At 36.4% G+C, this 144,179-nt stretch overlaps 5 protein-coding genes and 1 long non-coding RNA gene across 13 annotated transcripts; 4 read left to right on the forward strand and 2 right to left on the reverse strand.

The window, feature by feature from the left end:
- Window positions 1–5,425: 5,425 nt before the first annotated feature.
- Window positions 5,426–67,288, forward strand: LOC127846357 (DNA replication licensing factor mcm4-A-like). Of its 2 annotated transcripts, none has more exons than XM_052377543.1 (16): window positions 5,426–5,488; window positions 5,635–5,730; window positions 27,454–27,633; window positions 29,545–29,708; window positions 30,046–30,252; window positions 35,580–35,814; window positions 40,047–40,289; window positions 42,247–42,481; window positions 43,818–43,909; window positions 48,583–48,685; window positions 49,899–50,169; window positions 52,519–52,673; window positions 53,209–53,326; window positions 56,244–56,485; window positions 63,901–64,111; window positions 64,911–67,288. In XM_052377543.1, the coding sequence occupies exons 2-16, from the start codon at window positions 5,637–5,639 to the stop codon at window positions 65,007–65,009; spliced, it is 2,649 nt and encodes an 882-aa protein (XP_052233503.1). In that variant the 5' UTR covers window positions 5,426–5,488; window positions 5,635–5,636; the 3' UTR covers window positions 65,010–67,288. The 2 variants fall into 2 exon arrangements, with proteins under 2 accessions (XP_052233503.1, XP_052233504.1); XM_052377544.1 differs by having other exon boundaries at window positions 5,436–5,492.
- LOC127846377 (uncharacterized) lies at window positions 16,173–17,924 on the forward strand. The gene is made up of 3 exons (XR_008033481.1): window positions 16,173–16,368; window positions 16,967–17,074; window positions 17,506–17,924. It is a non-coding gene; the product is annotated as an uncharacterized LOC127846377 (long non-coding RNA).
- A 2,539-nt stretch (window positions 67,289–69,827) lies between the features above and the next one.
- On the reverse strand, window positions 69,828–76,344 carry LOC127846368 (probable palmitoyltransferase ZDHHC24). The gene is made up of 2 exons (XM_052377578.1): window positions 76,240–76,344; window positions 69,828–71,903 (listed from the first exon to the last, which is right to left on the reverse strand). The coding sequence occupies exon 2, from the start codon at window positions 71,876–71,878 to the stop codon at window positions 70,892–70,894; it is 987 nt and encodes a 328-aa protein (XP_052233538.1). The 5' UTR covers window positions 71,879–71,903; window positions 76,240–76,344; the 3' UTR covers window positions 69,828–70,891.
- A 35-nt stretch (window positions 76,345–76,379) lies between these two features.
- Window positions 76,380–111,736, forward strand: LOC127846353 (uncharacterized). 6 transcript variants are annotated; one of them, XM_052377528.1, is made up of 14 exons: window positions 76,609–76,935; window positions 79,655–79,705; window positions 81,679–81,772; window positions 82,355–82,517; window positions 83,084–83,235; window positions 90,144–90,238; window positions 90,986–91,128; window positions 98,179–98,365; window positions 100,967–101,060; window positions 101,333–102,749; window positions 103,324–103,518; window positions 108,091–108,236; window positions 108,778–108,924; window positions 109,749–111,736. In XM_052377528.1, the coding sequence occupies exons 1-14, from the start codon at window positions 76,914–76,916 to the stop codon at window positions 111,397–111,399; spliced, it is 4,557 nt and encodes a 1,518-aa protein (XP_052233488.1). In that variant the 5' UTR covers window positions 76,609–76,913; the 3' UTR covers window positions 111,400–111,736. The 6 variants fall into 6 exon arrangements, with proteins under 6 accessions (XP_052233494.1, XP_052233488.1, XP_052233490.1 ...); XM_052377530.1 differs by having other exon boundaries at window positions 90,986–91,122; XM_052377529.1 differs by having other exon boundaries at window positions 76,609–76,909.
- A 981-nt stretch (window positions 111,737–112,717) lies between these two features.
- Window positions 112,718–113,578, reverse strand: LOC127846306 (uncharacterized). The gene has a single exon (XM_052377472.1). The coding sequence runs from the start codon at window positions 113,576–113,578 to the stop codon at window positions 112,718–112,720; it is 861 nt and encodes a 286-aa protein (XP_052233432.1).
- A 5,071-nt stretch (window positions 113,579–118,649) lies between these two features.
- LOC127846354 (transport and Golgi organization protein 6 homolog) lies at window positions 118,650–142,528 on the forward strand. Of its 2 annotated transcripts, none has more exons than XM_052377535.1 (16): window positions 118,650–118,794; window positions 119,484–119,569; window positions 120,585–121,495; window positions 123,287–123,434; window positions 127,319–127,431; window positions 130,553–130,715; window positions 131,612–131,682; window positions 133,607–133,719; window positions 134,452–134,640; window positions 135,523–135,631; window positions 136,446–136,814; window positions 137,164–137,352; window positions 137,640–138,312; window positions 138,581–138,732; window positions 140,547–140,660; window positions 141,586–142,528. In XM_052377535.1, coding segments are annotated over exons 1-16 (3,585 nt in total). In that variant the 5' UTR covers window positions 118,650–118,792; the 3' UTR covers window positions 141,769–142,528. The 2 variants fall into 2 exon arrangements, with proteins under 2 accessions (XP_052233495.1, XP_052233496.1); XM_052377536.1 differs by having other exon boundaries at window positions 136,461–136,814.
- The last annotated feature ends 1,651 nt before the right edge of the window (window positions 142,529–144,179 follow it).

Here is a 144,179-nt window from a genome sequence, read left to right on the forward strand (position 1 = left end):
GCATTTACTTTATTAAATTCAGTAATGCAACTGTACTGCACATGAAAACTAAATATAATATGATTATAGGTGCTACCTAATTTACGGGCAAAAGCTTTTTAAGTTTTTTTTATAACCATGTATTTTTAATAAATATATGGACATGGACAGGTATCTGGCAGGATTCTAATTTTCTTTCACAAACTGTTGTTAAATAGTTTAACTCTTGTCGCCACTAAAAAACTAGCCATTTTGTAGAAACTCTTAAATCACAGTCTAAACTGCATTCACTTAGCTCTATAGTTACAATTTGAATGCAAATATTAGAATGCATCATGTTATATCATCCATATATTTTTATTTAAACATTCAAATATCACATAACACAGTGCATATATAAAAAGGTATGTGGTATTTTGTGGAGATACAAAACACTTCACATCATTTATTTGCACATAAAATAATAGTTACAAAATAAGTAATACTAAAACACTGTCATCAACCTACAGTACACGAGTAATATGTATATGAAATTACAAAGTGGTGTTATTTTATTACCTTTAACAAAATTAACAATGCTGGTTTTGTACTAGCCATAAAACATTTATCATTGATTAACAAGTAACAACCAATTTATTAATTACACAATATAAAGGAAATCATATTAATTGCATTATGCATTTACTAAACAAGCTATTTGCTACTATTTAGAATTACACTATCTTACTAAAAATTATCACAACAGGTACTTAGTGCCTTTACATACTTGTGGTAAGTTTTGTATTACTAGTTTGACATTTATTGGCAGACACTTGTCGATATACAGACTAAATTTGCATGGGAACTTTTATATTTTTTCAGCATAATTGCCTTCAAATTGTTAATTTAACAACCCTTTGACATTGTTTGCACATCTGATCTTATTATACCATAGCTAAGTTGTGTTTATAGATAGACAGATATAGACTTTTCAAAGTTCTATAAAAGTTCACACATGTTCCATCCAAGTAAACCAACAGAACCAATAAAGATCACCACAGATAATAACTCTGTGTATAGCTTGGAAACTTTGATAGTTCAGGAATCCCTCCTTTGTTGATTTCTGTAAACCAACACTTTCAGTTTTGCTGGATAAAATGGCTTGTGTGATGCCCAGCTCTTGCCTTGGCAGATCAGCTTCTAAAGACGGAAAACCAACAAATGTCTTAAAATCTGATCAATAATGCAGACAATTTATAAATGTCTTGTTTTTGTTGACTTCGAATCTGGAAGATTTTGTACGTAAAATTGTGGTAAGAAAATCCAAAGGTATCGGATTTTGTGGTTTTAGGCCTAAACTTATTATAGTGATATGTAACCTTTCGGGATATCGGTAAAGTGCGAGCAGACGAGGTGTAAATACGTTAAAAATTAAAGCTAAACGACTAAAAAAATAGATCGGAATATCTTCAATTTTTTTGAAGAAATGTGTTTCTAATGGATAACAACGACAACTTACCAGAATATTGCTCATGATCACACGTACAACTTCTTTCTGAGAGCGAATAGAAAATGCGTCACGAATTCTGACAAATAAACAGTAGGGTGTCGTTATTGAAATACCGCGATAATACTGGAAGAATAGAGATGACAACCATAATGTTTAAAACAATTTTTTTTAACAAGCGTTTGTGATTTGTCAGGATAATAATAACAATAAGATATCGAAAAGATCAAAGCAAATAAATTCGACAGAAATCTGAGATTCGGCAATATATTTAAGACGGGTTATGGTAAAGTAAATTGTGTTTGGTAAAGACTGTCACTATGTAGTGAACCAGTCTTTGGCTTATACCCACTGAAGAAGATTATTCAGGGGAGTTAATTTAGTAATGTCTTAATTCTGAAACGGTTGCGAAGAAAAACAAATAATGCGAAAATATTAAGTGCGATTCGCTACACAATTATGATGTCATTGATATAACTTTTCCTGAGGTATGTATTTACATGTGATTTAGCATATGTCAAAGTGTTTTTGATTTGTTCAAGGTCATAAATAGCATCGCGAAAATATATGTCGCGTGGCAAATTTTTTTGTGACGTATCCATATGTGGTATTCTTATGTAATTTTATGTCTAAATTCCCATATGTATGAACGGTCAACGCCCGCTTCGCGGGCTTTTGCCCGTATTAAAGAAAACCCGTTAAATCTTGTATAATATTTATACATTATTTGGTTCAAATTATTCTGTTCAAACTTGTAAAAAATACAAGTAAATCATTTTAATCATATATATGTTCAAAAGACCCCCCCCTTGATTTCTTAGAAATCGTAAAATGAAATATTTTAGCCCCTGTTTTTCCGAAACAGATATGGTTTACGCATTGCAATGCGGAAGTTAACGTCTTTAATTTGAAAACCATTTAACACTATATTATATATATATATTTCGTCTTTTCATCAAACATTTTGAAACAGATTCCTCATGAAGTGATTCCTTTCCTTCTACAATTACTTGAACACAGACAAGCAACTCAACCTTCTTTAAATTCTTTTTTTAACGTAAACAAAAAAAATGGTAATCATTAGAGTTAACTTTGAATAATTACATTACAACTTTCGAATGTCTTCTTACCAGCTTAGCTGTCACTGCGATATCAACGGGTTGGAATTTTTCTATAAATTTTATTTCAGTTTTAATTCCAGAACCGAATTGGCGAGACTGAATTTTAAGGGGCCTTTTCACGTTTTGGTAAATTGACAGAATTTTAAAAAGTTGTTTCAGATTTGCAACTGTTCGAGTTAGTTATGATATTTGTGAGGAAACAGTAATACTGAACATTTACCATGCTCTAATATAGACATTATATGCATCTTTTGACGATTTGAAAACCTGAAAATTATAAAGCGTTGCAACGCGAAACGATTGAATTTGGAGAATTCTGTTGTTGTCGCTATATTTTGTGAAACTATGATGATTGCTTATAGTTTATATAGTATAAAATACATCTGACATTGTATGCGGAAGACTGGTCGAGGTGTCGGAGACTTTTTACGCCAGGACTTCAGGGGTCAGTGGTTCGAGCCCTGTTGAGGATTATATTTTTTCTTTTTTTAATTTTATTATTGATTTTTAACTGGAGCATTTTAGAGCAATGTTTACATTTAGCAATAGAAAGCATTTAATGGCAAACTTCAAAACATGCCAAAATCTGTGAAAGGGCCCCTTTAATGGTGACGTTTTGGCTACCCAAATTTTGCAAAAATCAGTCAAAAGAATAGGATTATAATTCAGCGTCAATTCGCTTTGCTATTTGTTAATTACCGATAGACACCCTGAACTGCATCGTGAGAATGTATCAATCAACAAGAACAAAAAACATTTCCCGTGTAGTGCAATCTCATGCTAGGTCTAAACTTGGAGACTTTTCTAACGCAACACTTTTCAAACTTGAATATCCCCGTAATGAGTCAAGATGTTGTGCAAGCTCACAATAAAATCATTGATCCGTGACGATAGGAGGCGATTGCGCGTGAGGTACGTAGGGTTTTATCTTTTTGTTTGTGGAAATGGTGAAACGCGATAAAATTCTGAATGTTTTTCAATTTCATCATTTTAGTTGGGTTCTTATACCAGGACAACATACAGTTAATTAAAAAACAATATGTCTCGTATGAATACTCAGGAAAGCAATGTTCAGGCTACCTACCCACGTGCTTAAGCGTCCGATCGTCATGGATGAACGATGTTATCGTGAGATTGCACCGAATAAAGAAAAAAATGATCACATGTACAATTTTAAATCAAAACCTTTACTCATAACTGAAATATTTACGCTTGAAAAGTATTGCGTTAGAAAAGTTTCACTCTGCGTGAATTAAGACACGCCCTTGTGGAAGAGTGGCAAAACAACCCGCAATGTTTTATTCTTAGCTACGTGGCTTTAATGAAAAAAAATGTGTACACGTTGTTAGAGTCATGGGGGCGCGTACAAAGTATTAGCCACTCAAATGTGTGATATGTGTGATTTTTTTACATTGTAATTTTTTTACGTTGTACGATTGTGAGAATTTGACTTTTGAAGTGATGTTTTAAATTGCTAGGTTATTTTTTGCATCAAGTTTCTATTAATTTTAGAGCAATGATCAGATATGTGTTGAATTATTATTGGTCCGAGTTTCAACAAAATCCGTTTAAAAATAAGAAAGCTATATTGATTTAAATGCGGGTTGCGTTAGAAAAGTCTCCAAGTGTACATTTCAGCTAAGTACAAACTGTACATAAAATATAATGACAATAACATCAGCCCACCCAAGTTATTGAGACTCTGAATCAATCGTGTGGACGAGACAACAATGATATATTATTTGGCCACAATGAAAGGACGTTGACTGTTTTAGTTGTATGAATAGTTGTTATTCACTTGTCGTCTCTAATTTACAAAATGCGTCACTAAACATTTTAATACTGAATGATTGCGTTATAGTTGCAGAAAGATTAGTGCTCACCACCACAATAAAGCTGAAGTTACGAAGTTTAAACTTGAAGAAATCCAATATTGTATAAAATTACAAATAGGTCAACATTGATTTATGAAGTTGTACATGAAGCTGAAGTTAAAGAGCAAACTCATCACGAAAACCCGTCGCATAAGATTTGACTTGGATATATTTAAAGATTCAGTATTAGCAGAGGTATTCCATGGACAGATAGGTGGCAAGTTTGCAGCCCTACATATCTTTGACAATGACATCGACAACATAACCAAAAGCATCAAGGATGTACTACTGTCATCGGCTGAAGAAGTGATTGGGAGAGAGAGAGAATGACGAACAAGCCATGGATGACGACCGAAATCATGGACCTATGCGAAAAAAGTCTGAAGAGAAAGAAAATCTCAGGTAGAAAACAATGTCCCTTTCGAGCAGATTAAGAACGGAGGAGAGGCAACCACTGCAGCAATTAAGGTACTAACCTAATAGACATGGGAGTGGAAGAAGTGGCCTAATGAGTGAACCCAGTTACTGGTCATACCCCTACCGAAACGCCAGCAGCTAGACGGACAATGTAAAAGAGTGCACATTCCTTCCCATGGATGGTTTACTGTATCGTCGTCTCTCATTTTCCCATCGACCGAACCGGTCAAGGGGATGATGATTATGATGATGATGATGATGATGATGATGATGATGATCATCATCATCATCATCATCATCATCATCATCATTATCATCATGGTGATGACTTCAAGTACACGGTGACTTTTTTATAGTGTAACTATCACCAATGATAGTGCATCTAGGTTTCCAACAAATTTTAATTTATTTGCGACACATCAAACTGCCATGAACATTTATGAAGAATATTCTGTTGAAGTTTAAGTGCCAAGATTACCGTTATGTCCTCACATATTGACCGTTGCGACTTTATCCTGGACAAAGCTTTCCTGACAACAAATAATTATATTACACCGTAATAACGCGCAAGAGTTTCCCGCGAATTTGTGAGCGTGACCATTGTCAAACCAGTAGGTGTGATTAAATGTTTATTTATTGGCTTTATTTATTCTTTCAAATATCTCATATAGTTGTTTTCGTTTCGTACACGCTAAATATTAAAACATAGATAATTACATCCATGTTTGCTTATCACAATGTCATTTTATTTTGCAAGATATGTCATCTCCATTAACTCCTAGACGAAGAAGTAAGCGTCAGAGGCAAGAGGAAAACGGCAGCCCTACGTCCGAGTCGTCTGCTCCACTTACACGTGAGTGATGAAGAAATCATAAATGATGTGTTTTGTTAATTGATTAGTGAATATTTTATCTGCTTGAGGATTGTCATTGAAAAGCCTGCTTTGAGAATTGCCAAATTAGCCAATACCTACATATTGAATTATCTAGTTATCTTACACAGATTTTGTCTGGGGTAATCCAATCATGGTAAAATAACCTGTCAGACAAGATGAAAAAATCAGACATCTGGAAACTGAACAGTTTTCTGTCAGACATTTGGTCCGACCAGTCATTTTTGTCAGACCTAAGTTTTTTTGGTCAGACCAAAAGAAATGCATGAAATTAAAAACAATCTAGCAAAAAAAATCTGTTTAAAGTTTGGGTAGTGTTTTTCCCAGGACGGCAAAGAGGCATGGCGCATTTCTTTCAAAAAGGACATTTTAGCGTGCAGTTTAGGCAAAAACGTTCCCTGAATACCTGAATTAAGGGGGAACATGTATTCGCATCAGAAGCAGTTGTGGAAAAAATAACATATAAACAAGCACATTTAATGTTAATAGATGTATTTACTTTACTATGATTTATATTAATATATTTACCTTGCAATGTACATTTAAGTTCCTAGCTTAAGAAACTTCAGCATACAGTTAATATAGTATTGACAGACCTGTACGCTGAAGCTAACCCCGTATCGAAAGTCAACCAGAGTCGTAACATATTTATGTCACGCTATAAATCAAAGATTTATTATATTAAGGTTCAAATGTTTCAAATGCATCTTAGAATCAGCGATTTTCCTCCTTCTTTATAAAGTACCGGTAAACGGTACTTTCCCAATCAAACGAAAATTCCCAAATTCCCAAAACGGTACTTTCCCAATCGAGCGAAAATTCCCAAATTCACAATCGGCATCTGGAAAAATCCCAATCAGCGTCCGAATTTTTTCTCAAAACGATAGAAAGTTTCGTAAAAAAACCAACTTTCGGCGAGCGAACAAAGAAAATCGTATAGTTGTGTGTAACCACGCGCTCGATTAATTTCGGGTTTTATTATTCAGCGCATTCAATCAATAGAGTTGTTACTGTTTCCGGTTCTTTTGCCAGGCAGCCAGCGTACTGTTTTACGTCGGTTTGTAACCTTATCGTAGTTTGAAATGAGTCATAATAGCAAATATTATGCCAAAAAACCAATCGGAACCATCTATCACAGGACACATTGACAGCAATAATGATGCTGTGCAGGGAGGGATGCAAGCAACTGAGTGATGATCAAACATCAAAGATTGTTGAAATTTTCACAAAAATGAAAGAGAGAGACATTGCTTTAAAAGAGATTAAAACAACTAGTAATTGATTTGGTGTGTTCTTTATAATATTTTGTTATTTATATAAACTTTATAACTTAATGGTCATTAAGGCATGCCTGCAAATGATTATTTAAATGGGTATGTTCAATTAAGTATGAACTGTATGATGTATTCAATAAGACCCAAACTTCACGATGCGATTTTCCCAATTTCAGGATTTCACGACTCGATTTTTCCCAATTTTGAGGTTTTCACGACTCAATTTTTCCCAATCGGACCGGTACGGGTACTTTTCCCAATTGGACAAGGAAAATCGCTGAGAATATATGTCAATAACTCTCATCAGTCTGAAATTCACAATTTTTGCCATTGTCGCTTTGTCATGTGACGAGTTTTCATGTGGATACTTTCGGATCGACCTTGACATTATTTGCTGAAATTGTAAACATTACTTTCGTTTTCTGAAATCTATTATTTGTGATTAACAACTTACGTCTGGTGGATTATAAGACTGATTTCAGTGTGAATCAGGTAGTTTTAAATAATATTTACTTTGAGTTCGTATTTACACTACAATTTGTTTACAAAACAAGCCAGAATAATCTAAAATACCGGGAAATGTCATTCTGAATTTGAAAACACTTGAGCACATGGTATGTTACTAAAAATAGAAATAACTTCATATGACCGTGAAATCTCGGGAGATTCGCATTTCAAGTAAGTCTGTCACATCGCTGTTTTTCTCGATATGTAAAAGCAGAATAGATAAATTTTAAATGTTTAAGATAGTATTTTGTGAAAGATTATATCAGTTAAATGTGAAAAAAGTCAATCTGTCCGATCAAGTGGTTGATTTGGGCAAATAACTTCATTTAAAAGCTGTTTTGGACCGGTCTTTGTTAACTGTCAACTTTTCGGGAATTTCTGGTTGACTTTCCTAAAGGGGTTGGTCCATAACTATAAAGTCGCACCAGCCAAACATCATAAAAAGCGACATTTAAAGTTATGGTAGCCAGAACTTTTAAGTTCCATGCTGTTTCGATAAACTATACAGCACGACAAACATAATAAAGCAATATATGCATATAAATCTGATTATAAACAGATCCACTAACATATAAATGAAACCATGTTTGTCTTATCCCATTTTCTAACAATAATCTTGACGGATGTTACTATAACATTGCGAGTAAATTGATCGCTAACAATATGCAAACACTCGTTTCCGTGACATACATCTACAGAGTAGATTACAAATAAATAAATAGTGTTGTTGCTATCTAAAACATTTTTTACATCATTGATCATGCTTGCCATAATTTTTTAGACCAATGCGGGGACATTGAGTTAAATTGTCCGGGACTTTTGCCGATTTTCCGGGACATGTATAAAATGTAGCGATATTTATAGACATATGCATTTTTGGTACGTTTTTTTTTGTTTCGCATCCTTTATTAGAAAAGTGCGAAAGCCTATCCGAAATACACTTGATCTATTATCGTCAAATTAAACATTACTACTTCCGTTACTAAATACAAGCCACGTGTTTTCAGTGTAAGCATTCTAAACATAGATGGTGACGTCACTGCGTTATTGTTATTAAGACCGGTGTGTAACGCGTAGTTGTTGATACGCCTTTATTCATTTATAACATATATATAATAAAACATACAACAATACAGTACCGTAGGATCGTCAAATCAAATCAATTCACAATACATACAACCAATCACAATAAAACAAATACAACAAAACAGTACCGGTAGATCGTCAACTTAAAATTCGGACAGTCACACATTAGTTACACACTTGTTTCGCTGCTACACACATTTCACTCGTGATCTTAGTGTTTAATTTTTTACTCACTGATGTTGGGCTTCAGATGTGTGAACAACTATCCTTTGCCCTTTCGCAGCGGGAAATAATGACGTAGTAGATTGAAGTCAATTAACAACCACATTAAACACTGCCGCCTTTCCGGTTTGACCACGAACGTGAGACAATCGATATGATAGCAGGACCCCTGTTAATTGATCGATTTTGACACGTAGCGTAGTCTGCCTATTCGGGTAGGCATTGTCATGGAGACGCTGCAGATATACACAGATTCGAGGTGCAGTTAAGCCTAAGATAAGGTACATGTATATATGGATTTAGTAAATTCCGGGACATTTGACAGATTTCCGGGACAGCGGGACAAGTTCTTTATTTCCGGGACTGTCCCGGACAATCCGGGACGTATGGCATGTATGTTATTGATTATCACAGACATTTCATCAATTCCTTCTTAATGTATAATCTCCATCGTTAATTCGATCGTTTACGACGTTATTTGCCATTTTTGCTGAGTCACAATTTAATTCTGTATAGTCCGCCATGTTGAAAAAATGTCAAATGATATTAGCGACAGGTGCGCATAGCAAGGATAAATGTATACGTGATTCGCATTTTTTTTTAAATTAGTATACGTCTCAGTAATTATTTTAATAATTAGATCTAATTATCTTAATAACGAAAACGATAAGAATACATTTGTTTGTGATTTTAAATGTAATTATGCGTAAAAATATATGTTTTGATATAACTGAATAATGCATGCAATGCATAATTGCCACGAGAATAACATCGAGTTTATCATCAAAAGTCTCCGAAGTAATGATTTTATCGTGAAGGAGTACACATTGCCGACCGAAAAGTGCGCTTGGTATAACATAGCCTCCGGCATTATCAATTGATACTGACACAGGGTTATTCAGGCATGACTAATTCACAGCTTTGGAGCAGTCAGGGATTTGACTACCTTTAAATCAAGCACTGTTATAGATTAAATCTACTTGATTAATGTAGTCGATTAGACGTTGACGTTTCTGGAGTAAATCAAGCACAGTCGGAGCGTCACAGACAATCAAGGAAGCTGATTTTGCGGACCAAGTTAAATCGTAAGGCAATAAAGATGTTACCGATAAGGGCGCGTGGCGAAATTTGCCTTTGAAAAGAAGGTCGCGTGGTGAAATTTGCCTTTGAAAAGGGCAGAGTGGCGATCCATGAGGGCGGCATGGCGTTTCGCCACGCTAAAATGGCCTGGGAAAAACACTTTTGGGAATAACACTATTGAATAATGGTCACATGTACCTAGCATACACCTACTGACCTTTGAAGATATTTATTTATTTACATCCGGGGGAAATTCTGAATCGTAGACAGGCTGATAATTTAGATTTTTGCAGTGAAGTTGAACTAATTGTATTTCACATTTGGCAAAGTGCGTTGTCCGCTGAAGTTCTATAGAAATATTGAATGTTATGGTAAAACTTGAAAATATTGTGTAAGAAATTCAGGGTTGAAGTAAGAATTGTGAATGACACTTGAACATGTCTGTAGGTCCGACAAAGTTTGGAGAAGTGTGGAATGTCATGCAAAACGTCTGTTAAAGCCATTGTCTTTGTTCTTTTATAAGTTGACAACTATGTATTAAAGTTTGATTGGATCAGAAGCAAAAGGCTTATTGGAATGCTCTTGAATATTTTTTTGTTGGTAGAACCAGTGCCCCAGATAAGCTGCGTATCTGCGTTTATCATGCGTATTAAAAACGCAACTGATTTGACCTTTACGCAAATTCGTCAAATTTGATGCGTACGATACAATAGATAAAAAATGCTTTGCTCATTTTCGGTTTTTTCTCTTTGGAATTATTATTGTAATGCGGCGACGCATCCATTCAGCAAGAGCAGTGATGGAGCAGGGAAACAGTGAAAGTTATCCAAACCCTCTGTGGACTAGATTTCATTGTTAAATAAAGCGCCTGACCAAATTATTTACGACGACATACATGCGTTTTATATTTGACTTAATCTGTCATTCATTGTGCATGTCTTTGTAAAGCGTCTGAATTTTCAGCTTCTATTACAATGCAAAATAAAAAAGTCTAAGAGAGGTCAAAAGACGTCCGCAATTGTTGCACCAAAATATCAGTCGATCGCAAATGTTTTCGAACCAAGAAAGCAAACGCCAATAAGTACTGAATCATTCGTGGTATCTTTTTTTTTTTTTTTTAAGTTTATATTCAGTGATTTTGTTTGCTCAAATTTACAGCCGAATTACGACTGCTTCCCAATCGCAAAAATACACGTTTTTTCCCAAAATTTTGACCAAAATTTCCAAAAAAAAGCCCAACTTCCAAAAAAATAACAAAAACAAAAAAAAAATTTTTTTTTTTTTTTTTTTTTTTAGAAAGAAGTCTCATATAACTTAATTATGATTTCTTAAATCTAGGTCTCAACTTTATTTTTTAAACATCTTACAAAATATATAACTTGAATTTAGTCATTTTTGTCCATAAATCATTCCCAAACTTACCACTTTTATTGATTAAAAAAAAACAATTTGACCAGACTCCTTTTCTAGAAAACTCCCTGAACATGCACTTAAAAACAATATCACTTCTGTTACTTATAATCCTATTTATAATGCTTAATTTTTCCCAATTTCATGGTTTATCGCGCTATTTTTCCCAATTTCACGGTTTATCGCGCTAATTTTCCCAATTCAAATGGCACAGGCTGTAACAAATTAAGGCCACGACTTTTTTTTTTATTGGTTTACAAAAATTATTTTGAAAATGGTCCATCGGGCGGTCGAAAAAAAATCAAATTATGCAATGAAACACATCTATATCTTTAAATGAAATGAGTCCTAACAGCACCTTTTGTAACATCAGGCAATTTTAAACACTCCATTACATGACATGCGTTCTTCTCTCATTAAAACGAAAAACTGCGCTTCATTTCCATAATTGGATGCGCACCATTACGCAATGCGATGCCCGTTGCATAAATCTTATATAAGATAAACTACTCATACACAAATTACCCGGTATGTGTTTGCTCTTACTCGACTTATGAGATCGTACATGAAAAAAAAATCGAGGTAGATCGATCCATGCGTCGTCGCGGTAATGTTTGTCAAAGTTGTTGTTGTCATGAAAACTCGTTGATTTACAACGCAAAACGTCTTATTTGAACTGACGCGAATTAATTTAATCATATTTGTCAACTTCGCTTTTGCTTTATTTTGATAATTTAATCCAAAGTTTAATGTTAGCAAATGTTTTTTTACTGGAATTGTAAACAAGGAGTCAGTTAAAGTCTTCCGAAAATGTGCAGTCTGTGTGAATTGACAGTTTGACGTCATCAAAGGAAAGCCGCTTTCTGTCGGAAGCAATAAAGCGACAAATTTCGTGCCGAAAAAATTGGCTTCCTTTGTCTAGCAATCAACATGCCGAACCAATCGTGTGTTGGTTTCTCAATTGCAATCCTCCAATTTAAAAAAGCACGTGCATAGCTCCGCCTTCGAATCTTTTGCAGAGAACGGAGGCGGAGTTTAACGGTTAATTGAGCTAGTGTTTTACGCAAGTTGAGTTCCGATTTGCCGAAATTACTCGGTCCTAAGCATTGAAACGACATATACATTTATCAATGATTTTCCGAGATATACCGATTTGTTCCGATTTCCAAACTTTCTGTACAGTTCCTATAAACTATGGCGGACGTGTTTACAAAATTCCTAAACACATATATCGTAAATAATGGTAGTGTTTTATTGGATTATTTATACTAATTACCAAATACTTTTTTATCTACTATAATATCGGGTTTGTTTAATATAATTAACATGTTAAACAATATAGTTGCGTCACAGACTCGGAAATAAATTTTGATGGGGTCGACATTTTACTGACGCTGATTTTCTTATTGTCTGTAATTTTTACCCGAAATAAATTTTGACAAGTGCCCATAAAAGGACTGGTACATAATGTGTCACATTGAAAAACATCCCGATCTCTGCAATATATGTGAACCAATCGTTGATTGTACTTACTTGATTTTATTCGCAACCGTACTCAAACCGGATCGTTTTTTTTATCGTTTCGCTCGTTTTGCAGTGCGGTCGGGAATAAAATATTTTTAAAAAAGACGATTTTCCGATTTTATTTTTTTTCCCATTTTCCAAAAATTAGGGTCGGCGGTTTTGTAAACCAAGAAATATAAAAGTCGTGGCCTAAAGCAAAAAAAATCACTGATATTATGGACAGTTTCAAGGATAAAAGATGTTATGAAACATCAGTTTATTAAAGTTAATGATAATAGTTTACAGTTTTATTGAATAAAAACTAGTGTCTTGCTTCAACAGAAGTAAAGCGGCTATGATCTTACGGTATGCATTTTTAGCTCATCTATTTTTTGAAAAAAAATAAATAAGCTATTGTCATCACCTTGGCGTCGGCGTCCGGTTAAGTTTTGCGTTTAGGTCCACTTTTCTCAGAAAGTATCAATGCTATTGCATTAAAACTTGGTACACTAACTTACTATCATGTGGGGACTGGGCAGGCAAAGTTAGATAACTCTGGCGTGCATTTTGACTGAATTATGTGCCCTTTTTTTACTTAGAAAATTGAAAATTTTGGTTAAGTTTTGCGTTTAGGTCCACTTTTTTCAGAAAGTATCAATGCTATTGCATTCAAACTTGGTACACTTACTTACTATCATAAGGGGACTGGGCAGGCAAAGTTAGATAACTCTGGCATGCATTTTGACAGAATTATGTGCCCTTTTATACTTAGGAAATTGAAAATTTTGGTTAAGTTTTGTGTTTGGGTCCATTTTATTCCTTAAGTATCAAAGCTATTGCTTTCATACTTGCAACACTTACTAACTATCATAAGGGGACTGTGCAGGCAAAGTAATGTAACTCTGACTGGCATTTTGACACAATTATGTGCCCTTTTTATACTTAGAAAATTGAAAATTTGGTTATGTTTTGTATTTTGGTCCACTTTATTCCTACAGTATCAAAGCTATTGCTTTCATACTTGCAACACTTATTAACTATCGTAAGGGGACTGTGCAGGCAAACTTATGTAACTCTGACTGGCATTTGGACGGAATTATGGGCCCTTTATACTTAAAAATTGAAAGTTTGGTTAAGTTTTGTGTTTTGGTCCACTTTACCTCTAAAGTATCATAGATATTGCTTTCATACTTGGAACACTTGCAAACTATCATAAGGGTACAGTAAAAGGACAAGTTGCATAACTCTGGATGTCATTTTTACGGAATTATGGCCCTTTTTTGACTTAGTAACTTTGAATATATGGTTAAATTTTGTGTTTCGATCCACTTTACTTCTTAAGTATCAAGGCTATTGCTTTCAAACTTCAAATACTTTCATGCTATCATGAAGTTACTGTACCTGGCAAGTTGAATTTTACCTTGACCTTTGAATGACCTGGGCCCGTATTCACCAACCACCTAAGGGAAAAAAATTACCTAAGGTTGTCATTTTGCCTTAGGTTTTTGCTGTTTTTCCCTTAAATTTAAGGAAATGCCTTAAGTCATATTCACAAACTTCCTAACCTTAGAAATACGCCTAAGGTTGACCGTTTTTTCCCTCAAAGTTAAGGGACGTGTACACCTCCCTTAAGTCCAAAGAAATCACCTTAAAAAATGGCGCCGTAGCAGACGAATTTCCGTTGTTTTCGCCTTTTTTTGAGCAAACTCCATCCCAAAGGTATGTATTCTTTGAAATGTATCACCGTTCTAAACACAGACCGATATGTATTCCAATTACTTTCAGAGTCCGGCTTTTAAACAGTATAACGGAAGTAACATTGTTGTTAACTTACGCGAATTTTGTGATTACCATAATAATTGCATTTTTGTATCATTTAACGTCATTTTCAGTGCATGCATCATATGTTTGAAGAAATGGAAGGGATATGAGTTTAAAGTGGCAATATGAACTTGAACCTGGGATGTGTTTACATATCTGTCATTGTGGTTATACTGTATCGCATGTCAGATTGTGTTTACCTTTCCCTTTTGCAATGTACGAATGTGTGTTACTGTATCATCTCGGAATTATTAAGTAAGTACACACTTTTTTCTATTAATTTGCTTAAATGATTGACTTTCTTTTTCAGAATGGCAAGACGTTTCATTAATAGAGTTGATTTACTCGACAGTCTTCAAAATTCTGAGTTGATTGAACGCTATCGTTTGGATAGGCAAGGGATTTTATTTTTAAATGACAAACTGACTCCTTTTATTGGACCAACAAGCTTCAGGAACAATTGTTTAAATAGTATTGAAAAGATTTTGATTGCTTTAAGATATTTTGCTACATCTAGCATTCAACTTAATGATGGAGATATCCATGAGGTTTCGCAGCCTACAGTTTCAAGGGTCATATCCCAAGTTACTCAAGCTTTGACTGAGCCTGAAATTGTACGACAATTCATCAGTGTTCCAACTGCTCCCGGAGAAATCCGACAAATAAAGGAAGACTTTTTCAATATTGCAAGGTTTCCAAATGTAATTGGCGTCATCGATGGGACGCATGTCCAGATTCATGCCCCAGTTGTTGATGAACCGGCGTATGTGAATCGGATGGGTTACCATTCCATAAACACACAGGTAATCCTTTTTTTTATATTATATTTTTAATTATTGTAAAAATTGCTATATAATATATTATATTCTTCGGGTTTGTTAATTGGTGTTCAATGTTTATTATTATTATGTATGAAGATTTAATCATTTATATAAATCAAGAAAAAACATTTTCAATGTATGCATTTAATTTCATGATTTATACTGATACCATTTGTTATTTGCATGATAAATATGGATATTTGATTTAAAATTCCTAAAACAATCAAATAATAAATTTGGGGCCAATTTAACAGTCTTCTTTCTTATATTTTTTATTATACTGAAATGCATGGATTGTGACATTTTTATACAACTTCTTATTTCTTGTTCATAAGTTTTCCAATATGGTATAGTGTTTTCACTATACTACAAATAAAACAGTGGAAACAAGATGCTTTTGTGAAACACTATGTCCCCCATATCTTTGACCTTGAGGGATGACCTTGACCTTTCACCACTCAAAATGTGCAGCTCCATGAGATACACATGCATGCCAAATATCAAGTTGCTATCTTCAATATTGCAAAAGTTATGGCCAATGTTAAAGTTTGACGCAAACAAACAAACAGACACGGCAAAAACAATATGTCCCCCAGTATAGACTATTAATACTATGAATGTATCTCTATATCATGTTTTTTTTTACAGATCATGTTTGATGCCAATGGTCTGATTAGAGACATTGTACCGCTGTGGCCTGGGGCTGTCCATGATGCCAGAATCTTAAGGCAAAGTGGCCTATTTCAAATCATGGAGCAGAATGTTGTCGATGACCAACATCAATATCTACTTGGGGATTCGGGATATCCGTGCAAGAGATGGCTCCTCACTCCATTTATGAATCCAGCTGATGAGCACCAGCTGATTTACAACCGGTTAGATAAATTGCATTTGTAAATTCTACAACATTGGTACAGATATTCCCTAATAAACACCATAACCAATATAAAAGCACCCCTCATGCTAAATATAAATCTTTCACTGAAATGTTTGAATAATTAATGAGCTACACAGTCAAGTCTCTACGATTTGCTTATAAGGTTAATGTGAATAAGTGGGTGTTTATTTGTAAATACTGTATTTTGATATTGTGTTTAACTTCCATTAAATGTGTTTATGCCCCAAAGGTGGGCATATAGTGATTGCAATGTCCGTCTATAAGAAATTCTGTCACACTTTGCGTTTAGGTTTCAAAAAATGTGGAAAAACACTTTGCGTTTAGGTTTATAAAAATGTGGAAAAAGGGGGCATATGTCATTCTATGGTGACAAGCCTTGTTAATGTAATACATTTCATAAAAAAAACTATTAAGTTATACAATAATGATGTGCAATTCTAAGTACTTAATACATATTAATGACTGGTGCTTTTATTGCAGGTGAATTACCCACTTGATCATGAACGTGATATAATGCTTTTGCTACAAAAGAGAAAATTAAAGATCATACTTTAACCATTACTTTTGTATTAAAGGGCACACAAACGTACGAGATCTGTTGTTGAGCGCTCCATAGGGATTTTGAAAAGGAGATGGGCGATTCTGCACAATGAAATTAGATTGCATCCATTAAAGTCATGCAAGTGAGTTCATTATAAGAACCTGTAATCATTTTACTTTGATACACAGTGAACAGTCACTACGACAAATTTAATAGTTTAACAGAATATGTTAGTCACTGAGAGATATAGTTTTGTTCTCTACATGAAGATTAAATTTTATGTTAACACAGCTTCAAAAAAAGTATTTCTGAAATAAATATGCTTGTATGACTCTACAGCTAACTTAAAATTTTAATGTAATTTCATTTTAAGTAACATTAATGATTAATATCTTGCCCCTGTCTTGAAAAAAACGACACTCTAAACAGCACCTGAATTAATGTGACTAACATGAACAAAAAATGCATATGTTTCAAGTATTATTTATGTTATAATTACATGTTATACATATTTTAGGTTTTTATGACATTTTTATGCAACTTGTCTAACTTAATTAATATTTTTATTAACAGGGTGATTTTGGACATAGATGCCTTACCAGATCATCCTGAAAATTACCATGGAAATGAAGATGGCCTTCGTTACAGGAATGTAGTAGCAAATACATTTTTTTAGATCATAGGTGTCGTGATCTGAGAAAACTAGGCATAATGCATGTGCGTAAAGTGTCATCCCAGATTAGCCCAGATATTGCAGTCCACACAGAATAATCAGGGACTACACTTTACGCCTAAATTGGATTTTTGCTAAGAAGAGACTTCATTTAAACGAAAAATGTAAAAGCGAGTGTGTGGACTGCACAGTCTTATCTGTGACGTCACTTGACCCACATGCATTATGCCCAGTTTTCTCAGAACGCAACTCATATTCACATTGAATAAGTCATGTTTTCAGACCTGTTAATTCAAATGACTTGCATTTTTAATTGAAACAACTATTTAAGCTTTTAGAACATTTTAAACTTACTAAAGTTACTGTATACAATTTTTCCAAAAATCACAAGAAATACACAATGAAGATGAATTTCATGTAACTCTTTAATATAACTAAACTATATCTTCATAACAAAATAATAACAAATAACATAATAATCTATTCCTCATCAAATCGCGCCAACTGGGCCTCAAACAATTGTATTTGAAGCTCCAGCTTCCTCTTCTTCAAGGCATTAAGTTCATGTAGACTGCAATGACTGCAACTAAATGGATATTAAAAACATGGTATAATTATTTAATTTTTATTTAATTTTCAAAAACAGTAAATATTTTAATGGCTTTATTTGTATAATGAAAAATTGTAAATAATGATGACACTTAAGGTTCAGTCAAATGATAACACTTTAGGTTCAGTCATCCATATTATGCACATGTTTCTGTTATCTAGATGCTTGTATAGAATAATTTATTATATTTTAAAATACATAACATACATACCATGATGGTGAAGGTTTGTCTGGAGGAGAAATAGTTGCGCTTCTATAGCCATTCTCAGCCATCGATGGTGTATATCTGGAATAAGTGCATCATGTCTAAAGTCAGATGTATTTACCATTACAATTTTTGATATTCAAGATATGTTGGTATTATATTAACATGTAAATAATGCCTTCGTCTGATAGCCAGTGTTTTTTTTGCAAATGATATGCATGTGCATGTATATATATATATATATATATAAAATTTCTGTTTATGAAATTGCATGTAAGTTAATTGCAATAATAATGTTTTCATAATTAATGCCTCACCTTCTTTTCGGATTAAAGGAAACTGATTTTGACATCGCAGCACTAAAATTAAATAATATTAAATATCAATTATAGACCTATTCAAAATGTAATTTCACTTTGAAACATGTACAAAAATCATTGGTGCATTATTTCATTTTGTATGGCCCCGGATCGATAGATCGGGGATACAATGTATATTGTTTTTGTCCTGTCTGTCTGTCATTCTGTCCCAAAACTTTAACCTTGGGTAAAATTTGATAACTTTTGCAAAATTGAACATAGCAGCTTGATATTTATCATGCATGTGTATCTCATGGAGCTGCGCATTTTGAGTGGTGATCCTTGCAAGGACCATATTAATTTGTCAGAATCATTCAGCAATGTTCAAAGTAATATAATTCAACATAAACTTGTTTAATTATTTGAATATTGACTTTTCACCATTCAAAATGAGCAGCTCCATGAGATACACATGCATGGTAAATCATGGGGGCATTGTGTTTCTGACAAACACATATCTTGATTAATTGTGTTATAAGTTCAAGCTATCATCAATTGTGTATTTTAATGATTACCTTGAAGTACACATGGTCTTGCTGGTCATCATCACTGTAAGCATATTGACAATATGTTGTTTTTTTAAATCAACATCATTTGTTTCAATAATTCAAATTTGTTGTAACATTTTAATTGTTTATTTATGCAATTGTTACTTGTATATGAATTGTCAAAATATTGTGTTTAACATGCACGTTCATTAATTACTTTACCTGTTGACATGTTTAGATAAGAGATACTCTTATTTATAAATTGAAGTGTATTGGTTGTCTTAATAGTTCCATTTATTAAGTAATTACATCATTTGTGGTTATGCATATATGTTGAAAGAGTCGCTGTCATGATTTATTTATTTTAAATAAATGAATTTAAAAACAAAACAAATAAATTGTTCAAACACAAGACAACATTACTAATTTTGTTATTGACACTTGTATTTATATTAAGCAAATATCATTTATATACTTTATTTACACAAAATTATTATAGCATTATTTTAAGGCTAACATCAAAGCAATTCAATTATGGTATGCTACATTTACAATATGTCAATACGTCACTGAAAGAACTTATTGTAAGAGTAAATGTTCTAATTTTTGTATGCATTTTAATGTTACTTTAAACAAATTACCGCATATCAGTCAATTGCAAAATAGAGGTGTCTAGGCTGCTGGGTCCAATACCCATTATGTCAACTCCCTCTTTTCCAATTACGTTCATCACAGCCTCAGTGAGGATTGTGCATTTTGAATTAAACGGAGGACTGCCTGTAATATTTTGAGTATTATACAATAATATGCACTCAACAAAACATAATAAAAAGCAAAACATAAACAGTACTAAGTGATACTTTGACAGGTGCACCATCAGGAGAGAACGTTTAATATAGCCTGTGATCCAATAACAAAAATAAACAGCAAAATAAGTTGATTGTTATTATAATTAAAATTTAACAGTTCTAGTAAGCTTTTTTTTTCAATTATGGTCACAAAGAAATGACTATATAATATTATTTATTGCCATTTTACAAAAAATATTGTTTTGACAAACTGCATTAATAAGTTATGTTTATAGAAGTTAATATTCAAATAATTAAACAAGTTTATGTTGAATAATATTACTTTGAACATTGCTGAATGATTCTGACAAATTAACCCGTTTACGCCTAGTGGAGTCTCCCATCCTTCTAAATTGGATCAATTTATTTCCAAAATTAGGGATGTCTAGTATATTTATTTCTATATTTAAAATATTTCTTACATAAATTCATTTAAGCAAACAGCCCAGACCCTGATGAGACGCCACATCATGCGGTGTCTCATCTGGGTCTACGCTGTTTGCCAAGGCCTTTTTTCTAGACGCTAGGCATAAATGGGTTAATATGGTCCTTGCAAATTGTATAGTTTCCATGTTATGCTTGTAATGTTGTTTTATATAAATTATTTAACAAATACATCAACTTCCACAACAATAAATAAAGTTGTTCCTTTTATACTTGGTAAAAGAAAACAGCCCTAGTTAAAGTTTCATACCAGTCAATGTCAGCATACGCTGATGATCCTGGTAGATGCCTCTTTGTGTAGATGTGAGGTTCTCCCATTTTTTCTCGAGGTCACTCCCTTTTCTGTGGGGCCCTGTACTATTGGTGTTAAATGTAGTCTCCACATTTGACCACATTTCCTTTTTTACAGAGCTAGAAATTTCTGAATAAAAGACAACACAGAACTTAAAATATATACTTTGTAGTGGGCTTTCTCTGATTTCAATGTCATGTTAACCCTTTCAGTGCGGGAACCGAATTTTGAAGGCCCGTGCAACCAGTTTGGATCCAGATGAGACGCCACAGAACGTGGCGTCTCATCAGGATCCAAACTGTTTGCTATTCTGATAGTATTCTTTGAAAAAAATCAAAGAAAATGCTAATTTTTGAAATTTAGCAGACGACAAATTTCCCAGCATGCAAAGGGTTAATGTTCACTTTATACTGTGTTTTTTATGTTTAATTTGAGGATATATTTCATTCTTTTTTCCAGTATTATATCCACTTTGATAAGATGCTTATCCTAATCAATAATATCATCAAAAAAATATTTAAATTTAATTTAAGTATTGCTTTTAATATGGGATACATAACAACATATTGTGTCAACACAATGAAAAACAATTGCTGTTGTTGTGAAACACAATGCCACCTACTGCGCCACTTAAAGCCATAAATGTGACCTTAGACATTATGTGATTACATTGACCTTTCACTACTCAAAATGTACAGCTTCTCGAGATATACATGCATGCCAAAATATCAAGTTGCTATTGTCAATATCGCAAAAGTTATGACCAAGGTTAAAGTTGTGGGACAGAATGACAGATAGACAGGCAAACATTTTGAAAAAACAATATACCCCCCGATCATTCAATCCGGGGGTATAAAAATCAAATTAGATACAGGGTAATATACTTTATTTTGTGAAACGCATTGCAAGCAAACATTCTAATTGTTAGTTATTGTGCACTCAATGATATTAAAACAATTGTATCAAATGCAATTAGACATTGATAATATTAATGAACTTTCATAAATTGAATAACAACAATGGCTTAATAGTTAATACATAAACGTCAATACAGCCATTTGTCTTCCCCAATTAGGAAAAGTACCTTACCCATTTAGAGAAATTAGTGCGAAAAATCCTGAAATTGGGAAATTTCGCTTCATGAAATCTTCCAATTGGGAATGATAGGGTTTTTTAATTGCTCAATGGTATCAAAAGCAAAGTAATAATTTTATTTGTTAACTTGCAGATAATGCTCTTTTATGGAACAAAATTGATGGCATTTGCCTTCCTTTTGGGAAATTTTCAGACAGCAATTGTAGTTTTTCTTCATTTGGGAAAGTACCTTTTACGGGTACATTATAAAGCAGGGGAATAATCGCTGCCATAAAATACTTAATTATGTTCATACTTTAAAAGGCAGTCATAAAAAATATCTGCAATTAAAGTGTTTGGATGTTAAGGAATAAACTTATCGAAAGTAATTAATATACCGGTACGATAAAAAATATAATAACACTTACGGCTGGTAAACCTATGTCTGTCCAGTTTATGCCTGGACATACCGAAGTTCATGTACTCTTCACCCATCAAATGAGCGAGGAGGGTGTTTTCTTGTAATGTAAAGTTGGGCGCTCGTTGTTTCGCCATTTTTTTCCAACTATCGTCTGCATTCACTTCCGTGTTTTTTCCAAATTTGTGTACATGTTTGTTGTTGATTAAGAGATTGACGACAACAGCATAAAATCGATACAGATATTTTGTGACAGCTGTTTCGACAGATGCCGGAAGCGTAAACCTCTTACATTATGCACTTTTTATATTATTTATTCATCATCTACACGTACTATTAAGATTTTTCTTATCAACATATTTGTGCGCTAATAACATTCCGCCATTTTGCGAGCACTTTTCAACGTCATGTTCTAAATATAGTAATATTTTTGGCTTGACGATTCCAGTTATAGAATTATTTTTAAACGAAAACGCATTTATTTTTCCTAAGTATTTAAGGACAAATCTTACCTTAGGTTCTACCTAAGGGACTTACTTAGTAAGAAAGTTAAGGAAATTTTTGCCTTAGGTAAATTCTTAGATAATTAAGGAAATTTTAGCCTTAATACTTAGGTGGTTGGTGAATACGGGCCCTTGACTCTCAAGGTCAAATTATTAAATTTTGCTAAAATTGCCATAACTTCTTTATTTATGATTAGATTTGATTGATACTTTGACAAAACTACTCTTACCTCAGGGTTTTTTCCCGCTTTTTGGGAAGATAGCTCATGGCTTTGGAATTGGGAATTTTATCGGCATTTTCATGAAATTGGGAAAATAAATTCATTAGCCTTTTTTCCACACGAAAAGTCCACTAATTAGGGAAATTCTTAATTGAATTAACTCTTTATAATCATTCAAATTAAAAGACAAAAATCATATAATACTTTGTTAGATGTAATTTAATTAAAATTGAGATAAAATACACATGAGACTTCTTTAAAAAAAAAAAAATAATAATATTTTATTTTTTTTTTTTGGAAATTGGGAATTTTTTGCCACATTTTGGGAAAAAAGTATACTTTTTGGGATTGGGAACAGCCGAATTTCGGCTATAAAATCGGGCCAAAAAAAACCCCTGTACCTGACATACCACAATAGACTCCACCCAAACCATCGCCCGTGCCCCCCCCCCCCCCCCCTTCCCAAATCCCCCCCCCCCTATTTTTTTTTTTTTTTTTAAGATCATCTCACAAATGACCACCACACCCTAACACTATACCCCCCCCCCACCCCCTCCCCATTATTTTTTTTTAAACGGTTAAAAAAACCTATTTATTTTGATTATTTTATGTTTGAAATATCGTCCAACCATCGCACCCAAGAATCCCCCCCACACCCCCTCCCCCCACCCGAATCCCCCCCCCTAAATTTTTTTTTTTTTTTTTTTTTTTTTTTTTTTTTAAACACACTATACCACCCACCTCACCCCCAAATATTTTTTTTCGAAACGGTTAAAAAACACAAATATTTATTTTTATTATTTTATGTTTGAAATATCGTCCAACCATCGCACCCAAGAATCCCCACCCCCACCCCCACGCACCAGATTTTTTTTCCCCCTTTTTTCGCATTTTTGGAAGATAATGTAATAAATGTCCACACCCCCACACAATGCACCCCTCTTCACTCCAACCCTCCCTCCTTTGTGATTGAAAATGAGAGTCCCTTCACCTTTAAAAAGAAAATAGATGAGCGGTCTGCACCTGCAAGGCGGTGCTCTTGTTATATCTAATTTCACCCTATTTCAAGAATGAAATCACCCTATTTTTCAAAATCAATGGGTGAAAACCCTATTCCCCAAATAATTATCTGGGGCACTGTATAACCAGTACTTTGTGTGATCTAATGAAAGCCCTAAAGGGCAGACAATACCTGTGATCTGCTTGAAACTATAATCCTTTTTAGCAAAGATATGTGCAAGGAAGACTGTGCAAAGAAGTCCAAGGAGAGGAAAGATTAATGTCATTTGGGGAAAAATGCTACCCTGTTTGATATTAACGTAAAGAGGGCCGTTTCATAAACGATCGTACGACAATTTTAACTTACAAGAGGATTTTGTAAATGTAATAAGTAGACAAACTAGCTCGCCATGCTCATGAAAAATATATGGCGCTTGAGATGCCAATATAATTAATTAAGTACTGAAAATTTATATAATCATATGATGTGTACTTTAGCAATTATGTTTGTTCGAAAAATAAATTGTATGGTAAATGTGTACTATAAAGATGTTTATTGAAACGGTCCCCAGGTTTTCAAATCTGGCAGGTTGGTTTGCAGCCAGGGCTTTTTTTCCTTCTTTGGGAGCAGCCGAAAATCGGCCCTTTCCCCTCGGATTTTTTTCCCTCAGCAGATAAATTTACCCCCAGACTTCAATTTTTTCCCCTAAAAATTTTTTTTATTTTTTTCTTAAAATACATAAGTTAACCTGATCCAGTGTGGAAAATATAACATATTGCATAATTAAATTATCTGTTGCCTTGAAAAACAGCCAAATATGTTAAATTGATTATTTAAGACTGTCCTTATTTTTCCCAAAATCCGGCATTTCCCGTGATTTTTTCCCCCAAAATCGGGTATTTTGCATGATTTTTTCCCCCCTTTAAAAAAGGCCAGGCCCTTTCCCCCAAATCAGATAAAAACCTCTGGCAGCTGCACTGGCCACAATTGACACAGCTCATATATAAAATGCTATTTTTAACCAGGTTTTCCGAAGGAAAAAACTGGTTATTAGATTGGCGAATGCGGGCGGGCTGGCGGGCTGGCTGGCGGGCTGGCGGAACAAGCTTGTCCGGGCCATAACTATGTCGTTCATTGTCAGATTTTAAAATCATTTGGCACATTTGTTCACCATCATTGGACGGTGTGTCGCCCGAAATAATTACGTCGATATCTCCAAGGTCAAGGTCACACATTGAGTTCAAAGGTCAAAAATGGCCATAAATGAGCTTGTCCGAGCCATAACTATGTCGTTCATTGTCAGATTTTAAAATCATTTGGCACATTTGTTCACCATCATTGGACGGTGTGTCGCGCGAAATAATTACGTCGATATCTCCAAGGTCAAGGTCACACTTTGAGTTCAAAGGTCAAAAATGGCCATAAATGAGCTTGTCCTGGCCATAACTATGTCATTCATTGTGAGATTTTAAAATCATTTGGCACATTTGTTCACCATCATGGGACGGTGTGTCGCACGAAAGAATCACGTCAATATCTCCAATGTCAAGGTCGCCACGACTAAAAATAGATTTTTTTAAGAAACAAACTTACAAAGGGGGTTAATTTTGTTTGTTCATTTCAAAAGTTCAGTTTGAGTTTTCTCCCTTTATCAGATTTTTTTTTCACAATGAAAACCTGGTTTTGTGACAATTTTGTCCCTTGTTCTTTAATTTTTTAGCTCATCTATTTTTTGAAAAAAAATTATGAGCTATTGTCATCACCTCGGCGTCGGCGTCCGGTTAAGTTTTGCGTTTAGGTCCACTTTTCTCAGAAAGTATCAATGCTATTGCATTCAAACTTGGTACACTTACTTACTATCATAAGGGGACTGGGCAGGCAAAGTTAGATAACTCTGGCGTGCATTTTGACTGAATTATGTGCCCTTTTTATACTTAGAAAATTGAAAATTTTGGTTAAGTTTTGCGTTTAGGTCCATTTTTTTCAGAAAGTATCAATGCTATTGCATTCAAACTTGGTACACTTACTTACTATCATGAGGGGACTGGGCAGGCAAAGTTAGATAACTCTGGCGTGCATTTTGACAGAATTATGTGCCCTTTTTATACTTAGTAAATTGAAAATTTTGGTTAAGTTTTGTGTTAAGGTCCATTTTATTCCTTAAGTATCAAAGCTATTGCTTTCATACTTGCAACACTTACTAACTACCGTAAGGGGACTGTGCAGCCAAAGTTATGTAACTCTGACTGGCATTCGGACGGAATTATGGGCCCTTTATACTTAGAAAATTGAAAGTTTGGTTAAGTTTTGTGTTTTGGTCCACTTTACCCCTAAAGTATCATAGATATTGCTTTCATACTTGGAACACTCGCAAACTATCATAAGGGTACAGTAAAAGGACAAGTTGCATAACTCTGGATGTCATTTTTACGGAATTATGGCCCTTTTTTGACTTAGTAACTTTGAATATATGGTTAAATTTTGTGTTTCGATCCACTTTACTTCTTAAGTATCAAGGCTATTGCTTTCAAACTTCAAATACTTTCATGCTATCATGAGGTTACTGTACCTGGCAAGTTGAATTTTACCTTGACCTTTGAATGACCTTGACTCTCAAGGTCAAATTATTAAATTTCTCTAAAATTGCCATAACTTCTTTATTTATGATTAGATTTGATTGATACTTTGACATAACTACTCTTACCTGACATACCACAATAGACTCCACCCAAACCATCGCCCGTGCCCCCCCCCCCCCCCCCCCTAATTTTTTTTTTTTTTTTTTTTTTTTTTTTTTAAGATCATCTCACAAATGACCACCACACCCTCACACTATACCCCCCCCCACCCCACCCCACCCCCTCCCCAATTTTTTTTTTAAACGGTTAAAAAACAAAACTATTTATTTTGATTATTTTATGTTTGAAATACCGTCCAACCATCGCACCCAAGAATCCCCCCCCCCCACCCCCCCCCTCCCCCCATCCGAATCCCCCCCCCCTATTTTTTTTTTTTTTTAAAGATCATCTCACAAATTACCACCACACCCTCACACTATACCCCCCACCTCATCCCCCCCCCAATTTTTTTTATGAAGCGGTTAACAAACTCAAATATTTATTTTTATTATTTTATGTTTGAAATACCGTCCAACCATCGCACCCAAGAATCACCCCCCACCCCCCGAATTTTTTTTCCTTTTTTTCGCATTTTTGGAAGAAAATGTAATAAATGTCCACACCCCCACACAATGCACCGCTCTTCACTCCACCCCTCCCTCCTATGTGATTGAAAATGAGAGTCCCTTCACCTTTAAAAAGAAAATAGATGAGCGGTCTGCACCCGCAAGGCGGTGCTCTTGTTTAATTTTTGTATTCTTATTTTAGCAAGGAGAAGTGCAAGAAAGTCAAAACCAACAGAGGATGAGGCGTCTTCCCCGCCATCTCAGAGACGCAGGGTGGAGCCTGGCTCAGGGGGAGACAATGCCGCTCAGCCATCCTCGCCAGCTGCTGCGGGGGGTGGGGAATCCTCATTGTTTTCAAGTCCACCACAGTCCAGAGCTGGAGGTAATAGGTGGCAGCCAAGCGTTGTGTTGATAAATAACGACAAAAAATATGTCTATTCTTTTCTTGAATAAAATTGGACTAATAAAAAAGATCATTTTACAGCGTTCTAGATAAGCTGCGCATCAGCGTAATATACGCATTAGAAATATCAAGATACGCTCAATTTATCATTTCCGTGCGTACATTTAAGCAAGCCAATCTGGACTTACCCAGATTATGTAAATTCTCTGCCTACAACGTAAATAAAAAATATAAACAACTGATTGTCTTTCGCCAAAATATGAGACTGGTTATCATAAAAATTAGAGCTAATTTGTGCACTTGATTGTAGAAATAGTTAGCCAGTCGGTATGTATCATCTAGACGCATGGTAAATTTAGTATTGATTTTTATGCTCCCCAAAAAAAATTGGGGGGGGGGAGCATATAGTTGCCGATTCGTCTGTCCGTCTGTGTGTCTGTCCGTGCACAATTTTTGTCCGGGCTATTTCTCAGCAACTAATGAACGGAATTCAATGAAACTTTATGGGAAGCTTCACTACCAAGAGGAGATGTGCATATTATCAGCGGGTTCTAGTCGGATGATTTTTCACAGAGTTATGGCCCTTTGAAATTTTATATAGAAAAAATTATGGTCCCCCCAACTACTGTGCCCTAAAGACGTTTCCTTTTATCTGAATATATAGTGCAATATTGTGACGGAGCATCACCCGTCTCCGACGGTTTCTTGTTTTAACAGACAGTCAAGCGCTAATGTTTTTATTAAATTACATGAAGCGATCAGCATGGCTTCTTCGAAGCCAAAACAAATTACTTCTCAAAGTAAAATTGATTCTTTTTATACGGCAAAAGTTGTATCGAGTAAAAACATTGTACTGCCAATACTGTATGATTTAATAACATCGTTTTCAAAAAAAAAACGAACACTTAAACGCTAATACAACATCTGTTGAAAGTTGGCAAAAAAGTTTTCCGGGGCTCATGGTTGTGGAAGCTTTTAAACCAAGGGTTAGTTAAAAAACAACAAACACTAAGAAATCTACTTCTATGACGGAATACACATAGTTAATGGTTTATTGTGTTTAACATGATTAAAGTACATGTAGTGTGTCTGTACCCCGGCTATATTCTTGTTTTACTTTTAGCAAATTACCCCTCAAGCAAGGCAAAATTTGACCATTTACCCCCATGCTTTGAAAAGTGGGGGTATTTACACCCATGGGTAAAAAATTATCTATAACGCTGTTTAAGTAGGATAGTGCTGTAGAATTCCATGTTTCTCATGATTATTATATCTCAATTCTATTTCAATTTAATCTTTTCAAACATACTAAATTATGAAAAATGCAAAGAATATAGTGCAAACATGTACAAATGAAATAATGAGAGAGTAAGTAAAAAATTCCCCCAAAAAAGGGAAATGCCGCGAAAATTTCCCCAAAAAGGGCTGTGGACCCCTTCCCCCAAAGTATTGTGAGGGCCCTGAATTCGAGAGCTCCGTGCACTTGGTGGCAGCTAATTATTTTGTTGATAAATTCTTTGCTGATGGAGCCAGTTTGCCTACCCAAAATGACAAAAAGGCTGGAGGTTGAGATGGTAGAAATCAAGGAAAAAAGATGATCAGCTAAGGGAACTCACATAATTCTAAACTTTTTAGTGTGTAATTGACACTTTGAAGGTTGACACTTACATAATTTTTTTTAGACACACAATAAACTCCAATATGTTGTTTCATTTAAACTTGCAATTTGAAAAGCAGTATTTTAATTTTGTGTCCAAAATAACTCAAAAAGATTCGAGTGCCTTCAGCGCTTTGAACTATTTTAAGGATCTGGTCTGTGAAATGTAATGTTTAGGCACCAAAAACGATTGCCCATACAGTGTTTCTTATTTCTATCTATTTTCTCTTCAGCGCCAACCAGTGAGATTGACCTGAGCTCTCCACTTAACTACGGTACACCCAGCTCAAGGGGCCCGCGAACTCCAGGTGTGGGTGAGACGCCCATCAGACATCGCCCGGACATTCACAGTGAGCGTAAGATGAGGACGGTTAACATTGGCGGCACTGACCCAAGTGTAAGTGGTGCTAAAATGGGCTATTTTTGCTATTAAGGTAGTTTACGTGTACATGTAAGACTATCAATAAACGACCTTACAATATAATAATTTTGATGTAAGCAAAGGCAACAAGAATTTTTTTATTGAATCACAGTCAATTATTTAATTGAAAATAAAAAAAAGAAAGTGGGTCTTTGTTATAAAAACAAAACTGAAGTTTTATTTGAATTCTGAGGTTCTTGTCTTCATGTATTAACTCATTCTAGGTTGCTAGTTTAAAGGAGCCTTAATTCTTCCTTACATTGACCATTGATATTTGTGTGTTATTTAATGCTATGTATTGTACATTAAATAGGAGCCTACAAGGATGACAAGCGAGATAACCAGCGATACTAACGCCGGCCCGCAGCTGGTTATATGGGGAACCGATGTGGTAGTGAGCCACTGCAAGGAGAAGTTCAGGAGGTTTATCACGAAGTATGTTGACAAGAATGTGGCAGAAGATGAGACATTTGAAGGGATGGATATCTCTCAACCATACTACCTTCAGAGGCTTGAGGAGGTAATTGCAGTAAATGTTGATTAGAAATATTCAGTGTGTTTTGTGTTCAGATTTAGTCCTGTACAAAGACCCATTCCCAAATGGAAAAAGTATATATTTTTCCCGAATGGGCCCTAAAAATACCCAATTGAAGGTTTCCAAAAAAAAAAATCTATTTTTTAAATAATTCAATATTTAATTTAACTCACATTAAGGCCACGACTTTTATATTTCTTGGTTTACAAAACCGCTGATCCTAATATTGGAAAATGGGAAAACAAATAAAATCGGAAAATCGTCTTTTTATGCCCCCTGGTAGGGTTATAGCAGTTGAACTGTCCGTCAGTCAGTATGTTTGTATGTGAGTATGTCAGTCTGTCCGAAAAAAAAACTTAAATGTTGACCATAACTTTTGCATTATTGAAGATAGAAACTTGATATTTGGCATGCATGTGCATCTCACGGAGCTGCACATTTTGAGTGGTGAAAGGTGAAGGTCAAGGTCATCCTTCAAGGTCAAATGTCTAATATATGGCGTCTGTCCGTCCGAAAACTTTAACATTGGCCATAACTTTTTCAATATTAAAGATAGCAATTTGATATTTGGCATGCATGTGCATCTCATGAAGCTGAACATTTTGAGTGTTGAAAGGTGAAGGTCAAGGTCAAATATATGGCGTCTGTCCGTCCGAAAACTTTAACATTGGCCATAACTTTTTCAATATTGAAGATAGCAACTTGATATTTGGCATGCATGTGCATCTCACAGAGCTGCGCATTTTGAGTGGTGGAAGATCAAGGTCATCCTTCGATATCTAAGGTCAAAAAAAATAAATCAAAGCGGCGTTCTCATGAAGCTGCACATTGTGAGTGGTGGAAGTTCAAGGTCAAGGTTATCCTTCAAGGTCAAAGGTAAAAAAATAATAATCGCAAAGCGGCGTTCTCATGAAGCTGCACATTCTGAGTGGTGGAATTTCAACGTCAAGGTCATCCTTCAAGGTCAAAGGTGAAGAAAAAAATAAAAAATTATTTCAAAGCGGCGCAATAGGGGCATTGTGTTTCTTACGAACACATCTCTTTGTTTATATATATTTTATTCCCAACCGCACTGAAAAACCAGCGAAACGAGAAAAAAAAAAGATCCGGTTTGAGTACAGTTGCGAATTAAATCAAGTAAGTACAATCGACGACTGGTTCAAATATATTGCAGAGATCGGAATATTTTTATGCCCCCTTCGAAGAAGAGGGGGTATATTGCTTTGCACATGTCAGTCGGTCTGTCTGCCCGTCCACCAGGTGGTTTCCGGATGATAACTCAAAATGCTTAGGCCTAGGATCATGAAACTTCATAGGTAGATAGATCGTGACTCGCAGATGACCCCTATTGATTTTGAGGTCACTAGGTCAAAGGTCAAGGTCATGGTGACCCAAAATAGTAAAATGGTTTCTGGATGATAACTCAAGAACGCATATGCCTAGGATCATGAAACTTCATAGGTAGATTGATCATGACTTGCAGATGACCCCTATTGATTTTGAGGTCACTAGGTCAAAGGTCAAGGTCACAGTGACCCGGAAAAAAAAAAGGTTTCTGGATGATAACTCAAGAACGCATATGCCTAGGATCATGAAACTTCATAGGTAGATAGATCATGACTCGCAGATGACCCTAATTGATTTTGAGGTCAGTTGGTCGAAGGTCAAGGTCATTATGACCCGAAATAGTAAAATGGTTTCCGGATGATAACTCAAGAACACATATGCCTAGGATCATGAAACTTCATGGGTAGATTGATCATGACTCGCAGATGACCCCTATTGATTTTTAGGTCAAAGGTCAAGGTCACGGTGACCCGAAACAGTAAAATTGTTTCCGGATGATAACTGAAGAACGCTTTTGCCTAGGACCATGACACTTCATAGGTACATTGATCATGACTTGCAGATGACCCCTATTGATTTTCAGGTCACTATGTCAAAGGTCAAAGTCAAAGTGACAAAAAACATATTCACACAATGGCTGCCGCTACAACGGACAGCCCATATGGGGGGCATGCATGTTTACAAACAGCCCTTGTTCTATGTGACACCTTATGTACCTGTCCTTTTATGGGCATTTTCAAAACTTATTTTGGGAAAAAATTACAGACAATAAGAAAATCAGCGTCAGTAAAATTTCGACCCCATCAAATTTATTTCCAAGTCTGTGACGCAACTATATTGTTTAACATAATAAACAAACCCGATATTTATATTAGATAAAGAAGTACTTGCTTGCAATTTGATAATTAGTATAAATAATCCAATTAAACACTGCCATTTTTTTTTTACGATATATGTGTTTAGGAATTTTGTAAACACGTCCGCCATAGTAAGGAACTGTACAGAAAGTTTGAAAATCAAAACTAATTGGTATATCTCGGAAAATCATTGATAAATTTATTGGTCGTTTCAATGCTTAGGGTCGAGTAATTTCGGCAAATCAGAACTCCACTTGCATAAAACACTTGCTCAATTAACCGTTTAACTCCACCTCCGTTCTCTGCAAAAGATTCGAAGGCGGAGCTATGCACGTGCTATTATTAAATTGGAGGATTGCCATTGAGAAACAAACCCACGATTGGTTCGGCATGTTGATTGCTAGACAAAGGAAGCCAATTTTGTAGGCGAGAAATTTGCCACTTTATTGCTTCAGACAGGAAGCGGCTTTCCTTTGATGACGTCAAACTGTTAATTCACAGACTGCAAATTTTCGGAAGACTAACTGCTTCTTTGTTTACAATTCCAGTAAAAAAACACTTGCCAACATTAAACTTAAAATTAAGCAAAAGCGAAGTTGAAAAATATGATTAAATTAATTCGCGTCACAATGTTTGAATAGGTCTCTGGTTCAAATAAGATGTTTTGTGTTGAAAATCAACGAGTTTTCATGACAACATCAACTTTAACAAACATTACCGCGACGATCGATCTACCTCGATTTTTTTTTCATGGACTATCATATAAGTCGAGTAAGAGCAAACAAATAATTTGTGTAAGAGCAGTTTATCTTATATAAGATTTATGCAACAGGCATCGCATTGCATACTGGTGCGAATCGAATTACAAAAATGAAGCTAAGTTTTTGTTTTAATGGGAGAGAAACGCATGTCATGTAATGGTGTGATTAAAATTGCCTGATGTTACAGAAGATGCTTTTAGGACTCATTTCATTTGAAGATATAGATGGGTTTCTTTGCATAATTTGATTTGTTGTCTCTGTGTTAAGGTTATACAAGATATGTTGTCTTTGTTTTGATGTTATTAGTGTTAACATTTTTTCCAATGTTTTTTGTTTTTGTTTTTTTTCGACCGCCCGATGGACCATTTTACAAAAAAAAATTGTAAACCAATAAATAAAAAAGTGAAGGCCTAAGCTATATAAGTTAAACCTTAGTAAATGTAATATTAGAATCATTTCAAGCCTTTGTTAACAAAAAAACTTCACTAATTATGTCCCCCACTATAGTAGTGGGGGACATATTGTTTTTGCCCTGTCTGTTGGTCTGTTGGTTGGTTGGTTTGCGCCAACTTTAACAACATTTGCAATAACTTTTGCAATATTAAAGATAGGAACTTGATATTTGGCATGCATATGTATCTCATGGAGCTGCACATTTTGAGTGGTGAAAGGTCAAGGTCATCCTTCAAGGTCAAAGGTCAAATATATGGGTCAAAATCGCTCATTTAATGTACACTTTTGCAGTATTTCAATATTCAAGATAGCAACTTGATATTTGGCATGCATGTGTATCTCATGGAGCTGCACAATTTGAGTGGTGAAAGGTCAAGGTCATCCTTCAAGGTCAGATGTCAAATATATGTGGCCAAAATCCCTCATTTTATGAGTACTTTTGCAATATTGAAGAAAGCAACTTGATATTTGGCATGCATGTGTATCTCATGGAGCTGCACGTTTTGAGTGGTGAAAGGTCAAGGTTATCCTTCAAGGTCAGAGGTCAGATATATGTGGCCCAAATCGCAAATTTTATGAATACTTTTGCAATATTGAAGATAGCAACTTGATATTTGGCATGCATGTGTATCTCATGGAGCTGCACATTTTTAGTGGTGAAAGGTCAAGGTCATCCTTCAAGGTCAAATATATGGGTCAAAATTGCTCATGTAATGTCACTTCTGCAATATTGAAGCTAGCAATTTTATAATTGAAATGCATGTGTATCTCATGGAGCTGCACATTTTGAGTGGTGAAGAGTCAAGGTCAAGGCCATCCTACAAGGTCAAACATCATATAGGGGAACATTGTGTTTCACAAACACATCTTGTTTTTCTATATGTTTCAAAATACCCTTAAAACTAAGTTTTCAGACGCTTGAAAATAAAAATTTAGATGCGAAAAAATTAACAAGACACTTAAAATTTATAGCGTTATAGCGTTTTATAACTCGCAGTAGGGTGCATTATGTTTTCCACCATGTAGTATTTGTAACAGTTATCTTTCCGTGGTAATATTAATGTTTATTACCAGTATACTTGGTTATTTATCCAATAACGAAAATGTAATTATCCATTGTCCTCAGGCATGTATTTGTTTGCCCAGTTTTATTTCCTTAATCCAGTCATAAAAAGGGCATGATCAAAGTAACACCAGATAAGCAAAAACAGAGCAGAAATCTTGTCAAATAGCACTGTATAATAAACTGTCAGAAATTTTAGAGTCATTATTTATGGATGGAAATCCGTGTGTCTAGAAATAAGGAGTCTCCCAAAAAATATTTTGCTGAAAAAAAAAGGGTGTCCGTAAATTTAGAATGTCCAAACACTTGGAGCTATTACGGTAATGTGATATATCCCAATCCAAATGAACCTGCCCCTATTTCCAGAGTGGTGACTATACACTGAATATTTATTGCCAATAGAGGAGATATAAAATTACTTTTAAATGACTTTAGTTTAGTTAATCTAAACATCATTGTTAATCATTACTGGTGTTTAATATATTTAATTGAGGAACCATCATATTTCTTTTCAATTTCTTCTAAAATGAACACTCGGGGTTTTGTATTAATTTGAAATATGATTTGAACTTTTGATCTCTGTGACATGTGCATACACTGTGTTCCTGTGATTTCATTTCTGTCTCTATTAACCCTTTTAACTCGGAAAAAAAGTGAAAATGGCCGAATGCAACCAGCATAAAACCGGAACAGCCTGTGAGTGACTCGCAGTCTGTTCAGTCTTTATGCTGTTTGCTGCCCATCAGTCTTTTATTGCTGGAAAAGAATCCTTTAACACTATAACGTTCAACGTGCTTATCTGAGTGGTGAAGGGTACAACTTACTTTCTAGATCAATGTGATTGGTGAGCCGTTCCTGAACATTAACTGCGAGCATCTTCGCGACTTTGATGCAGACCTGTACCGCCAGCTGATCAACTACCCCCAGGAGGTGATCCCTACGTTTGACATGGCGGTGAACGAGATGTTCTTTGACCGGTATCCCGCCGCTGTGTTGGAGCATCAAATACAGGTGCGCCCGTACAACGCAGAGAAGACAAGGAATATGAGGTCCCTCAACCCAGAAGGTACTGTATGTCTTTTGCAGTTCAATAAAGATGTGAGGACTTTATTTATTATATTTTGGACATCGATAATTCTTTGTGCAGGTCTCCAATCAGGGCCCTCAATATATTAAATCTGCCGCTGAAAGATGTGTCTCATGATTATTATATCTCAATTCTATTTCAATTGAATCTTTGAAAACAAACTGAATTATGAAAAATGCAATGAATATAGTGCAAACATGTACAAATGTAATAATGAGAGAGTAAGTAAAAAAAAATCCCCCAAAAAGGGAAACGCAGCGAAAATTCCCCCTCCTAAGGGCTGCGGACTCCTTCCCCCAAAGTAGTGTGAGGGCGCTGCCAAATTTACCATACTTTATTAATGTTCTTTCTTAAAATGGTAGAAAAATTAGCTAGAAGGTACCAGTAGCAGGGCTTTTTCCCTTGATTTGGGGATAGAGCCTGGCCTTCCTTTTTGGGGACAAATTATCGACACATTTATCTTTAGAGGAAGCATCAAATGTTCAAACTTGGTCAATTGCGGAGTTAGCCTTGAATCAGATTTCCAGACTTTATCATATGTTAACTTGTTCCTGATCAGAAGCATAGTGAACAACCATATACAACCAGCTTAAAACCACTGTCTGATCAGGCAGTGCCCCAGATAAGCTGTGTATCTGCGTCTTTCACCCTATTGAAATGCTTAAAAACGCAAAGAAATACAATATCATGGGTATTGAAAACGCACCCAATTTGACTTCGTCAAATTTGATGCATGGGATACAATGGCTTCGATGGAAAATGCTTTGCTCATTTTTCAGCGTTTTTATGCTCCCGTTAGGGTGTCATATAGCAGTTGAACTGTCCGTCAATGTGTCAGTCAGTCTGTCCGTCCGTCCGAAAACTTTAACATTGGCCATTAATTTTGCAATATTGAAGATGGCAACTTGATATTTGGCATGCATGTGTATCTCATGAAGCTGCACATTTTGAGTGTTGAAAGGTCAAGGTCATCCTTCAAGGTCAAAGGTCAAAAAACAAAATCCAAGGGAAGTAACAAGCTTTAAAGGGAGATAATTTCTATTTTATATCGATGGCAGGTACAGATCATTTTCACAAGTAATATTTTTATGCCCCCCTTCGAAGAAGAGGGGGTATATTGCTTTGCTCATGTCGGTCGGTATGTCGGTCCGTCCACCAGGTGGTTTCCGGATGATAACTCAAGAACGCATACGCCTAGGATCATGAAACTTCATAGGTAGATTGATCATGACTCGCAGATGACCCCTATTAATTTTGAGGTCACTAGGTCAAAGGTCAAGGTCACGGTGACCCGAAATAGTAAAATGGTTTCCGGATGATAACTCAAGAACGCATACGCCTAGGATAATGAAACTTCATGGGTAGATTGATCATGACTCGCAGATGACCCCTATTGATTTTGAGGTCACTAGGTCAAAGGTCAAGGTCACGGTGACCCGAAATAGTAAAATGGTTTCCGGATGATAACTCAAGAATGCATACGCCTAGGATCATGAAACTTCATGGGTAGATTGATCAAGACTCGCAGATGACCCCTATTGATTTTTATGTCAAAGGTCAAGGTCACGGTGACCCGAAATAGTAAAATGGTTTTCGGATGATAACTCAAGAACGCATATGCCTAGGATCATGAAACTTCATAGGTAGATTGATCATGACTTGCAGATGACCCCTATTGATTTTGAGGTCACAAGGTCAAAGGTCATGGTCATGGTGACCCGAAATAGTAAAATGATTTTCGGATGATAACTCAAGAACGCTTTTGCCTAGGATCATGACACTTCATAGGTACATTGATCGTGACTCGCAGATGACCCCTATTGATTTTCAGGTCAAAGGTCAAGGTTACAGTGACAAAAAATGTATTCACACAATGGCTGCCACTACAACGGACAGCCCATATGGGGGGCATGCATGTTTTACAAACAGCCCTTGTTTTAAAGGATATAATCTGAAACAAATTTTAAGGTCAATGACATCCTTCATGGTCAAAAGTCAAAGAATGCAATCCAAGGGAAGTAATAAGCTATAAAAGGGAGATAATTTCTAAACCTGCAAACTGATTTATTGCAATTTTATTTCAAAGCAGCGCAATAGGGGGCATTGTGTTTCTGACAAACACATCTCTTGTTTGTAATCATTTTCATAATGCGGCGACGCTTTCATTCAGCAAGGGCCTGGATGACGGAGGAGGAAAACAGTCAATGTTATTCAAACGCTATGTGGACTAGATTTCATATTTAAATAAAGCGTCTGACCAAATTATTTACGACGACATACATGCGTTTTCTATCGGACTTAATCTGTTGTTCATTGCGCATGTATTGGGAAAGAATATGTACTTTCAGTTTCTATTACGATGTGTAATAAAAATGTCTAAGAGAGGTTGAAAGATGTCTGCAATTGTTGCTAGAGCTGCAACGATTCACCAACAGCTCTATTTGATTTCGATTTCAGACACTCTGATAACGATTTTTTCGATTCGATTCATCTTCAAACCTAGTTTTATCATATATTCACTCTTCTGCCTCAAAATAAATATTTCTGTTCAAAAGTGTCGCATACCTAGATATCTTGGGCATTTGTCAAATTGTGTGTTTGTTTCATATAGTTTGGTTGGTTCAACAGTGTTTTAAAAACTGTTGAAAGTGTGTTGAATTAACATTTGTAAGAAATAATTTGCAAGAAACTGCCAATTGTCTTTTTAACTATGTCAATATTTCTATAAAACACATAAAAAAGAATAGCAAATCAGGACTCAATTTTAATATAAAAAACTTCTTACTAGAAGATTGTATTGAATACACACTAATATAAAATTAAATAAATAATCATAAGAACATCTGGAATTAGTGGAGTGAAAGTACTATCACTATTATACTTATATCCAAAACCGCTACAAGCATGTCTACCATTGTGCCGTGACAGCATCACCTGTTACCTGTAGGACAAAGCACATTCCCTTATAAACTTTACAAATTCCCAACAGAAACAGAACTACTCTTCTGGCTGGCAACTTGAGTATTTGCACTTGTGCTACCTCTTAGTCTTGCTAAATCAACGTTATGTTTGCATCCGTGAAGCACAGTTTACACTTTGCTTTATCGGGAGGGCTACCATCCTGAAACCCAAAATACTGCCACACTTTTTATTTTGGCTTCTTAGGCGCATCTGATAATTTCAATTTGTCGGCCACAACTTGTTCAGCGATTTTGATGCTTTTTCCGAAAGTAGACCGTAACGCGCTTATTGATTGGATGACTAAAGTAATAAGCAGCCAATCGCGCGCGTCGTAATTACTGGTAAAGATAAAACCTACACCTTCCAGTATCAAATAGTCAGAATACAGCGAGCTTTACGTATCTATGTATATATATATATATGTCTATATGTTAAAGAATCATATCGAATTTGGTAGGTTTGGTATCGTTATTGAATTGACGCATGTGAACCGATTTTCGATGCATCGGATCGAATCGTTGCAACTCTAATTGTTGCGCCAAAATATCGGTCAATCGCAAACTTTTTTGAACCAAGAAAGCAAGAGCCAATAAGTGCAGAATCATTTGTGTTATCGATTTTTTTTATAGTTTATATGGACAGTTTCAAGGATTAAATATTTTATGAAACTGCAGTTTATTAAAGTTTAATTATATTAGTTTACAGTTTTATTGAATCAATACAATTGTGCAGCTTCAACTGAAGTAAAGCAGCGATGATTTTAAGGTATGCATTGTTATAACTCATTTCATCCTATTTCAAGAATGAAATCGCCTTATTTTTCAAAATCATGGGTAAAAACCCTATTTCTCAAGTAATTATCTGGGGCATTGGATCAGGTTTTATGCTGTTTTCTGCTCATCAGCATCTGAATTGTTGGAAATGAAGCCTTTTAAACTTGTTCCTGGTACAAATGAAACAAACATTAATATAATTATGAATTACAGTATTCCATTTTTCTATAAGTGTATGTTTAACTGCATTTTCAAATGTATATTATAAAACGCTGTGAAATTAAATGGCTGAAGTGAATAATAAACTCATTAAACCCATAATTGCATTTGTTGGAAAAGTTTGGCTTTTTTGTGGAAGTTTTGGTCCCCAGTTTTTGTTTGGGGAATGGGGAAGCAATTGATAACCAATGGGGAACAGCCTGTAAAAAAATCTATCTTATTGGCAAGTGTTCTATGTACCCACCCATATCTCCGTAGATATTGATCAGCTGATCACAATCAGTGGCATGGTGATCCGGTTATCTCACCTGATACCCGAGATGCGGGAGGCGTTCTTCCAGTGCTACGTGTGCCACAACACAACCACCAAGGAGATCGAGAGGGGCCGCATCGCTGAGCCCACGCTGTGCACCAACTGTAACACCAATCACAGCTACGCCCTTGTTCACAACCGATCGCAGTTCAGTGATAAACAGCACATCAAGCTACAGGAATCGCCAGGTAAGAATTGCTGTCTACAGCTTGTGTGATTTGTATGCCCTCCTTCGAAGAAGAAGGGGTATATTGTTATGCACATTGTATATTGTTTTGCACATGTCCGTTGGTCGGTCCGTCCACCGAATGGTTTCCGGATGATAACTGAAGAACGCTTACGCCTAGGATCAATAAACTTCATAGGTATATTGATCATAAATTGCAGATGACCCCTATTGATTTTCAGGTCAAAGGTCAAGGTCATGGTGACATGAACCAGTAAAATGGTTTCCGGATGATAACTCAAGTAGGCTTATGCCTAGGATCATGAAACTTCATAGGTATATTAATCATGACTTGCAGATGACCCCTATTGATTTTCAGGTCACTGGGTCAAACGTCACGGTGACTCTACACAGAAAAATGGTTTCAGGTTGATAACTCAAGAACGCTTACACTTAGGATCATGAAACTTCATTGTTACATTGATCATGATTCGCAGATGACCCCTAATGATTTTCAGGTCACTAGGTCAAAGGTCATGGTCACTGTGACTCGAACCAGTATAATGGTGTCCGGATGATAACTCAAGAACCCTTACGCCTAGGATCATGACACTTAATAGGTACATTGATCATGACTCGCAGATGACCAATATTTTTTCTAAGGTCACTAGGTCTAAGGTCAAGGTCATGGTGACTCGAACTAGCAAAATGGTTTCCGGATGATAACTTGAGAACACCTGAGCCTAGGATCATGAAACTTCATAGGTACATTGATCATGACTGGCAGATAACCCCCATTGATTTTCAGGTCACTAGGCCAAAGGTCACGGTCACAGTGACTCGAACCAGTAAAATGGTTTCCGGATGATAACTCAAGAATGCTTACACCTAGGATCACGAAACTTCATAGGTACATTGATCATGACTCACAGATGACCCCTATTGATTATCAGGTCACTAGGTCAAAGGTCAAGTTCACAGTGACAAAAAACGTATTCACACAATGGCTGCCACTACAACTGACTGCCCATATAGGGGGCATGCATGTTTTACAAACAGCCCTTGTTATTTTATATTTTGATAAAATATTATGCAGACATAGTAACAATTAGGAACTCCTTCAGTTTTAAGTTAGTTAATAACAAATATAGCTAGTGCACAAATTAGCTGACTGCTTTATGCTTTGTATTACATAAACTATTGAACAATTCACTATTGTATAAGCATTGTGATCTGAATTTACCCTGTTTTGATTACGTCTTTCATAAAACATTTTGAAACAAAATAATGCCGTTTTCACTACTCCTTCCTGGATGTTAATAAGCAGGCCATCACTTGTCAATAGTGCCTAACGTTTATGTTAGGCAATAATCTTAGTATCTTCCCCTGCTGCAGCTTCCGAATATTGTGTATCGATGTCTTTTGCTGTTAAAAACACAGATTTACTTTTCAGCTTAACTATTTTCATATTCCAAGCATCCTTTATATGTTGCATTAACTCACTGAAAGGTCACCATTGCAAAATGGATATTGTTTCTGCTTAGTTATCAAGAGGTCACGGGTTCAATCCCTACTGTGGGAATTTTCTTTAGATCTTCCTTAAAGACAACAAGTACTGGTTCTACTCAGCAAGAAAACAAACTCAACAAGCCTTAAGCTTTTGATGCAATTGTGTCTTGTTCTGAGAAAACTGGGCTTAATTCATGAGCGTAAAGTGTCGTCCTAGATTAGCCTGTGCAGTCTTCACAGGCTAATCAGGGACGATACTTTCCAACTAAACTTGATTTTCGGTAAGGAGGGACTTCCTTGAAACTAAAAATACCATAAAAGCGGAAAATGTCGTCCCTGATTAGCCTGTGCGAACTGCACAGGCTAATCTGGGATGACACTTAACGCACATGAATTAAGCCCAGTTTTCTCAGAACAAGACACAATTGATCTCTTTTAAAAAAGCTTTAAACTAACTCTTGGGCTTGTAGATGACATGCCGCCCGGTCAGACCCCACACACCGTGGTGCTGTACGCCCACAGCGACCTGGTAGACAAGGTGCAGGCCGGAGACCGGGTCACCATCACAGGGATCTACCGCGCCATGCCCCTCAGGGTGAACCCTCGCATGCGAAATGTCAAGTCTGTCTACAAGACACACATTGATGTGGTACACTTCAGAAAGATGGATGTCCGCCGACTGCACGAGGCCGAGGATGATGAAACGTAATTGCAACATATTGCCTGTTTTATAGCTCACCTGGGCCCATATATTCACCAGCCCATTTTAAGACTTAAGAATAAAGAATAGTCTTGGACTAAAAAAAACATCTTTCAGTTTGCATAGATATAAGCTTAAAATGGTGCACATTTCCTTAACATATTGTTCATTGATAAAAATATATAATTATGGGTGTTTACCACCATGCTTGACTTGATTTTCAAGTTGTTAGGTACATAACAGTTGTAATAATTTTTTATGATTCTTTCCTAAAACTTTAACCTTGCATTAAAGTTTTGCAATAACTTTTGCAATATTGAATATAGCAACTTGATATTGTACATGCATGTGTTTCTCAGAAAGCTGCACATTTTGAGTGGTGAAAGGTCAAGGTCATCCTTCAAGGTCAAAAGTAAAAAATGCAATCCAAGGGAAGTAATAAGCTTTAAAAGGGAGATAATTTATAAACCTGCCAAATGATACATTGAAATTTTATTTCAAAGCAGCGCAATAGGGGGCATTGTGTTTCTGACAAACACATCTCTTGTTTTTATTTAGACTTTAGTGGTGTTTTGTGTGTAGCTCACCTGAGCACTTTGTGCTAAGAACCTTGTAAATTATCCAGATTTTGCTATGATCAATATGGAATCCAGGGCTCGAATTTAACTTTTATTTCTACTTGCAAAACATTGCGAGCAGCTTTAATACCAACTTGCAAAATCAAGAACATTCTCGCAAATTTTGCTGGAAACAATTTAATTTCGTTTTTTTATTCAACAGTTAACTTTGCTTTATCTTTCGTATTATTATTTCCATCTGTGGGCAAAAAGAAACTAGTTATTTTTCGCTTCGACGCCATGTCTGTTCAAGTTCAATGAGCACGTGTGAATTAGTCGACTGTTTAACGTTCTTTGTACCAATACCATCCTCGTATCTGTACTATAAGTATACTAGTCTATATACAAGGTGCGCGCTTCCGCAAACGGGTATTAGGACGTTCTATGACCTATGGTTTAGCGTTCAGGACGTCTAACGCATTTAGCAATATTACTGCTTTTTTTCACTATTTCTTTACTCGCAAAACATTACTAGTGGCTTAAAACTTAACTCGCAATCGGTATGTTTCACTCGCATTTTGCGAGTGTGCGAGTGTTAATTTCGAGCCCTGGAATCTTAAATCATTTAAAACCTGAAATGCTGTTTTGTGTAGCTCACTTGACCTCTTTTTGCTAGGACCCTGTTTAACGTCCACATTCACCTGAATCTTAACTATTTTATTCAAGTAGTCAATACGGGTTCTGATATTACTACACCTAAAATGCTGTTTCATGTGTTTTTCAGGAAGACCTCAAGACTGCCTAAGGAACGTGTGGAACAGATTATTAAACTGTCTAAAGAGCCAGATATTTATGAGAGACTTGCCAGAGCTATAGGTAATTGCATGAAGCCTGCAGGCCAGGCCAGCCATTCTTACTGATACATGAACACAATATGGACAATATTTTATTGCTCTTAGGGTATACACATGGAATAAATTCCACAGGAAAGTTATTATCCCTTGCCTGAGGGGGAGGGATATTGTTTTGGCGTTGTCCGGCCGGCTGGCACTTTTGTGTCCGGAGCCATATCTTGGAAGTGGTTTGGCCGATTTCATTGAAACTTGGTATGAGTATATATATATATGGATAAGACGATGATGCATGCCAAATGGCATTGTACACCATCAGTTAATATCTGAGTTATTACCCTTTGTATCTTGAAAAAATGCTTACATCTGTGACAAAGCTCTAGTTTGGCGGGGGATATCAATTCAATGAATTTGCTTGTTAAATAAATATTTTCAGAAGCACTAATGGGAAACTGTTTTAACAACAAGGTAACAAAATATCAATGTACACTGATTAAACTGTTCAACTTTCTGGGAGCTTCATTATGACTCGTTGAGGAACTATAAGATTTTTTAGCTCTCCTGTCACGAAGTGACATGGTGAGCTTATGTGACTGTGTGATGTCCGGCGTCCGTATGTGCGTGCATGTGTGTGTGCGTCCGTCAACAATTTGTTTGTGTAGACAGTAGAGGTCACAGTTTTCATCCAATCTTAATGAAATTTGGTCAGAATGTTTATCTTGATGAAATCTGGGTTGGGATTGTATTTGGGTCATCTGGGGTCAAAAACAAGGTCACAATAGGTCAACTAATAGAAAAACCTTGTGTAGACAATAGAGGTCGCAGTTTTCATCCAATCTTTATGAAATTTGGTCAGAATGTTTATCTTGATGAAATCTGGGTTGGGATTGTATTTGGGTCATCTGGGGTCAAAAACTAGGTCACGAGGTCAAATAATTAAAAAATCATCTATTTGTTTGTGTAGACAGTAGAGGTCACAGTTTTTATCCAATGTTTATGAAATTTGGTCAGAATGTTTATCTTGATGAAATCTGGGCTGGAATTGTATTTGGGTCATCTGGGGTCAAAAACTAGGTCACTAGGTCAAAAACTAGGTCAAATAATAGAAAAACCTTGTTTAGACAATAGAGGTCACGGTTTTCATCCATTCTTTATGAAATGTGGTCAGAATGTTTATCTTGATGAAATCTGACTTGTGAATGTATTTGGGTCATCTGGGGTCAAAAACTAGGTCACTATGTCAAAAACTAGGTCAAATAATAGAAAAACCTTGTGTAGACAATAGAGGTCGCAGTTTTCATCCAATCCTTATGAAATTTGGTCAGAATGTTTATCTTGATGAAATCTGGGTTGGAACTGTATTTGGGTCATCTGAGGTCAAAAACTAGGTCACTAGGTCAAATAATAGAAAAATCGTCAACAATTTGTTTGTGTAGACAGTAGAGGTCACAGTTTTCATCCAATCTTTATGATAAATGGTTAGAATGTTTATCTTGATGAAATCTGGGTTGTGATTGTATTTAGGTCATCTGGGGTCAAAAACTAGGTCACTAGGCCAAAAAATAGGTTACTCGGTGAAATAATAGAAAAACCTTGTATAGACAATATAGGTCGCAGTTTTCATCCAATCTTTATGAAATTTGGTCAGAATGTTTATCTTGATGAAATCTGGGTTGGGATTATTTGGGTCATCTTGGGTCAAAAACTAGGCCACTAGGTCAAGTAATAGAAAAACCTTGTGTAGACAATAGAGGTCACAGTTTTCATCCAATCTTCATGAAATTTGGTCAGAATGTTTGTTTTGATGAAATCTGGGTTGGGATTGTATTTTGGTCATCTGGGGTCAAAAACTAGGTCACTTGGTCAAATAATAGAAAAACCTTGTGTAGACAATAGAGGTCACAGTTTTCATCCAATCTTCATGAAATTTGGTCAGAATGTTAGTTTTGATGAAATCTGGGTTGGGATTGTATTTTGGTCATCTGGGGTCAAAAACTAGGTCACTAGGTCAAATAATAGAAAAACCTTGTGTAGACAATAGAGGTCACAGTTTTCATTCAATCTTTATAAAATTTGATCAGAATGTTTATCTTGATGAAATCTGTGTTGGGATTGTATTTGGGTCACCTGGGGTCAAAAACTAGGTCAATAGGTCAAATATTAGAAAAATCTTGTGTAGACAATAGAGGTCACAGTTTTCATCCAATCTTTATGAGATTTGGTCAGAATGTTTATCTTGATGAAAACTGGGTTGGGATTGTTTTGGTTAGACAGGTGAGCGATATAGAGCCATCATAGCCCTCTTGTTTTAAGATAATGGTCTTGGTAGTCAAAGCATTCTTCTTCCAAGTTAATGCCATCATTTTTCATGTGTGGTGTCTTCATATAATTTTAAGGCCGCCATTTGCGTGTTCATGATAGGATAGTTGCTGGACTAGTTAGCAATTTCTTAATCCTTTTCCACTAAAAGGCAAAGTTAAAATGGCTAAGTGCAAACAGAATAAAAACCAGAACAGCCTGCATGAAACATGTAGCCAGTTCAGGATTTTTGCTGTTTGCTGCTCATCAGTATCTAAAGGTTGGAAATGAAGACTTTAAAATAAAACTTCAATCTAGTAAGAAAGGCATTTAATAAAAATTAAATTTCTAAGGTACTACAAAGGTGTCCAATACATATCTAAGTGGTAAAGGGTTGAGTGAATGGTGGAGAATGAAAACATACCTGGTTAAGAGATACAACTCCAAAAAGAATTGGAGAACATTATTAGCAAGAGGTTCCATTTGTATCGTAAATTGATCATTGAATCTGCGAGTCAGTCAGACAAATATTCAACTGGAAAGTGCTGGACAGGATGAAAAAAAGTATCGTCAGTTTTCTTCAAGTCTGGTGAACTTGATGAATTATTATTTTGATGCAAAATATAATGATGTAAATTATTCATGGTATTTATCAGTATGTAATACTAATTTTAGAATCACATATTAGATTATTGTTTTCATTTTTGGGATTTAATTAGCCGGATTTTTTTCGAAAAAATCTCGGCTTATAGATTGATGTTGTCGGGCGGGGCGGGGGGGCGGGCGGGCGGGCGGGGTGGCGGCGTGCTCGAAAATGTTAAAGTTCTTATTTCATGGTATAACTTTGGTATGCTTGGACCTAGAGTCTTCAAACTTGACATGAAGGTTGGCCAGGATTAACAGATGACCACTGGTCATTTCAAGGTCATTCATTTGAAGGTCAAGGTCACTGTGACCTTCAATATAAAAAATGTTAAAGTTGTTATAACTTTGGTATGCTTGGACCTAGAGTCTTGAAACTTGACATGAAGGTTGGCCATAACTAGTTAGTAACCACTGGTCATTTCAAGGTCATTCATTTGAAGGTCAAGGTCACTGTGACCTTGAATGTAAAAATGTTAAAGTTCTTATTTCATGGTATAACTTTGGTATGCTTGGACCTAGAGTCTTCAAACTTGACATGAAGGTTGGCCAGGATTAACAGATGACCACTGGTCATTTCAAGGTCATTCATTTGAAGGTGAAGGTCACTGTGACCTTCAATATAAAAATGTTAAAGTTGTTATAACTTTGGTATGCTTGGACCTAGAGTCTTGAAACTTGACATGAAGGTTGGCCAGAACTAGTAAGTAACCACTGGACATTTCAAGGTCATTCATTTGAAGGTCAAGGTCACTGTGACCTTGAATGTAAAAATGTTAAAGTTGTTATAACTTTGGTATGCTTGGACCTAGAGTCTTGAAACTTGACATGAAGGTTGGCCAGAACTAGTAAGTAACCACTGGACATTTCAAGGTCATTCATTTGAAGGTCAAGGTCACTGTGACCTTGAATGTAAAAATGTTAAAGTTCTTATTTCATGTTATAACTTTGGTATGCTTGTACCTAGAGTCTTCAAACTTGAAATAAAGATTGGCCAGTACTAGAAGATGACCACTGGTCATTTCAATGTCATTCATTTGAAGGTCAAGGTCACTGTGACCTTAAATGTTAAAATGTTAAAATTGTTATAACTTTGGTATGCTTGGACATAGAGTCTTCAAACTTGACATGAAGGTTTGCAAGCACACTTAGATGACCACTGGTCATTTCAAGGTCATTCATTCTAAGGTCAAGGTCACTGTGACCTTGAATGTAAAAATGTTAAAGTTCTTATAACTTTGGTAGGTAAAAATGTTAAAGTTCTTATTCCATGTTATAACTTTGGTATGCTTGTACCTAGAGTCTTCAAACTTGACATAAAGGTTGGCCAGTACTAGAAGATCACCACTGCTCATTTCAATGCCATTCATTTGAAGGTCAAGGTCACTGTGACCTTCAATGTTAAAATGTTAAAATTGTTATATGCATTCAAAACATAACACAAGGTTTGCTCATGCCTTGAAAAGTACTTACATATCATTTTGACCTTTGAACAATATTTCAGTAATTTAAGTATTGCATTGACAAAAACACGAAAGGTACTTTCCTGTCATTTAAATCAAAAATCCGGCTTCAATGCGGTCATCTCCGACCGCGGAACTCTTGTTCTAATATTCATTACGTTTAAGGTCACAGTTGTTTAAATTGCACCCACAAAGCATTGAACAAAAGGCTCCAATGACTTGAACCTTCATTACATAATGTTGTTTAAATGGTACAATTGATCATCATTGTGAACCATGTACTGGTTGCTTCTAGCCCCAAGCATCTATGAAAACGATGACATCAAGAAGGGGATTCTGATGCAGCTGTTTGGAGGAACAAGAAAGGATTTCACCAGCACAGGGAGGGGAAAGTTCAGGTAAGGGATTTGCAGGTTTTCATTTTTGATAAGGACTACTTATTTCATGGTCCCACATCAATCAAGATTCCTTTGAAGAAGAATTTGGGGTGTAGTGCTTTGCACCTGCAAGTCAGAAGGTCTGTCTGTAGACCTTTGTGTTGCGTATGATCGTATAGTGTTAATAAATGACGAAATCGTGCGTTAAGTTCGACCTTTTAATAAAAAAGGTATCCAGTATTTTCTTCTCAAAAGTGTTATAGTTGAGCTGGATCCGGCATGGTGTAACTTCTCATGAGCGTTATGAATTCCCGACAATTGGGTTTCCACTTATTATCTAGACAACCTTGTATCACAATGGGTTTGCTGTTTTCTTAGGAAGAAAGGTAAAGGTCTTTTGGGGTTTCAGCTTTTTATGCCCCCGAAGGAGGGCATATAGTGATCCGACTGTCCGTCACACTTTGCTTTAAGGTTTCTAAAAATGCTCATAACTTCTCTGTCGCTTCAGATAGCAATTTCATATTTGGCTTGCATGTGTATATGGACAAGGCCTTTCCATAAGCACACAAATTTTTATCCCTGTGACCTTGACCTTGAACTTAGGGTCCGCGTTTAGGTTTCGAAATCTGCATTTAGGTTTCGAAAAAAGCTCATAACTTCTATGTCCCTTGAGCTATAACCTTCATATTTGGTATGCATTTGTATATGGACAAGACCTTTCCATACGCACAAAAATTTTGATCCCTGTGACCTTGACCTTGAACTTAGGGTCCGTGTTTAGGTTTCAAAATCTGTGTTGAGGTTTCGAAAAATGCTCATAACTTCTATGTCCCTTGAGATATAACCTTCATATTTGGTATACATGTGTAAATGGACATGGCCTTTCCATACGCACAAACACTTTGACCCCTGTGACCTTGACCTTGAGCTTAGGGTCGGCGTTTAGATTTGGAAATCTGCGTTTAGGTTTCGAAAAATGCTCATAACTTCTATCAAAGCCTTTATAGGGGGCATATGTCATCCTATGGTGACAGCTCTTGTTTTGTTGTTCAAATTAGGAGCATTTATAGGGACCCATCCCCAATGTTTATTTTTCCCTGATGGGTTATGTAAGTAAAAAAAACATCAACACTAGTTGTCTTATTTTTGTCAAAACAGGATTTCCTCCAATCCAAAGCGACTTGGTCTCAATCCCAAAATGGTGGAAAAAAACAACACTTGTTTTGTGATTCAGGTCCGAGATGAACATCCTGTTATGTGGAGACCCGGGTACCAGCAAGTCTCAGCTGCTGCAATATGTGCATCATCTGGTTCCCCGTGGCCAGTACACGTCTGGCAAGGGGTCCAGTGCCACTGGTCTAACCGCATACATCACCAAGGACCCGGACACCCGGCAGCTTGTGTTGCAGACAGGTGCCCTCGTGCTCAGTGATAATGGCGTCTGCTGCATCGACGAGTTTGACAAGATGAACGATAGCACAAGATCTGTGCTCCATGAAGTTATGGTATGGTTGCTGGGCTGAAGATTTCAAATCAAGACTTGTGTTCACATAATAATGTTGTAGTTATATGCTAGATGGATGGGGTTGTTGTTGTTTTCTTTCCTTTTGGCATGAATAACATTTTATGAATTAGACTGTTGTCATATCCTCTGCAATTATCTTTATGGTGGCAATGTGTTAAAATAAAACAACAAATGTGGTTTCTTAAATTGTAAATAACAATTATTTTATAAACTCGGAAGTTTGTTCCAGATAACATTCATCCATATGTGACTCATGAAGGTTCTTTTATAGAATCTGAAACCCTTAAACTCGTGTACCATTATGTTCTTTTTTTCAGGAGCAACATACGCTTTCCTTTTTATGTCCCCCACCACTATAGTGGGGGACATAATGTTTTTGCCCTCTCTGTTGGTTGGTTGGTTTGTGTGTTTGTTTGCTTCAACTTTAACATTTTTCCATAACTTTTGCAATATTGAAGATAGCAACTTCATATTTGGCATGCATGTGTATCTCATGGAGCTGCACTTTTTGAGTGTTGAATGGTCAATGTCAAGGTCATCCTTCTAGGTCAAAGGTCCAATATATAGCTTAAAAGCGGTGCAGTAGGGGACGTAGTGTTTCTGACAAACACATATCTTGCTTATCCTCTGCAATTGTTTTAATGCAGTGTAAAAAAAAAAACATGTTGTGGCTTCCTGAATTTTAAAAAAGATTTTACTAATACATGAACCAAACATTGTCACTAACTTTTATCTTGCTCAAGAAGGGCCTCTTGCAGATTATGATACTATGTTAACGCTTTCCCCCCATTAGAAGCGAAGTGAAAATGGCTTTTGCAGCCAGCATAAAACCAGAACAGCCTGCGAGTAACTCGCAGTCTGTTCAGGTTTTATGCTGTTTGCTGCTCATCAGTATCTAAGGATTGGAGATGAAGCCTTTAAATCTTGAATATGGTAAGAAAGGTCTTTAATTATGCCCCCCTTCGAAGAAGAGGGGGTATATTGCTTTGCTCATGTCGGTCTGTCGGTCCGTCCACCAGGTGGTTTCCGGATGATAACTCAAGAACGCTTGGGTCTAGGATCATGAAACTTCATAGGTACATTGATCATGACTCGCAGATGACCCCTATTGATTTTCAGGTCACTAGGTCAAAGGTCAAGGTCACGGTGACCCGAAATAGTAAAATGGTTTCCGGATGATAACTCAAGAACGCTTAGGCCTAGGATCATGAAACTTGATAGGTAGATTGATCATGACTTGCAGATGACCCCTATTGATTTTCAGGTCACTAGGTCAAAGGTCAAGGTCACAGTGACCCAAAATAGTAAAATGATTTCCGGATGATAACTCAAGAACACTTAGGCCTAGGATCATGAAACTTGATAGGTAGATTGGTCATGACTCGCAGATGACCCCTATTGATTTTCAGGTCACTAGGTCAAAGGTCAAGGTCACAGTGACCCAAAATAGTAAAATGGTTTCCGGATGATAACTCAAGAACGTTTATGCCGAGGATCATGAAACTAAGAAGGTAGATTGATAATAGCTGGCAGATGACCCCTATTGATTTTCAGGTCACTAGGTCAAAGGTCAAGGTCACGGTGACCCGAAATAGTAAAATGTTTCCGGATGATAACTCAAGAACGCTTATGCCTAGGATCATGAAACTTCATAGGTACATTGATCATGACTCGCAGATGACCCCTATTGATTTTCAGGTCACAAGGTCAAAGGTCAAGGTCACGGTGACCCGAAATAGTAAAATGGTTTCTGGATGATAACTCAAGAATGCTTATGCCTAGGATCATGAAACTTGATAGGTAGATTGATCATGACTCGCAGTTGACCCCTATTGATTTTCAGGTCACTATATCAAAGGTCACGGTAACCTGAAATAGTAAAATGGTTTCCTGATGATAACTCAAGAACGCTAATGGCTACGATCATAAAACTTCATAGGTACATTGATCATGACTCGCAGATGACCCCTATTGATTTTCAGGTCACTTGGTCAATGGTCAAGGTCACGATGACCGGAAATAGTAACATGGTTTCCTGATGATAACTCAAGAACGCTTATGGCTAGGATCATGAAACTTCATAGGTACATTGATTATGACTGGCAGATGACCCCTACAGATTTTCAGGTCACTAGGTCAAAGGTCAAGGTCACAGTGACAAAAAACATATTCACACAATGGCTGTCACTACAACGGAGAGCCCATATGGGGGGCATGCATGTTTTACAAACAGCCCTTGTTAAATTTAACGTTTAAGGGGACTACAAATGCGTCAAAATATGTATATAAGTGGTAAAGGGTTAACGTGTTCTTCTGACTTGTTTTTCAGGAGCAACAGACCCTGTCCATCGCGAAGGCAGGCATTATCTGTTCCTTGAACGCCCGCACGTCAATCCTGGCTGCTGCCAACCCTGTAGAGTCGCAGTGGAACAAGAACAAGACCATCACAGAGAACATCATGCTGCCGCACACACTGTTGTCCAGGTATGCTTTTATCCCTTGGAGAGAGGCATTCAAGCCACCTTTGGGTTTGAAGTCTTCAGCAGCTATGAGATGATGGGATGATTTTGGAATAAGTGTCATATATTATGTGATACCATTGTTGATGAGTCGAGTACTTGTTCTTAGCTCGGCGTTTTCAGAGAGTTCTACACGAAACACCCATTTTGGGGTCACTTGGTCAAAGGTCAAGGTCACTGTGACCTCTAAAATAAGGGAAAAAAAATTCTGACAAGCTTTCATTTATTCAAAACTGCACCCGTAGCCTGGCTAAGCACCCAGTATGCGGTGCTCTTGTTTTAACTTTGGACCAAGAAGTCCTTATACAAAGACAAAGTCCATACTATTACCAATCAAGTTTTGTTGCTTTCATTGCCAGTTATATGGCATTTAATTAATTAATTTGTTTGTATTGGAAAAACCAGAAACATGGTAGTTAATTTATCATGCAAAAAAGACTTCTCTTGTATCTAGTGTGTAACATATTGTTCCTGCTATGAGTCTCTCGTTTTGACTGCAGATTTGACCTGATTTTCCTGATTCTGGACCCTCAAGACGAGCTGTATGATCGGAAGCTGGCCAGCCATCTGGTCTCGCTCTACTTCCATGCCCAGGAACAAGAAGAGGAGGAATTCTTGGTAAGTGCCTTCTCAATGCATAATTCTGTACTAATTGGTGCCTTCTCAATGAATAATTCTGAACTAATAAGTGCTTTCTCAATGCATAATTATGTACTAATTAGTGCCTTAATGCATAACTGTACTAATTAGTGCCTTCCCAATGCATAATTCTGTACTAATTAGTGCCTTCTTAATGCATAATTATATACTTATTAGTGCCTTCTCAATGCATAGTTTTGTACTAATTAGTGCCTTCTCAATGCATAATTCTGTACTTATTAGTGCCGTCTCAGTGCATTATTCTGAACTAATTAGTGCCTTCTCAATGCATAATCCTGTACATATAAGTGCTTTCTCAATGCATCATTGTGTACTAATTAGTGTCTTTTCAATGCATAATGTTGTACTAATTAGTGCTTTCTTAATGCATAATTGTCACCTACCGGTTTCACCGGAGGGGACTTATGGTTTGCGCTCTGTGAGTCTGTCTGTCTGTCACACTTTTCTGGATCCTGCGATAACTTTAGAAGTTCTTCATATTTTTTCATGAAACTTGAAACATAAATAGATGGCAATATGGACATTATGCACGTCATTTCATTGTGTTCCTATGTGAAAAATTCTGGTTGCTATGGAAACAAATAGTCTAGAAATACTGCTGAAAAAGGTGGTTTTCTGGATCCTGCGATAACTGTAAAAGTTCTTCATATTTTTTCATGAAACTTGAAACATGGATAGATGGCAATATGGACATTATGCATGTCATTTCATTTTGTTCCTACGTCAAAAATGATGGTTGCTATGGCAACAAATATAAAAAAAATCTGACAATGGTGGAATTTCTGACAATGGTGGAGCCGGTAGGGGACATGCATTGCTTGGCAATAGTCTTGTTGTGTACTAATGAGTGCCTTCTCAATGCATTATTCTGTACTAATTAGTGCCTTCTTAGACCAGTGTCTTGTGTTTGCAATCATTTTCATCACATGCAGTACTTGCAATGAATGTCACTGCTATTGAGTTTTAATCCTTTACCACTTCGATATATATTTTTTGACACATTTGTAGAACATTCAAAAGTTATATTAAAAATATAACCTTTCTTACTAGATTCAAATTTTCCAAGTCTTAGAGTTACTCTTGGGATGTTCTGGTTTTATGCTGTTTGCATAAAGCCATTTTCACTTTGTTTCTAAGTGGGAAAGGGTTAAAATAGAGCATGTATACCTCTGTTGAAAGGGTGTTATACCAATGCAAACTATTTCTAGATTACTGTGATACTAAAATTATTCGTCAGGCATTAATTTTGCCTTATTTCGTCAGTAGACTGATTGACGAATTTACGATTCTAACAAATAATTATTCCAATTAGGAAACAAACTTAGATTTAATTACCGTAGGCATGAGACATTAAAATCCAACGTAATCCATGCATACATGCTATGTTGTTTTTTGCAACCAAAATAAATCCGGTTTTGACACAAAGTGATGCACATTTTACAGTGTACCTAAGTTAACTGACACGTGACATGGCTGTAAAAAGCGGATGCAGTTAAGCTGTGTAGAATAAGTTGAATTCGTTTAGGTTGAATAGTAATGATTAGCGCTAATTGTTTACAACTTTATTACCCATTGTGTGTTTGTTTTTATGCCCCCGGATCAAGAGATCGGGGGTATATTGTTTTTAGCCTGTCTGTCTGTCTGTCATTGTGTCAGTCAGTCATTGTATGTGTGTGTGTCCCAAAACATTAACTCTGGTTCAAGTTTTATAACTTTTGCAATATTGAAGATAGCAACTTCATATTTGGCAGGCATGTGTATCTCATGGAGTTGCACATTTTGAGTGGTGATAAGTCAAGGTCAAGGTCATCCTTCAAGGTCAAATATCATTGTATTTTTCGTTCCTAAAACTTTAACCTTCGTTAAAATTTGGTCATAACCTTTTGAATATTGAAGATAGCAACTTTATATTTGGCATGCATGTGTATCTCATGGAGCTGCACATGTTGAGTGGTCAAAGGTCAAATTTATGGCTTCAAAGCGGTGCAATAGGGGGCATTGTGTTTCTGACAAACACATCTCTTGTTTTCAAGGGTGTTGACTAATTGGCAATTGGCTTCAATGTTTAAAACACTTGTTAACGGTCATTCGGTCCTGCTAATCATTATAATGAACTTGTCAATGGAATAAAATAATAAGGGCCCATCACAATCACATGATAACAAATGACTATCTAATTGCCATGTGACAAACAGGACTTCCAAGTTTCCTCCCTTTTCCCCACGATTTGTTGCAACTGCTAATCTGCGATTTTTCGGGGACATGTATAATATTACAAACAAATCGGATATTGACTGAAGCAATATATATTTACAAAATCAGAAATGGGGATTTTAAGTGCTTACGAAATAGTCATTTTTTTATGGCGACATTTCGTGCTGACGAAAATAAATGGTTTCACAGTATAATTGATTAATTAAATACATCAATTCAATAACTGAAAAGGTTTGTGTGCATGAACAATTTTAAATGGTTATTGGATAAATAGTTGTGCATGAAAAATTGTAACACTTGATAGCAGCAAATAATGTAGGAGATATTATTCTCTGCATATTGCATTATACAGTCGTTCAAACACTATATTGTGAACACTGGATGGCTGATCTTGTACAAGATTTTGTAAACGTAATTCTCATGTACATGCCTCGCTGTGGCAAGATATTGTACACATCATTTTCATCATTATACATCAGTCTCTTGTCCATGTCTGGCTGCAGATGATATTTGATATATTAAGTGCATTAAGTAAAAAGGCCAATGTCTATAATGTTCTTATCGTCATTGAATTATACAGTTGTACAAACAAAATATTTTGAACACGCAATATCAGTAGCAGATATTGTATACTATATTTTATACATTATTCCCGCTGCAGGATATGGGCATACTGAGGGACTACATCGCCTACGCCAAGGTTGAGGTCTCGCCCAAGATCAGCGAGGATGCAGGACAAGCTCTGATCCAGGAGTATGTGAACATGCGCAAGATCGGCAGTGGGCGTGGCCAGGTGTCTGCGTATCCACGACAACTGGAGTCACTGATCCGATTGGCTGAAGCTCACGCTAAGATGAGGCTGAACGACACTGTGCAAGTAGCGGATGTGGAAGAAGCAATGAGGTACGTTGTGCTTCATATTATTTATCGTCCCCTGCCTGTGAAACCGGAGGGGACGTATGGTTTGCGCTCCGTCTGTCTGTCTGTCGGTCAGTCCGTCACTTTTCTGGATCCTGCGATAACTTAAAAAGTTCTTAATATTTTTTCATGAAACATGGATAGATGGCAATATGGAGATTATGCACGTCATTTCATTTTGTTCCTACATTAAGAATTCTGGTTGCTATGGCAACAAATATTTATTTAAAAAAATTACTGACAATAGTAGTGTTTCACCAGTAGGGGACAGACAATATTGCTTGGCTATCTCTTGTTTCAGTAGACTTGGGAATGGAAGCAGGTATCAAAATACAGAATAAAAATCTGGATCACGGATGTTCCAATAAACTTTGTAAAGTCTTTATGACTCTTTGGTGATAAGTGTACCTTGATATCCAGTGATCACTTTAGGGAGAACAAGTACAGCCCTCTTGTTCTGTGTAAGAGGATTAAACACTCGGCTGTAAACAAATACAGTTAAGGGTTTAAGTCTCTTTAATAAAAGCCTTGTAGATTGGTTATTTTAATCAATAATCTTTAAGGGCCCTCAATCTATCAAATCTGCTGCCGAATTTCGGCCGCAGTCCTAGCCTGAAAAAGTATATTTTTTTCCCCCCATAACTGCTTTTTTCCCCCCTCAGAAAATGAAAAAAAAAATCAATGATTTATAGTTGAAAATTGACTCCAATATATCACGGTCTGTTATATCGCGTTTTCCAATATATCGCGAATCGGCTATGGCTCCCAAAATCAGACAAACATCATACCCAAATAACATGTTTTAATCTGAGAATTTGCTGGGTTTCAAGCTAGTATTTTACCCTATTTTTCACTCTCTTTAATTTTCTGTTTAATCCGACATTCATAATCAAGTTTTGACCAGACTGTTTGCTTTCATTGTACATCACATAAACACCTGTGTACTGCAATTAACAATAACCCCACTTGCAAACATCACACACAATGTTACCCTTCTCTCTTGAATTTGCTTTGAACTGCCGAAACACAACACACATGAAGGTGTATACAATTTTAATGTCATAAATACTGACCTGTTATCTCATGCTTCTCCTTTCCAAGGGGAATTAACTCATCCGGAATTTTAACTGGGAATCCGCCACCTCAATACCGTAATACAGGCCAGGTTAAACATAGTGCATTGCAACCTAGCCAAAAATCGGTAACCAACCCTCAATATTCTTTCCAGATCGACCAGGTGTATAAGTGTCTTTTACGGCTCTGAATTAAAATATTGTTTTTCGATTTATTTCACTTGGTTGATTGGGGTTTTGAATAGATAAATTGTGTTATTTATCTTTTTATTTCTCATTCGGATTAATTTGTGTGGATTTAATGGATTTTGTTTCATTTGTAAAAGGTAAGCCATGCTTGTTTTTATCGAACAATGGTTTATTTCTACCATGCTGGGTGTTTTCAGGCGCGAACGACCACATACAAAACGTGCTCTTCTAATACATTGCTAGAATGTGCAAAGCATGTTCTTCTAATGTGTTACGAGATCGTGCAAAGCGTGTTCTTCTATTGACAGATTGTTTATCATTTGCCATTGTGTGCAATAATGATTTTAACATTCCGTCGTATGACAATCTAATTGATTGTCATTTTATTTTTCATCTGTTTTGAATTAAACTTTTGTTTAATTTATGATCTACGGCAGTTTTATTATAATTTTCATTATGGTCAAATAATGATTTTATGTGCCGTATGATAATCTGGTCTGTGACCAGTTTATGGTTGAATATGTTTTGCTCTTGTTTTTCATATATTCGACTACATGAATGTCGCAGAAATAAGAGTGGATAAATACCCGGTGACTTCGCAGACCATGGATGATAGTTGCAGCATCAGTCACCGGGTATCGGGCACAATGGCGACCGTACTATGCTAAGTCTCTTAGACAGTCGGTCAACATCAGACCATATGGCGACACCCATCAGCCGGTCTTTGCCCGATGGCATTGGTCAAGGACATCGACCAATGCCGGACCATTTGGCATCCGCCATACGGTCATTATCCTGTGACAACACTGGTCATGATATGACCGGTACGTCACCAGGGACGTTGATCACGGACCTTTGATCGACGTCTGACTGTCCGGTCCGGTCATTGATCACCGGTCTTGTCACCGGTCTGGTCATTGATCACCGGTCATTGATCACCGGTCATGTCACCGGTCCGGTCATTGATCACCGGTCCGGTCATGTCACCGGTCCAGTCATTGATCACCGGTCAACAGTCATCAGTTAGGCCTGCCACCGATAACACCAGTCACGGGTCAAGAAGAAGAACTCGGTCTTCATCATTGGATTATTCTCCTATTCGTCGTCGAATACATCGTCTTCATCAAGGAGTAGACATCGGGCACGCTCTTCTTCGTCGAGCAGTTCTCATCATCGCGGCTCTCGTAAGCGATCATGTCGTCGCTCACAGAGACGGTATTCTAGAAGATCTCGGTCTCATCGCAGCCGATCCACATCTTGACAGCCCAGCCGATCCAGATTTCGACATCGCAGGAAACGAGGACGTTGTCAACCTTCACGTAGACATCATCGGACTTCATTGAGCACAACAGGATAGTTATCGAACATACCTCTCCTTCATTGAGCAGTTCTCGGCGTTGATATTGTAGAAGACAATATTTCCAGGGTAGCTGAACAATATTTGGGCATCGCAGTTATATGGATGTCGCCACTTCTCACGTAGGCGTTAATGAACCTACTGGTCATATCGACGTTCTTCATTTTATTCCTGTAGGAATATCATCATCGCCATCGGATTGGATTTTTGGCACGATCTTCTTTTCCGAGCAGTGCTTGACATTGGTATCAGACCATATGGATTCCACCATTTTTCGGTCTTGAACTGGTAACGTCACCGGTCATATTATGACTGGTCCGTTCACCTGACTACAGTTACCGGTCATTGACCGGTCCGGTTCGGTCACCAGTTACCAATTACCGGTATTCCACTTTGTTTTCATCGGTCAATTTTTTAGTATCACGGGTATTGTCTACATTACCTAGTTGTATATCCCTGGCTATGATTGTATTGAATACTATATTTTATGGATTCAACAATCTACATGACTCTTTGTGTTTTTCAATACTGATGTTCTACTGGCGACGATTACCAAATCATCTCCGCTGACTTGGTCTATGGTTGATTTTCCTGACCATCCATTCTGGTGCTGGTTATGACCTACTAATACTAGAAGATTATGAAATACCTATATCTGTTATTTCTACTTCCATCTCAACCGGCTACATGCACACTACTGGTCTTGCAGATAGATCGGCTGAAGTGGGCTCGGAGACTAGCATTGAGGTCGAACATTACTATTTGACCTCTATTAATTTATGTTCAAGACCCGAAGGATGAATTGTTTTAACTGCCTTTACCTGTCGGCTACAGACTTTGCAGTCAGTGTCACGGAACAGTTGGGACACATTAATGACGCTAGCTGGATTAGCAAGACGACATTTCGTATCGACTTCTGCTTTTCTATTGCTCCTACGACAGTGCATATTTTCAAGCTACTGGAATCAACAAGAGTTCTGACACATAGGATTGCCTATCAGATTGATCGCATAGTGGCTACAGTCTTGTAAATGGCTTGGGAGCTATTGAACTCAAATCTTAGATCCTAGGATCTGGAGGGACCTCATCTTTAAGTTATTCTTCTATTACACTTCTGGCCATAACAGGCCGTCTTCCTATAACTGGTCGTATTCCTTTCAGAATTCGTCCCAGTTAGGAGACTTGAAGTAAATGGATTAATCAAGTCAGAATTTAAGACTTCCATGCATTCTACCGGCAAGCGTGGACCCCCCTTAAGGTTACTCCTAGGGTTTTCACCTTTTTCTGCCATCACACCTCCGATTCCGGAGGTACCACTGTCAATCATATTTCCGTACTTCGCAAATCAATGACTTCACGACCTGTATTATCCAGGATTTTAAAGGCGCCTGTTAGTGGTTCAAGAAGAGGCTATATTCTGTAGATAGGTCATAAACTTATAAGTGTTAAACACTGTCCTATTCTACCAATTTTCAAGTGTGTTTGGAATGGGAAAGTTCAGCTTGCCGTGATTTCTTTGCCCACCCATCCTTGACTAATGGTTCCGGTGACCGGACCTGTAAATACCGACCGGTGACTTTCTGCTGAGACGTCTTTTCTTACATCCGTTTCAGCTTTATTTTTAAGTTAATTGTATTCATCTCGGGATTATTTACCACTATTCAGTGGTGTCTAGACTAGAAGATTATCTTGGCAAGAATATAGTTTATTCTACCACAACCTTCCTTACATCTTATACAGATGTGAGCAGAGAAGGTTAGGGACGATCACATAGAACAACGTATCTTGATTTTCTCAATTATGTGGTATCCTAATGAATATCACCTGCACATCTACATCTTGAAAGCGAAAATTCTTGTTAGCTGTTTTTCATTTACAACATTTTTTCACGATTCCTTTGTGATGGTTTCAACTATCACACATCGGTCGTGGTTTACTTATAGACACGGAGGTGATCATATTATCACTCCTTGTATCTGGAAATCAGGAACTTATTCGTTCTTTGCAAAAACAAAAAAAATTCTATCGTCTTACTCATACCAGGTCGTCTCAACGCCCTGTAGGTAGTTTTGTCCTGCAGTTCTTTCTGTCGAATTATTTTTCCGTTGGGTTCAAATAATGTAATTTTGCATGCACGGCAGTGAATTTGCATGGCGTACACAAATTGATGCATAGTATAAAGAAGAATGTTGTTTATCATCAAACGCTAGTAATTAGCGTTATGTGATCATAGATCGCAGTATATACCGGTATGCTGAACAACGTCAATAATGCAGTTCACAGAAATCGATCCAGCAGGGTGTGCGATTGTTATACATTCGTCCATTGACATAAACTGGAATATCTTGCCTTCTTGGTGAGTTTTTGCAATAACTGAGTTTTTGCCATAATTTCATGGAATATACTTAATGAACCATGGGATTATGGTTCTACGACCTTTTAAGTCTCCTGTACAATTATTTTCAGGAAACTTCTTCACAGGTCAAATATCATATCTCAGAGAGACATTTTTACTGATCCAAACATGTGCCACTACATGTCTGGCCATTATTTACTTTTAGTTATCTCTACAGAAGAACGTTTTTTTGTTAGAGTTTCAATCCTTGTTACTTGTGCAAGGATAATTCCATCAGAACTGTATAAAGGTTCTATGGAAATTCTTTTTTGACTGGGTATTCGAGAGCATAGTTATTACCTTAATCACTCTACTAGATACATAGAGGTTTTTCTCATCTTTTTCTTGATGATAAGAAATTTGTTCTTTTCTTCATCAAAGGATAGAGATTATGCTTTTGTATACCTTGTTTTGTGTAAGTCATCGCAACTCTGTGCTGTCTTACCTATTTTGGAACTGATCCAAACTATGGAACGTCAACACTATGTTTTTCGTTCCTTTACCTTCTTAAGCGGTTTTGACCTGTGTTACATGTTGGGATGCTTAATGAGCTTCCTATGAACCTTTTTCATCAGGCTTGTTAACAGTTTCAATATAATTTTAAGACGGTTTTCCTTCTTATTATGACTTTTACCATACGGAGAAGTGAAATTCATGCTTTTTCTGTTGAATACAACCAATTCCAGTTGGATCTAATGTCGTCTTCACTTTGTTGTGTCAGCCAGGATTCCTTGCTTAATATCAAGTCCTCTATATGGCTTCTACCTTCAAGTTTCCAAGTTTTTCTTAAACTGGTAGTCATGAAGATGAGGATAAAACTTCTATGGGCAATCAGGGCTTTGAAGTTCTATCTCAGCAGTGTTAGTCCGAAGTCCATTCGAGGTTCTAAAAAGACACTCTTCATTTCCCTAAAAAGGGGGGTGGGAGATGTGTCTGCGGCTTCTATTTCTCGGGGTTAGACCTCGACTAAGGAAAGTTACTCTCATCTCTATCTAAGGATTCATTCCTTTTTAGGATCTGATCGCATGAATTAAGAGCTCTGTCTGTTTTGTGGGCATATATTAATCACACCCCACTTTTTGACGTGCTCTAAGCCGTTTTTTGGAGGAATCCGACCACCTTTGTCATCTTTTTATCTTCGTTTCCTGAAGTGCCAACAATACAATTTGTATATGTTTGGGCTTGTTGTGGTTTCACTAACGGTAGTGTCTTCTTTACGACATAGACATATTACTTTGTCCGAGAAGTCATAATTAATACCGTTTTAACGAAGATTACTTGATAACCCTTGTTTAGGGTTTTGCTATCATTAGCTGAAAACCCTGTTTATGGGTTCTACTGTGTTGGGAAAATATATACGAACCTTCCCACCGCAGCTGCAAAATCAGCATGAGATAACAGGTCAGTATTTATGACATTAAAACAATTTTTTTAAATGTCACAAGTCAATACTGACCCATCTCAACAATCTTTGCGCATACGATACAGTGTAAACAATTTTAATTTAGAGGTAAAGATCCCTCAGTTTGTGCAGATGCACTACTATTAAAGCCCATGCTTTCCATGAGGAAAATGACCTCATTTAGTACATGGGTCTAATTTGTGCATGCTTTCTTGAATAATAAAACTTTTTGTTTTTGGATTACAAATTTAATTATACCCATTTGAAAATACTTACATGGAATAATGTTTGGTGTTAAACCAATGAACAATATATGGATATAACAAATACTTCAATAAGGTAGGTAAATAGCGTGTTTTGATATTGTCAAACTATGCTAATGCATACAAAAACATGCATGAATAACCTGACAATTTTTAATGCACGCTGGATATATCAGGGTCGCGATCTTTGGACCCTTTAACCACGAAATATTGGAATTGCAGTGTAAATACAAGTTTAAGACAAACTTTGCATGCAACAGGACACAGCACTAGCTTGTTTTAGGTACAAAAATGACGGTCCACCTTTCTTTCCTATAGACAGTCACATATATAGAAATATATGTTTATAACAGTTAAACACAGTTATTGTTTCTTGTTATAAAAATTCCCCCTCCTAAGGGCTGTGGACCCCTTCCCCTAAAGTAGTGTGAGGGCGCTGTGACTTTTCCCCTACAAAAAAATCTTCACAAAATCCCATAATATATTGTGAAGTGATTTTGTAAGGGAAAGATTTATGATTTAGAAAAAAATTAGAATGCTATAAATGATAATAATTCATTTTACAAAGGATGAAATACAAGTCCATATACAAAATTGATATTGACAAGATACATTTTCATACATATTGAACCATAAATGTGGTTTCTTAAATTGTAAAGTTTTTTTTTCAAAACATTCGACATGGTGACCATTTTTTGACACATTACTCATAATATCGCAGGCTGTACAAGGAAGCCCTGAAGCAGGCTGCAGTTGATCCCAGCACGGGCAAGATAGACGTCAGCATCCTGACTACAGGCATCAGTGGGGCGGCACGCAAGCGCAAGGCTGAGGTCACGCAGGCGCTGAAGAAGATGATCCTGGAGAAGGGCAAGGTGCCCACACTGAAACAGGCCAAGCTGTATGAGGAGCTGAGGGAGAGATCTGACCTGGTACGATTGTAGTGATTGTCTGAAATGATGTACTTGTACAACTGTGCCTTTGTTCCATCACCCATCAAGCCATAATTATGAACTACCCTGTGTAATATAACATAGAAATTAACAGAGCTGAGGGACATTTTCGCTTAAATGGAGTTTTTGGTTTAAAGGCAGTCTCTTCTAAATGATAATCCAGTTAAGGTGGCAAGTTTCATCCGACTGCATAGGCTAATCTGAAACAAAACTTTGGGCACATTGATTAAGTCTAGTTGTCTCACAATGAGGCTTGTATGCACTGTTAGCTGTCACGTACACAATCACATACACAATCACGTACACAATCACGTACACAATCACGTGCTTTGTTTAAACCTTGTATAACATCTACGGTTCTATTGCGACAACGATATTTTTGTTCGTGGAAGAAATGAGATGTAGCCCGCGCATGCGCAGTTACTAGCTTCCGCTTAATGGAGGAATCAGCATGTTTGCTATTTTGCAGTTTATATACGCCTAAGAAGCTGACAGTTTTGTTAAGTGCAAATTTTATCTGCACAAAGATCACTTCTCTCATTGTTATGGTGGAGGCAAACGCGGAAAGTCAATCTGACAAAATAAGAGAAAATAGGAGTGCTAACGGGTCGTCGAAATGCAGTTTTAACGGCGGCTTCCCCAAACAAAATTTATTCCTTGACTGAAAATTGGTTTAAATAGCCAATTTGTTAATGAAACTGTTGTATGGTGATTTTTTTCCCCCCAAAATAACAGCATTTCCTTGCCATCATTTATAGCATACTGACATGTATTTCAGCCTGTACCCAAGGACCTGTTTGAAGAGGCCTTGAAGGAACTGCAGGACGAAGACTTCCTCATAGTCACCAACAAGGTCATCCGACTATGCAGCACGTAAATCACGTGCCACACCTGGCAACCAATAGAAGGGGGCACTGTTATTAGGGGTGTTTCACAAGATATTATAGACACTGGAATAATGATAGAAAATATGGGCTGCGTCGTGAAAATAAATGCCTTAATGACAAGATTTTTCATTTTCAGTATTTAATGCAATTTAATAGTATAATTTATGTGTAGAATATTGGTGCAAACAGATTTGAAATCAGAAAATAGATGCCGAAGATAGGCGCAATGACGTTACGTCACTAAAGCTCTCCATTTTTATGTTGACGTCGATATTATTTTAGACGAGCTCACGATGTCGGATATATTTCTGCAGGAGGACACTTCACTCTTCGACAAATGATTCATAGATTACTTGTGATTCAATCCAGAGAGCTGTCTACAAAGACTTTGTTTTGCTTCTTTAGAAGAATTGATATCTAACAGACTCTCAGCCTTGATCAAAGGGGGAGTACACCTTTTGGTGACAAGGTGATCGATGGTGGCCAGTATGGAGAAATGACCAATGGTATACGTGACCGCGAGGTGCGCAAGTATGTAGAAATGACCAATTGTATCCGTTACCAGGAGGTGCGCCAGTATCAGACAGATTTCCATCTGGTCAGGATCTATTTCGTGATGCAATGCTACAATGCCTACATGGAGTCCATCAGGGGATTGTAACCTGTCAACAGAAACAGAAAACCAAAGGCTGATTGTCATGACAAAAGGCACAAATTTGTAAGAACTAATACAGAAAATCCAACATTTACTAATGCCAGTACTGGGTTTGTGGCTGCAAGTGAAATGTATAACATTGCTGTGAACAAGTCTCCAAGAAAAGAAACGCCTGCAAATTTTGATTCTCATTCATCTCGAAAAGTACCAAAACAATTTAAGCAAATACAAAATCAAGGGAGCATTTTGAACTTCTTAATGCAATGACCAAATAAATTAGAATGTCTATCAGGTTCCGTCTTCAATCCTTCAACTCTGCCTACAATCCAGGTTATGAAAGACAATAGCATGGATTCTACACTCTCCAACTGGTGTATTAATATGAAATATCAATTTCATAAATTCTTCTGAATCCTAAATACAATAATATCTATTTGAAAGGGGTGTACTGTAATACAAAATATTACATAAATGTTAACTTTATCATCAATGTCATGAAGGCAGGTTTTGTCGCGACGCAGCCCATATGTATTTGTGTAATTCTGCATTTTGTTCTGGTTATATTGTTAATTGTGAGTTTGTAAAAATGTCCTGGATCTGTGAGTTTGTAAAAATGTCCTGGATCTTTATATAGGCTATTTTGTTACCGGGGCCATAGATGTAAATACTTGTTGGTAACTTGTTAAACAAAGAGAAAGAACAAAAATCTGGCTTTTTATTGGTAAATTAAAAGATGTAAATCATCAGTTGTGTTAGCAAGATACCTATTTTCAATTAATAAAATGCAATTAAAAATAATTTTCCGTTCTTGTCTTTAATTTTTCTTACTTACTGTAAGAAGGTAAGGACCAGATAAGCCAAATGAACAATATTGTACTTTTGAACATCAATGTGCCTGTTTAAATAAAGCCATTTACTTATTAAATTTCTGTGACATGTATGTTAATGTTATACATAATTCTTTGAATTATAAAAATGGGATTTTGTCATAGATTTAGAAGTTGTTTGAGACAATAATATAAATGAACATTTATCCTGTGGAAGGGATGGCAAGCCCATATAAGCTTACTTGTCTATTATGGAAAATTCGTCTGTATAGCAATTTTTGTTAAGCCTGTATAACATCTCTATGATCAAGGTCAAACATTGTGGTAAAATGTTAAATTGTAAGTCTGCAAAACAGCTCGTCCTGATGGTGTGCAAGTTTTAAAATAATTTACTTATGTGAACCATGTTGAGAATGTGTGTCACAACTTAGTGAAAGGTTAAGGCCATAGGTCAAGGCCACACTACAGGCCATAGGTCGACCATGTGCATGATTCTGCTTGTTAAATAATTAAAAGCATTATGAATTGTGTTTTATTTATAGAAATCATGTAAATCAGTTAATTAGTGTTTAGGTACCATCTACATGGTGGCATCTCCCAATTGTACGAATTGTCTGTATGTGCTCATGTTTTTTTTTGCTTGAAACATTGGCCAATTTCAGCACAGGATATGTTGGTATTATATAATCAAAGTGTAAAGATTGTAACTCTGTTATAAAAGTGCTTCATTTATGTCAAAAAAAGTTACAATGTGTATAAGACGAGATAATTAAACCATTTATTAGAACATCTGGTTGTTGATATTTATCACAATGGCATTTAAGTGTTCGTGTTTAAGGTGTGTTTTTATGCCCTCAAAGGAGGGCATATAGTGATGGCACTGTCTGTCTGTCTTTCTGTTTCACTTTTCGTTTAGGATTAGAAAAATGCTCATAACTTCTACGTGGCTTCAGATGTAACCTTCATATTAGGTATGCATGTGTATATGGACAAGGCCTTTCCATACGCATGTACATTTTGACCCTTGATCTTGAACTGAGGGTTCGCGTTTAGGTTTCAAAATCTGCGTTCTTCAGGGGCATATGTCATCCTTTCGAGACAGCTCTTGTTTAATTTGATTTTTATTGAGGTCATATTGCAATCAAATGAAAGGGACAATGAGAGACAATGTGTCACACACAAACTCCAATGTGTCAAACACAAACTTGTTCCTATCAAAAAGGTTAAGGTCATAGTTGGACTCAAAGGAAAAAAGTCAACTGCCTATAATAAAAATCCCATGCTCTAATATATGTCAATATCATTTTATGAAAAAAAAACATAAGAGAAGTTTTGAAAGTTTTTTTATAGCGAAAAAAATCCTTTGGAATGAAAGCACAGCACTTTGGATGTTGCATGGATAGCTTACTTGGGACTTAATTTGGGCAGTGCCTGGTACAGGTCAAGGTCACTGTTACTAAAATTAGATAAATGGCTTAGTTTTAATAACTTAAGTTTGAATGGCAGTATTGTGCTTTAATTGTGTGTTTGTACAATACTCTAACAGATATTGCTTTGGACTGCACTTTTAGAAAAAAAATCACGGTTTAATACAGTTGCTTGAATTAAATTTTGTGTGTAGATTGCGGATTTGCAGACCTTGCATGGAAATTCCTTGGGGACCAGTTCTGGTTAAGGTTTAGGTCACTGCTACTAATAAATATGTGCCCTTTTACTTGAGTCCTTAAATAATGTGTGGGTAGCTAACATGTATTTCTAGCTTTGGACAACATTTGAGCCCAGTTGAATAGGTCACCGAGTCTAAAAATAGAAAAACTGCCTGAAATTGTGTTTGTTGGTAGACCTTGCTTGGGATAACATTTATGCCGGTTGGATCAAGGTCACAATTACTTTAAATGTTTTCCACTAAATTACTGAGTTGATGAAATTTTATTTGTTGGTTGCACAATTATTTGAATCTTAAACATTGAAAACTCTGTCTCAAGGTTTTGCTATGTTTATTGATATAACTTGCAACAAAATAAAAAACATAAAATTGAACATTAATCGCAATCATTCTCCTGATTAGAAATACTTTTTCAGGATCAGGTTCAGGAACACTCTAAAACAAGAGGGCCGGCCTGAAAGGCCCAAAGTCGCTCACCTGAGATAACAAGATATTATTAGGACAAATCTTGTGACCAAGTTTCATGAAGATCAGAAAATATAAGTGGCCTCTAAGAGTGTTAACAAGGTTTCACGATAGCCATATAAGGAAAAATGCCCCGCTCACTGGCAGCCATGTTTTTCAACCAACCAGCACCATTTTTGAACTCTTCCAAGACATTGTCGGTATGAATCTTTCTGACCAAAGCTGGCTGGAGCACTGTGTAACTATAGCCATATTAGGAAAAATGCCCCGCCCCAATGGTTGCCATGTTTTTCAACCAACCGGCATCATTTTTGAACTCGTCCAAGATATTATTGGGATGAATCTTCTGACCAAGTTTCAATAAAGATTGGACAATAAATGTGGCCTCTAGAGTGTGAACAAGATTTTACAATAGCCATATATAGCCATATAAGGAAAAATGCCCCGACCCTTGGCAGCCATATTTTTCAAGCAAAGGTTACCATTTTCAAACTAATTCAAGATATCATTGGGACAAATCTTCTGACCAAGTTTCATGAAGATCGGAAAATAAATGTTGCTTTAGAGTGTTAACAACAAGGTTTTACTATCGCAATATAAGGAAAAATGCCCCGCCTCCTGGCGGCCATGATTTTCATTCAACCGGCATCATTTTTTAACTCTTCCAAGATATTATTGGGACGAATCTTCTGACCAAGTTTCATGAAGATTGAACAATAAATGTCTCTAAAGAGTGTTAACAAGATTTTACTAAAGCCATATAAGGAAAAATTGCCACGCCCCTTGGCAGCCATGTTTTTCAAGCAAAGGTTACCATTTTTTAACTCATCCAAGATATCATTGGGACAAATTTTCTGAGCAAGTTTCATAATGATCGGAAAATAAAAGTGGCCTCTTAGAGTGTTAACAAGGTTTTACTATAGCCATATAAGGAAAAATGCCCCACCCCCTGGCGGCCATGTTTTTCAACCAACTGACATCATTATCAGATATTATTGGGATGATTCTTCTGACCAAGTTTCATGAAGATCAGACAAATGTGGCCTCTAGTGTTAACAAGATTTTACTCTAGCCATATGAGGAAAAATGCCCCACCCCTTGGCAGCCATGTTTTTCAAGCAAACAAAAGCATTTTCAAACTCATCCAAGATATCATTGAGACCAATCTTCTGACCAAATTTCATGAATCATTATCAGATATTATTGGGATGATTCTTCTGACCAAGTTTCATGAAGATCAGACAAATGTGGCCTCTAGTGTTAACAAGATTTTACTCTAGCCATATGAGGAAAAATGCCCCACCCCTTGGCAGCCATGTTTTTCAAGCAAACAAAAGCATTTTCAAACTCATCCAAGATATCATTGAGACCAATCTTCTGACCAAATTTCATGAAGATTGGACAAGAAATGTGGCCTCTAGAGAGTAAACAAGGCAAATGTTGACGGCGCACGACGGACAAAAGGCGATCACAAAAGCTCACCATAAGCACGTTGTGCTCAGGTGAGCTAAAAAGTGGGGTATGTGTATTCAGGAACAATTGATTAGAAAATTAACCATAAAAGGTATATGTCCGTGAATCTGCAGTTTTATGCAAAAGGATCAACAGCCCGTCCTAGTTGTAAAATTAGAGTAATCCAGTTAGTTACAGAATAACTTAATGGTTGCATGTGCAATAAAAAAATGTATAGTTTTAAATTCATTATCTTAAGCAATAATGAAGGCTTATGGGAGCGGATGATTATTTTCACAGTAAACGAAAGTAAACATAAAATAATAGACAATCCTGTTAGGCGGTGAATCAAGAAAATGGTTATTTACTTAGAATAAGGTCATTAACAATCAATAATATATATTATTCCTTAAAATTATTACGACATAAAAATGGTACAATATTTTTTATTTATATGGTTCTAAATGGAAAACAACAAGATTATTATGAAATTGTATGTACTGATAATTTAAGAAGTAACTATTCGGTATCGCAAGAATGCCAATTACTGGTGGACAATCCTATTAAGGACTTGTTAGACCTAATGAAGTTTTTTTCCCTGTTTTCATTACAGGCCATAGTTGTATTCATCAAAAGTACAGGCATAAAGTAGTATCATGTATAATTTATAATACTGGAAGTAACCATTGATTTAAAAATCAAGTGAAGATACAAAACTGTGTGACATATGTTTAACTAGTTCCAAAATATAAACAATATTTCTATAAAATATTTTGTGACCCATCACTTTACTGGCTACATCAGGATTTACATACTTTTAGTTTTTGACATCCAGCTTTTTCCATCACCTTCATTTACAATAAAAGGAATTGGTACAAAAAACCCAGCTAGCCAGTAAGGGCCAAACACAGACTTCATTCCAGACCAAAAGTTTGGCTCATAGATCCTGATGTTTGTCATATATTCGTAGCTTGTCTGACCTCTTTGAATAATGCACATCTGCCATACAAAGTAGTAGTAAGATGTAGCAGTGCTTGTTATGTGACAAAAGAAAAGCATTACGAGGAACAGTTCATAAAATGACTGATATCCTAACAGTGCGGATAGTACCATATATGGGAGAAAATATTTGTATATTTGAAGGCTAAAAAATGCTGCATAATGAGTTGACAAATATGTGCCTAGGTTGTAAAGACCCCATGATCCCCCCACCATACCAAGTACACAAAATGTTATAAAATATCTTTGGTTGTAAAAGCCAATACAGCATCCTGTAAAGAAGCAGTGGTGATCCTTCTTCAGCACGCAAGTCTGACAGATTGAACAATGTCGGGCCCTGGGTGGAACTTGGACATTGCAATGTGAACAAATCCTCCAGTCTGATTCTACTGTCCCATTTGAACTTTTATTGCAGGCATATTGTTCCACTTGCTTAACTTTGTTCATGTGTTTCATAGGAAGCAGTCCATAGGAAGATTCAAGAACATGGGAATCTTTTGCTCTATATTTAATTAACAGAAAATTTGCCTCGATACAAAAGCACAAGTAAATCATTAATCCCTGAGAACACGTGAGCAGCGTAGGAGAATCTTGAAGAACAACGGGTAATCCCAAAGTTACAGATGCCCAACAGACAAGAAAGCAGAATATTATCACATAAGACACTGCAAATACATGAAGAAGTTTGATCTGTCCTCTGGTACTGGTCAGATACCACATCAGGCTTTGACGTGTCCCTTCTGTTCTGTCTTGTAGTTTGTTTGGTCTCTTCAACACTGACAAGAACCGATCCATGGTAATTTCTTTACGATGATTGTGTCTGAAATAAATGACAGCATTATTAAACATAAAACTATTAAACCATTTCATGAACATATAACCTTAACTGACCCAATTTCAGCAACAATATTATTTCATAACTCTACATTTGATGTGACAAATTTTGATTAAGCATTTGGCACGGCTTCTTGAACACAGTAGTCATTTCATTTCCCTAAAAGTTGGATTTACTTTATGACAGAGTCAATCAAAAGTAATTACAAGGGACAAAATTGTCACAAAACCAGGTTTTCATTGTGAAAAAAAAATCTGATAAAGGGAGAAAACTCAAACTGAACTTTTGAAATGACCAAAAAAAATTAACCCCCTTTGTAAGTTTTTTTTTTTTTTTAAATCTATTTTTAGTCGTGGCGACCTTGACATTGGAGATATTGACGTGATTCTTTCGTGGGACACACCGTCATATGATGGTGAACAAATGTGCCAAATGATTTTAAAATCTCACAATGAATGACATAGTTATGGCCAGGACAAGCTCATTTATGGCCATTTTTGACCTTTGAACTCAAAGTGTGACCTTGACCTTGGAGATATCGACGTAATTATTTCGCGCGACACACCGTCCAATGATGGTGAACAAATGTGCCAAATGATTTTAAAATCTGACGATGAACGACATAGTTATGGCTCGGACAAGCTCATTTATGGCCATTTTTGACCTTTGAACTCAAAGTGTGACCTTGACCTTGGAGATATCGACGTAATTATTTCGCGCGACACACCGTCCAATGATGGTGAACAAATGTGCCAAATGATTTTAAAATCTGACAATGAACGACATAGTTATGGCCCGGACAAGCTTATTACGCCAGCCCGCCAGCCCGCCAGCCAGCCAGCCCGCCAGCCAGCCAGCCCGCCCGCATTCGCCAATCTAATAACCAGTTTTTTCCTTCGGAAAACCTGGTTAGTAACTTTGTAAATGGTTAGTCGTTTAATTACTTCTTAAATGTGGTATAGGATTAAATCCCGATGGTACCAGTGTTCAATTTAAACCAATTCCTCCTAACTTATTACAATAGCTGTGTTTATGAAACACAATGCCCCCTACTGCGCTTTGAAGCAGCATAACAGCTATTTTAGAGAAAGCAAGGCGCATAACTTAGCCAAACTCAATGAACCGGAATGAAATTCACTTATCTGTAAGTCATGTAGGTAGACTCACATACCAAATATCAGCTCAATATCTGAATGTGTTGTGTAAAAAACCTCCGGAAAACAGTTACAGAGAAAGTCCAAGGCCCATGGGCCATAACTTCACCAAAAATCAATGGCCAAGAACAAATTTCACACGCCATCTGTAGGTCATGTTAGAAGGCTTGCATACAAAAGACAGCTCAATTATCTGAAAGCATTGCAAAAAAAACTCCGAAAATCGGAATGTCGACGCAGACAGACGGACGGACACTGGTATATGCCACCCTACCGGTGGCATGTAAAAAGTACAATTTGATGGAAGACATTTTGCAATTTAAGCTTTTCAACAAATTACTTAACTTAATACTTTAATTATGGGCTAAAACAATGAGGGATAGAAAACTTTGTTGCCTTTTGACAAAAATCAAATATAACTTAAGTTCTGTCTAAACATTTATAATGCTGTCCAGCGCACTGGTTTGCACATGGGCTCTTCGCGTAGGTGACTTGGGTTCAATACCTGCTCACAAGGCATGTAAGCTTGGTTGGTGGTAACCCCACTTGACAAGCGGGATTTCCTTCAGGTACTGGTGCTTACCCCAAAACCAGAAGACCATAACAAAATTACATAAATTTAAGTAAAAAATAAAATAGCTGGGAATAACTATGGTACAAAATTAGTCCCAGCTTTTGTTGGTCTAATATGTTATTAAGTGAGAGGGCTGGGACAAACTTTTGTTGGTCTAATATGTTATTAAGTGAGAGGGCTGGGACAAACTTTTGTTGGTCTAATATGTTATTAAGTGAGAGGGCTGGGACAAACTCCATATCCATTATTTAAGGTAAGAAAGGACCTTCATAACTTCCCAATTGCATCTTTTTTCTGTATATTTGAATTGATCTTTCCTTAGTAAAAGGCCAATTCTAATAAGGCACCCTAGCACTCATCATCTTAATTATCAACCTGAACTCTTATCCTATGTAACAATTTCAAGATATAAGTCATTAAATAATTCTTATACATTAATAAACATCAAAATAGTGTTCCAAACTGAATATTTTTACAATTAATGGCATTTACACAATATATGCAAATTGTGAAAAAAGTATGTTTTAGGACATTTGAAACACACACAAAACACATTTATGTTATAGACTTGTGTAAATAAACATCAATAACTATAAAAGTGTTATGAGAAATATGTCATTATAATGTTTAAAATATGGAAGTAACCGAATCTTTAAGGGGTCTCTTCATGTTTAGGTAAATTGACAAAATGATATTTGTGAGGAAATAGTAATACTGAACATTTACCATCAAAACCTGAATATTATAAAGCGTAGTCTTATTTATAAGACACGCAAAGAATTTAGAGATACTTTTTATATGGGCTAAATTCTTTGGAACGTCTTATTGGGGAAAAATCAAAAATGTGTTGGAAACCAGAAAGTTTTAATTTTCATCAATTTGCGTAAAACTGCAAAATAACATTACCAACTCATTCAGTTTTAGTTCAGAAGTCCATTTTTACCTCAAATATCGTCGAATTGAAGTTGGAAAGGCATAAATTCTTCAGTTAAACTTCTGCTTAAATCGCAAAACAATCACTGACCTGTAGCCAATTCATGAAACTGATTTGAATATGAACCAATCAGAAAAAGGCATTATGGTGTAACGTGTACGCGTAATTTTATTTAACATGAGCTTTTCAAACCGACTTTTACCTAACTAGATCTAGTATGCTAATCTTTGTCGATTTAATAAGCATATGTTCAAAACAGATATGATGCAGTTTCTATTCACTGTTCTAAGTTTCAGCAAGTTTTTATGCATGTCTTTTTCGCACCTCTGTCTGTGTTGTTTTATTTACTTACATTCTACGTTACATAGGAGGACGGTATACTGTACGATCTGTATCAAAATTATTTGTGTACAGTATAAAAATAAAAGATGTAATTTATTTCAGAAATTTTTAATTGTCAATTTAGAAAAAAAAAACAATGCTAAATTAATCCAGAAAAGAATAACATCGGTTTACTATGTAACGCTCTGCACCACAACAGACGAACGCAAAATGTATTTTACGCTGTTTATCCTCCCACTTTAAACCAGATGCTTTACATCGAGGTCGTGTTTTGATTTATATCTACACAGCGAGCAAATCAAGAGATATTGAAAAATTGAATAGTGGTTGGATTTAAATTGATCAGGCGTGCAAAATTCAAAGTGTCATTACATAATTTCTACGGAACATTATCGAGAAATGAATTATCTACACAGGTATGTAAATATTATTGCAATCAGTTGATATTAAGTGTCTGATATCAGGGCTTGAATGCTGCGCAACAATATAGACAAAGAAGAAAAACATTCCAACACATTTTAAATGCTAGCCCGGTTCGACGCTCCAAATATTACCAATATAAAAAGTAGCTTAATATTTGAGAGCGTCAACAAGTTTGACTATATAAAGCGTTGCAACGAGAATGTTTGAATAATTTGGAGAGTATTGTTGTTGTCGTTGTGATACTAAGAAAATTGCTTATATATAGTATACAATTGATCACTCATTGTATGAGTGTGGATGGTCAATTAGTCTAAGCGATAGACTTTTACTCCAGGGCTCAGTGGTTCAAGTCCTGTTGAGGCTTACTTTTTTTTCTTTCTGTAATTTTATTCTTGTTTTTTACTGGAGCTTTTTAGATCCAACGTTTATATTTATCAATACAAAGCATTAAATAACAAACTTTAATACATGCTAAAATCTGTGATAAGGTCCCTTTCATAGGCGCTCGATGTCAATGGCGTTTTTGTTTAATTTATTAATCTATTTTATTTTTAAGTTACCCGTTGTTTATTATAATCCAAAAGGATTGGATTACAAAGGATTACAAAAAAGTTCGACTATGTACATAGAAATTGACAAGGTAAATCACTCGCCATTTTCTATGTACATAGTCGACCTTTTTTTTTAAGAAGACGTTTTGTCGGAAGATTTTTATTGATTTAGTATGTGTTTGCATTATAATAAACTACGGGTAACTAAAAACAAAATAATAATAATAATAAATAAATATAAACATTTACATCGAGCGCCTATGATAATCACAAATAGGCCAGAATGCAAACATTGATCAGAAACAAAAGTACCAACGAAACTAATGAAAGAGGACTATACAACCTACTGACACAAGTGATGCTTCTACTCACAGGGCAATTTCGTAATGTGATCAAACCATTGAAATTTCTTTGCTGCTGTTGTTGTTGTTTTGAAATCCTTCTTTCGTTTTCACAGTGTCTGCGCGCATGCGCACAGAAACACTGGATTTCCTGCGGTTGGGCGAAAAATATCCTTTCAGTTCTTGAAACAAATATTTCCTAAATATACAGGTATACAGTATTCTAGATGTTTCCGATCAGTCGATATTTGAGACAATTTGATATAGATACTCAATTAAACATTCGAGGTAAAAGCAATTTTAATTTCAGTACGCGTTTCACTTATGCAAATATCTTTCCGCCATTTTTTAATTCTACCTTTCAACTCACCTTGTAAACACAAACTTCAATTTCATTATTTAGTTTCGTTTTTGATATTTTGTAAAGATACACGCTATATATTGTTTTAACATTGGCAACTAGGCTAGATTGCACTTTACCGGTACGCAGTTGTTTACCACTAACGACAAAGCGGGAGTTTGGGGGCGGTAGCCCCCGATAATATGTTACAAAGGAAATATACGATAAAAAGGATTGTTAGGTGTTGCGGGTTAGGGTACGCTTTTCCGTTTTTTACGTACCGGTAAAGTGCCATTCCCCGCCAACTAAAACACTGATGTTTAACATGCATGGTAAATGCAACTCCAGTTCATTAATGGTAAATTTTAATGCTCAAATATGGCTCAATTGGTCATTGACGGCTCAGGTACTACTTAAATGTTTCCCGGGTACTCTTAAGAATACTTACATGTACCCCGGGTACAGTAAATATACTTTAACATACTCAAGAATTATGACGCTAAATTGATCGTTTTTCCAGATAAATTATGGTCATATGGATGTCAATATTATATTTTGTAAAATGACCTCTATATGATCGAAACTCATACTAAAACTAGAAATGACGCGGCAGAGGCTGACGCATTTCCCCACAACGCATGTTTGACCCAGGGGCGCCCCAGGGTTGGTAATGGGGCCATGCATAGTTGAGATTGACCGTATTGTCATAAGAGAAGTTCAGTATCAATTAGAAGTGAATCGGTGTAGAATTTAGAAATGAAGAAATTATAGTAAAAGACAATTTTGGGTGGGTGTGGCCTATTATGGGCGGGGCGCCCCAGGGTTGGTAATGGGGCCATACATAGTTGAGATTTACCATAATGTCATAAGAGATGTTCAGTATCAATTTGAAGTAAATCAGTGTAGAAATGAAGAAATTATAGTAAAAGGCAATTTTGGGTTGGCGTGGCCTATGTGGGCGGGGTGCCCCAGGGTTGGTAATGGCGCCATGCATAGTTGAGATTGACTGTATTGTCATAAAAGAGGTTCAGTATCAATTTGTAGTGAATCTGTGTAGAAATGAAGAAATTATAGTAAAAGGCAATTTTGGGTGGGCGGGGCCTATGTGGGCGGGGTGCCCTAGGGTTGGTAATGGGGCCATGCATAGCGGAGATTGACCGTAATGTCATAAGAGAGCTTCAGTATCAATTTGAAGTGAATCTGTGTAGAAATGAACAAATTATAGTAAATGGCAATTTTGGGTGGGGTAGCCTATGTGGCCGGGGCGCCCCAGGGTTGCTAATGGGGCCATGCATAGTTGAGATTGACCGTATTGTCATAAGAGAGGCTCAGTATCTATTTGAAATAAATCTGTGCAGAAATGAAAAAGTTAATGTAAAATAACATTAAAAATGAGTGAAAATCTCTGACCTGGCCCCGCCCCAACCCCCATCACTTTTGACCCAGGGGTTAGATCAAAATTCTGTCACTGTCACAGTCGCACATATGCTCATAGCTACCATGTATGTAAGTTTCAAGGTTCTAGTGCTAATAGTGTAGGAGGAGCAGGTGGCCAGGACGGACAAACAGACGCTCATCACCACAATATCCCCACTTTTTCTCCAAAAAACCTGGGGATAAAAAGATGTTTAGCAAGGTTTTGTTCCTTTAGAATAGAATTCTATTACGTATTCTTAACACCTTTTAGGACATGGCATTTTGGGGCGGGTATTAAACTTGGGTACAGTCTAAATTGGCTGGGTATGTGTTGGTATGTTTTCTGTAACTGGGGTACATTTAAGTATACTTAAGAGTACCTGGGGTACATTAAAAGGGGCCTTTTCACGTTTTAGTTAATTGACAAAATTCACAAATTTTCGTTTTAGTTATGATACTTGTGAGGAAATAGTAATACTGAACATTTACCATGCTCTAAAATATCCATTATATGCATCTTTTGATGATTTGAACACCTGAAAATTATAAAGCGTTGCAATACGAAACAATTGAATAACTTGGACAGTTCTATTGTTGTCGTTATATGTTGGGAAGCTAGGAGGATTGCTTATATAACTAAAAACTACATCCGCTCATAGCATGAGCACAGATGGTCAAATGTTCTAAGCGGGAGATTTTTTACTCCAGGACTCCATGATGCAGGAGTCAGTTGTTCGAGCCCAGTTGAGGGTTACTTTTTTTCCCTTCTTTAAATTGTATTCTTTTTTTTCTGGAGATTTTTAGGTCCAATGTTTAACTTTATCAATTAAAAGAATTTAATGACAAGCTTCAATATATGCCAAAATCTGTGAAAAGGCCCCATTAAGTAGTACCCGAGCCGACAATGACCAATCCAGCTCAAATTTTAGCATCCCGCAGTTCTGCAATGTTACAAGTGTCACTAACACTTGATTGGTCATTGTAGGCTCAGGTACTACTTAAGTAGTTAATTACTTAAAACAATGTAAGTTAACTGATTATTGTTAGTAAATTTTTATGCCCCTTTCGAAGAAAAGGGGGTATATAGTTTTCGCACTGTCTGTCGATCTGTCACACTTTTCGTGTCCGCTCTCTAATTCAAATAGTTTTCATCGGAACTTTACCAAACTTGGTCAGAAGTTGTATCTAAACAATATCTAGGTCAAGTTTGAATATGGGTCATGCCGGGTCAAAAACTAGATCACAGGGTCACTTAGTGCATTTCAATAACTTCTATCAAAGCGTTTATTGGGGCCATATGTCATCCTATGGAGACAGCTCTTGTTGGTATCTAGGGCACATGGAAGTATACTTAAAGAGTACCCAGGGTACAATTTAGTAGTACCCGGGCCAATTATTAACAATCGAGCGTCACTAAATGTAGCATTCTGCTGAAAAATTGAAAAACATGACTTAAGTGTCTGTGATTTTATGGGTAGACTGATTCACAAATATAAGATCCTTACAAACAATTATTCCTAAAGTTGACTTTGAAAGACCAAATTAATTATTAACAATTTAACATAGACACTAAAGACAAGGTAATCTGCACACTCTTACTGCCTGAAATTTACAATGTAAATCTGATTACATGTAGTATTTCATCATTTATTTTTATTTAGGAACGTCTGATTGGTGTTTGCCAGAAGGCATGGATCTGGAACTTTTGTTGAGTAAGTATCATAATGGGATTTCACCTCATACAGTGTACTATCTGCTATTTCACCTCATACAGTGTACTATCTGCTATTTCACCTCATACAGTGTACTATCTGCTATTTCACCTCTTACAGTGTACTATCTACTATTTCACCTCATACAGTGTACTATCTGCTATTTCACCTCATACAGTGTTCTATCTGCTATTTCACCTCATACAGTGTACTATCTGCTATTTCACCTCATACAGTGTACTATCTGCTATTTCACCTCATACAGTGTACTATCTGCTATTTCACCTCATACAGTGTACTATCTGCTATTTCACCTCATACAGTGTACTATCTGCTATTTCACCTCATACAGTGTACTATCTGCTATTTCACCTCATACAGTGTACTATCTGCTATTTCACCTCATACAGTGTACTATCTGCTATTTCACCTCATACAGTGTACTATCTGCTATTTCACCTCATACAGTGTACTATCTGTTTTGATGTTCCAAATGTAAGGGCTTATTATTTTAATTAAAGAGTTTTTCTTCAATGCAATTAATCTACCATAACATGTAAGTGTATTCATTTAAATCACTGAACTTTCAGTAGTACACAAATAACACATAACTTCTGAATACCACATTTATAGAACTGCATACCTGGTACACTTGTTAGCAAAGAAGTCCCAAATTCCTAAAAGAAGTTATTGAGGAAAAGACCATGTTCTAAGCTAGCAAATATATTCCACACAGAATCTGACCCTGCCCAGGGCACAATATTATGAGCATTTAAATCATTAAAATGATTTTGAGATTTTTAAATTTCTCACCGCTGCACTTGGAGTCTGGAAGGAAGGATCATCCAATGTAACATGGGGTATTTTGTATATCCTCCACCTGGACATAAAGCAACTTCGTATCCAGTGAATAACTTTTGGTTATCAGTCTTCACTTTTAGGATATCTTTTGGGGTTAGTGATTGTATAAAAAAAAGAACAGAGGCAATGTCGCATGCTTTGGTTGAGTTTTTTTGTATAATTTAGCCAAGGTATTTGACTTTGATTAGCTTTATCCAAATAAGTGTTATTAGATTGGCTAAAGTTCGGTCATGGTAGTTATTCATTATGGCTGTGAAGGTCTAGTAGATGGTCAGTTACTCCTTACTGCATCCCATCAATTTTAGTGATATTTTTTATGATTTTGGGTGTGGTAAAATGACAGGGTAATATGGACTGGTAAGTTTGGTTGTTGATGAGTATCAGTGTTTCTTTTCTTGCCATGCTTCTATTTCCTCTCCCATTGTCAATGGCATCATATCCTTATGTCTGGAACTGGCTGTTGAAGTCTACAATAATGAGGAAGTCACAGACTGGGACCTGGATGGTGTGTATTGATAGCATTTTGTCTTTTTAATGGTAATACTAAGTTTACCAGCTGTAGGGTGCTATCCTTGGTTGTGATCTTGGTAAAGATGTTCTCTGCTTCCTGCATGTAGTATGTTTTCGCGCTGATGTTAGGTTTGTTTCTGACCAGTGCCATTTCTCATCCATTGTTTCTTCATAGAAAAGCACTTTAAAATGCTTGGTACTCTCTGATGTTGAAGGGCTTCCCCTCATTTATTTCCTGAATGCATTAGCTGTGCAGTCTGCACATGCTTATCAGGAATGACCCTTACTGCTTACACTGAATTTTTGGTAAGAAGAGACTTCATTTAAAGGAAAACTTCAATTAAAGTGGTAAGTGTCGTCCCTATTTAGCCTGTGTGGACTGTGACACAAATGCATTAAGACCAGTTTTCCCAGAACACGGCTCCTATAATCCCTATGATATCACTGTAGGTTGTGAGGCTTCTATAATCCCTATGATATCACTGTAGGTTGTAAGGCTCCTATAATCCCTATGATATCACTGTAGGTTGTAAGGCTCCTATAATCCCTATGATATCACTGTAGGTTGTAAGGCTCCTATAATCCCTATGATATCACTGTAGGTTGTGACATCTGTGGTGATGGCCACTCCACGGAGCTGTGTCCAGAGCTTGGCCTTGATCACATGGCCTTTCAGATGCACCAGTTATCAACTAGGTATGTGCAGTAAACAAAATATTTTTGTTCACTGACGTAGGAAAACAAATTCCTCTAAAAAATACAATATTCATCCATAAATTTAAACAATTGACCTAAGAACAACACATGACCTAATAACAACAAATGACTTATTGGCAACAATTAATCTAAAAATAACTTAAGACCTTATAACAACCAATGATCTAATACATACTAATACATGTAACAACCAATAGCCATTAAGTAATGAAACAGTTTGTTTGTTGTTGTTTCGTTTGTGTAAAAAAGCTTGCAGTTTACTGAAGTTTTATGTAAAAAGAGATTTTGATGTACCGGTGCATGTATTCCTTTTATAGACGAAACTTTCTTTAGACATTTAATTATGGAAATTGCCTTCAAGTAACTTCTCATTTTGTGTAATGATTCGCAGACTGTTCAGGTATTACACTGTTTGCTTCTCATCAATATCTTAGATTCGGAAAGGAAAGCTTTAAAATTGAATCTAGTAAGAAATGTCTTAAATTTAATTAGATTTTCTAAGGGACTACAAACACAAAAGTGTGTATCTGGGAAGTAAATGATTACTGGTCTTTTATCTAGAGCTCGCCTCACGTTGCCACATAATCTGGAGATTGTCGACTCCAAGGACGGACAGGTGACTGTGGTTGCCAAGGAGCACATAGCCAGAAAGACCCAGATGGGCCCGTATGAAGCCAAACGAACTACACATATATTTGATGACGCAGGATATTTCACTCTCAAGGTTTGTGCTAGTATTGTTGATACTTACTCACTTACTAGTCTTGATCTGCACAAAGGAATAAAAGTGAATCCTTTCATATTTAAGGTCATAACACAAGTTTAAATTAATTATGGCTGAAATTTTGGGGCTTTCAGAAATAGAGGTCGATGATCAGAATATTCTCAAAATAAAGGTGTGTAAAAAATACAATTTACATTAAATGAATAGCTGAAATGAGGACATGTCATACAAAGTTCATCTCAAGAATCCTTTGCACCCTGTAAACTGTTATTTGCGAGCAGCAACAGTGGAAATGATGGTACCTATATCTCAAGCATGCTCTGTTGTTCTGGATTTGTATACGCAAACATTTGATTGTAATATTTTTTATGGTCTATGCCTTTTGCAGATTAATTTTTAAAGGAATAAATCTGTTATAACAATGTATTAAATAATGATAATGTGTCAAAGATAATAATATGATGATATATGAAGGATTTTAAAAGGTATATTAAACCAGTATGAATAAGATATATTTCACACTCAAGGACAATTCAAATTCAATGTGTGCTCTTCTAATTGAACAGGTACTGGCATCTGATGGCACCAATGTGTGTCTGGATACGACAGATGAGAATGAGTGCAACTGGCTGTGCCTGGTACAAGCTGCAACCTGTCTACAGCAGCAGAACTGTATAGCCTACCAGCTGGGACCCAACATCTTCTACAATACCATCAGGTAAGCAATCAGGGGTGGGATTTCTCCTCCTTTCAGCTGATTTCATTTCTTTCAATGTTAAACTAATTTTACAATTGTTAGCCGGATTTTTTTCGAAAAAATCTCGGCTTATAGATTGATGTTGTCGGGCGGGCGGGCGGGCGGGGTGGCGGCGTGCTCGAAAATGTTAAAGTTCTTATTTCATGGTATAACTTTGGTATGCTTGGACCTAGAGTCTTCAAACTTGACATGAAGGTTGGCCAGGATTAACAGATGACCACTGGTCATTTCAAGGTCATTCATTTGAAGGTCAAGGTCACTGTGACCTTCAATATAAAAAATGTTAAAGTTGTTATAACTTTGGTATGCTTGGACCTAGAGTCTTGAAACTTGACATGAAGGTTGGCCATAACTAGTTAGTAACCACTGGTCATTTCAAGGTCATTCATTTGAAGGTCAAGGTCACTGTGACCTTGAATGTAAAAATGTTTAAGTTCTTATTTCATGGTATAACTTTGGTATGCTTGGACCTAGAGTCTTCAAACTTGACATGAAGGTTGGCCAGGATTAACAGATGACCACTGGTCATTTCAAGGTCATTCATTTGAAGGTGAAGGTCACTGTGACCTTCAATATAAAAATGTTAAAGTTGTTATAACTTTGGTATGCTTGGACCTAGAGTCTTGAAACTTGACATGAAGGTTGGCCAGAACTAGTAAGTAACCACTGGACATTTCAAGGTCATTCATTTGAAGGTCAAGGTCACTGTGACCTTGAATGTAAAAATGTTAAAGTTGTTATAACTTTGGTATGCTTGGACCTAGAGTCTTGAAACTTGACATGAAGGTTGGCCAGAACTAGTAAGTAACCACTGGACATTTCAAGGTCATTCATTTGAAGGTCAAGGTCACTGTGACCTTGAATGTAAAAATGTTAAAGTTCTTATTTCATGTTATAACTTTGGTATGCTTGTACCTAGAGTCTTCAAACTTGAAATAAAGATTGGCCAGTACTAGAAGATGACCACTGGTCATTTCAATGTCATTCATTTGAAGGTCAAGGTCACTGTGACCTTAAATGTTAAAATGTTAAAATTGTTATAACTTTGGTATGCTTGGACATAGAGTCTTCAAACTTGACATGAAGGTTTGCAAGCACACTGTCTGGATTTCTGTGTAGGTATGTGAAAGCAAAACAATAAATAGTATTATTTCATCTAAGTTTATTTTCTTACATTTGATAATGAAATTGATGGAAACTTCAAACAATATGTTACTAATTTGCTAATAAAAAAATTGAGATCAAACTTTCCTAATTGTCAATTCAAGTTCATATTTGTGACCTTAAATGTTATTGTTGTTCATGTATATGCATGCATTCAAAACATAACACAAGGTTTGCTCATGCCTTGAAAAGTACTTACATTTCATTTTGACCTTTGAACAATATTTCAGTAATTTAAGTATTGCATTGACAAAAACACGAAAGGTACTTTCCTGTCATTTAAATCAAAAATCCGGCTTCAATGCGGTCATCTCCGACCGCGGAACTCTTGTTGTTAATATAGCTTGATCTGTATGCAAATTAAGAGTTTAGTTTAACATTGTAAGGTGGGGTAGGGAATTTGCCACCCCTCAGATGGCTCATCCATTTAGCCAATAAGAAAATGTATGCAAATGAGAGTCCTTCATAGATATTTTATTACGCCCTCATAATATAAATTTGTTAATAATGAAAGACAACAAGTGTTGTTTAGAATTAAAGATAACACACGTAATTATATATATGATGTGCTTTAACTTTTAATACCTGTCATTGTGGTTGAACTTGTGGTTCACATAGTTTAGTAAAAGTTTTTGTTACAATTATTATTTTATCTATTTGTCTTTTATAAATGTCATATTAAATTGATATATTTCAATATCTCACCTCCTAAAAAAATGACCTTATCCGATTGGCTTAGAGCGGTCACGTGCCCGTTGTGTATTTTCCATACACCCCGAATAATTTCCATACACCCCGAGTAATTTCCATACTTCTATCAACGTAAAAAATGGGGTCTGTTCGATAAACTGCTAGATAAGTTTTGTTATTAATATATTCTATAAAATGTATACTATATACTATATAGTATTTAATATATAACATTATATTTCATAATATAATATATAATATATATAAAATTTATATATGATATATTCTATATGATATATTATACATGATACATGATATATCATATATTATATCTTATACATGAGATATGATATATGATAGATGATATATCATATATTATATACTAAATGTTATATATTATATAGTATATATTATATATTATATTATATTTTATATAATATATGATATATTATATTATATATGATATATTATATTATATTATATTTTATATACTATATATTATATTATATCTTATAATATCTTATATACTATATTATATATTATCGTCTATATATATTATATATGATCTATTCTATCTGGTCTCTCTATATTATCTATTCTCTTTTCTTCTCTATTCTCTTCTCTTCTCTCTCTCTTCTCTCTTCTCTCTCTCTTCTTCTCTCTCTCTTCTCTTCTCTCTTCTCTTCTCTCTTCTGTTTCTCTTCTCTCTTCTCTCTTCTCTTCTCTCTTCTCTTCTCTCTTCTCTTCTCTCTCTTCTCTTTCTTTTTCTCTTCTCTTTTCTCTTCTTCTTCTTCTTCTTCTCTTCCTCTCTCTCTCTCTCCTCTTCTCTCTTCCCTCTCTCTTCTCCTCTCTCTTCTCTCTTCTATTTCTACCTTCTATATTCCCTCTTCTCTTCTATATTATATTATATATTATATACTTTGAAGGTAATCGGTGAGATATAATTGTTACACTGTTAGTAACTGATGGTGTATGGGATATACACCCTCAGTCATTTCAAACCATACTCGGGCTTCGCTCTCGTATGGTATGAAATTACTGAGGGTGTATATCCCATACACCATCTTTTACTAACAGTGTAACTTATAATACTCAGCAACAGATAGATTTGTTAAGACGATATGATTTAGACAAAAGTTTTGTTGTTGACATTTTAAGTTGTTGAGGAAAGCTCTTGAAGCAGTCAGTTTTCATGCAAGAAACTAAAATTATTGTGAATCGTAAGGGCATCCATATAAAGTTATCAAATTTCCTATTACAATAAAAAAAGTTCCTGAAAAAATAAATTCTAAAATTTCCTATTTTTGAAGATGCTGCTTCAGCCAAGCAGCTCGTCTAAGTTATCATACCATGAAACAATTCTTCATAATGACGACCTATGTAAAAGACTGAGCCAGTCCGATTGAGTGAGCTTTATTTTCAAATTCGGCATACCTCGCTTATTATCATTGATAAAGGTAAAGGAAGCTTGGTTCCCTTCCTGTTTCAAATTTATCAAGCGGTTCGAGACAGGAACCAGACATGAAACTGCCAAGTGGCACTTAAAACGCTGTTACGCTGGCAGTGCTTTCCTCAGGATTTTTGTCAGTCGCCCTTGGGCTGATAGGGGTGGTTCAGGAGGGGTGTCCCCTCCCGATGTAGATTTTTAAAAAATTTAACGTGTCAATTCATGTTCTGTGCTGCGTTATAACTCAAAGAAAAACAGTGTCAAAAGACATTATTTGGTGCGCTATGACTCTTCAAGAAAATCCCCCAGTCATTAAGAAAAATATATAATTTTTTTATATTGTTTAATTGTTTTAAAACTTTACCACACAGATAGTAAAACCTCGACTCGAACGATTCCCCAATACATCTGTTTCAACCCGACTCTATTACTGTATACTTACTACTTTTCAAGTTTCTGTTTATTACCCGATAATCCCGTTTATTCCGCTTGTATAAATCTATTTCTGGTAAATATATACGATAAAAGCTCTCAATTATTTCTTTAACACAAACCTTGCAATTTTTCTATAGTATCAAATAAATTTTAAGTGACTATATATAGATTTGATGAAATATTGCATCTGAACATGCGTCAATCCCCTGATGTGTTGTGTGCTTGTTAAAACACTCAATACACGCATGATTTCTATGCAAATGCCGCAACAGTGTATATGCTGCATAATTTTCGCGCTCTTTTTAATTGAGAAAAAGATTCAACTCAAAATTAATTTGCACTGCTAATTTAAAGCAAGAATATTTTAATGTTGCGGTAACATTTACATTCTAAAGTGTGTTTCAGATTAAAAATGCGTTAACATCGACTTACAAGAATGGGTTTTGGATTACAAATTTAATTATTCCCATTTGAGATTTCAACAAATAGTAACCGTTGCGTTATGAATTAATCGATAATTTGTTTAAACACTTTACGAGTCAAATAATCGTTTTGACCGAATTATGAATAAAATTCACGTTGTCCATGAGGATTTCGACCGGTTGCCATCATCAGTCTTCTACGTATCGATTATCGGACGAAACATTTACAAGTGTGCGTAATTAATTCAGCAAAAATTTGTTAAAGCGCATTATGTGTCGAATAAATGTCAGAAAAAACGAGGTGAATCAAGTTCTATAAATGGACATGATGAAATATACATGTAATGGAATTAAAGGGATCTTTTCACGAAAAAAATTGATTCAGATTCGCAAATTTTCGTTTTAGTTATGATATTTGTGAGGAAACACTTTTACTGAACATTTACTCTAGTCACATATAGCCATTAAATGTATCTTTTGACGATTTAAAAACCTTAAAATTATAAAGCGTTGCAAGGCGAAACAATTGAATAATTTGGAGAGTTCTGTTGTTGTCTTTTAAATTTACCAAACTACGAAGATTGCTGATATAATGTATGAAATACTTAAACTGTGTATAGGCAGAATAGCCGAGAGGGCTAATGCGTTTTTACTTCAGACTTATTCCAGGACTCCGGGGGTCACTGGTTCAAGCCCTGGTACCAGCTACTTTTTTTTCCTTTTTTTAATTTTATTCTTGATTTTTTACTGGAGCTTTTAAGATCCAATGTTAACATTTATCAATATAAAGCATTTAATGACAAACTTCAAAATATGCCAAAATCTGTGAAAAGGCCCCTTTAAATTGTTATCGCATAATTGTAACCGGGAGTTATTTGCACAACTTACTCGCCATAAGTAATTAATTGTTTACCACTTGCAATTAATTTCTCGTATTAATTAGGAGTCATAGGTAACACTTGTTTACAGTAAAAAGGTGTGATGATGATGATGCCCGAAACCGTCTTTAATGTACTGTACTGTACTAGTTACCGGTTTTATATTACGTAAATGGTACAACTTCATGCTAATCAAGCTGCGATAAACTCTTACATCGTGCCCGACATCAATAAAAAATAATGGTTGATAGTTAACCCCGCCCTCCTAAGCATTCGCGTAACCGATTGGACAATGAACATCACAGTTTGATGACTGGAAAGTTACCTGATACATCCTTGTCAGCATTTAAATGACTGTGTAATATGGCTAGAATAATCAATACGCGTGTCTTATCAGTGGATTATCCATTACCCCATGTGGTGTTTATGGCGATTACTTGTGAAAGTAGGTACAGAGTGCTCTTTTAAAACAGGGAATATTGATACACTGATAGAGAAACCTTGATTTTTTTGACAATCTCCACTTTCTTTTACTGATAAATACACTGATCGGAAAATTTCAAGCGCCCCGGGGACTCTGATTTTGAAATTCAAGCGCCCCAGCAAGGGATCATTAAATGGCCTGTGGAAAGCCCTGGCTGGGAAAACCCCAAATGTATTTATTTTTAGATTTCATTGAGAATGTAACCTGCCTCCCAGTTTCGCTGAATGTGTAAAGTTCCCTTTCCCCCCAAATTTTTGTTCACATCCAAAATGTTTCGTACCCCATTTTTCGTACCCATTTTTTTTTTCGTACCCAAATTTTGTTGTACCCAAATATTTTCGTACCAAAATTTTCATACTCAATATTTTTTTTCGTACCCAAAATGTTCGTACCCACATACACAAATGTCGTGATGTACATGTATATAAACTTAAAATGATGCTTTTATATCCATCCTCTTCAAAAGCATTGTCACACCTGTACTGTCAGTACTTTGATTTTTTTTGTATTTGGAATATAATAGCTATGACAACCTACATTGTAAGTAGGCTTTACTGTATAGTCACAGAATTTATCTGTTTTGGAAATTTTTGGACATCCCTTGGTTGCACGTAACAGTCTAGTTATTTATTTCTATTAAAAGCATGGTTTCTGAAAAATCAACAGAAAATAAATTCTTAATTATTTGATGTAAATCTGCTTTATATGGACATAGAGGAAAGACCAGATTGTAATATTGGACAAAATTTAGCTGCTAGTTATTATGAAGTTAAAGGATGATTTTTCCTTTATGTTGTCTTCATATCAATTTCATAGTTTATACAAAGACACTATGGTGACATTACCCTTTTTTTGACAAGGAACAATAACATTTATTTCAGTTACAAAACTTACAATAAAGATACTAGCCTGCAAACATGAAAATTAAAATACTTCTGGCTTAGAAATTGACTGTATTTATAATTTGATACATGAGTAAGAAAACTTTCTTTATTAATTGATTGCATATAAGACTTACCGGTAAATACTGATATTTTTCTGACATTAAACAATGCAAAGCTGAAAATTGTGTTTATTTATTAATTGTTTGAATGTATAACATAAGTATGGAGATGTTTGAAATATAAGAAAATCCTGACAGATTTTAACTCTTTCAGTGCGGGAACCGAATTTTGAAGGCCTGTGCAAACAGTTTGGATCCAGATGAGACGCCACAGAATGTGGCATCTCATCAGGATCCAAACTGTTTGCTATTCTGAAATTACGCAGACAATATTTTAGCAGACGACAAATTTCCCAGCATGCAAAGGGTTAATCAATCAATTGACCCTTTTTCCCTTCACGTGCAGGGATATACAGCCTAGGGAGGAACTGCGGGTGTGGTATGCAACTAACTTCGCTAGAAAACTGGGCAAGCCTACAGAACCAGATAACATCTCCAGAGGTTCATATCTTTCTCTTTAATTTCATGTTTGTAAGTTCTTATTGCCGTATTCAACTGTTTTCAAGCTAATTTCACTGTTTGGGTTTACATATGTTATTAAGTAATCATTTTGCTAAGAACAAATACTCCATTGCATTTGTGGGAAGCAGAAATATCTCGATTCTATATGAAAAGCACAAAACATTACATTAGCACTGAATATTATTTGTACTTGCGTATTTGTTAATCATTCATAAAAAGATGAGAAAGTATTGTATAATAGTCCGATATAAGCAATTATAATGACAAGATTATAGCTAAGCAGAAGTGAAAAATGTTCTTGGTAGGAAGTATAATTATTGAGAAAGGTACCATTTAAATTACTAAAAAACATAAATATATAAAACTATGTCCAGATATTGCCTTTCAACCAAATCTGTTTGGGACTCAACATATTGGTAGGCATTGAGTCGTAGGCACTAAGTAAAATGTAAATAATGCTTTTTTTATGAGGATGTGTATGATTTTACGTACATTTTTCATCCAAAATCATGCGTAAAAAATGTTATCAAATTAGAAAAATTTCAGGGTTGTGATATCTCCTTCTTTCAGATTATTTCAATGTCAAACTTAATTTTAAAAACGTGATTAACTTTGCTGGATTTATATACAAATGAAAAATTAAATTGAACCCTGTAAGGGTTTGGGCATTTGCCTTACCTTAGGTTGCTCTTAAATCACCCCTTTGTGAATTTGCATGTCTTTTAGTGTTGCTGGGTCACCGCATAGAGCCACTGCATCATGATATGGTAGTAGAAGAGACATTCCTGTCTCCAGAAGATGTGTTTGAGGATGAATCAGCGGTGGAAGATCCCAACAGTACCGAGCCACCTATTGCCAAGGATGTAGGTGTAAGTGTCATCACTCAACATGTACAGTAGTAACTCTAATATTTTCTGACGCTCTTAATACTTCGGACAACCCTGTTTTGCAGCCAAAATAATAATTGTTCAATGCTATTTTACCACAATTCTCCCCTATTGCTGGTGACACATTAATCGTGAAAGTCATGAAACCTGGCAGACAAATGCCTTAAGGCATTGGACCATAAGATTTGCAATTTTTGGTAAATAACTATGTTTACCGTTTATTAAAAATTGTTTCTTTCAACAGCTAAAAGTGAACATATATACAAGAAATGTTAACTATTTAGCATTGTATATAACAAGCACAAGCTAATTTTCATTGAAACAAGTTTTAAGTTTTTTAAGTTTCTCTTGTTGAACACGGATATTTTTTGTCTTTGAATTTTCTGAAACTTGTATTTATATAAACATTTTCATGCACGAAAAAACGCAAGTGCCGGAAAACTTAGAGTAATTACAGTAAATATGTGATAACCACACAAAACAACTGATATGAGTGTAAATTACATTTCTCAATATTCACAGCTATGGAATCACATTGAAAGTAATTACCCAGTTATGTTATGTGAAATCATCACTCAAAATTTGTACTAGCCTTAGGTGATACTTTGATGACCCTCTTTTATAGACGTTCAGATCTTTCCAGTCTGTTGCATATGCAGGTCGCCACAATAAATTTTAAAAATGAAAACTTCAATCTCTAAACCCACTCTGAAACCCACAAGGATCAGGGCTTAAACATTTTGTGAGTTACATTGTTTAGTGTTCCTACATGTAAACTAAGTTTGTTAAAATGTTCAAATCATGCCCCTGGGTCAAAATCATCCACATCCTAGGGGTCACTTATATAGTTATAGAAACAACAAGGCCCAGAGGTAAATATATTTGGCATATAACATCATACGGTAGCACTCTACTACTTTTGTTCAAATCATGACCCTGGGGGTCAAAATGGAACCCCGCCCTACTGCCCTCTACTGTATAAAGAGCAAATTAAAAATTCATCTTTGAAACCGCAAGGCTAGAAGTTTTGGAAGTTTAAGTGTACCATCGCATAGTTGGCCAACCCCCTATGTATATAGCAATAGTGAAAACTTAAAAAAAATCAATGCCTTTTTAGCTCACCTGATTGCTCAGGTGAGCTTTTGTGACCGGTCTTTGTCCGTTGTCCATCCGTCCGTCCACATTTGTTCGTAAACACTCTAAAAGCCACATTTATTTCCGATCTTCATAACACTTGGTCAAAAGCTTTGTCCCAATGAAATCTTGGTCGAGTTCGAAACTGGGTCGTGCAGGGTCAAAAACTAGGTCACTAGGTCAATAAAAGGAAAAAACTTGTAAACACTGTAGAAGTCACATTTCATGCCCAATCTTCATGTAACTTTGTCAAAATGTTTGTCTTTATGATATGTTGGTTGAGTTCAAAAGTGGTTCCGGTCCGTTGAAAAACATGGCCGCCAGTGGGCAGGTCAGTTTTCCTTATTTGGCTATAGAGAAACCTTTGTAAACACTCTGGAAGTCACAATTTTTGCCTAATCATCATGAAAGTTGGTCAAAACATTGGTTTTATTGATTTCTCGGACGAGTCTAAAATGGTCTAGATTGGTGAAAAACATGGCCGCCAGTGGGCGGGGCATTTTTCTCTTTATGTATATAGTGAAAACATGTGAACACTCTAGAAGTTACATTTTTGGCCCAATTTTCATGAAATTAGGTCAGAACATTTGTTTTCTTGATATGAAAGTTGAGTTGGAAAATGGTTCCGGTCCGTTGAAAAACATGGTTGCCAGGGGGACGGGCAGTTTTCCTTATATTTATATAGCAAAAAGGCTTGTAAACAATCATGAATTAAGGTCATGTAACATGCGAGACAACTCTTCTAAATATTGCATTTAAGTTTACAGTAGTAACTCCCCATTGACTATTAATGTTTTCATTATAATACAGTGTATTTTCTAGAGGGCACATTTCTTTTCCGATCTTCATGAAATTTGGTCAGAAGCTTTGTCCCAATGATATCTCGGTCTAGTTCGAAACTGTGTCATGCCGGGTCAAAAACTAGGTCACTAGGTTAAAAAAAAAGAAAAACCTTGTAAGCACTGTAGAAGTCACATTTTATGCCCAATCTTCATGAAACTTTGTCAAAATGTTTGTCTTAATGATATGTTGGTTTAGTTCAAAAGTGGTTCTGGTCTGTTGAAAAACATGGCCGCCAGTGGGCGGGGCAGTTTTCCTTATTTGGCTATAGAGATACCTTGTAAACACTCTAGAGGCCACATTTTTTTGTCCGTTCTACATCAAACTTGGTCAGAAAATTTGTCCCAATGATATCTCGATGGAGTTGGAAACTGGGTCATGCTGGGTCAAAACTAGGTCACTAGGTAAAAAAAACAACAACCTTGTAAACACTGTAGAAGTCACATTTCATGCTCAATCTTCATGTAACTTTGTCAAAATGCTTGTCTTAGTGATATGTTGGTTGAGTTCAAAAGTGGTTCTGGTCCGTTAAAAAACATGGCCACCAGTGGGCGGGGCAGTTTTCCTTATTTGGCTATAGAGAAACCTTGTAAACACACTAGAAGTCACAATTTTTGCCCAATCATCATGAAAGTTGGACAAAACATTTGTTTTATTGATATCTCAGACAAGTTTGAAAATGGTACGGATCTGTGAAAAACATGGCCGCCAGTGGGCGGGGCATTTTTCTCTATATGTATATAGTGAAAACATGTGAACACTCTAGAAGTCACATTTTTGGCCCAATTTTCATGAATTTGGTCAGAACATTTGTTTCCTTGATACGAGAGTTGAGTACAAAAATGGTTCTGGTCAATTGAATAACATGGTTGCCAGGGGGGGGGGGGTGCAGTTTTCTTATATATATAGTAAAAAAGCTTGTGAACACTCTAGAAGTCACATTTTTTTCCCAATCATGAAATTTGGTGAAATGATTGGTTTCATATTTATCTCAGATGAGTTTGCAAATGGTCCCGATTGGTAAAAAAACATGGCCGCCAGGGGGGGTGGGGCTAGTTTTCCTTATGTGACTAGAAAGAAACCTTGTAATCGAACACTAGAAGTCTAATTTTTTGCCTAATCATCATGAAACTTAGTCAATACATTGGTTTTATTGATTGGTCGGACAAGTTGGAAAATGAGATCGGTGAAACACACTTTTTAGCTCACCTGATTGCTCAGGTGAGGTTTAAGAATTGGTCTTTGTCCGCTGTCCGTTCGTCCACATTTGGTTTGTCAACACTCTAGCATTCACACTTCTCAAGCATTCTTTATGAAAGTTGCTGAAAGATCTCAGTCAAGTTTGATAATGAGCAAAATCACATACTTAATGCCATACTGGTTATTATTGCCCTTAGATTGTCCAAATTTTCATTGTATTATACAAAATCCTTGTAAACACTCTAGAGGTCACAAGTTTGTTTCAGATTTTATGAATCTTGGTGGTCAAAATATTTATTTTTGTAAGCAAAGTTTAATGTTTGGTAAGGGTGGTCAACTCAAAATATAAGTCACCAGGTAAAATCTTACAAAAAAACAAAAACACTCCATACGCCAGAGTTTTGGTTCAATAATGATGAAACTTGACCAGGCTGTTTGTCTGGACAATATCTAGGTCAAGTTTAAAAGATTAAATGAACTAACTCCTCTCAGGTGAGCGAACTAGGGCCATCTTGGCCCTCTTGTTTTAATGCCTATTTACCAAATTATGCAAATGAAATGGTCCATAACTTTCTTGCATTCATCTGCAAATTTTTTTTGCCATTATCTTGGTGTAAAAACACATTTGTGATATTTCACAGAATATTCGCAAATAAATATCATTCTGATTAAACTTTCTGTCAATAATTCAAGGGGAAAAGCTGGGTTTCCAATTATAAGAGTCATGAACAATGATTGTTTTGGTTTATAAACAGGGTGTTGGAAAAATATTCACAGTAGTCACAATATTGTAGCACGGTGAGCATGGAGCCATTGGCCTGCATTGTTTGTTTTTTTTCGTCCAGTATTTGGCCCCATTCCCAATGGAAAAAAGTAGATAGTTTTCCTAAGTGGGAGCTAAAAATTCTCAATTGAAGGCTCATTTATTTTTTATTAGCTCATCTATTTTTTTAACCTTGGCGTTGGCGTCCGGTTATGTTTTGTGTTTGAGTCCGCTTTTCTCATAAAGTATCAATGCTATTGCATTCAAACTTTGTACACTTACTAACTATCATGAGGGGACTGGGCAGGCAAAGTGTCATATATATGGCATGCATTTTGACAGAATTATGTGCCCTTTTCATACTTAGAAAATTGAAAATTTGGTTAAGTTTTGTGTTTAGGTCCATTTTAATCCTTAAGTATCAAAGCTATTGCTTTCATACTTGCAACACTTACTAACTATCATAAGGGGACTGTGCAGGCAAAGTAATGTAACTATGACTGGCATTTTGACAGAATTATGTGCCGTTTTTATACTTAGAAAATTGAAAATTTGGTTAAGTTTTGTGTTTAGGTCCACTTAATTCCTACAGTGTCAAAGCTTTTGCTGTCATACTTGCAACACTTATTAACTATCATAAGGGGACTGTGCAGGCAAAGTTATGTAACTCTGACTGGCATTTGGACGGAATTATGGGCCCTTTATACTTAGAAAATTGAAAATTTTGTTAAGTTTTGTGTTTTGGTCCACTTTACCCCTAAACTATCATAGATATTGCTTTCATACTTGGAACACTCGCAAACTATCATAAGGGTACAGTAAAAGGACAAGTTGCATAACTCTGGTTGTCATTTTTACGGAATTATGACCCTTTTTTGACTTAGTAACTTTGAATATATGCTTAAATTTTGTGTTTTGATCCACTTTACTTCTAAGGTATCAAGGCTATTGCTTTCAAACTTAAATACTTTCATGCTTTCATGAGGTTACTGTACCTGGCAAGTTGAATTTTACCTTAACCTTTGAATGACCTTGACTCTCAAGGTCAAATTATTGAATTTGGCTAAAAATGCCATAACTTCTTTATTTATGATTAGATTTGATTGATACTTTGACAAAACTACTCTTACCTGACATACCACAATAGACTCCACCCAAACCATCGCCCGTGCCCCCCCTCGCACCCAAGAATCCCCACCCCCACCCCCCCCCACCACCCCCCCATCCCCCGATTTTTTTTTCCTTTTTTTTTCCTTTTTGGAACATAATGTAAAATAAATGTCCACACCCCCACACAATGCACCCCTCTTCACTCCACCCCTCCCTCCTTTGTGATTGAAAATGAGAGTCCCTTCATCTTTAAAAAGAAAATAGATGAGCGGTCTGCACCCGCAAGGTGGTGCTCTTGTTTTTTATATGCTCATCTATTTTTTTAACTTGACGTCGGCGTCCGGTTAAGTTTTGTGTTTAGGTCCGCTTTTCTCATAAAGTATCAAAGCTATTGCATTAAAACTTTGTACACTTACTTTCTATCATGAGGGGACTGGACATGCAAAGTTGCATAACTCTGGCATGCATTTTGACAGAATTATGTGCTCTTTTCATACTTAGAAAATTGAAAATTTTGTTAAGTTTTGTGTTTAGGTCCACTTTATTCCTAAAGTATCTAAGCCATTGCTTTCATGCTTTCAACACTTACTAACTATCATAAGGGGACTGTGCAGGCAAAGTTATGTAACTCTGACTGGCATTTTAACAGAGTTATGGCCCGTTTATCCTTGTGTTTTGTGTTTTGGTCCACTTTACTCCTAAAGTATCATAGCTATTGCTTTCAGACTTGGAACACTCGCAAACTATCATAAGGGGACTGTACAGGACAAGTTGCATAACTCTGGTTGTCATTTTGACAGGATTATGGCCCTTTTTTTACTTAGTTACTTTGAATATAGGCTTAAATTTTGTGTTTACATCCACTTTACTTCTTAAGTATCAAGTCTATTGCTTTCAAACTTCAAAAACTTTCATACTATCATGAGGGTACTATACCTGGCAAGTTGAATTTTACCTTGACCTTTGAATGACCTTGACTCTCAAGGTCAAATGATTAAATTTTGCTAAAATTGCCATGACTTCATTATTTATGATCAGATTTGATTGATACTTTGACAAAACAACTCTTACCTGACATACTACAATAGACTCCACCCAAACCATCCCCTCCCCCCTCACCCCCCAACAATTTTTTTTTTGCATTTTTTTTTTTAAGGATCATCTTATAAATGACCACACCCTCACACTATACTACCCCGACCCCCCCCCCCAAATAAAACATGGTTAAAAAACAAAAATATTTATTTTTATTATTTAATTTTTGAAAGACCGTCCAACTATCCCACCCAAGAACCCCCCCCCCCCCCCCCAATTTTTATTTCTTATTTTTGGAAGATAATGTAATAAATGACCACACCCCACACTATACGCCTCTCTCCCCACCCCTCCATCTTTTTATGCCCACGGATCGAAAGATCGGGGGTATATTGTGTTTGGCCTGTCTGCCATTGTATGTGTGTGTCCCAAACTTTAACCAAAACTTTAACCTTTGTCATAACTTGCAATATTCAAGAAAGCAACTTGATATTTGGCATGCATGCGAATCTCATAGAGCTGCACATTTTGAGTGGTGAAAGGTCAAGGTCATCCTTCAAGGTCAAAGGTCAAATTTATGGCTTCAAAGCGGCGCAATAGGGGGCATTGTGTTTCTGACAAACACATCTCTTGTTTTATTGAAGTATTTAGATAGGTCCCTTCACCTTTAAAAAGAAAAATAGATGAGCGGTTTGCACCCGCAAGGCAGTGCTCTTGTTTTTTAAGATCTCCCCATTAAGTTCAGCTGGTATCCAGCTCTTAAAGCCAGACCTTTGTAAATATAATATTGAAAACACTTCATTTATCAATTTGAAGAATTTGTTAGCAAAACAAATACAACACTAATTTTCCAATTTTAGTGGACCCCGCCCCTTTCAAAATGGTGAGAAAAAAACACTGTTGGCAGTTATCATATGGCAAGATCCACTTTGAAACATTTTTCTCTCCAGGGTAGTGCAGCTCAGAGTCTTCCTAAGGGGAAGATTATCAAGGGTGTCTACTGCCCTCGCTGCGGTCACACGTTTGCCACGCAAGCAGAAATGGTTCAACATCTCCGCGTGCATGTCAAGGCAGCCATTTCTGCATCCAATGTTAACAAGAGACCACCTGGTCGACCCCGAAAGCATCCTTTAAAAGGTAGACATAGTGTGTGCAAACTACAACCAGAATTAAACTGGTGTGATTTGCCTTTATTCAACTGGTGCGATTGGCTTTCATTAAATTGTTGTGATTCCCCTCAATTTAACTGGTGTGATTTGCCTTTATTTAACTGGTGTGATTCCCCGCGGATGGGTTGTTCAGGGGTTGTTTCAGAGATTCATGGAAATTTGTAAAAAAAATGAGGGAGGCGCCTATTTTATAAATGGCGCGTGGTAAAGTGTTGTTTTATGAACACTGTATCAGTGTTGACCATATTTTCAAGGTAAAGATATTGAGCTCAACCGCAAGCTTGCCGTGATTGTTCACATGGATCGGAGCACCTTTTTTTATCACATAAATGTTCACTTTGCTTATCTAATATGTTAAATGTGAAGTTAAAAAGGTTTCCATAAATAAATCTTGTAATGAAATTTAAAGGGGCCTTTTCACAGATTTTGGCATGTACAGTAGACTCTCTTTAAACTGGACGGTCTGGGGACCGGCCTGATCGTTCGGTTTTCAGAGAGTTCCGGTTTACCAAGAGCATGTATATTGCCGAAATATACATTGTATGCATTGTGTACAAAATCATATAAGAATACAACAAACCATATACATGTATATGTTCCATGTGATAACTGTACTCATGCATGTAAGGTTTATGTTCAAAGCATTCTTAAAAAAATTGTTTTTATTCAATTAATAGTAAAAAACATTCCATACCGACTTGTTTTAATTAATCCAAAAGTGAGTATGGTGCTTTATACATGTACATGTACATAGGTAACATTTGTCATATAGGCGAGTGAGTCGTGTTCGAGTTCGCTATAAATAGCTCTGAATTAATTAAACCTCAAAGACAATTTTGACGAATAACGATTTGAGAAGACTTGTAGATTTAAAACTATGAATGCTGAAGGTGCGTTTGAAATTAAGAAAAGGCAATGAATGAATTTGCAGACAGATGGATGGATATTTAACAGTCATATTTCTCACATTTTTATCTGACAAACAAAAAAACAACCATTTAAGCGTTAAAAACATGGCTATGAGATCATTTAAACTACCCGAGAAGATCACAAGAAAGTGATCGTCGCAACGGCATGCATTAATTTTGTAATTAAATTGTTTATCATAAGCTTAATAAAACAATCGAGTCAATCACTTTTTGGTGTTACTGCACATCTATTATAGACATTCACAGTTTGTTTTACATTATTTAATCGGACTTCTTTAGCGCAGTAACGACTTGACACCTTTATGGTATGTTTAATCCGATTATCAATGATTGCGCGAGTAAAATGTGTGACACCGCACGCGCTGTGCTGAATAGATATTGTAATTTTCACGCCTCGGGCATCATGAGAATTTGGAACATCCGGTGTACTCAATGTATTTTACATTTAAAATGACCAAATTCACGGAGATATCTGTTTGGTTTCCGGTTTTGAGAGTGTTTGGTTTATTTAACATTTTTAACAAAGAAATAGAAGGAGAAAATATGGGACTGGGCCGACCGTTCGGAATCGGGAGAGTTCCGGTATTCAGAGAGTCCGGTATTGGCAGAGTCTACTGTATTGAAGTTTGTCATTAAATGCTTTATATTGATAAATTTACACATTGGACCTAAAAATCTTCAGTAAAAAACAAAAATATAATTTTTTTTTAAAGAAAAAAAGTAACCCTCAACTGGATTCAAACCACTGACCCCTGGAGTCCTAAGGTAAAAGTCTTCTGTTTAGACCACTCGACCATGAGTATGTGCTCTTGCTTTGAGGAGATGTATTTTTACTTTATATAAGAAATCATTTTTAAAAAATATAACGACAACAACATAACTTTCCAAATTATTCAATCGTTTCGCGTTGCAATGCTTTATAATTTTTCAGGTTTTTAAATCGTCCAAAGATGCATATAATGGATATTTTAGAGCATGGTAAATGTTCAGTAGATCTATTACTATATTATTTCCTCATAAAATATCATTACTAAAATGAAAATTTGCCAATCTGAAACAATGTTTGTTAATTTTGTCAATTTACCAAAACATGAAAAGGCCCCTTCAAGTGCGTATTTAAATGTCTTCGCGAAGTCAAAATCAGTCAACAGAATTTTTCTCCCCTCGGACTTCACCTCAATCACACCCCTGCAAGTGTTGTGATTCCCCTTTCAAAAGATTTGCTTACTATGAAGTCTTATTAATATTGTTGTTTATACCTCTTGTACTCTAGACTGCAGTTCATATTAAACAAACTGAAATATACAGAAATGCAACAACTGAAGAATCATGATGCTTTGTGGGGGCTTTCTTCTCAATTGAATGATCTATATGGGCTGTGCTCTGTGAAACGGGGGTGTTATGAATGTGCAGTCCACACAGGCTAACCAGGGAGGAAACATTCCGCTTTTATGCTATTTTTTGTTTACAGAATATCTCCTCTTTGCAAAAATCCAGTTTGACGGAAAGTGTCGTCCCTGATTAGCCTGAGCAGACTGCAGAGGCTAATCTGGGACAACATTTTACGCACATGCATTAAAGTTAAACCCCCCTTTTCACAGAGCACAGTCCATATTTTTCCAATATTTGTTTGTTTGCAGAATCCACTCCCCATAGTGGTGTGAAAAAGAGAGGCCGGGGAAGGCCTTCTGTGAAAGGAGTTGTACTGTACTCCAAAACAATCAGCAATAAAAGGTACCTTGAAGGCCATTCAGGCCAACCATCTTATAACTGACATATAACCCCTGACAGAAATGTTAGCAAAGATGTGGAATGTGTTTTAAAATTAACATTAATGAATAGTATTAGTTATACACACAAATGGAATGTACAAGAAATGCAATGGAAGAGAGGTTTGTGCTTTCAGACTGATCTCTTGTACACGAGGTTTGTTCTTTATTTGAAGTAAAATATTTAAATTTTGTTTAAACACCACCTTGATACTAAAGTATTTATATTTTTTTTAGAGAAAGGAATTCAGAGAATGGTTCAAGTGATGAGGATGACCTTGACCCTGATGATGACCCAGATCATGAGTTCTCACCACAAGAGTCATGCACTGTGACCCCAGTGAGGTCAAACCCCAGACGAAGCACAAGGGGCAAACGCAGCAAGCTTGATTCGGATTATGTGTACACTCTCAACACAAAAGAAGAAAAAGAAGATGACCTAGAAGGTTTAGATGATGAAGGGGATGCTAATGAGAAAGACGAAACTGCTATCCACAATAAAACTAGTGCTGTCAAAACAGGTGCTAAACGAGGTCGTGGAAGACCAAGAAAAGTAAGAGCTGATGATCAGATGGTATCTGAATATACAAACGAGGCTACAGTGACTGATAATGCAACAGATGGTGTGGAACAGGAAAATGCAGATAGTCTGAATGAAGTGTCCCACACATACAAAAATGGTGTGGTAGGAGACAGAACTTTAATAGTGGTCAATCTGGAGGAATCCAAGAAAAGTTTTGGAGGGAATAGTGAGGTTTTTAGTATTGTAGTGGAAAATGGCAAACATTCTTATGATGCATCTTATGGTGGGGGTAATGTTCTAGAAGCAACAAAACATGAGAATGATCATATTGCAGTTGGAATTAAACAGACAAGTGTAAATATTAAAGATGAATTGGACAAAAACGGACTTGAAAGTTTTGATACCGCTGATGATATAAATAATGAGCTTTCTACTGGAGAGGTTCACAAAGACACATTCAAAGGGCAAACTGCAGATTTAGCAGATGAAAATACAGAAACACCACATAATTCAGTTTACAAAATTGAAATTAATATAGAAAATAGTGATAATCCAACCTCCAGTGACCAAATAGAAAAAAGTACAGGAGAAAGTAATCAAAACAACATTACCATGATGGACGACACACAACATTTGCCAAGTGATAACCAGCCAACATTGCAATCTGTTGATGAAAATTATCCAACGCACAAAGACTCTGAAGACACTGGTCCAGAATCTACTGACACACAAGTGGAAGCAATTAAGGAGCCTGAGGTGACCACTGCGGATAGTGAGTCACTGGTGAACATGTTCGAGGAGACCGGCGACAACCTATTCATGTGCGTCCTCTGTGATGAATCATTCCCAACAGATGCCAGCGTAAACGAACACATCATGAGACACAACGAGGGGGACAGAGGGGCGTGCAAATACTGCGGCACGGAGTTGTCCGCTCTGAGGGATGTTCTGGAGCACAGAAAGGACTGCAAGGTGCTTGTGGTCAAGTTTGAGTGTGATATCTGCCAGCAGGCCTTTAAATCGGCCCACTATCTGTACAGGCATATGGTGATGCACACTGACACGTTTATCTGTAGGAAATGCAGGAAGACGTTCTCGAGGAAAGATTCCTTGCAGAAGCATGTTTTAAAGGTAATATTCCAAAAAAGTGACCTCTGCTATTATAAAAACAGAGTTAAATGTATGTGCAAAGTGTTATCCCAGATGAGTCTGTGGCTGATCTGGGAAGTACTTTCCGCTTTACATGCCTTAAGCCCAGTTTTCCCATAACCAGGCTACATTGTTAAAATAAAAAGTTTGTCATTAAAGGCTATATCATATAACTGAAAATATTAAGATTTATCAGATCAGATAATAACTATCCAAACTATGACAAATTTCCTTTTTGACCAAATCTGCAAATACAAGATCACTGTATGTAAAAAGCATTTAAAGTATTCTGTTTTTCCCTTGAAACTTGAAGAAAACTGTTTGTGTACAATCTCTTTATTTCAAGTAAAACTTGTTCAACAGTTCGTATCCGTTTACAATATACCAATATATACAAGATACAATTGCATGGTCACAACAGGTCATTGTTCAAATAGTAAATTAGTAAATTTATAACTATCAGTTAAATAATTTACATTGCCCCAATATGTTTTCTGTATAACTATTAGCCCAGTATTGCCATCTATCATTTATCGTGTATTCTATTGCTGTACAGTGCTGCCCGGCTTTTGCGAAGGACTATAAGATCCACTACTGCGAGGTGTGTCATCGCGTTTTCTCCACAGCACCAGGGCTGAGCAGGCACTCAGAGAAGTGCAAGTCTGTAGGATGCAGCACCTGCAGCAAGATCTTTGTCACAAAGGATGACCTCAACATACACAAATGTCACCACACAGCAAATAAAGATGAGGTAACAATGTAAAATGGTCTACTCAGTAATTGTATTTGGTATAAAAACACCAGTGGAATTCAAGCATAAGTATAACTTGACTTCCTCTGATCGTTTTCTATAAGCCTAGCATTTATTTATTTATTTGCTACCAATTAGCAAATAAAAAAACAAAAACAGTTCAGCTTGCCAAGCAGTCTGTATGATGTATTGACAACTCTCCTTTCTAATTCCGATCAGCACTTAATGTCTGTTTTTCTTCTTATTCTGTCTACCCTTTTATGAACTTATGGCCCCAATTTCAGCCTACCATGGATTTCAACAGATTTTGAAAACCAGGAGTCAATTGACCTTGTGCTTGAACAATTCAGAGATCAAATGACATTTTCAGGGACAAATAACATTTTTAGCTCAGCTGTTTTCGGAGAAAACCCGAGGTATTGTCATAGCCAGCTGGGCGTCTGCTGTCCGGCATCTGCCATCAGGTGTCTGCCGTCCGGCATCTGCTGTCCGCCATGCTAAAACCTTAACATTGGCTCTAAAATCAAAGTGCTTCCGCCTACAACTTTAAAACTAAATATGTAGATGCACCTTGATGAGGTCTATACGCCTCACTCATTTTTTGGTCACTAGGTGAAAGGTCAAGGTCACTGTGACCTCTAAAAATAAAATCAAAACTGCACCAGCAGCTGAGCGTTGGCACCTGTCATGCGGCGCTCTTGTAAGATAATGATGTTAATGATGTTAAGAGTTACTATTCTTCATATTTATTAAAAAAAATGCACTTGCATAAAATTTAGTGAATTACAAATCTAAAATCAAAGCGCTGAAGGTCTTGGGCTATATTAAGTGTGCTTGGGAAGAAGTATTGTCCGAATTTCTACCTTTGTCCAAATTTAACCCATTCATGCCTAGTGGACTCTCCCATCCTTCTAAATTGGATCAATTTATTTCCAAAATTCAGGATGTCTAGTATACTTATTTCTATATTAAGAATATTTCCTTCAAACAGTGCAGACCCTGATGAGATGCCACATCATGCGGCGTCTCATCTGGATCTACGCTGTTTGCCAAGGCCTTTCTAGAGGCTAGGCATAAATGGGTTATACGGATTGACCCTAGCGGTTGAGTGCAGAAGCTCAGAGACTGTAAGAAAAGACAATATTTGTTTATATACTACAGTTTACATATACGGTGCAGGACTACACGATACTGTTGGTTGGAACGATAACCTTTTGTTCAACTCTACAGATCTGATAGGGGTTCGTCTACATAGGCGGTGAAGATATACAACACAAACATGACTGCAAAAAACTGTTAATGTTGGCGTCAAAAAAACTTTCAATAGCCTAAAATAGCTTTTTATCACATGCCATTCCCTGTTTCCCATGTAATATAACCATTACATATTTTTATGCCCCCAGATTGATAGATCGCGGGTATATTGTTTTTTTCCTGTCTGTCTGTCATTCTGTCCCAAAACTTTAACCTTAGTTAAAGTTTGATAACTTATGCAATATTGACCATAGCAACTTGATATTTACCATGCATGTGTATCTCATGGAGCTGCTCATTTTGAGTGGTGAAAAGTCAAGGTCATCCTTCAAGGTCACAGGTCAAATATCATTGTATTTTTTTCTCTAAAACTTTAACCTTCGTTAAAGTTTTGTCATAACTTTTTAATATTGAACACATCAACTTCATATTTGGCATGCATGTGTATCTCGTAGAGCTGCTCATTTTGAGTGGTGAAAGGTCAAGGTCATCATTCAAGATCAAAAATTGAAAACAAAAATCATTTCTCCATTCAGTCGCTTACTTCTTGTTGAGCTGCACATTTTGAGTGGTTAAAGGTCAAGGTCAACCTTTAAGGTCAAAGGTCAAATGTATGGCTTCAAAGCGGCGCAGAAGGGGGCATTGTGTTTCTGACAAACACATCTCTTGTTTTATATTACACATGTGTAATACAACATTTTTAAGCGTTTTCATTGGCTTAGTTTTCGTTTATTGACCAATCGCATTTTGTTATTTTGCTGAAATGACGTTGCAACGTCAAATGATGTCACAAAATGTAAACAACATTCGGAATTTATCATTATGTTTGCGTAAATATTTATTTAATTGCTCATTTAAAAGCATGTGATTAAAAAGATCTGACACTCGTCATATCATACCATATTTTATTAGTCGTCCAGGAAATTCATTAGTTAGCTCGCCAAAGGCTCGCTTACTAACAAAATTCCTGAACTTGCTTAATAAATTATGGTATGATATGACAACTCGTGCCAGATCCTATATTTATGACATAATTAACAGATCATGAAAACACTCAAAAGAAAATCCACTTACTCTGATAAAGAACGGTGTACAGATTGTGTACTTTGTCTCATGTAGAACTTTTCGCGCTCGATTTGCGTGCTCGATCTGCGCAGTGAAATATCATATCCGGTTACTTGGTCTATTTGCGAGAATGATTGTGAATGTTTGTTTTTTTATGCCTCTGGTAAGGTGGCATATAGCAGTTGAACTGTCCGTCAGTTAGTATGTGTGTATGTTATTCTGTCCGTCCATCCAAAAACATTAATGGCCATAACTTTTTTAATATTGAAGATAGCAACTTGATATTTGGCATGCATGTGCATCTCACGTTGCTGCACATTTTGAGTGGTGAAAGGTGAAGGTCAAGGTCATTCTTCAAGGTTAAATGTCTAATATATGGCGTCTGTCCGTCCGTCAAAAAACTTTAACATTGGCCATAACTTTTTCACTATTGAAGATAGCAATTTGATATTTGGCATGCATGTGAATCTCATGGAGCTGCACATTTTGAGTGGTGAAAGGTCAAGGTCATCCTTCAAGGTCAAATGTCAAATATATGGCATCTGTCCGTCTGAAAACTTTAACATTGGCCATAACTTTTTCAATATTGAAGACAGCAACTCGATATTTGGCATGCATGTGCATCTCACGGAGCTGCACATTTTGAGTGGTGAAAGGGGAAGGTCAAGGTCATCCTTCAAGGTCAAATGTCTAATATATGGCGTCTGTCCGTCCGTCCAAAAACTTTAACATTGGACATAATTTTTTCACTATTGAAGATAGCAACTTGATATTTGGCATGCATGTGTATCTCATAGAGCTGAACATTTTGAGTGGTGAAAGGTGAAGGTCAAGGTCATCCTTCAAGGTCAAATGTCTCATATTTGGTGTCTGTCCGTCCGTCCGAAAACTTTAACATTTGCCATAACTTTTTCAATATTGAAGATAGCAACTTGATATTTTGCATGCATGTGTATCTCATGAAGCTGCACATTTTGAGTGGTGGAAGTTCAAGGTCAAGGTCATCCTTCAAGGTCAAAGGTAAAAAAAATATTTTAAAAAAATCAAAGCGGCGTTCTTGTGAGCTGCACATTTTGAGTTGTGGAAGGTCAAGTCATCCTTTAAGGTCAAAGGTAAAAAAAATTTTTTAAAAATTTCAAAGCGGCGTTATCATGAAGCTGCACATTTTGAGTGGTAGAAGTTCAAGGTCAAGGTCAAAGGTAAAAAAAAAATATAAATTCAAAGTGGCGCAATAGGGGGCATTGTGTTTCTCACGAACACATCTTTTGTTTAATTTTCGTTTTTTCTGGAATGATTTGTTTACGCAAAATAAAATAACAATATTTTAAAATATGTTTAAAAAAATGTCTCAGAAAAAAAATCTTCTTACTGTCTCCGTGAATACTTGTATCGTTTCGGCCTAGACCGTCAAGTGAGGAATGTATTATCGCATGAATATGTTAACAATAAATATTATGTCGTAGTCAATGCTAAGCAATTTTGATTCAATATTTTTTTTTACATTTTTATGACACTGTCATGTTATATAGTGATGTTCTGTATTTACAAGGCGGGTTATTGAGATCTGCGAAGAACTAGTTTTATTGTGCATGAATTAAGTGGTAAATCAGAGTTTTGGGAATTTGGTTTTTTGCAGCCAGCCAATTCGGATAGGCTCAGAAATTTGTATCATTACTATGGCCAGGCCAAAAACATTGCATGATAGGAAACACATTTTGGAATTAGTTTTTTGTTTGGATTTGAGTCAAAATAATGCAAGGGAGATTATTTGAAGGAGTAAAATGTTCTTTCATCAGAACCCAGTATTCTGCTTCAATTGAAATCACTGGCCTGCTCAGAAGCAAAGTGAAAATGGCTATATGCAACCAGCATTAAACCAGAACAGCCTGCTCGTCAATATCTTAATGTTGGAAATAAAGGCTTCAAAACTTGAGTCTAGTAGGAAAGGGACTACAGATGTGTGCATCTGATTCTGAGTCGTAAAGGTTTACGGACTTTCAAGAGATAACGGATATATAGGATAGTACCTTATTGTGGTATTAGGGACAATTTGCTCCAATCGCTTCTAGAGCTGAGATCACTATTCAAGATCGAACAGATATTTAGAATATAACGCTATTGTGATGTTATTAGCAGTTTGTATCACATGAGCTGTTTGTATTAAGTTGTATCACACCAGACCCGACACAACACACGAGCATAACACCACAATAAGGTTATGTTGGAATTATTGTTCCTACTTGCTGTTTGCAGTCCGCTCGCTACTCCTGTGGGCAGTGCTCCAAGTGCTTCCAGTCCATGTACTACCTCCAGCAGCACCGACTTATACACAAGAACATGCACTCCTGTGACAAGTGTGGCCGTAACCTTGCCAACAAGGACGACCTTGAAACACACAGGTCTAGACATCTTTAGCTAGGCGTATATGAGTCCCACTGTCGAAAAACTGGGTTTAATGCTTGTGCGTTAAGTGTAATCTCAGATTAGCCTGTGCAGTTGGGTATAATGCTTGTGCGTTAAGTGTCATCTCAGATTAGCCTGTGCAGTCAACTCAGGCTAATCAGGAACAACACCTTGCGCCCAGACTGGCTATTCATTTATGGAATTTTTACGTTTAAAGGGAGCCTCTTCTTCAAGAAAATCTAGTTTAGGCGGAAAGTGGCATCTCTAATTAGTCTGTGCATACTGCACAGGCTAATCTGGTATGACACTGCACATGCATCATGCCCAGTTTTCACAGAGAGAGTCTCATAGGATAAGGCATTGGCAGTGATATGATTTAAACATAGTTAACAGTCATGGTTGGCAAATTTAACTTTAATATGTTGATTGATAAAGTTGTGTTTGATTTTGAAGTAAGTTTTAATAACAGTTTTTCCAGAACAAGACTCAAATGATTAGCGTGACTTTTTAAAGAAAAGTGCCCTTGTTTTCCCTCAGACTGCTGTGTGAAACACTGGAGTCTATCCGGCTGTTTGGTAGTGGGAGATGCGGGCAGTGTGAGGTGGAGTTCAGCAACGGCAAGGCGTTCAGGGAGCACCACCTCTCACATACACATCAGTACCAGTGTGACAAGTGCCTGAAGAGGTACCTACACAATCCACGGCTTAACCCTTTACCTGTCAGAAGCAAAGTGAAAATGGCTATGTGCAAACAGCATGAAACCAGAACAGCCTGCTATTCACTCGCAGTCTGTTCAGGTTTTATGCTGTTTGCCCCTCATCAGTATCTTGGGGTTTGAAATGAAGCCTTAAAAAATTGAATCTAGTTAGAAAGGTCTTAAATTGAATTCAACTTTCAAACGGACTACAAATGCATCAAAATATGTATATAAGTGGGAAAGGGTTAAAAGCTGTTACTCCTGACAAAATATCCAAAATATGTAATGTTCTTTTTTCTTGAATAACATATGTTATTTATAGGGGGTTTATTGGCTTAAAAAACTGTTGCCCCAATAAAAGTGTGACAAGTGATTGTTTTGGTAGCTGTTTGTTGTGTCATTTATTGGCTTAAAAGCTGTTGTCTTTGTTTCTTTAATAATGTAGAGAATTTAATTTTAACATATCATGACAAATGGAAATATAAATGTTTGAGCACCGTTTCTTTGATAAGGTCATCCTACAATAAAGAATTAACAAATATTGCGCCTTTTTCAAGAAAGACATTTAAATAACATCATCCTACATATTCCAACAGGGGGATTGGCCAGGGGATTCTGATTTATCATTTATAACCTTGTATCATACTTAATTTTGGCTGTTTCAGATTTATAAAGATTGGCACCTTAACCAATCATGATTGTCAAGGTGCTGCCACAGATTAATTTTGGCTGTTTCAGATTTATAAAGATTGGCACCTTAACCAATCACGATTGTCAAGGTGCTGCCACAGATTAATTTTGGCTGTTTCAGATTTATAAAGATTGGCACCTTAACCAATCACGATTGTCAAGGAGCTTCCACAGAGTTTGTGTGCTCAGCCTGCAAACGAGGCTTTAAAACCTCAGAAACCCTCGAGAAACATGTGAATGAGGCGGAATGCATGAACTACGCCTGCTCTGCCTGCGATCAACAGTTCCACCTCAAGAGCCACGGCAGAGACCACATGGAGTCGTGTACTGGCGTGTTTTCACCGGACGATCCACCAGTTCTTAGAAAAATCAATGAGGAGAGTTTTATATGCCAGCAGTGTGGAAAGTCCTTCTCCACGAAGAGCAACCTGACTAAGCACATTTTGCTGCACGGCGATAAACAGCACAAGTGTCCGTACTGTGAGAAAGCCTTCCACTTGGACATCTACCTCAAAGAGCACCTATCCGGTGTGCATCTGAATCACTTCAAGTATCAGTGCAACGATTGTGGACGCATGATGAAGTCCAAGACTGGCTTCAATGAGCATGTACGAGTGTTTCACACTAAAAATGCTCAGGTGTACACCTGCCCAGAATGTAATAAGCAGTTCAAACAGAGAGGTAACCTTCGCTCACACATGTTTTCCCATTCGGAAGAGCGTAAATTTGCCTGTGACATTTGTTTAAAATCTTTCAAATATCCTGATCAGTTGAGTAGACATAAACTGGAGCACAGATCAACTGTTAAGTTCTCATGCATAATATGTAACAAGAACTTTTTCCGTAATACGGAACTGAAGAAGCATATTGAACTCTACCATAGTGGCTTAGTGTATGTGTGTGGCGTGTGCAATGCTAGATGTGGGCATAGACATACGCTGGTAAGGCATTATAAGCGCAAGCATCCAGACCAAGTAGGCCTACTTGGACAGGAGGGCTACGTATCATCCCTGCATAAGCATGTGAGCGCAGTTTATGACGCCAATGAGCAAAAGATGGGGGAAGAAGCTAGTGACAATATCAACGATGGTGAGCAGATCGTTATTGACGGGATGTCGTTGCCGAGGGAGGCAGCTGAAGCTTTGCAGAACCTGGCCCTAGGGACTGCGACCCAGAAGCATTACGACATCTTGAAGGAGAAGGGCCTCATTCTACAAGAGCAACCTCAGGGTACCCTCAACGAAAGTAACATCATTGTGCCTCAGGACAGTTACATTAACCCAGATCATGCCACGGTTGGGTCGGACCATGAGGGAACAATCAGCATCTCTACAGAGCAGTTGGAGTCCACCTTTAGGGTGATGCACAATCCTGATGGTTCCTTCACTGTGAATGGCGTGCCTGTACTCCCTCAAGCACTGCAGGGACCGGATGGCCAGATAGTTATACTGCAGATTGTAGACCCAGGCAGCCAGAACACAGAACAGGCTATCTTACATGCTCAGATGGGCAGTGTACCACTCTCAGAAGAGGAAACCCTGGTCTCAACATCAATTCATGAAGACCATGAGCAGGTTTTGACAGCTGAAGAAGAGGCAGACACAACGGATCTGAGCAGTTCTGATGGATATCAGCAGGTTGATATTGTATCTGATGTTACTCATACTGAGGTTGACGAGGAAGTTGTACACTATCCCAAAGTAACTGTTTCCACTAGTCAAGCTGAAATTGCTACACTTGTTACAGAAAACGAAGTTCTGATTACTGAATAAAGAACCATTTCTGCAGTTATATTTTATTATGTGAACAAGTTTACACCCTAGTTATGCATCGACATTAATCTGTAGAAGTGGTGTTTGTATTCTTTAGTTATAAGGAAGATAAATGCATATTTTAAAATAATCTAGTCTGTGAAGTATTTCATTCAATGTGTAATAATTGTTGTTTGTTATTTGTTATTTGCTGACAAATTTTTCTTTGTTTTTACATGATGGATAATGTTAAATTATATTTTAACTGTTTAAAATTAAGTACCTTAGCTCTCTGCTTTGAAATCACTTTTATGGAAATATCTCGATCTGTATCTCTGTATTAACTTGCATGTGCTGTTTTTAAAGGGATCTTTTCACGCTTTGGTAAATTGACAAAATTGAAAAAAGTTGTTTCAGATTCGCAAATTTTCGTTTTAGTTATGATATTTGTGAGGAAACAGTATTACTGAACATTTACCATGGTCTAACATAGCCATTATATGCATCTTTTGACGATTTTAAAACCTAAAAATTATAAAGCGTTGCAACGCGAAACGATTGAATAATTTGGAGAGTTCCGTTTTTGTCATTAAATTTTGTGAAACTACGAAGATTGCTTATATAAGGTATAAAATACTTCAAGTATATGTACTCGGCGGAATAGCTCAGTAGGCTAAAGCGTTTTTACTTTAGGACTCTGGCAGGACTCCAGGGGTCACTGGTTCGAAACCTGGTCCGGGCAATGTTCTTTTCCTTTTTTTAATTTTATTCTTGATTTTTTACTGGAGCTTTTACGATCCGATGTTTACATTTATCGATATAAAGCATTTAATGACTAAGTTAAAAAATGCCAAAATCTGTGAAAAGGCCCCTTTAAGCTACATGTATTATAAAATAAATAAAATACAAGCTATTTAATTATTGAAAGGTTAATTGGAATAAAGTTTTAGATAAAGTTATATGCTTGTGCTGATTGGGTGTGTTAAAAATATCCAAAATTTGCCATGTATTTCATCATGGTTGGACTACTTCTGCTTAATTTAACATCAATTCTTAAAATAAAATATTTTAAATTGTTTGGGGAATATGGCTCTTGAACTTACATGAACATGTTCCATAGATAATAGATCTTCATTACTTTGGTAACATTTCTTATATAATTCATTAGATTATTAGTTCATGTATGTACCAGAATACAATATATTCACAGTACTTGCTATTGTTGATTGGCCTCAAATACCTAATTCTATTGATTATAGCTGTTATAACTAAGGTTCATATTTCATATACAAATATTTTACGTTTGGCTTTTACTTGGCTTTATGTCAAACTGTACTGTTTAAAACTTGTGGAAACTCATAATGTTTCTTATGCTTAGTGAACTCAAATGTTGTTCAGAAATAATCCCACAAAGACCTGATTTATGTGTTGGCACATTGAAACTCATAGGGCTTTTTGTGTGGACAGCATCCCCTTTCATTTGACTGTCCCTAGGGCTTTTTGTGTGGACAGCATCCCCTTTTATTTGACTGTCCCTGGGGCTTTTTGTGTGGACAGCATCACCTTTCATTTGACTGTCCCTAGGGCTTTTTGTGTGGACAGCATCCCCTTTCATTTGACTGTCCCTAGGGCTTTTTGTGTGGACAGCATCACCTTTTATTTGACTGTCCCTGGGGCTTTTTGTGTGGACAGCATCACCTTTCATTTGACTGTCCCTAGGGCTTTTTGTGTGGACAGCCTCCCCTTTCATTTGACTGTCCCTAGGGCTTTTTGTGTGGACAGCATCCCCTTTCATTTGACTGTCCCTAGGGCTTTTTGTGTGGACAGCATCACCTTTCATTTGACTGTCCCTGGGGCTTTTTGTGTGGACAGCATCCCCTTTCATTTGACTGTCCCTGGGGCTTTTTGTGTGGACAGCATCCCCTTTTATTTGACTGTCCCTAGGGCTTTTTGTGTGGACAGCATCCCCTTTCATTTGACTGTCCCTAGGGCTTTTTGTGTGGACAGCATCACCTTTCATTTGACTGTCCCTAGGGCTTTTTGTGTGGACAGCCTCCCCTTTCATTTGACTGTCCCTAGGGCTTTTTGTGTGGACAGCATCCCCTTTCATTTGACTGTCCCTAGGGCTTTTTGTGTGGACAGCATCCCCTTTCATTTGACTGTCCCTAGGGCTTTTTGTGTGGACAGCATCCCCTTTCATTTGACTGTCCCTAGCATAAACTTGTTATTCTATCAATATAAAAATCAATTAGGTAGATAGAACTCATTTTGACAAACAGCAGTACACAAAGACGTTAACTGTGCACCTCAAATGTTTGTAGTATGTTTGTAGTTACTGACCTTTGTTTATTTTTTTTTCATAGCTTAACTCAAGGCCTGTAAAATTTCTTAACTTGAAACTTTATTGGTAGGCAAATCCCATTAGAAACAAATTCAGTCTGCCACAGAAAACGTAACCAAAAAATAAATAAGCCAAGATTTATTTATTAATAGATCTGTGACACAGGTTTGGTATAAACTTTAACAACCAGTACTTGCACTTCTTGGTTACATTTGCGTCAAAATAATGCAAGGGAGATTATTTGCATGACTTAAAAAAGTTAACAAATTTCAATATGCATTCATCAAAAACTAGTATTCTTTAATTAAAATCCCTGTCTTGCTCATTCAACCTGTCCCACTCAGAAGCAAAGTGAAATGGCTATATGCAACCAGCATAAAGACAGAACGACCTGCTCATAAGTATCTTAATGTTGGAAATGAAGGCTTCAAAACTTGAATCTAGTAAGAGAAGTCTTAAATTAAATTTGATATATCATTAACCATGGGTTTCTTAAAGTATACCCAGGTAAAACAATAGCACAGCCTTGCGGGTGCAGACCGCTCATCTATTTTTCTTTTAAAAGGTGTAGGGACCTATCTCAATTTCAATCCCAAAGGAGGGAGGGGTGGAGTGGAGAGGGGTGTATAGTGTGGGTGTGTGGTCATTTATTACATTATCTTCCAAAAATGAAAAAAAAATGCAAACAACATTTTTTTTGGGGGGGGGGGCGATTCTTGGGTGGGATGGTTGGACGGTATTTTAAAAATAAATAATAAAAATAAATATTTGTGTTTTTTAACCATGTTTGAAAAAGCAAGAGATGTGTTTGTCAGAAACACAATGCCCCCTATTGCGCCGCTTTGATTTTTTTTTTTTTTTATACCTTTGACCTTGAAGGATGACCTTGACCTTGAACTTCCACCACTCAAAATGTGCAGCTTTATGAGAAGGCTGCTTTGAAATATTATTTTTTTGACCTTGAAGGATGACCTTGATCTTGAAGGATGACCTTGACCTTGAAATTCCACCACTCAAAATGTGCAGCCTGAATGATGACGCTGCTTTGAAATTATTTTATTTTTTACCTTTGACCTTGGATGACCTTGACCTTGAAGGATGACCTTGACCTTGAATTTCCACCACTCAAAATGTGCAGCTTCATGAGAACGCCGCTTTGATTTATTTTTTTTTACCTTTGACCTTGAAGGATGACCTTGACCTTAAATATGACCTTGACCTTGAGCTTCCACCACTCAAAATGTGCAGCTTCATGATAACGCCGCTTTGAATTTTTTAAATTTTGACCTTGAACTTCCACCACTCAAAATGTGCAGCTTCATGATAACGCCGCTTTGAATTGTTTAAAATTTTGTTTGACCTTTGACCTTGAAGGATGACCTTGAAGGATGAACTTGACCTTAAACCTACACCACTCAAAATGTGCAGCTTCATGATAACGCCGCTTTGATTTTATTTTTTTGACCTTTGACCTGGAAAGATGACCTTGACCTTGAAGAATGACCTTGACCTTGAACTTCCACCACTCAAAATGTGCAGCTTCATGATAATGACGCTTTGAATTTTTTTATTTGTTTTTTTACCTTTGACCTAGAAGGATGACCTTGATTTTCCACCACTCAAAATGTGCAGCTTCATGATAACGCCGCTTTGAATTGTTTAAAATTTTGTTTGACATTGACCTTGAAGGATGACCTTGAAGGATGAACTTGACCTTAAACCTACACCACTCAAAATGTGCAGCTTCATGATAACGCCGCTTTGATTTTATTTTTTTGACCTTTGACCTGGAAAGATGACCTTGACCTTGAAGAATGACCTTGACCTTGAACTTCCACCACTCAAAATGTGCAGCTTCATGATAATGACGCTTTGAATTTTTTTATTTGTTTTTTTACCTTTGACCTAGAAGGATGACCTTGATTTTCCACCACTCAAAATGTGCAGCTTCATGAGAACGCCGCTTTGAATATATTTTTTGACCATGAAGGATGACCTTGACCTTGAACTTCCACCACTCAAAATGTGCAGCTTAATGAGATACACATGCATGCCAAATATCAAGTTGCTATCTTCAATATTAAAAAAGTTATGGCCAATGTTAAAGTTTTCGGATGGACAGATGCCATATGTTTGACATTTGACCTTGAAGGATGACTTTCACCTTTCACCACTCGAAATGTTCAGCTCCATGAGATACACATGCATGCCAAATATCAAGTTGCTATCTTCAGTATTGAAAAAGTTATGGCTAATGTTAAAGTTTTTCCGACGGACAGACACCATAAATTTGACCTTGAAGGATGACCTTGACCTTTCACCACTCAAAATGTGCAGCTCCATGAGATACACATGCATGCCAAATATCAAGTTGCTATCTTAAAAAGTGAAAAAGTAATGGCCAATGTTAAAGTTTTTTTCGGACAGACAGAAAGACTGACTGACATACTGACGGACAGCTTAACTGCTATATGCCACCCTACAGGTGTCATAAAAATTATTTATAAAAATAGGGGAGATTGAGTGGGGATTCGGGGGGGGGGGGGGGGGGGAGTCAATTGTGGTATGTCAGGTAAGAGTTGTTTTGTCAAAGTATCAATCGAATCCAATCATAAATAAAGAAGTTATGGCAATTTTAGCAAAATTTATTAATTTGACCTAGAGATAAGGTCATTCAAAGGTCAAGGTAAAATTCAACTTGCCAGGTACAGTACCCTCATGATAGCATGAAGGGCCATAATTCCGTAAAAATGACAGCCAGAGTTGTGCAACTTGTCCTTTACTGTCCCCTTATGATAAATTGCGAGTGTTCCAAGTATGAAAGCAATATCTATGATACTTTAGGGGTAATGTGGACCAAAACACCAAACTTAACCAAATTTTCAAGTATAAAGGGCCCATAATTCTGACAAAATGCCAGTCAGAGTTACATAGCTGCCTGCACAGTCCCCTTACGATAGTAAGTGTTGCAAGTATGAAAGCAATAGCTTTGATACTTTAGGAAAAAAGTGGACCTAAACAGAAAACTTAACCAAATTTTCAATTTTTTATGTATAAAAAGGGCACATAATTCTGTCAAAATGCCAGTCAGAGTTACATAACTTTGCCTGCACAGTCCCCTTATGATAGTAAGTGTTTCAAGTATGAAAGCAATAGCTTTGATACTTAAGGAATAAAATGGACCTAAACACAAAACTTAACCAAAATTTTCAATTTTCTAAGTATAGAAAAGGCACATAATTCTGTCAGAATGCAAGACAAAATGATCTAACTTTGCCTGCCCAGTCCCCTCATGATAGTAAGTAAGTGTACCAAGTTTGAATGCAATAGCATTGATACTTCATGAGAAAAGTGTACCTAAACGCAAAACTTAACCGGATGCCGACGCCAAGGTGATGACAATAGCTCATAATACTTTTCAAAAAATAGATGAGCTAATAACAGACTTATGTCGGGCACCAAAATCACAGAGCAAGAAACCGTATGAGAATCCGGAACACCTCACTATCAGAGAGTGACCGATGACTGAGTTTACAGGCTGCCAGGCAATCTCTCCCAGAACCTGATAAATTTCATACCTCGAAGTGATTGTGTTTAGCACATTGAGTGCATGGGGGCCCCTATTGTACCTGCAACAGAACGACAACATACAGGCCTACAGAACTTTCCAAGCTGCTAACAAGAGCGGAATGACATGCAGGTCATGGACCTACCCTGGCCTTACTCCAATCCCTGACTTCAATCTTGATTTAAACAGTTCCCATGCAGTATGCAAACGTGAGTGTTTGGTTACATTCTGTTTGAATGGGGTGAAAATTGGAATTCAAAATATCGAAGGAGATTTGCAAACAGTGCATCTACACAGGTACCAATATGCATATTGGTCACTTGTACATGCACCTTGCATAAATCCGTCTTTGAATCATCGATATCGGCCCATTCTATAGTTTATAAGGGGGTGGGGATATTTCCTCCCACCCCTCAACTCAAACGGTTCAGATTACTTCCTTCACACACTGAGACTGAAGCCCTTACTCCCACCATCAGCTTGTATAAGAGATGCATGTTGTCTCAAATGTATTGAATTCCGTTATACCCGCCATCAGCAGGGTAGTGATCTTATCTCCACCACAAGCAGATTGAGTTACATGGTCGTCCACACTGCGCCTATACAAATATCTGGCCATCAGCGGTAGAATTATTTGTTATGTCCTAGAACAAGAGCCTAATGAAAATATCTCGCCATCAGCGATTTACAATGTCCTAGAACAAGAGCCTTATGCACATATCTCGCCATCAGCGATAAAATTATTTGCAATGTCCTAGAACAAGAGCCTAATGCATGTGTCTCGCCATCAGCGGTAAAATTATTTGCAATGTCCTAGAACAAGAGCCTAATGCATGTGTCTCGCCATCATCGGTAGAATTATTTGCAATGTCCTAGAACAAGAGCCTAATGCATGTGTCTCGCCATCAGCGGTAAAATTATTTGCAATGTCCTAGAACAAGAGCCTAATGCATGTGTCTCGCCATCAGCGGTAGAATTATTTGCAATGCCTGACTACACTGCCCTTAATTACTTATACCAACATTCAGTAAGGTGTTTAGATGCATTTACTATACATAAACTTGAATAGGTTTCAATACATAGAAACAAATAATAAAAATATAGCTCTTCAGGTCTTCAATTACCATACTTTCACACTTGATTATATATGATTTGCGCAAATTTTGTTTTTATATCACATTATCTGAAATAAAGAAATTATAAACAAAATGCACACTCGTAATAAGAAATTGTAATTATGATGTTCTTTAAAATTAGTTAAATAAGGGCGAGTAGTTATGATATAAGGGGCGGGTCTCTATGAAATTAGAGTGTATCGTGTTAGTGTTAATAACCTCCCTTGGTTGTAAATTTGACATGGATATGAATTGAAGCACTGGTTGATGGTGACTGTTTGCAATTACACATTTATCATTTAAATAAATTGTCAAATATTATTGTACGATTGTATATAATTAAGAATTGACAGCAACCAGGTTGTATTATTTATTTTACCGTAAACGTCAATGTAAGTATAATGTCAATCTTTAACGTGAATACCGTGATGACTAAGTTTTCGGACTCTCTAAATTTTCGGACACCCGGTTATTTTTCTTGACTAAATTTCGGACTAAGTGTTTTCGTCCAATATTTTGTTTTCTATAATTTAACACTTATTTTCTTCTTTTTTTAAATCTAAATTTCCATACTCATTTTCTTGTAAATTTCCAAAAACTTAGTTATTACGGTGATACATGGTGAACAATGTGGCTCATTTTCTTAAAGACTTAAAGTTTCTAATGATATATCAGCATAACAATTATTCAAGTCTGTTCAAAAACAAGGCCAACAGGAATGGGGGCAGTTCATATGACTATATGGCTACAATTAAACTTTCTAGAGGGCACATTTAAAGCCTGGTCATAATGAAACTTGCTTAGAAAAAAATGATCCAAAGATATCTTGGCAGAGTTCTACACTTATTCCAACAACATTGCAGTCAATAAGTGCTCAGAGAACAGTTCAGTTTCTTCATGTTTCAGATGAGCAACCTAATGCTTTTTGAACAACGTTATGCCTTTGGCCTTGGTGTTGTTCAATTTCAGGAAGTTTCAGATGCTAATTCACTAGCTGTTGTATTAAAACTTGTATGACATTTATGACAAATTTAATTTTCAAATAGAGAAAATACATTTTTTTTCTTTTTATATTCTTCAGGATGGAAGCACCTCAACATTACCCGTTGCCATCTGATATTATTTTGGCTATCAATATATTGGTCTCCGCAAATAAAGCCTCTTGTGGTAAGCACTTTTGTTTGGATATATGTGGACCTTTGATGCTTGTTAAAAGGACAGAATTTTGATTGATGCATGTGGGGGATTTTCAAATAATGAATATGTCTATCATTGTAAAATTCTGACACTAAAAGTGTGTGCTAGAAGAACTTTTGATTGTTATTATCCATACTTATTTTAACACATTTAATTAGGATTCTTTTTTTAATTAAACGGATATAATTAATTATGATTTACTATCCACTTAGGCCCCCATCCCTCAAAAAATAGGTCCGTTTTGTGTCTCACGAATTGGTGCCGACCCTCAACTTTTTATTTGGTTGCCAAAAAAAAAAGAAAAAAGTTTGTTAATTTTTGTTCATATTAGATGTAATATCAAGCAAACAAAGCATATATATACATGTATTTCTTATAATAAGCTATAGCAGCCTTCCATTCTAGTACCCGAAAGACAAAAAAAAAACAGAGAAAAAATCCCTACCTACCGACCCTGTTTTTTATTTCCCCCACCACTATAGTGGGGTACATATTGTTTTTGCCCTGTCTGTTGGTTTGTTTGTTAGTTTGTTTGTTTCCCCAACTTTAACATTTGCCACAACTTTTGCAATATTGAAGATAGCAATTTCATATTTGGAATGCATGTGTATCTCATGGTGCTGCACATTTTGAGCAAAGGTCAAATATATGGGGCAAAATCGCTCATTTAATGTACACTTTTGCAATATTGAAGCTAACAACTTGATATTTGGCATGCATGTGTATCTCATGGAGCTGCACATTTTGAGTGATGAAAGGTCAAGGTCATCCTTCAAGATCAAAGGTCATATTATATATTTGGACATAGTGTTTCACGCTTGTTTTTTCCAAGGAGACCGCAAACGGATCTTTTTTTTTGCCTTATCCACTAATCCATATGTTAAACCTGAAATTGTATCGTTTAAGTATGTAAAATGAGAAATAACTAGATTTTTAAAATGTGTTTAGGATAAATAAGTAATTATGATATTATTTTCTCTTCTAGGGTCAGATTCAGATATGACTCTGTTGTCAATATTGGAAGCAAATGTGAAAGTATTTGATCAAACATTACACCACAAGAAAGAATTTGAAGCCCTTTTACAACAGTGGCAACAAAGTTCCGATGAGATCGAAGTAAGTAATTTTACAAGATGGACGTTTGTACAATATTGTCTTAAGTGCTTAGATCTTCTACAGAGCTCACTTAAAAGAAGCTTAGGGGAGTATGAACAAGCATTAAAGAGTAAACAATATACAAATAATGATCATAATCCACTTATGTCCCCTGATACACTGAGCTTCAGTGAGCAGAAAGTTGTGAAGAGTTGCCTGCAGTTTGTCGTCTGTTTAGGACTATGTGTGAATCTCGAACCTGGTGTAGGGATTCCTCTGCACGCTCGGTCCAGTTTTAGCCCGCTGGTCAAATCAACAGATGACACTAGTGTTTTTAATGAAGAACGGAAAGAGTCTCAGTTATTCCAGTGTGTTCAGGTGCTCATGGCATGTGTATTTAATTCAGCCCTTGGAACAATCCTCTTAACTGAACATCTGGTCGACATATTGGCAGCTCTACTACAGTTAAATCATTCTGCAATGATTAAGAGTAAGGCTTCCATGTCAAATCATATGGTTGCAACATCACAAGGGGTCAAAACAGTCCAAGAATCATACCAAGATTTGAATCCAGCCACGGTAGTTGACTATGTTCGGAAACATAATCAGCAGTTTGAAAATGAAATTAGGACGGCAGAATCAAGTTCAGATACATGTATGGAAAGTCAGTTTGATGAAAGGGTTTCCACCAAGGACAGTCCAAATTACTGTGAGACAGTTCTTGCAGAGCTGTTGCACAAGGTTTATCCTCCTTTGTTGGTGAAGACATTGTTACTGTTGCAGGGTGGACCCAAACCAAAGGTTTGTTTCTTAAATTGCAGATGTATAAACATGTGTAACTTCAACTTATTAAAAAATTTAGCTGTATTTTTTTATCAAAATCAAATCAAAACTTAAAAGGTTATGGTCATTAAGTCTAACCTGTCGAGTACTTGCGTGCGTGCATTGTGTGTTGAAGAGTGTGATTCATTTTATTATGATATTTTTATGCCCCCCTTCAAAGAAGAGGGGGTATATTGCTTTGCTCATGTCGGTCGGTCGGTAGGTCGGTCGGTCCGTCCACCAGGTGGTTTCCGGATGATAACTCAAGAACGCTTGGGCCTAGGATCATGAAACTTCATAGGTACATTGATCATGACTCGCAGATGACCCCTATTGATTTTGAGGTCACTAGGTCAAAGGTCACAGGTTAAGGCCATGGTTACTGGAAATAGGCATTTTAAGGATTTAGCATGGTTCAAACAAGGGAAACAACTACCGTTTTTGCATGTTCTTTTTGTTACAGAATTGCCTCCCTTGTAATATATTTAAATTTTACCAAATGTAAGACTAACTTCATTTTTGTAATGCATACTACTACTGCTGCTGCTGCTGCCTGCTGCTGCTGCTACTTCTACTACCACTACTACTACTCCTACTACTACTACTACTACTACTACTACTACTACTACTACTACTACTACTACTACTACTACTACTACTACTACTACTACTACTACTACTACTACTACTACTTCTATACTACTACTACTACTACTACTACTACAACTACTACTACTACTACTACTACTACTACTACTACTACTACTACTACTACTACTCCTCCACCCTTCTACTACTACTACTACTACTACTACTACTTCTACTACTACTACTACTACTACTACTACTACTACTACTACTACTACTACTACTACTACTACTACTACTACTACTACTACTACTACTACTACTACTACTACTCCACCCTTCTACTACTAATACTACTACTACTACTACTACTACTACTACTACTACTACTACTACTACTACTACTACTACTACTACTACTACTACTACTACTACTACTACTCCACCCTTCTACTACTACTACTACTACTACTACTACTACTACTACTACTACTACTACTTCTACTACTACTACTACTACTACTACTACTACTACTACTACTACTACTACTACTACTACTACTACTACTACTACTCCACCCTTCTACTACTACTACTACTACTACTACTACTACTACTACTACTACTACTACTACTACTACTACTACTACTACTACTACTACTACTACTACTACTACCACCACCACCACCACCACCACCACCACCACCACCACCACCACTACTCCACCACCACCACCATCACCACCACCACCACCACCACCACCGTATTCACACAATTGCTGCTACTACAACTTATAGCCCATATAGGGGGGCATGCATGTTTTTCAAACAGCCCTTGTTCATTGTAAGTGTGCATGCATACATCATTTGATTATTTATGTTTTGTTCTTATTGCTTAAGATGAAATATGATGTATTTGTTGTAAATTGTGTTATGTTAGAAGACCTTGTTGAAAATAAGAAATGTATTATATAAATTGCATATTATGTAATTTCATCTGATGTATTTCGTAACAAGTCTATCTTCTTTAAATAAAGATTTTATTATTACTATTATGATTTGATGCATGGCAAATATGAAAATTTAATAAAACTTAAGGTTAACAAAGTTAAGTACTTTTTTATTCAAATAGCAATATTGACTACTTAGTATGGATGTTTGTAAGACAACATCTATATGCAGAATGTTGTTAACAAGAAGCCAGTGATTGCGGTTGCCCCATTGTGGTTACGGAAGGAGTGCGGTCGTCACTTGACAAACATTGTCACGAGGCCACGTGGAGTACAGAGCGTCCTGAGAGGCATGTTGGACATGCCTGGGGCTGCAACTGGTAGGACACTGGGAGGCACATTTCCATGGGCAGATGATTTTTAGCTCATCTATTTTTTGAAAAAAAATTATGAGCTATTGTCATCACCTTGGCGTCGGCGTCTGCGTCGGCGTCCGCATCGGCGTCCGGTTAAGTTTTGCGTTTAGGTCCACTTTTCTCAGAAAGTATCAATGCTATTGCATTCAAACTTGGTACACTTACTTACTATCATGAGGGGACTGGGCAGGCAAAGTAAGATAACTCTGGCGTGCATTTTGACTGAATTATGTGCCCTTTTTATACTTAGAAAATTGAAAATTTTGGTTAAGTTTTGCGTTTAGGTCCACTTTTTTCAGAAAGTATCAATGCTATTGCATTCAAACTTGGTACACTTACTTACTACCATGAGGGGACTGGGCAGGCAAAGTTAGATAACTCTGGCGTGCATTTTGACAGAATTATGTGCCCTTTTTATACTTAGAAAATAGAAAATGTTGGTTAAGTTTTGTGTTTAGGTCCATTTTATTCCTTAAGTATCAAAGCTATTGCTTTCATACTTGAAACACTTACTAACTATCATAAGGGGACTGTGCAGGCAAAGTAATGTAACTCTGACTGGCATTTTGACAGAATTATGTGTCCTTTTTATACTTAGAAAATTGAAAATTTGGTTATGTTTTGTGTTTAGGTCCACTTTATTCCTACAGTATCAAAGCTATTGCTTTCATACTTGCAACACTTATTAACTATCGTAAGGGGACTGTGCAGGCAAAGTTATGTAACTCTTGACTGGCATTTGGACGGAATTATGGGCCCTTTATACTTAGAAAATTGAAAGTTTGGTTAAGTTTTGTGTTTTGGTCCACTTTACCCCTAAAGTATCATAGATATTGCTTTCATACTTGGAACACTCGCAAACTGTAATAAGGGTACAGTAAAAGGACAAGTTGCATAACTCTGGATGTCATTTTTATGGAATTATGGCCCTTTTTTGACTTAGTAACTTTGAATATATGGTTAAATTTTGTGTTTCGATCCACTTTATCTCTTAAGTATCAAGGCTATTGCTTTCAAACTTCAAATACTTTCATGCTATCATGAAGTTACTGTACCTGGCAAGTTGAATTTTGCCTTGACCTTTGAATGACCTTGACTCTCAAGGTCAAATTATTAAATTTTGCTAAAATTGCCATAACTTCTTTATTTATGATTAGATTTGATTGATACTTTGACAAAACTACTCTTACCTGACATACCACAATAGACTCCACCCAAACCATCGCCCGTGCCCCCCCCCCCTCGAATCCCCCCCCCCCCCCCAATTTTTTTTTTTTTTTTTTTAAGATCATCTCACAAATGACCACCACACCCTCACACTATACCCCCCCCTCCACCCCATCCCCTCCCCAATTTTTTTTTTTAAACGGTTAAAAAACAAAACTTTTTATTTTGATTATTTTATGTTTGAAATACCGTCCAACCATCGCACCCGAGAATCCTCCCCCACCCCCCTCCCCCCACCCCCACCCGAATCCCCCCCCCCCCCCCCCCTAATTTTTTTTTTTTTTTTTTTTTTTTTTTTTAAGATCTCACAAATTACCACCACACCCTCACACTATACCCCCCCCCCCCCCACCTCACCACCCCCCCCAATTTTTTTTTGAAACGGTTAAAAAACACAAATGTTTGAAATACCCTCCAACCATCGCACCCAAGAATCCCCACCCCCACCCCCCCACCACCCCCCCCCCCCACCCCCCAATTTTTTTTTTCCTTTTTTTTGCATTTTTGGAACATAATGTAATAAATGTCCACACCCCCACACAATACACCCCTCTTCACTCCACCCCTCCCTCCTTTGTGATTGAAAATGAGAGTCCATTCACCTTTAAAAAGAAAATAGATGAGCGGTCTGCACCCGCAAGGCGGTGCTCTTGTTTGGTTTTATGCTCCAAAGTAGGAATTAAGTGATGTATCTGTCTTTGTCCATCCTGCTTAATGTTACATCATCTGCAGAGACTTATTTGAAAAGTGTAAAGGGATAAAATTGGTACTTTGTATGATCTTAAGGACTTAATAGAAGGTACAGAGTAAAACGACCATGACTCTTATAAGTATATTTTTGGAGTTATCACCCTTGGGTTGTTTTTTGTATGGAGCATAACTGTTAGTACTTACTTAACAGAATTGAAATATAACTTCATTCATTAATAGAGCATTTTGAGAGCTTGTCTATAAGCATTTCTTCTTCATTCTACAGCGTGTCTACAAGCAGTTCTTCTTCATTCTAAAGCATGTCTATAAGCATTTCTTCTTCATTCTACAGCTTGTCTATAAGCAGTTCTTCTTCATTCTAAAGCATGTCTATAAGCAGTTCTTCTTCATTCTAAAGCATGTCTATAAGCAGTTCTTCTTCATTCTAAAGCATGTCTATAAGCAGTTCTTCTTCATTCTACAGCTTGTCTATAAGCAGTTCTTGTTCGTTCTACAGCTTGTCTATAAGCAGTTCTTTGTTCTACAGCTTGTTTTTTAAACAGTTCTTCTTCATTCTCAAGCTTGTCTATATGTAGTTCTTCATCATTCTATAGCTTGTCTATATTAAAGCAGTTCTTCTTCATTCTACAGCTTATCTATATTAAAGCAGTTCTTGTTCGTTCTATAGCTTGTCTGTAACCAGTTCTTGTTTGTTCTACAGCTTGTCTATAAACAGTTCTTCTTCATTCTAAAGCTTGTCTTTAAGTAGTTCTTCTTCATTCTATAGCTTATATATATAAAAGCAGTTCTTCTTCATTCTATAGCTTGTCTATAAGCAGTTGTTCTTCATTAAACAGCTTGTCCATAAACAGTTTTTCTTCATTCTACAGCTTGTCTATAAGCAGTTCTTCTTCATTCTACAGCTTGCCTATATGCAGTTCTTCTTAATTCTACAGCTTGTCTATAACCAGTTCTTCTTCATTCTACAGCTTGTCTATAAGCAGTTCTTCGTCATTCTACAGCTTGCCTATATTAAAGCACTTCTTCTTAATTCTACAGCTTGTCTATAAGCAGTTATTCTTAATTCTACAGCTTGTCTATAACCAGTTCTTCTTCATTCTACAGCTTGTCTATAACCAGTTTTTCTTGTCTATAAGCAGTTCTTCTTAATTCTACTGCTTGTCTATAACAGTTCTTTTTAATTCTACAGCTTGTCTATAACCAATTCTTCTTCATTTTACAGCTTGTCTATAAGCAGTTCTTCTTCATTCTACAGCTTGTCTATAACCAATTCTTCTTCATTCTACAGCTTGCCTATAACCCGTTCCTCTTTATTCTACAGCTTGTCTCTAACCAGTTCTTCTTCATTCTACAGCTTGTCTATAACCAATTCTTCTTAATTCTACAGCTTGCCTATAACCAGTTCCTCTTCATTCTACAGCTTGTCTATAACCAGTTCTTCTTAATTATACAGCTTGTCTATAACCAGTTCTTCTTCATTCTACAGCTTGTCTATAAGAAGTTCTTCTTAATTCTACAGCTTGTCTATAAGCAGTTCTTCTTCATTCTACAGCTTGTCTATAAGTAGTTCTTCATTCTACAGCTTCCTGTCTGCGTAAGAGCATTATTTTAGGTCAAAACACATCTATTGGGCATTTATCAGTTACATTGATAATGCTTGAATTCTGTTGAAATATTGAAAAGTAGCTATTATGATAGATGTAATTGTTATAGGTTTATAGTTTCAAACTTTACTTAAAACGAAATGTTTCAATTTCCTGTTGCGAAAGGTTACAACATTGTGCAATCTCTTTCTCAGGGCATAAAAAGCATTAATTCTTGAATGCATGCAAATCTATTTAGGTGATTTTTTTTGACAAAACATTCACCCATAAGCCATTGTTCAGTTTGTTGGGCTGTTCTTGTTGCAGGCATGACTGAGGCCCATGACTGGAGGAAATGTGATGCAGTTGCCAAGGTGATAGCATGCTGCCCACTACAGGCCCAGTCTGTAGACCAGTATTACAGCCAGGTCTCCCCTCAGGTACGAGATACAAGAAAGTCATAGCAATGTTTACTCCTGATTTAATATATAGATATGCAAATAAAAAAAGGAGTGAACTGTTAATTTAATATATCAAATTATATGATTTAAACAACTATTACTTTCTTAAATATATGTGTACCAATTTTTTTTAAACAACCTTAGTGTGCATTACTTAAACGTTTAAAGTAAAAACTACATTTAAGGATTTTAATAACTTAATGAGTGCTGTGTTGAATTGGTTTAAAAATCTCCTGTCTTAATTAAAACTTTCCTCAAATGGTGGTGGTTTGTGTTATTGATGAAGTAAATTACTTAGACTAAAACATGTACTATTAAATTCTGATAGAGCAAATGTGACTTTAACTGATCATGATTTTAACAAATAAAAATAGTATTAATACAACGGATATTTCTATGCCCATCTTTGACAAGCAATCAGTATTCTTAGTTGGTTAACAAAACATCAAGTAAGCAGACCTAAGTCTCATTTCATTAAATTTAACGCATGCTAAATAAATGCTTTAGTTATGTTCCTTCAATAGCCCCCATCATAGATCCAAAGTTAAATTTTCACAACTAAAACATAACACTTACTTACTGTGAAACCATTTATTTTCGTCAGCACGAAATTTCGTTCTTTTTTTTTAAAAATGACTATTTCGTCAGCACTTAAATTCGTCCATTTCTGGTTTTGAAAAAAAAAGCGTTCGATTTGTTTGTAATGTTTGTAATACATGTAATACGCGGTTGCGAAAAAATCGTGCTGGGGAAAGAGGAGTGACACTTGGTAGTCACTTGCAGGAGGTGGGCCTTGTTTGGGATATGCCAATTAAGAAGTTTGTTATTTCAGGTGATAGTAACTGTCCCTTATTATTTTATGTCATTGACACGTTCTTTGTTATGATTAGCGGATAAGTGGGACTGAATAACCGTTAACGAGTTATAAAAAAAACAAAGGTACGGGTTTTTATGTATGTGTACAAAAATAGTAGATGCAGTTAAAACCAAACAACCAAACACAAATCAATATGTTTTTTATTAATTTGTAATAAAAGCGCAGAATATATTTCAGTCAGGTGTTGATCACACATCGTCATATTTTAATTGCGTTTAATAGTATTGTCTTTAATCCGGATTCACCGCGCGTTGGCTGTATAATCTGCAACACCCCTGAAAAACACAATACACACAATGGGTAATAAATTTGTTAACAATTATCGCTAATCAAAAAATACTAGTGGCCTATAACTTACCTTGCAATCTTTTTTTACTGGCATTTTGCGAGTGTGCGAGTTTTAATTTCGAGCCCTGTATATATGCGTGGATTATGCTGGATTTAAATGCCTCATGCCTACGGTAATTCAGTCTTATTTGTTTCAAACATGATTGTTCGTTAGGATCTTGAATTCGTCCATCTGTCGAAGGACGAAAAAGACGAAAATTAATGTCTGACGAATAATAATGGTTTCTCAGTATTATGTAAACCCCAATTTGTAACAACAAAGGCACTGTTTCATTGCTTTATTACTGAGTTTTATTGACACATAGATTATTGGTTCCTGTCATCGGTGTAGCATGTTGTTTTAGTATGCGTCGGCATTAATTTACAGTACTTTCTGCGCTATAGATGACATTTGTACAATTTAGTCTAAAAATTGCATTATGAAAAAAAGTTTCAGGTTAACCTATACTTAAAAAATTAATTAGTTTTCAGCAGGTTAACTCGTTAAACTGCTTCCCTCAATTTATTTTAGGTAAATGGTAAATATGAAGTGTTAAAGCTGTTGAAGCAGTTAGAAGTTGTTCATTTGTGATTTTTATCTAAACTAGAAATGGCGCGGCAGAGGCCGACGCGTATCCCCACGCCGAATGTTTGACCTAGGTGTGCCCCAGGGTTGGTAATGGGGCCATGCATAGCTGAGATTGACCGTATTGTCATAAGAGAAGTTCATCATCAATTAGAAGTGAATTGGTGTAGAAATGAAGAAGTTATAGTAAAAGGCAATTTTGGGTGGGTGTGACATATGTGGGCAGGGCGCCCCAGGGTTGGTAATGGGGCCATGCATAGTTGAGATTGACCGAATTGTCATAAGAGAGGTTCAGTATCAATTTGAAGTGAATCGGTGTAGAAATGAAGAAATTATAGTAAAAGGCAATTTTGGGTGGGTGTGGTCTATGTGGGCGGGGCGCCCCAGGGTTGGTAATGGGGCCATGCATAGTTGAGATTGACTGTATTGTCATAAGAGAAGTTCAATATCAATTTGAAGTGAATCGGTGTAGAAATGAAGAAATTATAGTAAAGGCAATTTTGGGTGGGTGTGGTCTATGTGGGCGGGGCCCCAGGGTTGGTTATGGGAACATGCATAGTTGAGATTGACCCTAATGTCATAAGAGAAGTTCAGTATCAATTTGAAGTGAATCCGTGTAGAAATGAAAAAATTATAGTAAATGGAATTTTTTGGTGGGTGTGGCCTATGTGGGCGGGCGCCCCAGGGTTGGGATTGGGGCCATGCATAGTTGAGATTGACCCTAATGTCATAACAAAAGTTCAGTATCAATTTGAAGTGAATCCGTGTAGAAATGAAAAAAATTATAGTAAATGGAAATTTTTGGTGGGTGTGGCCTATGTGGGTGGGGCGCCCCAGGGTTGGGAATGGGGCCATGCATGGTTGAGATTGACTGTATTGTCATAGGTGAGGTCCAGTATCAATTTGAAGTGAATCGGTGTAGAAATAAAGAAGTAAATGTAAAATAACCTAAAAAAATGAGTGATAATTTCTGACGCGGCCCCACCCCAACCCCTATAACTTTTGACCCAGGGGTCAGATCAAAATTCCAAATAGTGCACCGTCGCACATATGCTCATAGCTACCATGTGTGTAAATTTCAAGGTTCTAGTGCTTTTAGTGTAGGAGGAGATAGTGGCCAGGACGGACGGACAGACGGACGGACGGACAGACGGACGGACGGCGGAGATCACCACAATATCCCCACCTTTTTTTCAAAAAGCGTGGGGATAATTAGGCCATATTTGTATTCATATTCAGCATATGAAGTATTTAATGATATCATGGTTTCCACCATCACAATACTTTATAGTCTAATATTTTGTTCACAGCTGTTGGAGTTGCTGGCAATAGAAGACAGGGCTGTTTGTCGGCAGTTCCTCAGAGTTGCTTGTGGGACGATCGTCAACATGTGGACACACAATAAGGGTCTTGCAGAGACACATATTTTCAAGCCCCTTCTGCGACCCCTAATCAGGTGCACTGAGGACCAAGGTGAGATATATGTGTGATTACCGGTAATTTGTACTGAGGGTTGTACTCAGTCTGTTTAAAAGTTATTAAAACGTTAATTTTTTGTTCTACATCATCCGTAATTTTCATTGTTGGAGTTATTAAAAGTTAATTTTGTGCTCTTCATCATCTGTCATTTTTATAATTGAATGTGATTTATGTTTCTTAATTATTTACGATGAAATAGGGGTTGAATGGCTCTGCACCTGCTTGTTGGTTGTATGTCAGAAGGGTGTTGAGTTGATCTTGAGACCATTTCATAACTGGCTGCACTACATCTAAAGAATGTTTTGACCTACAATATAAAAAAAATGTAATGCCGGTTAATTATGAAGAAAGGAAAAGTTTTATTTATTTTGATATTAACAGATAAAAGATAGTTTGGGACTTGTTAGATGATATTTCTTTCAGCACAATAAACGCTGTTTACAACTTATGCCCCCAGATCGAAAGATCAGGGTTATATTGTTTTTGGCCTGTCTGTCTGTCATTCATTAATTGTATGTGTGTTTCCCAAAACTTTAACCAAAACCATGGTTAAAGTTTGGTCATAACTTTTTTAATATTGAAGATAGCAACTTGATATTTTGGCATGCATGTGTATCTCATGAAGCTGCACATTTTGAGTGGTGAAAGGTCAAGGTCATCTTTAAAGGTCAAAAGTAAATAAATACAATCCAAGGGAAGTAGTTAGCTTTAAAAGGGAGATAATTTGTAAACCTGCCAAATGATATATTGAAATTTCATTTCAAAGCGGCGCAATTGTGTTTTTGACAAACACATCTCTTGTTTTATTAAAATCTCTATGATGTAATTAAAAAAAACACTTTAAGCTGCTGTTCTTTGAATTATTGTAAAATAAAACAAATGTGTTACAGGAGATTTAGCACCAGGCAACATTGTAGTAGAGGAAAAAGAGCTGGCAAGGTGTGTGGACCATTGCCATAAGGTACCTCATTCCTGTATATATTTAGGCTGTGCTCTGTGAAAAGGGGGTTTAATACATGTGCATTACTTTTAAGCTTGTATGATATATTTCGTTTCAAGAAAGTCTCTTCTTAGCAAAAATCAAGTTTATGTGGAAATTGTCGTCCCAGATGAGCCTGTGCGTACTTTACGCACATATTTTGAACCCCTTTTCACAGAGCACAGTCTATTTTCATTCGGGACAATCACATTCATAAACTGCACTTTCTTATGCTTAAATTGTCCAGATGTGTTAAGTTTCGATATAACAAATTCACACTGCAAAAATACCCAGTAAACTGTTTGTTCACAGTCTTTAGTTTGATGACATTGTTCTTAGAATAATATCTCTTAAGTTGTATACTGTTGGCCTTTTTTGTTAATAATTAAGGTGTCTGTGTTGCAACCATGTCTATTTGCAGTTCTATGCAGAACTATTAACACAAAAAGTCACCTCCATTTTTATGCCCCCCTTCGAAGAAGAGGGGTTATATTGTTTTGCATGCGTCGGTCGGTCTGTCCACCAGATGGTTTCCAGATGATTACCAAAGAACGCTTAGGCCTAGGATCATGAAATTTCATAGGTAGATTGATCATGACCGGCAGATGACCCCTATTGATTTTCAGGTCACTAGGTCACAGGTCAAGGTCACAGTGACTCGAAATAGTAAAATGGTTTCCGGATGATAAATCAAGAATGCTTACGCCTAGGATGATGAAACATCATAGGTACATTGATCATGACTGGCAAATGACGCTTTTTTATTTTCAGGTCACTAGGTCAAAGGTCAACGTCACAGTGACTCGAAACAGTAAAATGGTTTCCGGATGATAACTCAAGAATGCTTACACCTAGGATCATGAAACTTCGTAGGAACATTGATCATGACTGGCATATGACCCCTAACAGATGACCCCTATTGATTGTCAGGTCACTAGGTCAACTGTAACGGTCACAGTGACTCGAAACCGTAAAATGGTGTCTGGATGATAACTCAATAATGCTTACGCCTAAGATCATGAAACTTCATGGGTACATCAATCATGACTGGCAGATGACCCCTATTGATTTTCAGGTCACTAGGTCAAAGGTCAAGGTCACAGTGACTTGAAACCGTAAAATGGTTTCTGGATGATAACTCAAGAATGCTTACACCTAGGATCATGAAACTTCATAGGTACATCAACCATGACTGGCAGATGACCCCTATTGATTTTCAGGTCACTAGGTCAAAGGTCAAGGTAACAGTGACTCGAAATAGTAAAATGGTTTCCGGATGATAACTCAAGAATGCTTACGGCTAGGATCATGAAAATTAATAGGTACATTGATCATGACTGGCAGAAGACCCCTATTAATTTTTAGGTCAATAGGTCAAAGATCAAGTTCACAGTGACTCGAAACAGTAAAATGGTTTCCTGATGATAACTCAAGAATAATAAGGCCTAGGATCATGAAACTTCATGGGTACATTGATCATGACTGGCAGATGACCCTATTGATTTTCAGGACACTAGGTCAAAGGTCAAGGTCACAGTGACACAAAAAGTATTCACACAATGGCTGCCACTACAACTGACAGCCCATATGGGGGGCATGCATGTTTTAAAAACAGCCCTTGTTTAGTTTTTTTCAATATTTGTGTTACTTAAACCAAGTGCAAAAAGTTCAATTATGTAACATTACATCCATTTATGCCTCAACAATGCGTGTTTTATTCTTAACATTTATTTTGTTGGTTAGAAATTGAGCATATATATTTTGGCCTTAGTGTTTTTTTATCAAATAATATTTTCAAATAATATGTGAATACTTGATTCCTCATTTAAATACTGCACATAATAGTTCTGAAATTTAACTGGCAAATACCGGTTCTCTTTAACATTCTAAGAATTCCATCTTCCAGTTGTTTGTGACGGGCAGTGTGGAGTGTCCCGGCCTGGTGTCCAACCTCCAGCCTGTGGTGCTGGTACTCTATGAGCTGCTGCTGTACACAGACCAGGGCATTGCAGCCATCAAGTAGGCAGTCTTGCAGGCCCTTATTCACCCAATGAGCCTCGTTGTTCTGTGAAAATCGGGCTTTATGCATATGCAGTCTGCCCCTGCTAATCAGGGATGATGCTTTCGTCCTAAACTCGATTTTCGTTTAGAAGGGATTTCCTCTTAACAAAAAACTCCATGAAAACAGTCAGTGTAATCCCTTATTAGCCTGTATGGACTGTGCAGTTTAATTAATCTGGTTTTACACTTGTGGCATATTTATTAAGCCATAGGCTGAAATTCTTAGGGAAACCCCAAGGAGATTCGTTTATAATAAAATGCCTTTAGGTCTTTTTGCATAACATATTTTGAACAAGTAAATTTTGCTTAAATGATAAATAGTGGACTTTGCTTTGCATATTTGATCTGCAAGAACAATTTTAATTTCCCTTGAATACAGACCGGTATCTATAGACACTTGCATTCCTTCAAGCATGAGCAACTTTTTATCAAATCGTTGCAGACAAATATAACATGAACTGTTAACATTTTTCAGTTTTTACACAACCATGACCTGTAGTAAAACTTGTTAAATGTATTTGCAGATTTAGAAGTGGAAGTTAACCTTTCAAAAATCTGCTGGAGTAACACATACTGATTTGGTTTATTGTGTTCCCTACATGATTATAATTTAAAAAAGCAACTAAAATTATAATGATTATTTTTAACTAGTAAAAGTTTGTTACTAAATATACATTTTAACATTTGTAGAACAAGCTGTAAAGAACTTGTAGTAGCCTTCTTGAAGAAATGTGACCTTCAAGTGGCCTTGACCTGTCTCAAGAGGATGACCTTTGACTCCAACACATTTGACAAATCATTTCCCAGCATGCATCAGAGCTTGAGTTTTACTCACAGTTCCAGTGGAGGGGTCAATGTAGTTGTGGACAACAGTATAAGGTACTGAAGATTAACCCTTTACCACTCAGAAGCAAAGTGGAAATGGCTATCTGCAAACAGCATAAAACCAGAGCAGCTTGCGAGTGACTCTCAGTCTATTCAGGTTTTATGCTGTTTGCTGCTCATCAGTATCTAAGGGTTTGAAATGAAGCCTTTAAAACTTTAATCCAGGAAGAAAGGTCTTAAATTAAAGTTAAGTTTCTGAGGGACTATAAATGCATCCAAATAGGTATCTAAGTGGTAAAGGGTTAATTTATTTTTGTTGACATGAAATTTTGTTAGTTCATAAAATATAGCTATTTTCATTTTATCTTTAATGAATGGATTTGTTAATAATGTCTGAAATAAGACTTTCAACTTGAACCTTTCTTTGGATATTCGATTTCAAGCTTAAGAAGGCCAAAGAAAATCCAATACATTTAGTGTGCGACAAATAATATTGGTTTCAGTTATTTGTGACTTTGTTGTTAGAAAAGTGTTTTTATTTTAAGGATGTCTGGGTCGTATGCATAATGTTGTGCTGTAGTATGTACTATTAATAAAATGGTCACTTTATTAATGTGTTTGTACAAATGTGATGTTTTTACACACAAGTTTTACTTTGTGCCATCCCTTATTAATGAGTTGTTTGTGAGTGTCAATATTACATTCAACTTAGCCATCTCAGCTGCAGTAGGATAAAAAATAACGTAGCATGCTTTAATATTCTATTAATATTCTATGTCTGTTTTGGATTCTTTTCACTTCCAGCCTACATGTATCTCTCTGCGTGAGCAGTAAACTCAACATTATAAATATAGCTCTCTCTTGACATTTTCTAAACATTTTCTTTAAGCTTGTTACCTGTGAAATTCCAAGACCTATCATTTTGTTACTCTTCAGTGACCCAGAGTATGCCCCTATTGATGTGCCCATGTCCTGTATAGTATCCATATTGAAGGAAGTGGAGACCACAGGACTGGCTGGAGAGTTCCTTGTCTACATGCTGCAGGTTCAAGTCTATTCATACAGGAGCCACGTTCGGGGAAAACTAGGCTTAATGTCACCTTATGTTTTCATCATTTAAAAGACAAATATGTTTGAAAATGTAAAAAAAAAATTAGAGTTGCATAATAATAACATAGGGACACATTGTTGATGTGAGCTAAGTTGTGGGAAAAACTGGGCTTAATTCATGTGCGAAAAGTGTCGTCCTAGATAAGCCAGTGTCTGCACAGGCTAATCAGGGACGATACTTTCTGCTTTGACTGGATTTTCATTAAGAAGAGACTTCTTTTAAACTTAAAATTAATTAAAAGCAAAAAGTGTTGTCCCTGATCTGGGGCAAAACTTTACACACATGCATTAAGGCCAGTTTTCCCATAACACTACTTATATCAACAGTGTGTCCATATGTTATTTTTCTAATTAAAAACTGATATATTTTTGTTACAGTTTCAAACTTTTTTGTCTTTTAAATGACTAAAACGTCATGACTTTTTACTATTAATTCAGTATGTGAGTCCCTTTTGTAAATACAGCACTGTTATCTGTTATAAACTTTCAATAGATTATTAATCTTACACTGCTTGATGTTTTTGTGGTTTTAATGACATTTATAAGTAACCAAAGTAAGCTGGACATTATTGTTTGTTTGTTGTGACTTGTATTGCCAACTTGGACCATCTTTAAAAATAGTTAAACATTATATATTAGTTCAAATGTGTTCTTTTATATTCCTTGGGTTTTCAGGTCTCCACCTAAGGGCCTTTTGCTCTTTTGTTACATATGACACATGTGATTTCTTCTTCTTCACATATCTTCAGCAATCCTCCTTTCAGGAATTAACTCACATCATTGAAGCAGAAGTGCCAAATGTTAGCAATGATCAAGCCTCCAGTCACTCAGTTCTTCCGGAACAAATGCTTCTAGACATTGATCGTCGACACGAGAGTTTAATTTGCAACTTTGAGAAGCAAATGAAACTGCTAAATTTATTGGCTTCAACATGCGAGTCTCTTGGGCCTGAGTGTATAAAGAATGCTCAACAAACCCTGGTATTTGTTAGAGCAACATTATCACGTGGAATCCAAGTATGCCACAATACGGAGGATATCGAGACGGAGGTTTTCCAGTCTGAGACTCTGACCATGGCAATGGGTTTATTGACTGCTCTCCTGACTGGGGCATTTCAGGTGAAGTCACTTTCAGTGAATGTGTGAGGGCAATTGTAGAAATTAAAACGTTTCAATAGTCACAGACTGCAGATACTTGCCATGTAAAAAATTGTAAACTAAATTAACACCCCACTGAGCACCTATGTACAGTTTTCACATCTTAACCTATAGGCCCCAGCACAAAATCTTCTATCTAGATTATAAAACTGAAGAAGATTTGGCACTACGTGTACTGTGTGCCAGTGTTTCACTTTCCCTTCAAATATTTGTTGGACATGGCCTGAGTGCAGTGTTTCAATTTTTTTATATAGAAAATCGTATTTGATTTTTTATGTCAATTTGTAGATAAAGATTTTATATGTTTTAGCTGACGGACTCTGACAAAACAAGCATGCAGGAGTTGTTGCCCTTGCTGCAAGAAATCAGTGTCCACCACCCAGAATCCTCTGTACAGGAAATGGCTACAGATATCAGGATTGCCATAGCAACTCACGGAGCAGTGTGGTCAGACAGCAACAAGACCAAAGAACAGTATTTCAAGGACATATCCCAAAAGGTGAAGGTTGTTTATAAAACCAATTGTTTAATATTGTATGTGGTTTAAAGTTTTTACTAGAATATGCTGAACAGGGGTAGAACATGATATTGAATTTAGTCTCGTTTAGTACATTCTAGTGAACTTCTTGTTTTGATGTCCATATTTATTCCTTCATCACATGCCATGATGTAATATTACAAATGTATTTCTTTTGTAGAAATAAAATATATTTTGTATTGTGCATTTTTTGTGTATTTATTTATTTATTTAGTAATTCAACAAAATATTGTAATAATAAATTACAGCTGAAAAAAGAAGACAAACAAATGAACACCAAGGGTGATAAAAGGTCAGTTAAAATTGAAGTTTTGCCAGACAAATCTGACCATACAGCCCCATCTCTCAGTGAGCAGAGAAATAATGTGACTGACAGGGCATCAACAGTGAGTGGCAAAGAACAGTGCTCCAGCAGATCGAATACTAAGTCTTCGGAGACTCTTTGTAAAGATGATTTCAATGGAACTATTGAAAACATGCCAGTGACACAGAATGTGCCTTTTGCTGATGTTAAAGTTCCACCTGAATCAGAGTCAGCCGTAAACAAAGAAGTGGAAAGGGAAATCCAACAAGTGTACAAAGAACTCTGTGATTCCTTGGTACCAGTGAGGGGCCACGGGCTCATACGTCTGACCCACCTTGTACAGAATAAGCGTAAACTCTTGAAACCTCGTGCCGAAACCATTCTCAAGATTTTTGAAGAAAACTTAGATCATTCTGACTCTTATATGTACTTGTCTGCAGTGAATGGGTTGTCTACCCTTTGTGATGTTTTCCCAGAGATGACCGTTTCAAGGGTGTGTCACTTGTTTAGTAACCGTGGAAATGACCTTCAGTCTGGAGAAGGGTCAATGGTGCAAAGGTCACCTGAACTTAGAATGAAGCTTGGAGAAATATTAGTCAAAGCTTCTAGAACATTAGGTTAGTTTAATATGGTTCACAGGCAGTTATGCCAAGTGTGAATAACAATAACAATTAACCAAAACAAATTTGTTTGATGCACCTATAGTAACATCAATTTAACAAAATCTAAATCATCTTATTTTGCTATTAAATAAGAATAAAGAATGTATTACACAGAATTGTTAGTTTTTGTTGTGTTTTTGTGTCAGTTTAAATAATTGTCTTATCTGTTATGAAACTTATGTTGAAAAACTATTTTAAATGTGATAACTCCTCTGTATTTCAGGGGACACACTTCCTTCATACCGTGACCTGTTACTGCGTAGTGTCCTGGTAGGGGCAAGGGACAGGGAGTCCCTAGTAAGGGCAAGTAGCCTGTCTAACCTGGGTGAAATATGCAAACATCTTGGCTTCTCACTGGGAAATGTTATACATGAAGTAAGTGCTGAATATCTGCATGATCGTGCATGGGTTATACATAAATGACCTTTCATTATATCCCCCAAAAAACAAGTTAAGGGGGTCATACTGGAATAACCATTGAATGTCTGTCCACCTGTCTGTAAACACAAATAATTCTTCCAGAGATGTTCTCCTTCTGTTTCAATATATATCATTTAAACTTGATTGGATGGTTCCTATGATATTTATTGTTATTTTGCCATTGTTATGCCCCCAGTAGGGTGGCATATAGCAGTTGAACTGTCCGTCAGTCAGTATGTCAGTGTGTGTGTCAGTCTGTCCGTCCGTCCGAAAAAAACTTTAACGTTGGCCATAACTTTTGCATTATTGAAGATAGAAACTTGATATTTGGCATGCATGTGTATCTCATGAAGCTGCACATTTTGAGTGGTGGAAGTTCAAGGTCAAGGTCATCCTTCAAGGTCAAAGTTAAAAAAAAAAAATGTTCAAAGTGGCGTTCTTATGAAGCTGCACATTTTGAGTGGTGGAATTTCAAGGTCAAGGTCATCCTTTAAGGTCAAAGGTCAACAATTTTTTTTTTTCAAAGCAGCGCAATAGGGGGCATTGTGTTTCTGACGAACACATCTCTTGTTCAGTCTACTTTAAAAATTACAAAACTAATGCCACTTAATCATCATAGAAGAACTGTAACATTAATGTTACTGTAGACTTTTGGTTTAAACCACTAAGTCCAAAAGTCTTATATTTGTTATATATAACATTGTATTGTGGTTCCCTACTAAGTTTGTTCGAATAATGCCCATGGGGTCAAAATTGGCCAAGCCCCAGGATCCAGGATTTTACATGCTGCATCAGGGTGTTGTCATGGCAACTGTGACAAGCTCGAGTCCATGGTTGATCACTCTATGAGTTTATTGATAATGGAATGATATTTCAATTTTAAACAATCGCGTAATAGCAGATGGCTGCTTAGTTCAATCATTTGGCAAACAGAAGACAGACAAGAAATCTCAGTCTGATGTTTTTGCCGTTGGGCAAGTGGTTGCAACTTTTGATGCATCATTTTGTAATAAGTTATAAAAAAAACTAGACTTAATATTCTGTCTGCAATTGTTCCATGGCAACACACACTCTTTATCATGGACAGTATTTATGCATGTCTTTAGATATGCCCTGTCAAAATTGTTAGTTCATGTCCTAGATTACTTTATAAGCTGTATAACAGCATTGGCAATTCAAATTAAGTTTAGTGTAGATGCAAAATGCTTAGTACACTGCAACTTCAATATAATTCGTTCAATGGGGTTCAAACCACAACTCATGTTATAAATGGAATGATGCTATACGTTTGGTGTACCAGGGTTATGTGTAATTAGGGTTAGCTATAGCCAAAATGGCAACACTAGATGTGGTATGGTGAGAATTACGTCGTGCTTCCGAAGCTGCCCGAAGCCAATCTTGTGTTTGCTTGTTAATGTTCGGATATCATCGCGGGAAATTCACATGCAATATATCATCACTCAAACAAATAAAAACGAGCATTTTATATCGCATTAAATCTATGTTACTAGACTACATCTAGCATTGAAATTTTGGCTATTGCTATAAGGAACACTGATTTTGTATGTGTTAACTTTATTTTTCAAAATAAGATACAAAATATTGGTTGATTTTGAGTGTTTATGGAGTTTTAAAGATTTTAAAGATACTTTCAATAAAGAAACATCTCTGACAATGTGTTCTGTTGAAGGTGTTTGAGTGCTGTAGCAGTGTGTTACAGCCTGACGCAGACCCTACTGTACGCCTTCTGACAGTGTGTTCTGTTGCAGGTGTTTGAGTGCTGTAGCAGTGTGTTACAGCATGACGCAGACCCTACTGTACGCAAGGGGGCAGCACAGGCTCTGACTCTACTTCTACAGGGACTTGGTGGCAAAACATTTCAGGTGAGACTTCTCTAAGATACTTTCTTTTTACCTGTGTTTGTGGTCACACAAGCATGGGGGGTGGGGGAGGAACATGTTCAGCAATAATCTGTTAACTTGTTCTCATGTATTCAGATTACTAGCGCTTTAAGCCATATGTTCTATGAATGTTAAATGAGTTTGTACTTGGGGGCAACATTTATTGTAGCAGTTTATCTTTGTAAACTGTGTACAATATTTTGTGTGGACCTTACGGGAACTAAAGGAGGCGTAATGTATCACATCGTCTACCGGACTGAGCATCAATCATTTCTGCTTCTTCTGCAAAACAATCATTAAAAGAATTAGATTTAGACTATGCCCTGTGAAAAAGGGTTTAATGCATGTGCTTAAAGTGTTGTTCCAGATAAGCCTGTGCAGTCTGCACAGGCTAATCAGGGACGAAACTTTCCGCTTTTATGATATTTTTCGTTTCAAGAAAGTCTCTTCTTAGAAAAAAATCAAGTTTAGGCAGACAGGGTCATCATTGATTAGCCTGTGCAGACTGTACAACACTTTACAAACATGCATTAAACCCCCTTTTCACAGAGCGCGGCTCATTTATAGACTATCTTATTATAAAAAAAAATTTTTGTACAGACCCTTCAAAATTAATTGCCGAGTACAAAGACCATACTTTTTTCATGTATTTGAAAATCATGCAGATTTCCTTATCAGTGTGAGGTTCAGATTATGGCTTTAAATAAATCAACAATATTTTATGCAAACATGACCTTGCATTGAATGTACCAACTTTATTTCATGCACAAGACCATAAATATTTGTGTTTTAAAATCATGCAAATTGTTCTTATCTGTGTGAAGTTCTTTATGGCTTTCATAAAAAATCTTGTATGCAGACTCGACATTCCAACCAATATTTCATGAATGATTGCTCCTGCTTGCAGGTGCTTGACTCAGTGTTGAAACCCCTGTATCGTCTGCTGAAGCTCTCCATGACAACAGAGAAGGATTCTGGTGTGAAACTGCATGTGAATCTTGCTCTGAATGAGCTCGATGATATCATGAGGGTGTACCTTTTCCCTGAACAGAAATTGGAGAAGAGGATACGAGTGTTGGACTTTGACTGATTGGATTTTTGTCATACATGTTTTGACCGTGTTGTAAAGTCAAGAGACTTATTCCAGATACGAGCATTGGACTTTGACTGTTAATAGACTTATTCCAGATACGCATGTTGGACTTTGACTGATTGGATTTTGTCATACATGTTTTGACCTTGTTGCAAAATTAAGAGACTTATTCCAGATACGCATGTTGGACTTTGACTGTTAATAGACTTATTCCAGATACGACTGTTGGATTTTGACTGATTGGATTTTGTCATACATGTTTTGACCGTGTTGTAAAGTCAAGAGACTTATTCCAGATACGAGCATTGGACTTTGACTGTTAATAGACTTATTCCAGATACGCATGTTGGACTTTGACTGATTGGATTTGGTCATACATGTTTTGACTGTGTTGTAAAGTTAAGAGACTTATTCCAGATACCAGTGTTGGACTTTGACTGATTATAGACTTAGTCCAGAATGTTCTTGGTTTTAGGAAAAGCTTGTTAATCTTGTAGAACAAACCAAGATGACTCATTTAACGTCCTTTTAAAATCCTGTAATATATCACTGAAGTACGATTGGTAGATAAAATGTGTCAGAATGGCTGTAACTGTCTATGAGATATTTATCTAAAGATGGAGAACTGGTTTACAAATTATGACAGATCAATATGATTTGATTATCATGGTGTTAAGCCATTCAGATAGGAATGACTAGCATATCCCAATGTCTGATGAAGATGTCTTGTACAAAGATTAATAAAGTTTTTATTGGAGATGTGTGGTTATGTGCATATAGGATGTACACGTATTAGTACTTGAAGTTTCATTATGATGAACATTGAATGTAATCAGTGGAGTTTAAGTTATATAGTGATTTAGTAACATGGATATATGCAGTTTAATGCATTCTGCTTTTCAGTCTTAAAGCTGGCCTTATACTGTGTTTGTAACATTGGGATTTATATTTTTTTTAAATTAAAACAAATACCTGGAAACGAAATAATAAATACCGGACATAATGTGTGTTTAATAATGTGAGAACAAAACATAATCTTGCAATGCATAAAATGATGATGTGAATGATCGATGTTAAAACTTGTATTTCTCGGCCTTGTAATTGAATACATGAACTATTCGACTATTCGATTTTCAGCATATATATCATATGGACCAAGAAGGAAATAATATATTCTTAAAACAATTCTAAAAAGTACAATGTCAATTTCTACATACTAGTATTCATTATGATGTCATGCATATCAAACCACTCTGTTTTTAATTATAATAGTCAAACTGGTAATATTAATGATTTTGAGCTCATGAATTTTATGTCGCTTCGTGTTTCGTGTGTCGCCCTTTGAACGTGAGACAAGCGATATTTACCATGATATATCGCCTTTTGGGCTTACTACACAAGGGCGATATTTCGTGGTACATTCTCGCGCGTTGCTTTGTGAATCGCGCAAAATATCGTGTGTCGTGCAAAATATCGTGTATCGCTTTGTGTGTTGCCTTTGATGAAAGAAGGGCAAGATAATAGATGGCACTACATGTATCTGGATTCCATAGCAAACTGATGCAGCGATACTGTTTGATATTGCAGACCTATGAAAAGTACGTTACCATGAATAATATGGTCTTTTCTCATCACACTATCGTCGTCAACAAACGTCTGTACATTTTTTAGGTTTATCGATAGAACAATGACAGGTGTGATGCCCAGCGCTTCCCACACCTTTAAACCCCAATCCTAATTAGCATTCGGGGTAGAATCCAATAGTATAAGATTACGTGGTTTGAGGCCTTATCTTTATAAAGTGATGTGTAACCTATCGTTTGCATATAAATGAGATCGGGAAAGTGCGAGCAGACGAAGTAAAAACAAGTTGAAAAGTAGCTAAAATACTGAAAAGCTAAATCCAAGGTGCCTGAACCACGTGACTTTTTCGGCTATGTGTGGGACAATCGGATGTAAACAAAACGTCGCTTCAGGTAACGTTTTTGACAATTTCTTCACTATTTCAAAACCATTTTCAAAAAAAACAAAGACAAGTGCCCGGTCATTGTAAAAAGACACAAGTTTGTTAAGTTTGCGCAAAATTAATAAAGTATTTCTTCCAAAAATTGCAACCGCGTGTTTGAAAACACAAGTGAAATGCTATGTGTGGTATGTTTTTTGTTCAATCAACAAAAACATTGATTATAATATTGTCGAGGGTTTAAAAAATAGGGCGGACATTGTTATTCTTCATAGATAAGCTAGGGTCAATCAGTGAAAAGTCGGACGTCTTTAAAAGTCGGACAGTTGACAGTAAAACACATAATAAAATATACAATAACCGACTTGAAATCCCCAGTAACACGCATTTAGTGACACGTAGCCATTCACTTTGAAAAATACATCTGCACAGTATGTGCATCGAC

Source organism: Dreissena polymorpha, chromosome 9, assembly GCF_020536995.1.
Source record: "Dreissena polymorpha isolate Duluth1 chromosome 9, UMN_Dpol_1.0, whole genome shotgun sequence".
Classification (NCBI taxonomy): Eukaryota; Metazoa; Mollusca; class Bivalvia; order Myida; family Dreissenidae; genus Dreissena; species Dreissena polymorpha.

Excerpts from the sequence above, each read along its gene's own strand:
- LOC127846368 (XM_052377578.1), bottom strand. The coding sequence starts at position 71,878 with ATGGATCGGTTCTTGTCAGTGTTGAAGAGACCAAACAAACTACAAGAC.
- LOC127846357 (XM_052377543.1), top strand. The coding sequence starts at position 5,637 with ATGTCATCTCCATTAACTCCTAGACGAAGAAGTAAGCGTCAGAGGCAA. Across the intron at positions 42,482-43,817 it reads GAGGCCGAGGATGATGAAAC|GAAGACCTCAAGACTGCCTA; the intron begins GTAATTGCAACA and ends TGTGTTTTTCAG. Across the intron at positions 53,327-56,243 it reads AAGAAGAGGAGGAATTCTTG|GATATGGGCATACTGAGGGA; the intron begins GTAAGTGCCTTC and ends TTCCCGCTGCAG.
- LOC127846353 (XM_052377528.1), top strand. The coding sequence starts at position 76,914 with ATGCAACTCCAGTTCATTAATG. Across the intron at positions 81,773-82,354 it reads ATGCACCAGTTATCAACTAG|AGCTCGCCTCACGTTGCCAC; the intron begins GTATGTGCAGTA and ends TCTTTTATCTAG. Across the intron at positions 90,239-90,985 it reads ACCAGATAACATCTCCAGAG|TGTTGCTGGGTCACCGCATA; the intron begins GTTCATATCTTT and ends CATGTCTTTTAG.
- LOC127846354 (XM_052377535.1), top strand. Across the intron at positions 133,720-134,451 it reads CAGGGCATTGCAGCCATCAA|AACAAGCTGTAAAGAACTTG; the intron begins GTAGGCAGTCTT and ends TAACATTTGTAG. Across the intron at positions 137,353-137,639 it reads TCAAGGACATATCCCAAAAG|CTGAAAAAAGAAGACAAACA; the intron begins GTGAAGGTTGTT and ends AATAAATTACAG.
- LOC127846306 (XM_052377472.1), bottom strand. The coding sequence starts at position 113,578 with ATGAAAGGGGATGCTGTCCACACAAAAAGCCCTAGGGACAGTCAAATG.